General features: G+C 40.6%; 8 protein-coding genes across 18 annotated transcripts; 2 read left to right on the top strand and 6 right to left on the bottom strand.

Annotated features, from left to right (window-relative positions):
* Window positions 1-209: 209 nt before the first annotated feature.
* ucmab (upper zone of growth plate and cartilage matrix associated b) lies at window positions 210-5023 on the top strand. The gene is made up of 5 exons (XM_077596452.1): window positions 210-358; window positions 638-703; window positions 1413-1508; window positions 4140-4238; window positions 4815-5023. The coding sequence occupies exons 1-5, from the start codon at window positions 301-303 to the stop codon at window positions 4910-4912; spliced, it is 417 nt and encodes a 138-aa protein (XP_077452578.1). The 5' UTR covers window positions 210-300; the 3' UTR covers window positions 4913-5023.
* camk1db (calcium/calmodulin-dependent protein kinase 1Db) lies at window positions 4971-38668 on the bottom strand. Its single transcript, XM_077596448.1, has 11 exons — window positions 37046-38668; window positions 18446-18577; window positions 17489-17563; window positions 16043-16181; window positions 15824-15950; window positions 14558-14633; window positions 13803-13915; window positions 12933-13011; window positions 10343-10430; window positions 9690-9840; window positions 4971-8019 (listed from the first exon to the last, which is right to left on the bottom strand). The coding sequence occupies exons 1-11, from the start codon at window positions 37138-37140 to the stop codon at window positions 7868-7870; spliced, it is 1227 nt and encodes a 408-aa protein (XP_077452574.1). The 5' UTR covers window positions 37141-38668; the 3' UTR covers window positions 4971-7867.
* A 145-nt stretch (window positions 38669-38813) lies between these two features.
* dhtkd1 (dehydrogenase E1 and transketolase domain containing 1) lies at window positions 38814-50124 on the bottom strand. Of its 2 annotated transcripts, XM_077596445.1 has the most exons (18): window positions 49842-49969; window positions 48746-48762; window positions 48509-48661; window positions 47719-47930; window positions 46888-47082; window positions 46528-46797; window positions 45863-46034; window positions 45428-45626; window positions 44297-44609; window positions 43353-43437; window positions 43136-43275; window positions 42468-42618; window positions 42266-42372; window positions 41377-41541; window positions 41227-41309; window positions 40922-41085; window positions 40149-40234; window positions 38814-40085 (listed from the first exon to the last, which is right to left on the bottom strand). In XM_077596445.1, the coding sequence occupies exons 3-18, from the start codon at window positions 48570-48572 to the stop codon at window positions 39984-39986; spliced, it is 2508 nt and encodes an 835-aa protein (XP_077452571.1). In that variant the 5' UTR covers window positions 48573-48661; window positions 48746-48762; window positions 49842-49969; the 3' UTR covers window positions 38814-39983. The 2 variants fall into 2 exon arrangements, with proteins under 2 accessions (XP_077452571.1, XP_077452570.1); XM_077596444.1 differs by lacking the exon at window positions 48746-48762 and having other exon boundaries at window positions 49842-50124.
* A 1519-nt stretch (window positions 50125-51643) lies between these two features.
* Window positions 51644-82220, bottom strand: LOC144070864 (CUGBP Elav-like family member 2). 10 transcript variants are annotated; one of them, XM_077595339.1, is made up of 14 exons: window positions 82007-82220; window positions 68429-68619; window positions 64066-64148; window positions 62655-62703; window positions 61868-62002; window positions 61020-61099; window positions 59870-60031; window positions 58254-58314; window positions 57927-58055; window positions 57294-57422; window positions 57041-57217; window positions 56795-56941; window positions 56235-56408; window positions 51644-54777 (listed from the first exon to the last, which is right to left on the bottom strand). In XM_077595339.1, the coding sequence occupies exons 1-13, from the start codon at window positions 82102-82104 to the stop codon at window positions 56281-56283; spliced, it is 1569 nt and encodes a 522-aa protein (XP_077451465.1). In that variant the 5' UTR covers window positions 82105-82220; the 3' UTR covers window positions 51644-54777; window positions 56235-56280. The 10 variants fall into 10 exon arrangements, with proteins under 10 accessions (XP_077451465.1, XP_077451471.1, XP_077451472.1 ...); XM_077595345.1 differs by lacking the exon at window positions 82007-82220 and adding exons at window positions 78092-78150; window positions 78247-78626 and having other exon boundaries at window positions 51644-56408; XM_077595346.1 differs by lacking the exon at window positions 82007-82220 and adding exons at window positions 78092-78199; window positions 78458-78626 and having other exon boundaries at window positions 51644-56408.
* Window positions 82221-84373: 2153 nt separating this feature from the next.
* taf3 (TAF3 RNA polymerase II, TATA box binding protein (TBP)-associated facto) lies at window positions 84374-94339 on the bottom strand. The gene is made up of 7 exons (XM_077596739.1): window positions 93865-94339; window positions 92679-92921; window positions 89221-91031; window positions 88242-88321; window positions 86984-87266; window positions 86772-86878; window positions 84374-85655 (listed from the first exon to the last, which is right to left on the bottom strand). Exons 1-7 carry the CDS (start codon window positions 94028-94030, stop codon window positions 85541-85543), a joined length of 2805 nt encoding a protein of 934 aa, XP_077452865.1. The 5' UTR covers window positions 94031-94339; the 3' UTR covers window positions 84374-85540.
* A 1035-nt stretch (window positions 94340-95374) lies between these two features.
* On the bottom strand, window positions 95375-108733 carry tasor2 (transcription activation suppressor family member 2). The gene is made up of 17 exons (XM_077596595.1): window positions 108277-108733; window positions 107911-108059; window positions 107739-107834; window positions 107369-107441; window positions 104404-104495; window positions 104187-104324; window positions 103998-104101; window positions 103515-103531; window positions 101511-103436; window positions 100380-101070; window positions 99884-100289; window positions 97572-99791; window positions 97366-97485; window positions 97086-97239; window positions 96381-96486; window positions 96116-96297; window positions 95375-95934 (listed from the first exon to the last, which is right to left on the bottom strand). Exons 1-17 carry the CDS (start codon window positions 108302-108304, stop codon window positions 95852-95854), a joined length of 6585 nt encoding a protein of 2194 aa, XP_077452721.1. The 5' UTR covers window positions 108305-108733; the 3' UTR covers window positions 95375-95851.
* Window positions 108734-109388: 655 nt separating this feature from the next.
* On the top strand, window positions 109389-113642 carry LOC144071309 (ankyrin repeat and SOCS box protein 13-like). The gene is made up of 6 exons (XM_077596296.1): window positions 109389-109574; window positions 110534-110733; window positions 110825-110975; window positions 111987-112121; window positions 112949-113140; window positions 113228-113642. The coding sequence occupies exons 1-6, from the start codon at window positions 109532-109534 to the stop codon at window positions 113374-113376; spliced, it is 870 nt and encodes a 289-aa protein (XP_077452422.1). The 5' UTR covers window positions 109389-109531; the 3' UTR covers window positions 113377-113642.
* A 911-nt stretch (window positions 113643-114553) lies between these two features.
* Window positions 114554-121711, bottom strand: LOC144071255 (neuroepithelial cell-transforming gene 1 protein-like). Its single transcript, XM_077596188.1, has 12 exons — window positions 121421-121711; window positions 120488-120554; window positions 120286-120345; window positions 119586-119693; window positions 119302-119469; window positions 118523-118585; window positions 118351-118447; window positions 118144-118220; window positions 117808-118065; window positions 116476-116646; window positions 116193-116379; window positions 114554-115145 (listed from the first exon to the last, which is right to left on the bottom strand). Exons 1-12 carry the CDS (start codon window positions 121564-121566, stop codon window positions 114877-114879), a joined length of 1671 nt encoding a protein of 556 aa, XP_077452314.1. The 5' UTR covers window positions 121567-121711; the 3' UTR covers window positions 114554-114876.
* Window positions 121712-121896: the final 185 nt, after the last annotated feature.

The following is a 121896-nucleotide window of genomic DNA, read 5'->3' as shown; positions in this document are numbered from 1 at the left end:
ATATATATGTGTATATGTGTATACGTGTATATATGTATATGTGTATATATGTGTTTATGTATACTATATATATGTATGTATATGTATATTTATACATTATAATGTAACCAAAAATATACGTAAAAAGTTCTCTTCTCATCATTTGCAGTCTGGGATTTTACTTCTAACTAGGTGTGAGCATTCCCTCCCTTTTTTCAGTTAATGTTCCTTCCCTTCAACTGTGAGCCAGCCCTCCCATGTTCACATGCTCAGCCCCTTGGTATTCTCGCATCAGTGTGTAATTTGGATGAAGAAGTGAACATGTCGTGGAACTGTGGGACCTTCGTGGTGCTCCTCACTGTGCTTGTGGCACTCTCCTGTGAGTCTCATGCATACTTTTTTGTACTTCTGGTGAGCATAGTGCACTTCAATGATTATATATTAGGCAGTTTTGTGTATGTTGGGGTTTTATATTTTTGTACAGAATCATACAAACGGGCATTCTATGTAAGGGGCAATAAAAGTTCTCTCTACTTTTGCACTGGAGCACATTTTAGAGGCAGCCTTTTATAATTTGGATTAGAGAGTTCACCTAATTGATTTGTGTGAGTACATTTACTACTTCCTTTTATTATTTTCTCGTATGTTCTTTATAAAGTATCTCCAGAGGCCGAGTGTGCAGCTGTGCCCAACAGCAGCCAGACAGGAGCTAAGGAGCCACAAGGTGAAAATCTCAATCACTTTGTCTCTTCTCCTAACTACTTTATTTACTGTACTCTCACAACTAGTGTACTATGCTTTTTTTTTCATTAGCATTATATAAAAAAATCGAGGTTGCATATTGTACACGAGTACATGTGAATTAAGCATGGATACAGCAAATTAGGGTAGCAATTATGAGTACAAATAAAAACAATATTATAAATTTGAGGGGTGTATATAAGCCAAGAATGTGTACTACTCATGAGAAATGATGGCATGCAGTAAAGCAGAGTTGGAATTATTTCATAACCAAGTACAAAATTTAACTGCATATCAAATCAATTGAATGCATTGAAATAGGAAAATACTTTTGGGGAAAACAGAAAATAAGGACTATATACAACAAAAAGAAATAAACAAAAAACGAAAAAGTGGTGGGGAGGGGGGGGGGATTGTATGAGAAAGTTTGCTTAACAGTACACATAGCAGTACTCCTTAAGCCTTTAAAGGTAAATTTACATTTAGCAACAATGCCTAAGCAGGCATTGGAAAATATATTGGTATATGGAGAAAAAAATAATAATGCAGAATTAAACAATTGCCCCCAAAAGCATTTAAACATGATTGCTAAAAAGTGGCATTGGACGGGAAAATAATTTGTAACAAATTGGGGACTGAAGGGATGAAAAGTTTAAAAGGCTGATCTTGCTCACCATACTTGATCAACATAGGGCCCCTGAGGAGGATCTTTATGAAAGAGGCGGACGCCTCAAACTTCTTCCGGCGACGCAGCAGGAGAGCGGTCAAGTCGCCCGATGAGGTCAATGGTCAGTTGCTAGCTACTATACATTGTTTTTTTTCATTATTTTTTCAAATCTATGTTGTTTTGAGTCACTGAAAAAGTGGTCAATCCAAAACAACTGAAGTGATTGCTTAGGCTTAAAAATCATGGCATTTTGGTGTTAAGAAACTATGTTGAAGTCTTTTTTTATTTATTTTTTTGCTGCAGTGATCTTCAAGTTTGATGTAATAATATTTATTTTTAATACTTGGTCAAAATGACATTTTTAGACAGGTTTGGTTCTGCTTAAGCAAAATTTAATTTTCTCATTACTTAATTTTCAATGCAAAAATAGACCATCTTAAGTTTTGTAATTGTTTGTTTGCAAATGTCATTTTACAAGGTGGAAAAAAAAGAACTTTGCTAGTTCCTAATTTTGTCTGTTTTCTTGGTTGCTTGTACAGTACAGCATTATTCATCTATGTGCACCATATCCAAGCTCTTTAATCCTTACTTTATTGACTGTTATTGAATTCCGTTGCCCTTTAAAATTAATGACATGCAAGATTAAATTAGTTACCAGGAAATGACATTAAATATCTTGCTTTGCAACGTTGATGAGGTAGGAAATAAATCCAGGCTTCACAGCTAAAGGAAAAATGCCGTTGACTCTATTAAAACCGTGTCAACACTAGTTATATAATTTGTGAATAAAGTCTATGTTGTGTGTTACCGCAATATACGCTGTCCTCCAACGCATTTAATAGAGGAAATGCGTCACAGTCAATATGGTTATGTGGGGTCAATGTCCTTCTTATTTAGCGGCGGACCACTTGGGTGCAGCAGGATGCAAGGGACAAACAGGAGTCCAACATTTGCAAGCTTCTCTTGATTTTGTGGCGTTGGAATTGACGACGCTGCTTTCAGAATGTGAATGCTAATCCCCCAACCCCCCAAAATTGGATTGCAGCTTCCGTTTTTTGCTCTAATGTGTATAAAATCTTCCCAGTGAGTACCACTGTTGCTCGTGAAGCTTGGCAGTACGACCAGTTCATTAACTAGATTTGAAATTCCAAAAGCTGACATCCCCTAATTGGCTAGGCAGAGCAAAATCTGTTCCAACCAATTCACTGAGCTGAAATTTGTCCATTACAAATAAAAATGCTACCGTTATTAAAAAGAATTGAAGAGGAACAGCTCCAGCTAATGTTGATTTTGCGTTTTTCTATCAAAGAATCTGGGTGATTCCTTCCATCTAAATGCCTGGCCCGCCCGCCACTGATACTCGGCCTAACACACATCGCTGTGAATATTCGACGTTGTGAAAATTCCCAGCCGCTTGGATGTTTGACGTTCGCAAGTGCGAGAAGGGATGGCGAGGATGTGAGAGAACACGATGGGAATGTTTTTCTTCTGAATTGGACACCGCGGGAAATGAGACTGAAAGACTGATTGAGATGAACGCTCGCTCAAACATTTTTTTTGGAACGGGAAGAAGCAATTCAACTCCAGTCAAGCTTTTAGCAATCTGGTCAGGTTGTTTACGCTAGTGTTTGAACTACAGCTGAAAACCAACTAGCGCAGTGGTTCTGAAAACGGAGTCTGCGACCCATAAACTGGAGGTCAATGTATTGTTGGAAATAAATATGGTTAAGTTTTCCCTTTTTCTTGAAGGCCTCGCAAATTTGGTCCTCAAACGGCTAACCTTGTGGGATTTGCATTCCTTGGGTAGAAACGACAGGAAGGATTTGTTGCTTCTGTTTTGAGTAAAAAGCAGTGCGGGGGTAAGACCCCTCGCTGTGGTTCAGAGGTCACCACCGGACTCCAGACTTTGGGTCTGGGCTAATGTGAGTGTAAATAGTACGGCAAATTTGGCTGAGTTTGACAAGGCAGTGAAATGACGACCGAATTCCGGCAGTTTTTGTTAAGCCATAAACTTTAACTGTAATAATTCCGTAAGAAATCTTGTTTCTTTTTCATGAACAGGATTTAGAGTAAATGATTGTGCGCAGTGAATTCTTTGTCAATTGGGGTTCCTCTAGGCTCTGTTCTGTGACCCTTTGAAATGCTACCTTCAAAGCTAGTTATTAGCAAATCTTCAGATCTACTGATCACTGTTACCGGCAGTCTCCTAAAAAAAAGTGTCGTCCCACTGTTGAGTGAATGAAATTGTCGATTATTGAGACTACTTTTGTATGAATGATCATCAGTGTCTAAGTATAAATAGTCCTTGACCACAAATTGGATTATTAAAATCAATAACTCTTGAATTAATGTAAGGTACATTTGGAGTCAATTGAATTGATCTGTACGATCTTCAGTCAATTGGTTAATACAATTAAATATATATATTTTTTAATATATATATAAATAAATATAAAAATAAAATAATATAAATATATAATATAATTATAAATAAGAATAAAAGTAAAAATAGTAATAAATAATAATAAACAAACAAAATAATAAAAATATAAAATAATATAATATATAAAATATTTAAAAAAATAAAATCTGGAGTCTTTAAAACTGTAGTCTGCATTCATCTGTGACTTGCTATTCAGATATTAAGTGTCTCCATTTAGGAGTAAAGATGAATTCAGGAGATCAAGACATTTTTTTGATACTTTTATACTCACTGTCTGAAGTGTATCTAATTACCTGTTGTGACTTACAGCTGAGCAGAGACAAGTACTAGCTGCAGATGAGCGCAGAAGAGAGTTCCACGAGGAGAAAAGGAACGAGTTTGAAAGCTACGTCGAAGAGGTGGACGACGGTGAGTGGAGTTCATCGCTTTATCATGAGCAGAATGCCTCGGAAGTGCAATCACTCCATAAGTCTCTTATGAAACCCGCAATCAAGTTATCTTAAAGTAACCCTCCACGTGCTTTTTTTTCCTATTTCATTTCATGTACAGTTTAGGAAACTATGAGGTTTTGGGCTCTTTTTTTAAGCATAAAACTGCCTGGAGCTCATTAATAGACTTTGGAGCAGAGTTGCAAAATTTGGCAACTGCCAAGATGTTTTTCTCTCTCCACCTGCAGTTTAACGTCCGTTTGAGAGGTTTAAAAGCTGTCAGACTGATGAATCACATGGTATATTTTACACTATACAAATATTTTGAAAAAATCCTGCTTCTACAACCATTCCTTAAAAAATCAGTTTGCGCAAAGCCGGGGAAATCAGAAGAGCTTCACTGGAAGTCATCAACAAATTCAGCAAAATGGTCATAAGCTAAGAGAGAGACAGTTTACTAATGCTTACAAAAACAGTAAAGTCGAAATTGATTCAGTACTTGTACAAATTGAAAAGGAACTTGCCACTCATTTCCTACTCTTCGATCGTCTTCCAGAACAAAACGAGAGGAGCCGTGAGAGCACAGAACAATGGCGGGAGTTCCACTATGATGGCATGCATCCTCCCTACGAATACAACCGCCAGACCATCTGAGGCTGTGAACAAATGATGATTTTACTACACCAACAGTACATTCATAACATGCATGTAACCCTTTTAAAACGTTTATTGTAGTCAAATATTCAAAGAGACTTGCAAACAAGCTTCTCCTTTTTTTTCCTTCCCTTTAATACATGACATTTCTGCATCCGAACATGCAACACATGCATTTGGAGGGGGTGGGGGATTCACAGCTTTTGAGTATTTTTTGCCCTCTTTTGGTAGTTTGTGGGGGGAGATTACAACAACAATATAAAGAAACATTTAGGATTTAAGAAGACAAATTTGGAGATTTGTATTTACAGTAGACACAGGCTCGGCTTATCATTTACTCACCATTAACTACACTTTCACATTTATGAGCCACAATCCATGTGCAAGTGGAGTCTCCTCTTGACCCTGTGGTGAAATTCAGAGAGAAAAGAGGACAACCTGGGGGAGGGGGGTCATTCTGCTAAATTCAACAGGTCTGCATGAAAGCAAAGAACTATTGACTGAACTGTACAATCAACACAACTTCAACACACTGCTTCTGTGTGGTTTGTCACTGGATTACAGTACTTTTTTTTCATTTTAAAGGGAAACATCACAAGATACACGATGCACCAAAAGTTCGGGGATAGTAGGCAGAAATTTCCGGATGGACTGAAACTGCATTGAATTGAATTTGACCTTCTCTAAAGTCCTGTTTAAGATTTGTTAAAGATGGTGTAAACTGAATTCAGAAGTATTTTTCTACATACACTTTTTACTTGCACGTTTGGGTAAAAGAAAATCCATTCTATCAAATTATAATGCAGATGATACTTACATTTTAAAGAATAGTGCCAGCAAACATTTTAAACAAAACTACAGTATAACAGAAAAATGAACTACTAACTTTTTCAAATTACTCTTTGCCATTCTTTCTTTCTTTTTTTATTTAGATTTTTTACTGGTCCACTTGATGCACATTGGAGACACCCCTACACCTATTTTAGAGCATTTGCTTGCTTTTCGTCACTATTCCGAAATGCAAGCAAACTATGCTTACATCTTTAAAATAAATCTTCCCTTCACGCCTCATGTCTGCCACTTTATTCGCTTAAGAAAAAAGACCACGCTCATCAAACACAATCGCTAGCTCCTCTGCGTTCTTGCATTGTTTAAGTTAGTATTCTATCTTATACTAAAACGGTCAGCTGATCGGTGTTAGTAGCCAGTCTGGTTTTCAAAGGGCAAATTATGTCAAAATTAAGATGCACTTACTTTTGGCCCAGACTGGTTGAAGAGTTTACTACTGATCCATTTTTTTAGCAAAAGGGGTTTGAAAATATAAACTTTGGTGATACTGGAAGGATGTATAACATATAAACAAATGATTTTTAAAAGTAAATTTCCTGATTTTTTTTTTTAAATTTGAACCCCACGATACATTCCAAAAACGTGAGCAACTAAAGACAAGAAAACCTAAGAAAGGCGAGAAAAGAAAAGAAAAAAAAAACTATTCCACAGGTGAATAGCTTATTTGGAAATAGGTGAATATCAAGACTGAATATTAAATGAGTGCTCCCAATAGATGAACAACTATGTGCACAAAATGGTCCATTTTTTCCCCAAAGTTTTTAAAACGCAAAACAAAAAATTGACGGAATTTGTGATTTAAATGTCCAGCATCATTAAATCATTAAAAGACTCAGAGAAATCACTAAATGCAAGCGCCAAGGCCGAAAAACAACATTGAATGCCGGTGATCGAAAAGTTCAAAAGCATGTGACAGTATCAGTTTGAGCATTCCTTATATTGTCTTTGCAGCGTATTAAATTTCATACAGTTTCAGATTATAAGAAAATAGATGTTTGCCATTTAAAAATGTCAATTCAACGCAAATGCGTATGATCGATCACAGATATCTGAGAATATTTACTGCTCAGACACAATTGAGAAGATTTAAACTAAACAAAAGTAGCTGTTGATCCAAGTGTTAATTGATGGATTGCTACACTTATCTGAAAAAACTTTTAATCGTGGACTGTTTTTTTGTAATGAAGCTACTTTTTTTTGCTTGATCTACCTTCCTATGTTCTGTATGTCTTCCTGTGAACAAATATTCTAAATTAGCAGTGGTGCTAAAACACTTTAAAAAACGCATCTAGTTTGTACAGTGTAGACATGTGTGATGTCCATATGAAATAAAAACATGACTAAAAAGGATGGAGAAGGTCAAACTTTTCAGTTCATCCCGAAAAGCCCGCTATCCTCAATTTTTGTGAGTCGCGTATGTACACCACCAACGACGAGCGATTTACAGAAAGGAAGCAAACGCTCCTATTGGCACATGAGTAACAATCAATACACAGTGTTGGTTGGAGAATAGGAGTAGGTTCGAGTGTGTTTGGTTCGTGTCGAGCAACATCCCTGAGAACTCATGGTTGTCCTCTTACGGTCAGAGAGGACGTCGCCGTTCAATGCGGTAGTGTTAGCATTAAAAGACAACAACTGCCCGATACATTCGTGCGTTGCACCTGGCGTCGTGGAGTTAAGGTCAAAAGGAACCAATATGGAGAGCGAAGGTGCGATGACGTCACCATGATTTAGCACAGTGCAAAGCTTTAGGATTTGGCTCCAGGTGGAATATTTACACAAGGCATACATCGGAGCATCTGATTGGACGACGCCGACAGCAGCTTGGATAAAAATACAATTCCGCTTAACGCGGCGCTTCCTGGACTTCCGTACGGCCCTAATGTGGCTTCGGAAGTAACATTGAGTGGAATTTATCCATCTCTTCCTCAGCGAGCGAGGCTGACCTCCTCAAATTCCTCCCGAAAATTTGCAGAAAAAACCAACATGGGAGGCGGCGGGATAGGCGAGCTGGGCAACCACTCAGAATGACAAGACTCGGGGAGAGATGTCACCCCGGTCTTAAAGCTCAGTGGTCTCCCAGCTCACCTCCCGCGGAACCTGGCGTCATTTAGTCCCCGTGTGGATGACCGTGACCGTGGAGGGGCGTGGCATGATCGGCTCAGCCGCCAGTGGCGACTCCTCCCGCAAAGGAGAAGACTCCTCTGAGTCCTGATTGGACGCATTGACTGAGGATGGCAGGGGGGCCATTGAAGGACCTGTAGGGAAAGTATATGACAAAGTACAACCAGACATCCCTTTGGTATTGCACAAAAAAAAATGTGCTGAGCTCAAATCCAAAAGATGACGAGACACCTTGTACACAGACTTGCTAAGCGACTACAATGGTTGACAAATGTGATGTTTTTGTGTGTTGATTTTATATATTTGAATGGGATTCCACATCTATTCGTGACAAACTCATCTAAATTGACAGCAAATGGATGAAAAGAGCCACATGATTGGACGTATATAAACGTCTATGTCACTGAAGGAGTTGATCCAATTATTCCCATGGAAAGTTTAAAATTTGAAATATATCCAAATTTCTTATATTCTCTTGGAACCTGAAGTTTCCTTACCTGTCAACCTCGGCCAATTGCTCCCCTAATTAATGACTGCAATTACCCCTCTTAAGCGAAAAAAAAAACCTAAAACAAAAAAACCTACAAATGCAACGCGGCACATATTTACTCACAGGGCGCGCTTAAAGTCTCAAATTTTCTCCCAAGGTGATGGGGTGCCCAATCGGTGTGCACTAAATTCAAGATTTTGTCGATGTAGCTGTATGACGCTGACAGCTTGACTATCTGGGAGCATTGCTTGCTGACACGCTATATTTATATAGGTAAAAGGCAGACGTTTGAAAGGGGAATGCACGTACGCATATCGAGCTTAAAGCATGACCATTACTATTGGGTAAAACAAGATCGTTTTTTTTTTAATCCGTACAAAAGTTGTTATACAGCCCACGCAATTTAAAATAATAAAAAAAACATATAAAATACGTGAAAAACGTATAAGTTGGCAGGTATGAGTTTTCCTTTTTTTTTTTTCAATGCTAGCCGGTATCCAAATGAGGAAATGTCTTGCGACAGAGTAGAAAAAGTAATTTTCTGGACATCCATTTGCTGTTTAGCTTTTTTTTGTTCAGTACTTGAGCCAGGATGCAGTTGGATCTAATCCCTAGGCAAACACTTTAAAATCCAACTAATGGGAACTCATTTAGCACTAAAGTAATTCACTGTGCTTGTTTAGTCTGCGTTTCTATAGCTGATAATTAAATTGGAGATGTTTTTCCGTATGGCAAATCATTACCATGACAATGTAACAGCCTCCCATGAGCAGAAAAAGAGTGCAATTACTTAAACGACAAAGACCCATTCGCTGTATCGGCAATATTACAGTGAGTGACATAATTTAACTCGGACACATTTAGACAACTACTGTGTTACCATTTGATAAGCACATTTCAGAAGGAATGAAAATGTGCCCCCATGTAACATTTGCAAGCCTGGTGGCAGTTTTAAACTAAAACGTACAGTATTATTGTAATGATAGGCCAATATCCTTGAGTTTCGTTTAAGGCTTGTTAGCCTTAACATTGAAATTCTTGTCATTTAGCTGTTTTATTCCTAATAATTGTTTAATTAGTTGGATACCCAATTATTTTGTTCTTGGGATTTATTAGCTAAATAAATAATTTGACACGGTGACACGAAATTAAGCTCCCCAGCTAATTTCGGAGCAGTTCCTGGACCCCAAAATGCTGAGAGGAACTGTACGTAGGTTGAAAATGAGCTTGACGAACCTGCTTTAGGCCATCGAGTACAATGATCACAGTTTATCTAGGTTTTTTTCTAGCTGACAAATTCAAATGCGCACTCACAGTCGTGGATGGTGAGCGGGGAACAGTCCACCGACTGACTTTTGGCCGGCGCTCTGGTGGCGGGATTGGAGGTGGTGATGCTGCTGCCAAAGCTGGTACCCAACTGCAAGCGTCGCATGTGGCGAATCACCGCCGTGGCATTGAAGGCTTGCTAATGGAGGACAGGAGACAGGTTGTCTCGTCATGTTTGCAAACAATGTGCTTGAACTATAAGTTACTTCTGCAAAGAGGAATGCAAGAATGCAGACTCATGTCTTTGTTTTGCTGGAGTTGCAAGGCAGATGCCTAAATCTGTCTGTCTGTTTGAATCATTGATCATCAAAGGATGACTAGAGGCAAGTTAGTTGAAGACACATAATTTTAACAGGAGTTGTCGTACTTGTCTGGTGGGAGCGGTCACGAGTGTTGTTTTGGATAATGAATAACTGTTGTACATACCAACAGTTCATTCACCTGCCTGGTGGCAAAACAGCTCCTCAATGGACACGCTTCCAGACAATTTTTAGAGTAGTGATACCAGGACATTATTGTAAGCAGATCACAAGTAATGGTAATGGTATCAACCCACTCCTTAAAGATGGCCCTCTTCTTAGGTTCAAAAAGGTGGTCCTCTCTGACAAAACATATTTATTTTTGTTTGTATTTGCCCTTACCCTCCATTTGCTTTTGGCAAAGTTTTTGCGCATCTGTCGACTGACGGACTCGTGAATGTTCTTGCAGAGGGCTGTGCCTCCTGCGATCCTGAAAAAGAACAATTGAGAGGTATTTTGAGTCAAGTGTACAAAAACTTTAAGGTTACATTTCACACCACTCCTGCTTTAGATTAGATTAGCTAATTTTATTCATCCCATATTTGGGAAATTTCACTATCACAGTAGCAAGAGGGTGAGAATACAGACACAGGAAAATACATTTTAGACATAAATAAATAGGTAATAAATAAGTTCATAAATAAATAAAAGAACCGATTCATATTTACCATATTTTCCGCACTATAAGGCGCACCCACCTAAAGACTTACATTTTCTCAAATGACGACAGTGCGCCTTATAATCAGATGTTCCTTATACAGACGCTCCCCTACTTACGAACATTCAACTTACGAACAACGGTACATACGAACATGTCTGCAAATTGCGTTTAAGTCCAAAAATGTTCGCAAGTCCAATTTTGTATTTCGCGTCTTTTTCGGAGTAGTACTTCTTTCCGCCGCTAATACCGACGCCTGGCGCTGTGAGAGCTCAGCTCACCCAGCATCTACCTTCTTCGTTGCAATGCGGAAGTGCGTGAATGTATCTCCAGTGTGCAAAGAACCTTTTTTTGAATCGTTCGACCGTCAGTACCATTTATAAACAGAAAGATCGAGCAGCAGGACCCAAATATTGAACGTTGCACAAAGTTTGCAAATCAATTGAATGATGCCATACAGTGCTACCGCATCATTTATGATGAAAAAAAGAAGAAAACTGTGCAATCGTCATTAGGTCGCTTCTTTTGGCCAGTTTCTAATACATAAATCTCTCTCTCTCTCTCTCTACAGTACTGTACATATTCTCTCCATTTTATTAAAAAAAAAATTTCAGTACAAACCAATGCGTGTTACTTATACAAGCCATAAACATACAAATGCACTTGTATAAACCTTCAATATACTTATATCGGCCTTAAACATAAATTATAATACAAAATATAGCACTGAATCAACTTACAAACAAATTCAACTTATGAACAATCGCTCGGAACCAATTGCGTTCGTAAGTAGGGGAGCGTCTGTATGTGGATCAATATTGATTAATCATGGTATGCCATTCCCTTTTGCACAGCTCCATCTAGTGGATGCATAACATAACCCCTACCCCCCAAAACAATACTTTACGACATCTACTGCGCCTTATATATGTAAACTATTTTAAAATAGGAGGTGCGCCTATAGTGCAGAAAATATGGCAGGTTATGTGAAACACAGTTGGCCAAAGTATTTAAGTATGCAAGTGCACATTTTGTAAAACTGGATAATCATGAAAAGTTACAATAGGTAAACCCAAGCAGGTGCTTACTTATCTTTCAAGTATAAATAGGCCATCTATTGAAGGTGCGCCTTATAGTGGGGAAAATAAGGTACTTTATGTAAAACACAGTACGCATCTGACGGATTACGTAATTTGTCATGGTCTAAAAAGCCCCTCCCTTCCTCTTTTCTCAAGTTACATTCAAATGTGAAATCATCTCAGACTGGACACTCTCTGTCTATTATCCTCTCCTCATTCCCGTCTCGCACATTTTCCTACGCAGGTCTGCAATAAAGATCAGAAAGGAAAAAAATCTCCCAGCCAAGTCCTTTTATATGACAATCGATGTGCGCAGTTTGAAAAATATTCCAGACGGTGAATCAGAAAACAAATATGAACTGCGATACTGTAGGAAACAAATGTGTACAAATGTACATCATCTGGAGCAATACAATCTATATTCATCTAATAACATCGGGAACAATATAGACCGGACCAATTTAAATAAATACAATTGACATACTATAAAGGCTGATGATCAAATGTATTGTCTGCAAATCAAAGATGACTTTTGTTTGTTGAAATTGCCTATGAATAGTTTAGCTCCAATACACCAATCAGTAGATTGAACAAATTCCAACGTTCCAATGTTAATAATGTGAATAAAAAACGCTAGATACATTTTCACTGAACAAATCCAATTTAGATTGTAAATTACTTGACTACCAACAACTGACAGCTAAAGAGACAATTGACAGTACCTGTTTACCATTACTAGTTCGCATTATTTCTTCTAAATAAGGCTGGCGATTAATACGCTTCTAGAGTTCAACATGATTGCATCAACTCTGCGAGAAACACCTGCCGATACAATCCGCCCATTTATACGAGATGAAGCACAAGGAAGAAAGAACATCTGTTAGTGTAGACGGCGTGCGTTCGCATTGGTCGAGCCCACGCAGAAACAGGCCCACGCTGTTCCGTTCTCGTTAACTCTAGCCCCAGACATCCTAATGGTTCATTACGTCGACCGCATTCTTCAAGGATCACATCGGCCACTGCTAATTGGCGGTCATTTATTCAGCGGGATTATCTCGGCGAGCCGGCCTTGCAGATGGCAACCATGGCAACGGCGCACTTGCTTTTACAAAAGGTATCTGCGTCACACGACTGTTTAATCACACGTTGATATGAGGATGGGCGCACGACTGTAGGAGGGTTGGCGTTTCCTTACCAGGGGTGATCCAGAGCCTGGTCACAGGTGAACCTCTTCTCGGGAACTTTCTCCATGAGACAGCTGATGAAGTCTTTGGCTGCAGATGCAAATTAAAACAAAAGGATCATTTCTTGGGGTATAGAAATAAAACCTTGCTACAAAAAAAGGTTTGTGATTGAGAAAAGATTGTACCAAAGCAATACTTGTCTATTCTTAATACCTTGACTTGAAAGCACCCCAACAGTCAATTTTGTGCTCCCCATATTAGTGGGAGTGGGAGGAGGAACGAAGAGGGCAGGTACTTGCATAATGAGGTACAAAGTGGCAGACACACCGTGTCCAATTTCAAAACCTACCATTTGCAGAATAATTATACTTTCTAAAGGGATTGCAATCAAATAACGAAATACAGAGATAACACTTCAAGCATGCACATATATATATATATACACATACATAAATAGGTAATAAATAAGTTAATAAATAAATAAATATATAAATAAATTAATAAATAAATAAATATATAAATAAATTAATAAATCAATATATATATAATGTATATGTATATATATTTCAGCAACACGCTTATTTATATATTTACTTTTATATTGATGTATTAATTTATTTATTTATATATTTATTAACTTATATATTACCTATTTATTTATGTCTAAAATGTATTTTCCTGTGTCTATTCTCACCCTCTTGCTACTGTGACAATGAAATTTCCTGAATACAGGATGAATAAAGTTATCTAATCTAATCTAATCTAATCTAATCCAATTCAACCTATCAAATGTATGAAACAGGTACCAATAATGGCAAATGACTTTGGGGCATCTTTATCAAACGAACATGAACACTGGAAGTCGTTCAGTGTTTTCTCACCAGAATCAGATATGTCATCCCAGTACGGAGCATCAAACTCATAGTCTGCTTTAAGGATCTGTTCGAAGAGTTTGGAGTCATTTTCATCATAGAAAGGTGGGTAGCCACAGAGCCTGGCAAGAAATAAGGACACGGACCACAACAGTGTGTGAGAGGCGGCGGTTACCCGGATGGCACTAAAAAGGATTTGCCGCTTTCTAATCGCATTCACTAGCACTTTTTCATATAACACGCAAAAAAGGAGGCAGATTAGAGAGACCACATTAATATAAAGAGAAAAAAGTGGATCAAAACAAGCCAGCATAATCTGAGAAAGAAATGCCGCTTCCATGTTATGAGTTACAGTCAGTGGCGGCCACTAACATCAATAAGAAAATGCAATTGTTTGTTGAAGTTGAATAGACTAGTAGTATTTCTGTTGTCAATCTTGAGCTTGATTTTTTTTCTGATCTTGGTTTTATATCTTAGCTAGTAAAAATATACAGTATCTGAATTTTCTACTTTGTTAAAAATGGCAATGTTTCATGTACTGTACAGATAACATTTCCAGTGTTCGTTAGTCAAAAGTGTGGTCTGATGGCTTATCTGTATTTCACTCTAGGATTGACTTTTACTAAAGGAGCCATTTTAATTGGCTTTCCCGCTTCTTGCGAGACTACCAAAAATAATGTTGCTTTCTTTCAAAGCAAAGCGCAGTAGTTAGCCATAGCCAACTTGTGTCAGTAAATGCCCAATACTTTGAACAAAGCACTTACAGAATATAAGCAATGACCCCAATTGACCAGCAGTCCACAGCTTTGCTGTAGGGCTTCTGTGCCAGCACTTCAGGTGCTGCAACAAAGCAAAAAATGTGAATAACTACAAGCAAATTTGTAAATAAAGTAGCAGGGTAGTTAAATACACTACTACTACAAGCCTGCAAGGTTATATCATAGTTCTTTGTTTGCACTCATGCAATATCACCAATTTTGAAGATGCTTTTTAAACTGTGCAATATAAATCTAAGAGCTTCTGTTTTAGATACAATCATTTTGGCGTGTGAAAAAATGCCATACTTTAGTAATCATTTAACGATTTCATTTTTCATATCAACACATTGCATGCTATTGAGGGCAATAGATATCAAATTCATTATGCCAGGGATGACATAGTATTACATTTTTAAATGAAATTTGGGCTTACTGCAGCCGAGCCTATCATGTCGACTTCCTCGGAGATTCTGCAAACTTTGAGACTTTAAATAAAGGTGAGTGAAAATAGAATGTTTTTGTACCTATTCATTTCCAGATGTTTTTGTTTACATTATGTAAAAGCCTGGGAGCATCCTGCACGGAATTTTTTAAACAGAGATATCCACTAACCAAGTGTTTAATTTATTGCAAATCAGGAAAGTTGTTAAATAAACATATTATTTAAGGCACTTTAATAACCTATGTTACCTTTTAAATTTGCAAACATATTGACATCAGGCATTTTTTCACCACCGATTCATATAAAGTCCATGAATATCAAGCTCCTTGACTACAATCGGTATCAATAAAAAAAAATTGTATAGCATGCATTAGGTTTCCCCATATATTTAGATGTATTTTGTACAATATCAATAAGGACAAACATACTTAGTCAGAGGCTTAAATGGATTAGTTGCATTTGCATTCACTTTAATCATTAAAACGAATACAAATACAATTAATCCGTTAATTAAGGGAAACATATCCTTAGTTTGCGAATATTTTGGTTCACCGAGGCAGACAGAGAACGGATTAACTTCCTAAACTCAGGTAACACTGAGTGATAGGAAATATTTTATATATGCTTTAAATATGCTCTCTCTATATAGCAATTTTCCCAATATATACACGCAATAAATGTACGTTCACAGGTTATTCATGCGTCGGCGACAGATGGTCAAGCTTAACGCGGATATACAGTGGCAGATTGGATTAGGTTTTATTGCCATCTTGCAAGCAGTTCTTTCAAGTCAGCAAAGATAATGAGGTTTCACCAAACGAAAAGCTCACCCACGTATCCTGGAGTTCCGCAGGCGGTGGCCATCACATCGCCGGTCCCCTCCATCTTGGACAGCCCAAAGTCACTGATCATGATTTTTGACTCATCGTGCGGACTGAAGTAGAGAAGGTTCTCTGGCTGAAGAATGGGACATGATTAAAGTCCATCTGGCCAAATTTGAGAATTTGCACTCAGGTTGAATTGACTTAGAAGCCACAAAGCTTACGTACCTTTAGGTCTCTGTGCACGATACCCATCGAGTGGAGATAGTTTACGGCATCCAAAACTTGGCGGATCAGTCGACTGGCATCCATTTCGGTGTAGAATCCCTTCTCCACAATGCGGTCGAAGAGTTCACCACCCGACACCCTGTCAAAAACCACCAAATAACAATCCATTTAATAAGTATAAATATTGGCTCATCAAATCAAATCAACTAACGCTAAACTTAATTCAAATTTTTTTTGACATTTTGATACCTCTCTTCTCCCGGGTTAGCTCTATTTGCCCCGCCTCCACACTGACTTTCAGTCAATATCAAGGGTTGTTTGCTGTTGTATTCCCTTCAAAATATTCCCACAATGATGCACACAAATGTCCTCACAATAGGATAACGCACGACCACTTGCCAACGAGAAGTAATATATACTCCTTGTGTTAGCGATCGCTTCGCCATTCGCAATGACTAACGCGAGAAAAAAATGCAACGCTGCGCCCAGTGCTCGCAGAGACATTATACGAGGAGGGAGTTGCAGGGAGAGAGACAGTGCCCATGAGCAATGTTCCCTCTAATTTTTCGTTGGTCTGAGCAGAAAGTCAACCTCCCTGAGCGCACCGAGTACCAGTGTGAGCAACATCATCGGTACTCGGATGATTCGCCTAAAGACGTTTCGCCGACGGACGTTTGACAGACGGGCAGGTCGCCGAATGAACGTTCGGCGGAACGTCCATTCGGCGACCTGTCCGTCTGTCAAACGTCCGTCGGCGAAACGTCTTTAGGCGAATCATCCGGTCACGACATCATCATTGCTCGCTATGGGCACACCAGTATCACACCTGCCATAAGCAGGTGCATGACAATGTTCCCTCTAATTTTTCATGTAAAACATGCTGTAAAACACGAAAAACATAAGTGGACAGAGCTACTGCCACTGGCTGCCGCTTAAACGGCGCCATCATGGGGAAAGGGGTAAAAAAAAAAAAAAAAAAAAAAAAAAAATCCGATTTTTTTTTTTTTACTGCGCGCCATATGATTGCTGCTGCGCAGAGAAGACGAGAGTAGTGCGCAATTGCGCACGCGCGCAGCTTAGAGGGAACACTGCCCATGATGTTTTTATGAGCAGCCTCTCACGTCCGCTGTCTGCTCGTATATCAAAATTTGTCTCGAATCTCAAGATAAATATCTACTCAAAATTATACTCGTATCTCAAATATGCTCATATGTCGGGGCACTCGTATTTCGAGGCACCACTGTAGTTACTATTTCAGTCTGTAGCATGACAGATACTACGTGAACATTCATCATTATTTCCGATTAATCCTGACACCTCGAAATGTCTTATATTTGACGAGTAATTTTATCATAGTAAATCCAAGAATTCAAATACAAAATTAAAAACATTTAGACCCCGTCAAATATAGAGACATGGGTAAGAAGGTGGGCATTGCATACTCACAACTGCATTATGAGGTACAGGTGGTTGGAGCTCTCGTAAATATCCTCCAGAGCTACAATATTTTCATGCTTTATTCTGCGGAAGAGATAATGAGATGCAATTATCACCTTGCGTTTGTTAATAACATGCTCTGGTAATTGGGAAGGAAACGTTAGTTGTTCTCCAGAAAAAGAAAAGCCGAGACTTTAAAGCGTTGGTGAGCAGTAAACCTTTTGTGAATGAGGGGGAGGGTTGGAACTTGGTAATCAATGAGTCACGTAGCAACAAGCCCAGACCTACAATGAGACGATTGAGTTGGGAGTCTCGAAGGAACTTCCTCATCAATTCGCAATTTAAGTTTTAATTAAAGGCTATCAGGCGGCCAAAAGACAGGGAGGAGTAGGAAAGACGTGAGAAGGACAGGAACGGGAACGGGTGGAGGGAATAATAAAGAGGAGGAAAATCAGGAGGATGGCAACCGTAACCAGGCAACTAGACTCAACATTCGGAGAGTAGTGACTGATAAGTGAGCTGCGGGGGGGCCCGAAGGACGACGGAGTCACCTGGTGTCCATGTTTGCCTGCGCGTAGGAGGAGCATGAACACCCACAAACCAACACAATAACAAGGTGCGCTGCATCTGTGCGATGCTCAAATTTAGACTCGTAACACAAGGCAAAAGGGAAAAAATGCATTGAAAAAAGTAAGCAAATGAAAGTTTATACAACTCACGTGTTAGTTAGGAAAGTCTTCTGTCAAATTACCACTGTACAATATGTTGAAAGTTAATTCTATTTCTGAATGGTCTGGAATTCTTTTGTTTGAATAATAAGGCCTGAAGTTGCTAAACAATGCACTTTTTGCTATGTCGAGCATGTGAAAATATGATGAACTTTCAAAAAGAATTATAAAAAGTCAATGATTTGATTTCTAGTTCAGATGAAGTGGGTGTATTTTTGATTTTTTTTGATGGACCTACTTCCTCAGCACGGCGATCTCATTCTCCAGACTTGTCTCCTTCCCTTTTAGAGCTTTTTTGGGGATGCACTTGATAGCGACCATCTTTCCCGTTACCTTCTCTCGAGCCATTACCACCTCAGAAAACGCACCACTGCAGCAGAAAGATAAAAGAAGGAAAGAGACAACTTAGCGTCTGCCATTACAGAAAATGCAGAAGTACATTGAGTAGCAAAGTTTTTGCTTTTTTGTTTTAATATATTAAATCTTAGTTCAGAAACTGAATTTGGCTGCCTCAGTGTGATAATTAGCATTGGTTCCAAGACCATAAATTTTTGTGATAAATAAGAAAAAACAAAATCAAGAATTGGGCAAATACTTTTTCACAGCACTTTGGTGTGTAACTATGAATAATAAAAGCCTTTTCTCAGTGTAGTTTTTGTTCTTTTATAGTTTGTGGTGCTACAACATTTAATTTGTCAGTCAAAGTCTCATTGTATTTATACAGACATCCTTAAATGACATTTGTGCCAAAGTACAAGAGCACAAGGAGCAATTGTGAATATTTAAAGAGAACTAACAAGATATGGGAAGTCGGACAGTCTGCTGTGAGGGGCAAACAGTTTATAAAACGTAAAAGACATCAATAGCGTGTGGTTTGTCCTTTCTAATATTTGGGTTACAAACCATATGCAGTCAGAAATCATGATGATATTTGCTCAACCAATTACATTTTGCTGAGCGGGCTTATCTCCCTTCCTCTTGCTTCTATCTCGCCCCAGCGTTTGAAGAAGGATTGATTGACGGCATTGAGTCCTTGTGCTGCACATTTACTCTCAGGACATGACAGAATGACCTGCTTCGGCTGAAAAACATTCCGGCTCAATCAAAATCCAGCCCCGCAGCAGAGAAATTTGTTATGATGTCTCTTGTAGCGACTTGCCAACTTGTTCATGAATTCTCGATAAATAAAAAACACAAAGTTCCTGACGGAAAAAAACATACTTTCAAGGGTTCAAGAGATTTCACTATGGTCCGATGACACTGGGGTTGAAACTTTTGAACACCGGATCTACAGTGACGCATCGTGGTGGCAGCATCAAGGTTTTGGGGCGCAAGACTCATTATTCACCTAGCTGAAAGTACGGCAACATTTTTGACAAAATATTTTTTTTCTTTTGCCCACAGTGGCTCTTTAGGACTTAAACCCAAGAGAACATAGATATACAGTGGTACCTCGACCTACGATCAGCTCTACCTACGACATGCTCGAGGTACGATGAAAATTTCGATCGAATAATTCGCCCTAGATACGATCAAAATTTCGAGATGTGACCAAGCCAGGTGGCCATGACATGAGAGGCTGTTTATCATTGTAGCGCACTGTCTTTTTTGCCGCATCTCTTTCGTGTATAACAGATATCTACGAGCACTGAACGATTTATTCAGACGAGTTTCTCCTACGCATCGACCAGGAAACGCACAACGCGCATGCGCGGGCAAAAAGAGGGCTTTCTGGGTAATGAAGTACAGACGCTCCCCTACTTACGAACATTCAACTTACGAACAACGGTACATACGAACATGTCTGCAAATTGCGTTTAAGTCCAAAAATGTTCGCAAGTCCAATTTTGTATTTCGCGTCTTTTTCGGAGTAGTACTTCTTTCCGCCGCTAATACCGACGCCTGGCGCTGTGAGAGCTCAGCTCACCCAGCATCTACCTTCCGCATTGCAACGAAGAAGAAGTGCGTGAATGTATCTCCAGTGTGCAAAGAACCTTTTTCATTTGTATCATTAAATATCTCATGCATCCAATATTGAATATGGTTGGTAAAAAGCTAAAGGCTTCTATTGAGGGAGTTGGAAGGAAGAGGCAAGCCATTTCATTTGAAACGAGTGGCAATAATAACGAAGCTTGATGCGCGTCAGAAAGTGGTGAGCGTTGCACATTCAGTACCATTTATAAACAGAAAGATCGAGCAGCAGGACCCAAATATTGAACGTTGCACAAAGTTTGCAAATCAATTAAATGATGCCATACAGTGCTACTGCATCATTTATGATGAAAAAAAGAAGAAAACTGTGCAATCGTCATTAGGTCGCTTCTTTTGGCCAGTTTCTAATACATAAATCTCTCTCTCTCTCTCTACAGTACTGTACATATTCTCTCCATTTTATTAAATTTTTTTTTTTTTCAGTACAAACCAATGCGTGTTACTTATACAAGCCTTAAACATACAAATGCACTTATATAAACCTTCAATATACTTATATAGGCCTTAAACATAAATTATAATACAAAATATAGCACTAAATCAACTTACAAACAAATTCAACTTATGAACAATCGCTCGGAACCAATTGCGTTCGTAAGTTGAGGAGTGTCTGTATACTCGTGCACACAACACAGATAGGCAATGGCGCCCTTTCTCAGAATAAAACTTCATTACCCACAATCAATACGTGGGTAAGCTGTTATTCCTTCCTTAGCCTGTTAGCTCCTGCGATCGCTCATTCAAGACTACTTCTCATTGGCAAGTGGTGCGTTATCCTATTGTGAGGACATTTGTGTGCATCATTTTCGGAATATTTTGAAGGGAATACAACAGCAAACAGCCCATCGATAGCGAACGTGAGGGTGGAGGCGTGGCAAACAGCTAACCCGCCCAGAACGAAGGTTAAAAAATATATATATAGATTTCAGTTTTGTGTAAAGTTACATTAAACGTATGTTTGAGTGTGTCTGTATATATTAATCCAAGTTGATTTAAATTTGTTTGTTCGTTTACGAGTGCGTTGTTGCCGTGGATAAAGTCCCCCCGAAGACCTCCCCCCCCACCTCCGTGTATGTCGCTGTCTCTACCCTCCGCGAAATGCGTCAGATTTTACTTCTATTAAACACATTTTATTACTATTAAACCACTAGTTATGTGTTACTTTGTTAATAGATGGCGAAATAGAACAAATAAAAAAAATAAAAAAATTCCAATCCAATATCCTGTTTTTGGTGTTTTTTCAGAGGGTTGGAACGAATTAATTTGTTTTGAGTTCATTTCAATGGGAAACGACCGCTCGAGTTACGAAACGCTCGACATACGATTTCAGTCCCGGAACGGATTAAGATCGTATGTCGAGGTACCACTGTCAATCTCCAATCACTAATAAAACTACAATACATAGGACCCAAATATATTTGTAGTTTGGGTCCTGTCGATCCATCTATTCGTGCATACAATATAGAATGGTGGAAAACGTTTTTAAATGATTTATCTAGCACAACTCAGATTAAACACTGACATCCTACAATAAATCTTACTTTTCATTGGAGAAACTTTTCATTGAATCTGAGTGGTGTTGATTGACTTGAAATGGTCCGTTTTCAATTTTTACAGTGCGATATTGTGGATTTAGTTACCGTTTTTTCTTGCATATAAGCCGTATTTGTCATTCAAAATAATGATGACTAAATGAAAGGTACAGTAGATGTCGGCAAAGTAACATTTACTATTTGTTGGTTATTTTCTGTTTAGCAGTAAGAAAACAACCATTACTGGATGAATTAATTCCTCATGATATTGACCCCAATAATGTGCTTTCGATTCATACAGCATCTCAGAAATACCACGTGAGGATTTTTCTTAAAAGAATTTTCCCCTCAAAGTAACACATTTGTACCCTCTAATAAAAAAATGTGAATCAGGGGGGCGGCTTATACGCGAGAAATCGTAAAAACGATTTTAAGGCAATTTTAAGAATGCGGCTGATATGCGGGGGCGGCTTATATCCGAGTAAATACGGTAACTAAAAGTTCCTTCAAAATACTCATACACTGATGAGGACGATGATGAAGTGGATTTTTTGCCTGACTTTAGTGCAGTCAGTGAGTACTTGTCCATTTCATTGTGCACTGTGATTGCCTGTCAAACAAGTGAGGATGTTCCCCACCTGCTGCTCGTGGTTGGCTGGGATAGGCTCCGACATCCCCCGCAACCCTTGTGTGGATACGCAGTACGGAAGATAAATGAAAGAATGATAAGGGAGTGGAGACCGATGTTTTTTGGCAAACACGGTCGCTGCTTTTGCCATTACTATTCACAAAACCCTGGTCCTTATTATAGTCCTTTTTATGTATATAGTCGATTGAAATCAGATTGATTTTTGAAGGGATGTGGTAAAACAACATATAAAAATGTCTCCAACAACACAGCATATCCAGTGTAAAATGGAAAAACCCCATGAGTGAATCACCATCTTCTGAAAAGGCCCAGTGACTAACATGAGAGGGGCCATTATGTCCTCAGTGTAATCAGTCCCTCTCTGCCGGCTCTAAACTGGCCATGCTAAATCCCAGCGTGGCCAACAAATCCACCTTAATCCCCCACTCCACGCACTCACTTGTGAGCTGGGGGTTGCATGTAGAAAGCATGAAGATGCACTCTGACTTTCTCACCTTCACGCACACTTTCATCTTACCACCCACTTTCAAACACAATTTCACACAAAGGCTAAAAACTAATGGTGAATAATTATCCATCAAAATAAACGTTTGTGGCAGCCCTATTTCACACAGCCAAATTTGAAAACCAGGTACAATTTCAATACATTCATTGCCTCTTTTTATTGTGGTCAAACTAATAATTTTCTTTTGATTTTAACTTTAACACAATCATTGGCCAGGCTACATGTCCTTAAAATTCATACCTATGCAGTCAATGAAAAAAAAGTTACCGTATTTACTCGCATATAAGCCGCCCCCACGTATAAATGGCACCCTTAAAGTTGCTTTAAAATTGTTGATTTTTACAATTTCTCGCATATAAGCCACCGCCTGATTCACAATTTTCAACTCCGTATTTATGATTTTAATATGGAGTACAAATGTGTTACTTTGGAGGGAAAATCTTAAGAAAAATTATTGCACGTGGTATTTGTGAGATACTGTATGAATCAAAAGCACATTATTAGGGTCAATATCATAAGGAAGTTAATATGCCTTTGTCCCCTGTCAATTAATGTCTTTGTAAATGCAAAATATCAAATTATTCAATATGAAAAAGAAATAAGTCTATCTTGATGAGACCCTGATGCTTTTTAATGACAGAAATTACAATTTTCTTACCAGAAGTTTAAGATGTTGTGGCGGCCAAATTCCTTCTAATGTCGAAACATCTCGATTTTTTTTCAATGGTTCATATTTTCTATAGCATTGGTGGTTTTTATCATTTTAACGATGTCACGGGAGGGGTATTAAAGTAGCACAATCACCTCCAGAGGCACTTTACGGAACTTCATTGAGCTACAATCCTTAGTCCCTTTCTTTGTAAGACTAAACAAAAAAACATTTAAAAAAAACTGTTTTAATCCCATTTCGCTTTCAGACAGAGTTGCTAGACAGGCGGATGGCCTCTTAGCACACAACATCCTGTTCCTCTTCCGTTTAGTTTCATTAATGTTTGTTTCTCCAAGAGGTTCCATTGCTTTATTGGAAATTGGTTAATATGTGTTGTGTAATTAATTAATACAACACAAACATGCCGATATAAACCTCTATTTTTTTTAACCCTTTTAGCTTTTTCTGATGAATTGAACAAAAAGAAGGAAGTAAGTAGCCTATTCTGTTGTTTTGATCCAAACATTTTACTGGAGACTACTTTGACCAAGTGACAAATTACATGTGGTCAACAAATGTCATTCTTTTTTTAGGCTAAATTGCAGGAGTGGCGTTAAATCTAGAGATCATCATAAAAGACAATACACATCCTGGCTTCCACCACTTCAACGTGCTGCCCTCTGGAAGGCGCTAAAGAGTCATAACAGCCAAGACAAACAGACTGAAGGACACTTTCTTCCCAAGAGCTGTCACCATACTCAAGTTCTGCACCTAGGACCTAATCAAAACTTATTGCTAGCCACTTTAGCCACTTCGTATCACTTACTCATGGCAACCCATGTTGATTAGTACTTATACGGTACTTATTTATTATGTTGATCACTTATTTCTCTATTACTTATTTATTGGTTATTTATTCATCATTACTATATATTGATTATCTATGTGTTTGTTTGTTGTTGAGTCTATAGACTGAGCAAATGGTGCGCTCTCAACAACTTGGCGCTGAACATCTCAAAACCATGTGTTTGTTGTTGTTATTTGTGCACTTCGCATTGAAAGCTTTAAATCTCATTATATACTCGCAATGACAATAAAAGCATTCAATTCAATTCAATAAATAGTTAGCATCCAGGCTACCGGCCATAGTTAACAATGAAAAAAGGAACCAAAACAACAAGGACTTGGCGTTGTTGGCCCAGGCTTTCCGAAAAAGCTCCAGTTTTAATTCCAGATCATAAATGATGAGGGTCACAAATGTAAAATATATTTACCATTCAGAAGATCTGTGGTTAAGAGAGCCCAAGGTTTCATCATATCGGGGCTGTGTTATGGTGCTTCTGCCTCCGGCTTAAATTTGTCCGGTAAAAAACTCATGTTCTTCAGGATTTACGTTCCCCTCTGACCAACTTTCAATTTTGTGGCATGAGAAACACAACAGGATAATCGTCTACACTCTTTTCCCTCTACAGGATTCTGTCCTCCTGTTTGGTCATCGGTTTTTAAGATCGCTGATCTACAATGTTACATTAAAATGTTATAAAATTGAAATAGGTATTGATCTGTGTGAGTCTTTGTCGTTTGTTTTTGAATACTCTGTCGACATTGTATCATCGGATTAGTGCGTACACAGTGGTAGTGGGACTTTAAGAGGTGGCTTTGTTTGGCTAAGTATCTGGTAAAAGCTCAGGTACCAAAAAAAGACAGCTGGCTGACGATATGCTGTGATGCAACAGGTCTGACTTCATGCGAGGCGAGACAGAGAAATCATCGGCGCGAGTGAGCCGATGAATTTAAACAGAATACCACAGCGCTGCACGTCACACAGCAGCTGTCGCCGCAAGGAGCATCATTTCAATATGACTACGTGCATGAAATTCACAGAGCTGCGTTAGCAACGGGCGAGACACCCGAAAGCACAGGAAGTCACTTGGAAAGCTGCAACTCAAATGACTATTCTCTCGTCTCACCTCACTGAAGAGTAGCGTCACTTCCTGCCCATGACAAAATCAAACTGTGACCTTGCATGGATTTCAAATATTAACCTTAGCAAGTCAGCCGTTAGTTCAATAAGTTTTCATGTTCTCCCCAGGCTTGCGTGGGTTTACTCCAGGTACTGCGGTTTCCTCTCACTTCCCAAAAACATGCGTGGTAGGCCGGTTGAACACTTTAAATTCCCCCTAGGTATGAATGTGAGCGCGAATGGTGGTCCGTTATCCTTATGCCCTGCGATTAGTTGGCCACCGATTCAGGGTGTCCCCCGCCTGGTGCCATCGTTGGCTGGGATGGGCTCCAGCACCCCCTGAGACCCTTGTGAGGATAAGCGGTACAAAAAATAAATGATATCCATTAATTTTAACATAAAACATGGAACAGATTGATCAATTTACAAAAAAAACTATATTTTGTTCAAAGATAAATTGTTTATGTTCAGTGATTTTTTCTTCAAAACCAATTTTACAGTGTTACTGGTGTTTACATGATCCCACAATATCAATATTCTGACTAAAGGCCACCAAGCCTACTTGTAAATCAAATTCTGTATCAAGACACAAGGCAGCAAATGTGACTTGAAGAAATAAATTGCCGCTACTGGTGCCGCAATGCTTGTGAAACGAACGAGAGCATCACATCTGCATGCTGACTCACTTGTTCACATAACAGCAATTCTCCAGAATTCTACTCTCTCTTGCTTGTTCGTGTTCACACTTCTTAGATGACAGCGTGTGTGTATTTGAGTATTATATGACTGACATAAGTATACGAACCTATGTCACATTTTTTAAGTATGTTATCTGTGTGAAAAAGAAGGCTTGGGAGAGTGTTGTCTTTTTCTGAGCGTGTGTCAGTGTATCTTTCTTTTAGTGTGAATTTATGGGGAGCTGAGAGTGTGTATGTTCCAGTAGATGATTGTGTTTTCGTCAGGGAGCGTGAGAGTGCTCGTGTGCCTCAGTGTATGCTTTTTTTTTCTTCTACATGTGAGTTGGGGAGGGGGTGTTTTTTTGGGAGGATGTAAGTGTATGTTGAAGCCATTTTTAAACATGTCTGAATTTTGGCTGAAATCAGCGACTTTGTATGGCATGAATGCGGAAATGAGATGCCTTTTCTCCTGCATTCCTGACATGACAACCGTGTGCCTAAAGCATACTAGTAACACACCAGTAATAATACAATAACAATAACAACAACAACAACAACAACAACAATAATAATAATAATAAGACAGTCAAAGTATGGGTTAAAGTCAGTGGTGTGCCATCGGGGCCTTCAAGGCCTTCTCTGCAGGCCTAAGAAATATCTGAATCAAAGACTGATGTTAATTATATTTTGTTCATGAATACTTATTAAATAATTCCAAATTGTCTGTTAGCTTCCTTTCATTGCTTTCCCCCTGGTTGCACTGCTTCCAGATGTGTGTTTTCATATTGAAGCATTTAACCAATCACATTTCAGCCATTATTTGTTGCCAGGGTCAGAAATCTGCCTCAAGGCCTTCACAATCAGTTCTGCAGGCTCTGCTGCATTAAACAAGTGTCATTAAGACTGTTGCTTTAACCAATCAGATTTCAAGTTTGGAACACCACAATGCCTTGTCGCAGGTGTAGGGATACGTCATTGCCTTCTCGCAGGCGTAGGGATACGTTATTGCCTTCTCGCAGGCGTAGGGATACGTCATCGCTTTCACCAACTATGATTGGCTAGTGATTATCCAGAGCTACCAAACTGTATCTGGAGCGAGCTGCACAAGCAAATATATTGTTGTGTTGATTTAAAGCCATTTTCAAGATGGACTATGCCATAAATACGCCAGGACAGGCTCGACTTTCAGCATTAGCTTCGATGGCGATAGAAAAGGAGGAAGAAAGAAAGGAGGATGGATATTGTGTACAGTTAAAAAGGATTTTTGGTGAGTAAAATATGGCTTATTCCTAAATAATATTTCAATTGTATGAGGTTAGTATTGATTATTTTTTGTGTCGCAGCTGTAGCTGCGGTAGAGGTTTTATAGCCATAAAATAGTTTTTGCTGAAGGCGTCACTAGGAAATTAACGGACCGCCACTGGTTAAAGTACGTGCTGCATTATCAAAATATCCCCTATTCTCCATTTTACTATTATTACTTAAACCTATGTTTGTTCTTGGTTTCTGAAAAAATATATATATTTCTCCCCCAAAATTAATACTTATGTATAGTCCAGCGCAACTTACATATAATTTTTTCCTTCTTCATTGTGTATTCTTTGGTTTATGCGACCTATACTCAAGTGCGACTATCCCGGAAAATACAGTGAGTGCTATTGTTGCAATTGCTATTGTTGTTTTTGGTCTGCCAACTCCAATAGGGCAAACATTCCGTTTTTTTATTTTTTATTTTTTAACCTAATGTAACCATGTGTAACTGCCTGCTGTTGAAAACATACTGAGTGGAACGACTTAAGATAATGATTTTTTTTTTAAAACGTGGATTTACTAGTATAATATTTGTTTTTTGCGTTACACTCATGATAAAAAAAAGTGCGGCGTGACTTATTGCTTTATTACTCATGTAAATTTGCTCTTTTGGAGGGTATTATGACTTACAAAAGCAACTGCAATTGCAACTGCAAATCACACCAATGACAAATTTGATCGATGCCATAGACTCATTAGGACCTATTTTACACATAAAACAGTGGGGGCGGGGGTTGGATTCCTTTGCCACTCAGATTCTGCACAGAACATACAGTACAGTACGTACATGCGTCACGTCACGCATTGTCTGAGCTTTAGCGTGCTTCTCGGTTTCTGTAAACGTGGGCTGCTCATGACACACAAACCACAAGAGCTCCTTTATCAAATAATCACCCGTAAAAAAAGGGCCTGGGGATTCTCAGATTGTCCTCTGCGGATAGAATATTCAGAGCTTTTACGAAGGCATTTTTGTTCATTTTTAATGGAAACGTGGGCAAAAGGCCTGCTATCGACTCTGCATTCGCATGCTGCTCACGTACTGTGGTGCTGCTTAGTAACAACTCTCCATCATCGAGTGGAAGATGCATTACAACAACATATGCCGGAACTCACTCGGTCACTCGGACCACCTTTTTGGTAAAAGGGCGAGAGGGGGGCGGCGGTGGGGGGATTGATAATCAGGGATTGGGTGACAGAACGAGAGAGAGAGACTGGATGAGTCAACTTTTTTCATTGTTTAGTGCTTTCATGAGGATGATAGTGAAGGAAGGAGTTACAGTGTAAAAATAAATGTTTTATCCCCTCAATCTAAAGATAGATAAAAGATGACCAGATGTATCTGCAACTTGAAACTGACAATGGGAGCATCAAACCGGTTTATTTTTAAAGTCAAAGACAAAAATACATAGCCTGGCCATCTTGGAAGCGATGATGCACTGTTATATCCCATCTCAAATCTTTTGAACTTACCCAAGGGAAACTTTTTTTAAACGCACGAACACGCATTATTGTTAGTCCTCCCATGACATTTGCAAAGCTATTGCAACGCATTGTTATATCCGTGTACAACAATTACACTGCATTTACCAAAGAACCACCTTGACAATTAACAATCAATGCCTTTTGCAAAACAATTTTTGGAGGAAGTATTCATTTATCGCATATTTGGCTCGGCTAACAAATAGGTATGCAATGGCTTCTATTAAAATAACAAGATAAATCTGTCAACAGTTGCTTTTGTGTCATTGATATAAAATGTTCTTTCATGTGTCTGACAACACACTTATGTATTTCAACAAGTGATAAATTATACATGCTACTGCATGCCAACTCGCCATTGATCTAACTAATTTGCTGTCTTCACCATTTTCCCTACATAATTAGCAATGTGCTGTTTTAACATTTACTCATTCCCTGCCAATTATAGCGATAGCCATCCAATCTATTCCAACTGTGAGGTGAAAAATCACTGCTAGCCATCGTAGTTAAAGTTGATTGGCTCTCTATTGGCGTGAATACGTTAGGGAAATGAAAAAGTGCAATTTTTTCCCATTATTTCAACAAAACAAAATTTCAAATTCATTGTTTAGATACAATTCTGGCAACTTTTATGAGGAATTACTGATGAACAAAAACCCAGTTGACTTCCCAAGTCTACTTTCCAGAAGACAATATTTACAGGATTGTCGTGCACATAAGCCTGTAAATATAGTCTCCCAGAAAAAGTTTGGCATTAGAGCTCATTGAGGGCGTTTCTTCCCACAAGCTTCCCTTGGGCTTTGCATGACACGGTTGTTAACCGGCTTCTTTTATTTTATATTCCTTCAGGTGAATGATTTAAAAGCATCAATAATCCTGACAAACTGTGGAAGACGTAGGTGGTGGGATGTGGTAGGTGGCGCCGTGTTCAGAGGTAGCAACCAAAGACTTCCATCATCCTTGTTGCCTAGCTGCCACTTGCACAGCATTCAGACTACCTCCAAGGACCAATACTCTTTACACTTTAGACATGCCTCAGGTGCATTTGGAAAGGGAGCCAAGACCACTGATGGTGACAAAAGTAGTGTACTTGTTTTGTAATTTCAACGGTTTACCTGTGTGATGAAGAAAAATAGCACTAGAAACTCAGAAAAAGGACTTAATGACCCCTGTGAAGTGTATTTGGGTTTTCTCCGGTACTCTTACACACACATATATACATATATATACACATATATACATATATATATACATATATATATATATACACACATACATATGTATGTGTATTTATGTATATATATGTATGTACACATATGTGTATATGTATATATATTTCAGCAACACGCTTATTTATTCATATATTTATTCATGTATTTATTTATTAACTTACTTATTACCTATCAATTTATGTCTAAAATGCCTTTCCCATTTCTGCATCCTCACCCTCTTGCTACTGTGACCATGAAATTTCCCGAATACGGATGAATAAAGTTATCCAATCCAATCCAATCCAATCCAAAACATGCATTGGCATCTGATTGAGCACTTAAAATTGTCTACATGTACGAGTGTGTGCGAGCATGGTGCTTAGTCTCTTTGTGCCCTGCGATTGGCTGGCAACCAATTCAGGGGGTACCTTGCCTACTGCCCGTTGTTGGCTGGGGTAGGCTCCAGCACCACCGCAACCCTAGTGAGAATAAGCGGATCCGATAATTTATAAGTGAATACAGTATACATAGTATTGTAGGGGCGCTGAAATCAATTCATTTCATTTTAATAAAGCGACAAATTTGGTCAGGGAAAGAACGAGCAAATCAAGGACAGCCCTGGTAATAGCTGGTCCAAACCAATATGGAGATCCTGCCACTGGGGATTTGCACGGTGCTTGCGGTCAGGTGACTTAATTTGCTTCCTCAGCAGCTTAAGGGCCCAATTTAGCCTCCGAGGTACGTGTCCAGGTTGGAGGACTAAGTTCGTTCTCCAAGATCTTATTAGCTCTCGGCAGTCACCTCAAGGAAGAATTAGTGTTACTGTGATGTACCCTTCGTACAAAGGGTTGTTATATTATTAAGAGTTGCAGCATGCATTTATTTGTTATGTGCAATTCAATGAGTCAAGTGAATGTGTCGCTATTAATTTGAACTCCTTTGGATGACAGTCTAGAATGAATCACATTTAAAGACCGTACAATGGCAGAGCTGGTGCAGTATTGCACAAAAAAATGGGAGCATCTAGGTTGTTTATATTGCAAGGTGCTATTTCATCAATGCCAAGTATTGATCTTTGTAAATTACAATGGTGCAGGAAACATTTATGCTATGTTTCTATTCACATTTTCAGTTATAGAGTTATACAGGGATGAGTGGTTAGCACGTCGGCCTCACAGTTCTGGGTTTGTTCTTCAACTATAAGGGGGCCATCGGAAGGAGGAGTAGAGTGGGTTTTGTCCTGGTTGTGAAACAGTGAACGAGCTTTTAAATACTTGATATTGTTTAGATAGAGTCGATTTGTCTGGTACTACAATGAGGACGATTGATGCTCTCCAATTGGGGAGAAATGTCAAAAGAAGAAGAGAGATTATTATATTTTTTCATACTTTAAGTCGTACTCTTACATCAGTATTGATTGGGGCGAAATGTTGGGCATTTGATAATTAATATTTGAGCTTTATTGTGCTGCTACATTTAGCATGTTGCGCTCTGGGGAAGAACATTTGGACATATTTTATTATGCAGCACATATATCTGTCTTTAGACTGTCTAAAGCAGGGGTCTCAAACTTGGGGCCCGCGGGCCAACTGCGGCCCTCGGGACGATAATTTGCGGCCCCCGTCTTAATATGAAAGATCGATTTTTTTTTTTTTTTTACCCCTTTCCCCATGATGGCGCCGTTTAAGTGGCAGCCAGTGGCAGTAGCTCTGTCCACTCATGTTTTTCTTGTTTTACAGCATGTTTTACATGAAAAATTAGAGGGAACATTGACATGCACCTGCTTGTGGCAGGTGTGATACTGGTGTGCCGATAGCGAGCAATGATGATGTCGTGACCGGATGATTCGCCTAAAGACGTTTCGCCGACGGACGTTTGACCGACGGACAGGTCGTACTAGTATTTGTTAGTTTAATGATTAAATACAAATACTAGTATTTGTATTTAATCATTAAACGCTGTTTTCAGCTGGATTTGACCGAATTTGAGAGCATTTTGAGCCGTTTGGCGAATGGACGTCTATAGACGTTTTTTTGCCTCCATCGCGATATCATCCAGTATTTGTATTTAATCATTAAATGCTGTTTTAGGATGGATTTGACCCGATTGCTGTCATTTTACGGCTCGGTTCTGCTACATCTGCCTGCCCAAGAGTGCTTATTCCCGGACTGCCATTGATGGTAGACGAACATTGATTTTTACTATAATTTGGACAACACCGGCGGCGGGCCGGATTAAAAATCCTAACGGGCCGTATATGGCCCGCGGGCCGAGGTTGAAAAACTTGTACACACACGATCCGGCGGGGCGAGCGTTCGAATCCCGTTTCGGCGAAACCTCCGTTCGGCCGAATGAACGTTCGGTGGAACGTCCATTCGGCGACCTGCCCGTCTGTCAAACGTCCGTCGGCGAAACGTCTTTAGGCGAATCATCCGAGTACCGATGATGTCGCTCACACTGGTACTCAGTGCGCTCAGGGAGGTTGTCTTTCTGCTCAGACCAACAAAAAATTAGAGGGAACTTTGGTTCGGAGCTGAATGAACCAATCACGGTGAGGTATACGGCTCTGGAGGGCGGGACATCGGCCGGGCTGTCCAGTGCCTCGCTCACTCACTCATTCATTCCTCCAATCAGCTGGGCGGAGGAGAAGCCGTGAGGCCGATCACTCCGCTCGGCGCGCACACTCCTCCGCTGCTCTCAGCATAGAACTGAATGAGGCGCTATGATCCGTGATCCAGCCTGTGTCAGTGTCTGTAGCCATCTCCGCGATTGAAACGGAGAGCGAAAGTGCACATGCGCCACAAACCCGCGCGACTGAATGTGAAAGATCAACCCGAGACTCATTCCAAGTGGAAAAACATATTACAGAGCCCCAGAGATGTCTCTTTCAAAGCCTGCCGTGAAGAGAAAGGTCGGTGATGAGCACAGACAGTTTCAAGAAAAGTGGGGAGTGCAATATTTCTTTGTTGAACACAGGGGCACCCCGACGTGTCTCATTTACACTGAAAAAGTTGCGGTGCACAAGGAATACAATTTGAAACGTAATTGTACTATGAGACATGCTGAGGAGTACGAAAAATACCAGGGAGATGAGAGAGCCAACCAGGTTGCCAGTCTTAAAACACGTCTTCTGAGGCAACAGGATCTCTTCAAGAAGGCTACCAAAGACAGTAATGCAGCAGTCAAAGCTAGCTACGCCGTTTGTGAGTTGATTGATCCTGTGCTAAGTGATCCCAAATGGCTCATGGACTTGGCTTTTCTTGTTGATATCACACATGAGCTTAATGTACTGAACAAGAAGCTACAAGGCCAGGGGCAACTTGTCAGTGCTGCCTATGACAACGTGAGAGCATTCTGCACTAAACTTGTGTTATGGAAAGCCCAGCTCTCTCAGACAAACCTTTGCCATTTCCCAGCATGCAAGGCTCTCGTGGATGCAGGCACACCATTCAGTGGTGAGAAGTATGTTGAGGCCATTTCGAAGCTACAGGAGGAATTTGATCACAGATTTGCAGACTTCAAGACACACAAAGCCACATTTCAAATTTTTGCGGACCCCTTCTCCTTTGATGTGCAAGATGCCCCTCCTGAGCTTCAAATGGAGCTCATTGACCTGCAGTGCAACTCTGCACTCAAAGCCAAGTTCAGGGAGGTGAGCGGAGAAGCAGACAAGCTTGGGCAATTTTTGAGAGAGTTGACCCCCAGCTTCCCTGAACTTTCCCGAAGGTTCAAGCGGACCATGTGGCTTTTTGGGAGCACATACTTGTGTGAGAAGCTCTTCTCCACCTTGAACTTCAATAAGTCCAAGTACAGGTCCAGACTTACTGATGAGCATCTTCAAGCTCTACTGAGGGTCTCCACTGCTTCCTCCCTCAAGCCAAATGTGACTATGTGAGAAGAAGCGCTGCCAGGTCTCTAGCAGCAAGGAGTAGGCAAGAGAAGCCGTGTTCAGAATATTTCATGTTCAATGTTCCATTCAAGTTCAGAAAGTTAAAGGTTAAAGAGCTGTTAATACAGACATTTGAAACGGAATAAAAATAATTAATTTTCTCTACTTAGCCAGCCAGTGTATATCTACTGTATGCTCATTAGTATTATTTGGTTTTGTATTACTGATTGATTTATTTTTTATTCATCTTTAAGTTAATTTATTTAATTCATTATTTTTTGTTAAAAAATAAAGATATTTGATAACGTTGGAATGTTTTATCAGTGCTTTTCTTGTGGAAATCCTGATGCGGCCCAGTCTCACCCAGACTCGGCCTCTAGCGGCCCCCAGGTAAATTGAGTTCGAGACCCCTGGTCTAAAGTGTCTAGTCGTCTGTCAATGTTTTTGTTATCTATGTTTAGACAAAGACCTTTCATTTTTAAAGCCAAAACCTTTTTTTGTGTAGTAGTCGACTAAAATTTGACGAAAACTCAGTATTCCTCGATGAAAATTAAACAAAGACAAACACTATGAAATAAATAATTAAGGGCTCAAATTAAGAGGTGCCAAAAACAACACTTGGTGCATTTGATTGAGACGTCCTTACTCCACAAAAAAAACTGCACAAATCCTAATACTTACCTTCGACTTTTCCTAATATAATATAATATACTTTTCAAAACCTGCCAGTACTGCTCAACATCAAGACATTGTGCTGATTCTTTTTTTAACCACTATACACTGGAAGAAAAAAAATCCTGAACATAATACGCTAATGAAGTTATAGTTTTGAAGTGTTCGTCAAGTTAAAGGGTTGTCACCAGCTACTGCGGAGCAAAATGATGCTAATGTCATCATTTTCAGGAGAATTGAATGTATTCATTAAAAGGTTTTCACAAATAGATAGTAAGTACTTTACAACAGTTTTCTAGGCATACTGAATGGACGACCAAGAACGCATGAACTAAAGTACAAAAGGGTTTTCAAGCTTGTAGGTCATGGAAGGGCTATTTCTTCTGACTGGCCAGTGATTGAACAATAAACCTTGATGATTCACTGATGTTATTCACCGGTGAACGTGGGTGGACGGATGAGGGGGAAAGAAAGCCTTGGGGAAATCACACAGGAGTCCAGGTAAACACATCGCACAGGTTTAACTCATAGATTGCCTTTGAAATATTTAGGAGGAAAAACCGGTGTACGGTGGTGCCACAGATGATTGACAAAATTACAAGATAGCATCATGACTTCATGACTTGGCACAATTTTACACAGTTGACTCATGTTATTATTAGCAGCCAGAGGTTAAAGGTTAAAACGTTGATTTAACTGGCCAGAAAAATATTAATGGCATCAGAGAGGGTTTGTGCTAATGTAACTAAAGGCCTAATAAAGCGTGACTATGTAAAAAATAAAATCAAAATGATTATTTTATTAATTTCATAATGCACAGTAACTCTTGGCTTGAAAGGAAATAGCAAAATAAAGATTCTTGTTCAAATTTCTGCAGGTTTTAATTCATTACTTTTCATAGTGTAAGGACAGAGTTGTCTTTATTACACAACAGAACAACAAAAAAACTTAAAATAATCACATTTTATATTAAGTTTTTTTTAATTAAGCTAACATAGTTACTTTCAAACTTGAATAACGAGAAAATTTATTTATTTACTTCACACAGGTTTGAAGTTTCAAATTTGAAAGACAAAAGATGTGGCAGTTTGTGATAATTATCGATATCAACTGATTTAAAAAATATATATACTGTGCACTCGTACACTGAAATCTCCCTGTCCTTAATCATTTCATAGTTATTCCTGTCAAACAATGACTTGAGGAACGACCACATATTTCATCAATTCCGGTTGTAAAGTCACAACCACATAGCTCTCAACCTTGGCCAATTGCATCCCTTATTGATGATTCCAAATCCCCTTCAGCAATAATAAACCATAGAAACACACCGTGGCACATATTTACTCACATAGGGCGCACTTAAGTCTAAAAAAATTTTCAAACTGGACAGGATGCCCAATCAGTCGGTGCACCTTTTGCATGCACTAAATTCAAGATTCTGTAGACGTCGCTGTGTGACGCTGACAGCTTGACTGTCTGGGTACACTGCTTGCTGACGCGCTATATTTTTACATAATGAAAAGGTGGAAGTGACTGACACGCGTCCGCATATCAAGCTCAAAACATGACAACATTGGCAATCCACGATGACATATTCGTCTGCTACCAGTGACCGAGACGATCCGGATTAGAGACGAAATGGGGAAGACGCGATCTATTTTACAATAAAACATAATTTTGAATTTTTCCATAGAAGGGTTATGGCGTACACAATTTCAAACGATAAAAAAACTTATCAAATAGGGAAAATACGTATACGCTGACAGGTATGCAATCATAATGGATTCTAGTGATGCGCTTGCAACAGAATAGAAAGCCTATGAATAGCATGTTAGCAGACTGCAAAAATCTGCAGTTCATTCTGGTTGTGACGTCACAATTTGGGGTCATTTTTTTATGGGCGGAGCAAAGGCAGCTCAGAATGGAAGCATCATCAGGACCTATTGTCATTGAGCCTTTTGATCACTTTATTGGGGGATTTGTGTCAGAAATAAGTCACTTGCCGCAACAATTGCCGCTTATTTAACTAATTAAAACAAACAGTGATGCAGAATAAACACCTTCGAGTTTATAGTAACCAAAAACTCAGCTTTAATTTGAAAAAATAGCAAATACAAAAAACCTACTATTTCCATTTTCAAGTGAACATACCTTGACGTCAGGTGCGCAACGCGGAATCACGTGATTTTCAATTAACGCCGACAGCCGTCCAACAAAACCTTGGACGTCTATTTAGAACATTTGTGTGTGTTATCGTCCACCAACAAGAAAACTTTCCCAAAATGGACACGTTAAGGTTAACTCACGTTCCGAGGACTTCTTTGAAGTCGAACACACTCTTGATGTCGTCGACGTGCTTTTTCCACGAGCCGTCCACGGACTCCCCGTTTTCTTTCGCCATGTCTCGCCGCGTGGGGAAGGAAGCAGAAGAGGAAGAAGGGAAAAAAACACGGAGGTGGATAAAGAGCGCTGCTGTGTTCAAAGCTGTCTGAAGCCGAGCGGACAAAAAAGTGTTGTGTTCCCGAGCTTCTTAGTGGACTAATCCGCGCCGTGGAGCTCTGCGTGACGAGGGAAAACGCGGCACTCCTCCCACTCGTGTCTCCTCCCCAGGCCGGTGGAGGTGGTGATGCGGACGGGGAAGGCTCAACGGAAGGACTCTAGGTGCCACGGAGGAGGAGAAAGGGGTGCCCGTGTCACGGCGTCTTCCGGCGTGGAAGCGTTCGCATTGCACCAAATCGGGCGGAAAGTCCCCCGTCCAGGGGTTCTCCTGGTGTGCATTGATGTGTGCAACCTCAAACGCCCTCCCCCTTTTTTTCTCATGCGCAAATTGAAAGTAAAAGTTAACCATTTCAGGGACCGCGCTCACAACAGTGGACATTTGATTCAAAACTTATGACCTTAATTTACTCTTTCACTGCTAGACCAGGTCAACAAAATGGCTGCTGGTAATTATTCATTCATTCATTTTTCGGACCACCTATCCTCACGAGGTTCGCGGGGGGTGCTGGAGCTGGGCACCCCGAATTGGTAGCCGGCCAATCGCAGGGCACAAGGACACAAAGGACAACCATTCACGCTCACATTCATACCTAGGGGCAATTTAAAGTGTTCAGCCGGCCTACTCTCCAAGTTTTTGAGATGTGGGAGGAAACTGTATTTCCCAGAGAAAACCCACATAAACATGCACACTCCACACAGTGAGGTTCCACCTGGGATCGAACCCTCAACCCCAGAACTGTGAGGCCGACGGACTAACCCAGGGTTGTGCAAACTTTTCGGCCCGGGGGCCACATTGACTTTAAAAATTTGACAGGCGGCCCGGGTCAGCACAAGATACGATACATATAAAAACTGCATCCGTTAACAGTACATATGAAAAATAAACAGAAAAAAAGGACTAAAGGAAATGACACAAGCTGTCAATTTTTCCAAAATCACAAAACCGACGGCAGAATTTCTCATGCAGGTCATCCAATGATTTCCTGTATTTTCACCGCAAAAAATAAAAAATAAAAAAAATTGGACAATATCGGCGGGCCGGATTAAAAGGCCTAACGGGCCGCATATGGCCTGCGGGCCGTAGTTTGCCCATGTCTGGACTAACCCCTATTGTTTTTATTTATGCCTACTTTTAAAACATTTCAAATGATAATTCTAAAATTACGTTTATTCAGAATGATAGTTTTGTCAGTTTTTTATTGAAATGTATTACTATTTAAATTATTGACATTTTTCTCAGTCAATTTTTAGGACGTTAAAAAAAAGATTAAACACATTCTTGCATAAGGGGATTGTGTTCTGGTTTTATGTCCACTTGTTTGCTAGGCAGAATCCACATGGTTCTACTGTAACAATAAAAAATTATTAAAGGCTTTAAAGGCAATATTATTTTTCAGTCAACATGGACCTGAAAAATTCTGTTGTGACTATAGTCTATAAAAATAAATATCTAATTTGAAAGGGGAAACATGCACATAGTCAGGTAAGATAATTGCACATGTCAAATATGCTCCTTTTTGTAGCTGTATCATAAAATAAATAAAACACCTGTTTTATGACAAAATGATCTGAACGTGCAGAAGCAGAAACATTTATTTTTTTTAAAAACCTCAATTTTCTAACAGCCCAATTTTCTCTACTTGCAGCACCCCTTGAGTGAACTCATAATTTTAGTAGTCTTTCCCTAAGTACTGTACACACTTAAAAATATTTTCAAATCAAAATACTATGAAATTCCTCAGTAACAATTCTCTAACTGAGTTCAGAAATGTAGTCAACTGTCGCAACACAAATCACTGATTCACCTTCATTTGTGCAAATGTTTCTTTTGACAATAAAATAAAAACATTTATTTCATCCACAGGGTAGCTGGTGAGTAGGAAAATATCTATCGAATAACAAAAAATATCATTATTTAGCAATAAAAAAACAAGATGACGCCCCGGATTGCTCGTTAACCACAAGAACTGTCCCACACATTCGCACCTATCTGCAACTTGGAGCAGTGGTGTAAAACGTACGGCCCGGGGGCCAGAAGGGGCCTGCAAGGGAGTCTGATCTGGCCGTGGGGTTGTTCTGAGTAAAAGGCACTTTGAGGTTCATTCACCCTGTACATATAGAATCAAATGTTTTTATTTTATTGGACACGGGTGCCGTGAAACCAAAATGTTGTGAGTTGTGTGATGTCCAATTCACTTCAAGCGACTATGAATGCATCTTTAAATCCCATTGACAGCGCTAGATGTCCAATCTTTTTTAACTGGGTGAAACTTTCTGGCTAAAAATAAACTGCTCCTGCCCACATGAGGTTTAGTTGGCATGAATCTGGCCCATGAACCAAACTCATTTGTTCACAGTAGTTACTTCCAAGCATGTTTTAGGAATGTGGGAGTACCCACAGAAAAGCCGTTAGAGAGCATGCAACCTCCAAACACGAGATTTAAAAACGGCAACCCATGAACTGTGAGGTAGATGTGCTAACCCTCCAACTTTGTGCTGCCTCAATAGGTACTTATATAGTTTTTTTGTTTTTTTTTAAGAAAATGTTCAAAGATCTGACTAAAATGACAACATTACCCACATGATATGATAAAAAGAAGCCACCCAAAAATCTCTCCAGTACAAATATAGGCACGTGACGTGACGCCAACTCATACCTGTAGACATGATTTCGATTCATAGCCTTCGTTTAAAGTTTGTCACAGATTCTTGTGCCTGAAGGCCAAGTCTATTTTTTGTTGTTTTTTAAGAGAATGTGGCAGTGAGAAGGGCCTCTTGCTGCTGATGATGAAGGGTGCCAATCCCAACAGCGGGGGCCGGCAGAGCAGGTCGGCTCACTAGGCGTAGCTAAGAAGACAACATTTGGAGGTTTTGTAACCTACTTTGGAACTCGCGGGAAATGACGCTCACCTTGCACGCCAGCTGCTTCTCAAACCTGGGCGCCACAAAGGACCAGGGGCCCATGTTCTGGGGTTCCTCCTGGCTCCAGATAAACTCTGCAGGGACATGAATATTTTTCCTGTTTGTTATCGTCGCATTGTGATTTACAGGAAAAAGTCAGCTCTGCAATGCTCTGCGAAGTTCCTCGCTTATGTTTTTTTTCCCAATCCACTTTTGACTCAGCGCACACCTTGACCATTTGAGAAAGTTGCAACTTCTAAAGAGTAGCAGCAAAAATATGGGTTTTTCAACAACAACAAAAAGTACTTTGTGATTGGGAAAATTGACCCGATATCAACAGAAAGTGACCCAGAAATGTTCGAAAATAAACTGATCTGTACATACTCGAAATTAACTCAAGGCCTGCCATTTATGCCAAATAGACACCTAATTAATTTTAACTGGGCTGTGAATGAACATTCAAAGCTTAGAAACAATTGACTGCCCTAAAACTGTGAGCAGATGTTTTGTTAATCTTATTGATGAGAGTATCCAAGTGAAATTTGTGGGTGAAATGGCCAATGTGGTGAAAGCAACCTGTGCACAACTGCTGATTTAAAAAAAAAAGAATTAAGATTAACTTATTTCCGGGTGAAATTATCCCATCACTTGATAGTTTCGCTCTATTAATGGAGTGAAAAACGATGCTAGTCTTCAAATCAAATTTCCACCTATGCTAGCTAGTTGGGTCTAGAATTGAGATTACCGGCTCGGAACAAGGAGTCATTTGTACATGGACGTACCTTTAGCGTTGGTATACTTATTAAGTTCTGCCTGGAGAGCATCCAGCGGGAAAGGACACAGCTCCTCCAAGCGGATTAGCGCCGAGTCCTGCCTGCCTGCAGCATCCCTCTGCTTCAGCAGAGCGTAGTAGTGCTTCCCTGAGCACAGCACCACTCGCTGGACTCTAGTCAAATTACAAAATGGATTTTGTAATGGAAGTCATTCAGTTACCAAGAACGTAAATTAATAAATGTGCCTATCTCATCAAAATCCCTGGCAAAACCATGCAAAACCTTTTACGTTTCAAAATTATGGGTTTTTGTACTTTTCAGGTGAGACCGATGTATCCCCCAACACGGACTTGAAAGATGTTCCTGGCGCCATTTCTGCCAAGCTGGATGCAGCCCCCTTAAAAAAAGGACAGTTATTTCGATGAATAGCCATTTTGAAAAGCTCACTTGAGTAATGCGCTCACGGAAAATCGAAGCAACATCTTGGGTCCGACCACAATGAGAGGTTTGCGGAAATTTCGGATCATCTGGCGCCTGAGCAGGTGGAAGTATTGAGCCGAGGTGGTCGGGTTGACCACGGACATGTTGACCGTGTCATCGTCCACGCCCTCCTCCTTACTGTCACACATCTAAAGGTGGCACAAAAGCAGCCCGTTTGACCTTTCATAGGGGACTTAATGAACTCGTTGGCTGTCATTGGCGTTAAATGTCCAACCCATTTTGACTGTCAAAATGGGTTGGATATGTATTGTTGTCAATGGACAACAATAGGCTAAATATACTACGAAATTACAAAAAAGAAAATTGCAAGAAAAATCATGTTATTGGGAGGCGTAACCTGAGCTGTTTTTGTTCTTAAATTTATTAATTTAGTTCTTAATTCATTAATGTAATCATTTCCAAAAAATATATCAAATCATATTAAAAAATTATATATATCATGTTTGTGAACACTAGGTCTTTACGAGGTTACAATTTTTTTTAATGACCAGTCATAATGGATTGGCTGTTCATCACCATCAATGTCAGCCAATGAGTCAAAACCTAAATTAAAAACATAGATACATTTTTTTACCTCGTTCTGATTCACAAAAAATGACTTCATAATATTTTTAATCACATGATCAGATCGGGGACATCTCCAGTTATTAGATAATTGATTATTAACTGCTGCTGAAGTAAGTGAAGCACCACATTTAAATAAAAACATATTCATACTGGTGATTAGTACAGTGTTATTGTTTTGTGTTATTGAAAAGTAAAATAATTTATATAACTGCACTGAAGGCACGACGACTTAAGTGACTATTTGATTATTGTAGGCCTTTCTATCAGCAATTGTGGTGTATTAACCTGCAAAAAGCGCTCCATGCGACAGGAGGAGTGTTCAGGTCCAGCTCCGTCGTAGCCGTGAGGCAACAGGATGACCATCCCGCACTGGAGCAGCCATTTGGCCTCGCCTGAAAACAACAAAGTTTTACACCTCAATGTCATCAAAGAGTATCTCCATCCAAAAATAAGCAAACTATGGAAAGAAGACTATAATTGAGCATACCTCCAGAGATGAACGTGTCAAAGATGATCTGAGCACCGTTGAAGAAATCTCCAAACTGAGCCTCCCAGATGGGCAAGAGCTTCGGCTGAGCGATGCTCATGCCGTACTCGAATCCCAAGACCGCTTCCTCCGACAGCGGGCTGTTACACACCTCCAAATTACAAAGAGAACTATGTTATGAAACATACTACATGGAATTTTCTGTCTGGTCATCAGCGTGACTGGACGTTTGGTCGACCGGACGTTTGGTAGAACGGACGTTTGGTCGCCGGGTTCGCTCGCTGTCAAATTATGACAGAGAGTTTACTGTTGATATTTTGATATTAGATATCTAAATATTAAACTCACTCTCGCTCTCTCTCTCTCTCATGATTATAATTTTGAGAGCTGGTTTCAACAGTAACAACCCAGCGATCAAACGTCCGTTCGACCGAACGTCCGTTCGACCGAAAGTCCGGGGACCAAACGTCTTTCGACGAAACGTCCGAGTACCGGTCATCAGAGCCACTCTTGCATTACAACAAACAAGCCACCATGCCAAAAGCACATTTAGAACATAACGTGTACTGTGAGAACGGCGCAAGTCAACAATATAAAGTGACCATTAACTAGGGTTACATTATAGTCACAATTATGTTGAAATGTAAACGAGTTGTTATCATTTGTACCTCGAGGAGCCCTGTCTGCTCAGGGCTGATGTGATTGAGAGGAATGAACATGTCATTAGTGTCTTGGCAGACAACCATAGCATGCCGCTGACTGAAAGTGCCACGTCCCACGTCCTGCCCGCTGATACGAATGTTAAAGCCTGCAATGATGACGAGAAAGACCATCGGCATGTACAGACAGAAGAGGTGGATTAGCCTTCCGAAAGCAGATTGTCACCTTGACAAAGGAGGGAACCAAAGGCCAAGGCCTCCGCTGTGGACCAGTCCAGTTTGGTGCCCTCTTCAAGCTTTTGTAGTCGAGCCTGAGCACAAAATGTATCGTTAACATCAGCGATTCACTTCCAAACCACTGTCAAGTGTGGGGGGGATCCATTCACTCATTTTCCAAGCAGCTAATGTATACTATAAATAATATATCTATGTTCAGCTACTTACACCAATTACGTATAGTTATGGGCAGAATTAATAACAGCACAATCTCTATAATACATACATTAATTTTCTATATTTGTGATTCTGGCACGAGTATCGCTGAATGAAATCACCCGGACATAATGTTGAAGTGACTTCAAATTTTCTTTAAAAGACATTTTGTTAGGTGCAGTACAAAGCATTTTCAATTATAATCATTCAAAATTGCATGAATACGTATTGTATTTGTTTATTTATAATTGGATTGAGAGTTTATGTGACCTATATGTTGAACCATTATTATTTTGCAATTACATGTCTTTTAAAGTAACTTATTTTAATACATCTAGGCTAATGTAAATACATTTTAATAGCTTTAAGAGAATTAAAGACAGAGGTTGTTATTTAGGGCTATTTCACCAAATGTAACAGTTGTTAGCTCACTTTTAGGAAGTATTGGAGTATATCCTGGAGTACTTGAATTTTTTTTAGGGAGTATTTCAGTACATTTAAGTGTATTTAGGATATTTTAGGGCTTATTTCAGTATATAAAGACTAGGTAATCTCACTTTTAAGATGCATTTTGTCCACCTGGGCCTATATTTTGTAGGTCGACATGGTGGTGCTTGCTCAAGAGGTACAGTAACAACGGTCGGAAAGTGCGTTTTAATCCATTTAAATGTGTTTAAAGCTTGAGGAATGGGACTTGCCGTTATGTAGTCTCTGGATATGGAGGATGTGTGCGTGTACCTGTGCGTGAGTCTTGACTAGATGGCTATGCAACTGGATGTGCTCAGAGATGTCCACAGACTTGGCTCCGACGAACTGCAGTAGTGGGACGGGGACGCCCGTGTCCCAGGAGGTGACTCGGGCCTGGGGTTCCACCAGGTCCCCCCAGCGGCCCTGCAGGTTGGTGGGCGGGGGGCTGTACACAGTCATATTAGCCAGCTTGTCGTTGAGGAAGGCATAGTACTCCGTTTTGATCCGGCTGCACTCGGCCTCCGTCATCAAGCCCTCGGAGATGAGCTGGTCCGAGTAGGAGTCCGGGACACTGGTTCGGGACCTGCCGGAAAGCACCGGTTACATTTTCAGTTGTGTTTCAAAGAGGATGCATTCAAGAAATGGCTTGCAAGTAAAGAGTCAGATTTTTTAAGTGGTGTTTAAAAGGGGTGGGACAATTCCATATCACTAAAAGGCATTTTGATTTGTTTCCCTAATTCACTCAAGGAGAGGTCTGTTTGAACTTGAAGTGTAACACAAAGCTTGGCTCGCAACAAAGCAAAAATGATCTGATGTAACTCAAGAAAATATGTGAGTTTGTCAAGTGATGAGGCTCCTACTTGTCAGAAAGTCTTGTAAGGAAAGTCAAACTTTCCATTGGTCCAGTAAAAACGCTTTGTACTTGGGTCCATTTTTTTTTACACATCAGACTTATGCACGGACGGCCCGGTGGCGAGAGTGGTTAGCGCGTCGGCCTCACAGCTCTATGGTCCTGGGTTCAAATCCAGGTCATGTCCACCTGTGTGGAGTTTGCATTTTCTCCCCGGGCCTGCGTGGGTTTCCTCCGGGTACCCTGGTTTCCTCGTACATTCCAAAAACATGCATGGTAGGCTGATTGGACACTTTAAATTGCACCTAGGTGAGTGTGCATGGTTTCCCGTCTCCTTGTGCCCTGCGATCGGCTGGCCACGGAGTCAGCTGGGATAGGCTCCAGCACCCCCCGCGACCCTAATGGGGATAAAGCGGTTCAGAAAATGAGATGACATGAGATATATATCTACTAGATTTATGCAACTTGAACTTTGCAACAACAAAAAACAACTGAAAAATTCCTGGAAAAGTGCACACGTCAATGTATATCGAAAATAAGGCTTAACTGACCGGATGACCTTGTACATGGCCGGGTTGGTGAAAAAAGGCTCATCTAATTCGTTGTGTCCCCACTGGCGGTAGCAGATAAGGTCCAGAATGACGTCTTTCCTAAAGCGCCGCTGATACTCAACAGCAAGTCGAGTGGCCCGCACCACCTCTTCCGCGTCGTCGCCATTCACGTGGATCACGGCGCAATTCACCATCTTACCTGATGTACGTGGAGAATATGAGAGTCACGTGAACCAGTCTTTCAACATTATCATGTTAAACTGTTTGCAGCTTTGCTATATTGCATATTGCCTTCACCATTGTGCCCGTTCTAACCATTAAAAAAACGCCTTCAAAAAAGACAATCGGACAAATGGACAAAAGACGAACCGCAATGTAGCAGGGAAACACTGTAATCATAGACTTCATTTGTTATAAGGAGACCAGCTGACTGACCAACATCGCTGCAGTATAAAGAAGATCTCCCCCGCTCGGACGGCGTGGTATATCCCACTTGGTTGTTAACTATCAGGTGGATGCTTCCGCCTACTCTGTAGTGAGGAAGGTTGGAGAGGGTCAATGTTTCTGGAACGATCCCCTGACCGGGAAAAGAGCCGTCGCCATGGACCTGTAGACGGAAAAATGTAAACAAAAAAATTATAAATGGAAAATGCATGTACATTTCAAAGTGTATGTTAACTTGTTTAATTTGGTATTACGTTGTTACTTTCTCGTTAAAAAGAAATCAGTTTGACTAATTATGGTTATTATAAGGGAAAAAGATTACTTGAAAAAATAGTAGCCATAGGTTAATTTTGTAAAATAAATGTTTTTGAACCGGTATCAGCTTCCAATCAGCAATAAGCAATAAAATCACTTTCATAAATTTCAACATAAAAAAAAGTATGAAATAAAATTTTAAGTCATCTCAAAAACGTAGTAGACATGTTTTTGTAAATGATGAAATTAAATAAGGAAGTAGTAAAACTAAAAATGTGCAAACGTAAACAAAACAACACAAAATCATTTCCAGGCTCTGTTAACTGTTAACTGCATTGAAGGGTCCTAACCAGGTGCTTAGTCGGCTTAAGTCTTAATAGGTACAAATCCCGCCTCCCAACCTGCAAACAGATGACTTGGTCCCCTGGCTGGGCGTGCTCGTCGGGCGAATAGTCGCCCTCTTTTCTGAGCTGCTGCCTGGCCCGCGTCTTGCCTTGAGCTACGGGATTGATAGCTTCCAGATGCGAAGGGTTGGGCAGCATAGTGACGTGAAGCGGGGTCCCTGAACCCAAGTCCAACTCCACCGAGGACGTCAAGTGGGACAGCACGTCCCCGATGGAGGGCGAAGTGTCAGGAAACTCGCTGAGGCCACGCATTTTACGGAACATCAGCTGCAAGTTGAGAGACAATGTTTAGATTAACAGACAAGTTTGCAAGGACTCCTAAATGTAATAGTCATCAACAACAGTCTTTGTTTTTACCTCTGGTGGGAACTTGAGCAATCCCGTGAGGAGGTTAAGTCGTCCCCGGTGCGGCATGCCGATGACGATATCAGTGACACCGCTCTGGGCCGACTGGAGGAAAAGCTCGTGGAAGAAGCCCATCACGCTCTCCGCTCCTTCTCCGCCATAACGTTTCACCGTGGAAAATTTGGTTGCCAAGAAGTGATCAAATTCCTAGAGTGAAAAAAAACGATGTAATTTGGAACTCTTAATTGAATCAAAACAGGAATACAGTTTTTCTTAAACCTCCTCAGTTGGCCTGCTGACAAGCCTTTAAGCCATTATGGTGCTCCTGATTATTTTTGTTCACTTAAAAAAAAAATACAATTAAGACAATTCGTCCACATACGTGAATATTACATTTTGGGTGATGTAGGCCACAATATTAACATTTGATCTTTGATAGTGGCGCAGTGTTATTAATCATTATTGTATTTTTGATATTTACATATAAACAAAGACCAAAGCCTGCAACGAATCTGTGGTGAAAAATACTTGATTCAGTGGAGAACAATCCTGTTTTTGTTGAGAGCAATTCAGCTGTTTTTTTCTACATTTCCTCTAGTAAAATATAATATTCTGCACCTCGCCCTATATTCCGTGGACTGTTTTGATTACCACGGTGTTGAAATCAGCAGTTAATTCCACAATCGCAAAGTCGCTACTAATATGCAATTGAAGAATTTACACAATTACAATTGAATGAGATTTTAATAAAAATGAAATAAATCAAATTAATTAAAACTGAAATACACCGGCAATGGCAGCTAATGAGGTCATAAATGAGCAAGTCCAGAGAGTGGGTCTGACCTGAGACTCCAGCATGAGCTTTGCTAGCGCCCTCCTTTCATCTGGAGAGAAGGTGGTGGTCTTGAGCTCCTCAAAGCGGTCGGCCATCCATTCCCTTTCTTCACTGCTACTCAGCTGAGTGGTCTCCACTGACAAGTGCCCACAGTAGGCCTTCTCTAGGTAGGCCTGGACCTCCTCAACCGAGGCCTCTACCTTGCCCATGTGGCGTAGCCCTGCAAAAAAAGGTGGCGATCGCAACACCAGAATGAATGCATGAAGGCAAAAAAAAATTCTGATTTCCAATTGTTTTCCCCTTCTGCAAAAAGGAAAGGCAGATGACATTGACTTCACCCATTGCACGCCAATAAAAAATATTTCCTTCTGTTTAATTATGTAAGAACAAAACTGTCACTGAACATAACATTAATGAAATGTCCTTGCATACAGTATACACGGCACTAGGTCTGTAGTATAAACAATGGATGTCAGCAAGCAACAGAAAACACTAAAGCATGGGTACAAGCTACTTCTTGTATATATAGTAATTAATACAAACGAAAGGTCGTGAACATGGTAAACCTAGGACTGACTGACTGCCTGTACATTGATGATTTTTTTTCTTCTAAAAATACCAAAACTACTTACATTAACAGACATTACAGCATGTAATAAAGACATTCTTATAAGCATATTATGCATAAATGTGCATCTTCAGTTCAAATGTGCTTACAATTGCCTTATCATAAGGTCATGTGCTGAAAGGAACTGATTTTGTATAAACGTTTTGAAATGTACAGTAATTGAGAGCAACCTGAAGTGTTGAGCTGTCCATTCAGGGTGCCCGTAAGCATGCTGATCTCTGGAACGCTGTCCATCACAGGCTTTTGTGGAAGCAGTGGGTTAATCTTGGCCAGTTTGTGTCCATGTGCTCGGTATGCCTCCACCAAACGTGCCAGGCCGTGATCTGAAAATGGGAAAAAACAAACACTGAAGATGAAGGGCTTTGGTCAGTGTTACTAAAGATTTGAGTCGACACAAAAAAAAGTACCTTTGAGGATTGCCAGCCTGAAAAAAAACTCAAAAATGAGAAAAATTTTTTTTTTTAAATCAATTTCAGTTTCCTGAGCAGAACTTCCACATGAAGAGTTAGCAAATAAAACAGCAACATGGCTGGAGGGTTTAAATGTTTTTGTGTTTGAACTGTACCAAAAGCTTGTTGACAATGTGTTTATTTACTTTTCAGCCACCGGTTAAGAAGAGCAGTTAAATGCCAGATGATAATTTGCTTATAAAAGTTGATTTTATTTGCTCTCTCCTGGAAATGGTTACACCTAAAGACAAATACACCAAGCACTAAGCTGTTAGCGTCATAGAGCGACATGTACAGAATCTTGATTTTAGTGCATACTGATTGGGCACCCATTCCACTTTGCAGAAAATTTTAGACTTTTAAGTGCGCCCTATGTGAGGACATATGTCCCGTGTTGCATTTGTACAGTTTATTATACCTTAATAAGGGGAATTGCAATCATTAATAAGGGGAGCAATTGGCTGAGGTTGACAGGTATGTAGATTGATCACCTGACCAACGGACGAGTGGTTAGTGCATCGGGTTGACAGTTCTGAGGTCGAGGGTTCGATCCCAGGTCGGTCCTCACCGTGTGTATGTTCTCCCGGCGTTTGTGTGGGTTTTCTCCCACATCCCCAAAACATACAGGGTAGGTTGGTTGAACACTCTAAATTGCCCCTAAGTATGAGTGTGAGATGGAATGGTCGTCCTTTGTCTCCTGGTGCGCTGCGATTGGCTGTTGGGATAGGATCGACCACCACCCGCCACCCTTGTAAGGAAAGTGGTTCGGAAAATGAATGAATGACTGTTTCCATTGATAACTATGGCACAGCCATATTGTGATCATTGTTATTATGAATATCGTTTCGCAAATCGTATCATATCGGGAAGAAGGCAGACGTTCCGATCCCTCCCAACAAGTATGCCTACTTCCCGGACAGAATGTACAAATTGCTAAAACTTTACAGATGACATGATGGCTGACATAAGCATCAAAGTTAAATAATGTGTAATGTGTCCAGATTCATTCAAGTGGCAATGCCTGCAGGTAAAATAATCCGTGGCGGAGGCTGACCTTGATTTAAACTCGCGATGCAGTCATTCAGCAAGTTGTCATGCCCGCGAGACTGTTTTGGCCGGTATCCGTAGACGCCTCTCTGTGTGTGGTAACAGCAGACAGCGGCCCGGCGAAGCAGGTCGAGCGGCATCCTTTTCGCGTAGTTTTTCAGTAATAGAGTCGCCGACATGGTTTTGAAGGGGGAAAGTAAAAAAAAAACAAGAAGGTAAATCACTGGAGAAGGACGGAGGCCATACTGCCAAGTGGCTCAGACGGAGGAGGAGGAGACGCTAGTGCACTTTGATTGGACGATGACACGGTAGAGAAAATGACAGAACTTCCGGTTTTATCAACGGTCTTGGTTAATTTATCGTAGTAGTTTTTATGTCACTTTTTGACATTCAACAAATTTGATAAAACTGGACGATTTAAGTCACGGACGAGTTGTTTTGATTAAAACCAGCAAATATCGCGCACGTGCCAATAATGACGTAAAGGCAACAGGTGCCAAACGAGATGTGATGCATTCCAGTACCGCCAAATAATGTGAACATTTAATTATAATTTCCTTTCCTTGCTTTTAATTTTCAATAAAGTAATGTATTTACGCGCAAGTGATGACGTAAGGGCAACAGGTGCCCACTGCCAAACGAGATGTAATGCGTTCAGGTTCTCCGAAATAATGTAAACATTTAAAAAAACACAATTTCCTTGCTTTTACTTTTCAATATCCTAATTTACTATCATACGGAATGTCATGAAAAACCTTATCTATGTGGGCTACTAATGAATTATGTTGGCTATGTAGTTATTATTTATTGATTATTTATCTGTTCTTTTGTTTATTTGTGCACTTCCCTACTTATGTTGTCAACTACTACTTATGTGACTACTTTATTTATTATTATGTATTATTTATTTGTCTGTTTGTTTGTTATTTCTGCTCTTTGTGAAGATGTAAATCTCATACTTGTATCATGACAAAAACATTGACTATTATTAATGATATATAATGTATCTTATTTATTTATCAACTTATTTATTACCTATTTATTCATGTCTAAAATGTATTTTCCTGTTTCTGTATTCACACCCTCTTGCTACTGTGACAGTGAAATTTCCTGAATATGGGATGAATAAAGTTATCTAATCTAATCAAATTTCATCCCAGATGAGATTATTTAATAAATTGAAAACAGAATGTAATTTTTCTGAAGTCCAACAGAGAAAAACATAAATAAAAGTATTTCCAGGGGTCACACACACAATTAAAGTTTTGAAAATTTTTCTCTTGACGAATAAAGTCACTATTTAACCCTTATGGGAAGGTGACTGATTTGGGTCACAAAGGCCAAAAAATAACTAACATACATCTTAACCTATACTTTTGTTTGATGTTCTCAAACAATAAAATTGGGAAATATTTCAAATGGGAACAAATATTTTAGAGCACGATATGAAAGTACAATTGTATTTTTGCTTGAATACAATTGAGAGTATGTATTTCACTTTAGTCACCTCTGTAATTATGCAAAATGGATGGGGGGGAAAATATCCACTTTAGTTTGGTCAATTGATTGATTTTCTGCACAATGTGAAATTATTCACGACCGTGATCAAAAATGACTCAATTTAACCATCATTAGTCCCTAAAGTCAAAGTTCTGAATAAGACCAAAGTGAAAATGGCATAACGCAAAAGAACACAGCCAGTTGTCTCAGGTTAGCGAAATACGGCACACACACACACAGGGGACTGGCATGGGGGTTGTTTTGTAATGTTGGTACGTCACTGAACAAAACGGACGCACAAAGACACTGTTCATATTAGGGGAAATGGTTTAATCTGAGACAGAGGCAAAGAAACACACCACAAACATCGACCAAAAAGAACAGAGTTTTTCATCTACATACTCTGCTATGGGGGAAAGGAAAATATAACAGAAAAACACACAAAAAAAGGATCTAGTACACAGATTAAAAATAAAAAGCAAGGCTCAAACTAAACAATTAGTAAACTCTTAAACTAAGACAATTATCCACACACGTCAAAAATCCAGATGACATCACAAATACTAACATGAAACTTACCACCATTAAGAGGATCCCAACACCCCCCAAGAAACAGATTAACTAATTGAGGTGAGTAAAGTCAAAACCAGGCATCTTTTTTTTTCTTTTCTTTTTTTGAATGACACAATTATGATAATTATAATAGTTTGACAGCAACAAGCAAAAAGATCTGTTCAAGGCGAGGAGGCCACATTGAGAGGCCAGACAATTTCGATTTCTTTTCTTTTAATTTCCAATATAAAAAGCGTCACTGGTACAAAAGACATTATGAACAACCAGTTGTAGAAATCGGACAAAGGCCTGTGTTTCGCCTCAGAATTTTTTTTTTGTTTTGTTTTGTTTTTCCTCCTTCCTTGTTCAAATCCCACCCTCACTCGAGAAAAAAACATGTTCACATCAAGATGCACCCACTTTGGCTTTTCATCGAGACCAAGAAAAAAAACATCTATTAAATTACCAATTATCAGACAAGAAAACAATATATTGTTATGCTCATTTGATGAAGACAATATCTAAAGAAGATGCAAAGCTATCACACTGTTCCCTCTTGAAAAGCACTTCAGAATTCAACCAAGAAGGAAGTGATTGTTGGAGCTGGAATTTGGTGATGGAAGCCCCTGAAGTGAGACTGACTGACTGTACATTGTGCTTTTTTTTTCTCTTTTTTTTTATAAGTTCACCATCGCTAAACACCTCAACACATACACACAATGCTTGACTAACAAAAGTGGTTCTTAAAAACGTCAAAGCAAGTCCACATGGTGTCGCAAAGTGTTCCAGTGCTTGAGAGCTCACACCTTCAAATATATCGAATATATAGGTATAGTTATATATTAATAACGGGGGGGATATTGTTCATCTACAAACGCTTCACGTCACAATACAGTTACTAATACAGAATTTTCTTCGGGGTGGCATCTAAGCAAGTGACACAAAAAAAGGCGAAGTGCAGCAATCTAACCAAGGCCTGATAAGGATGTGTAGGCAGTTTTCTAGACGTGTATGGCACTTTATTTATTGTATTGCATTATATATATAGATATATATCAATAGAAAAACACTGTAAAAAGCATTCAAAAAGAACTATTGGGATATACACACAACTTTTTACCCCAAAAAAGGAAAGCTCACACATTTGTGCTTAGTAGTCGTTTTACAAGACACACATATTGTGCACTGTTTAGTTTTGTTTTTTTTTTCAAATTGGGTATGGGGGTCAGGGGGTCTTTCTCATTCTAGGGGTGCTTGCAGACAATATGACAAAAGAAAAGATTATGCATGTGTCAATTTGTTTCTCATACAAAGAAAAACCCTGAGTTGGCAACTCATTAGCACAATTCATTGAGCAAGCCTTCTATTTGCAGGGGACAAGGGGGGCGGCCTTCAGTGGTTGTTTTGGTGTCGTACAATAAAACACAACCCCGAAAAAAAAAGAATCACCCCAAGTGTAAACTTTGTGCGGAAAGAGTGGAATGTATTTTGTAAACCAACACCGCTGTGGTGGGAATTGTGAAACTCAAAAGAGGCGTCCAAGTGGTCTCTTCTTCAGGGGCTCCCACAATGATGACCACACAAACCGCACTTGTGTGTGTGTGTGTGTGGTGTGTGTGTGGTGTGTGTGTGGTGTGTGTGTGGTGTGTGTGTGGTGTGTGTGTGTGGTGTGTGTGTGTGTGGGTGAGTGTATGTGGGTGCGTAAAGAAACCTCAGGTGGGTTGTCTAACTTCCAAACTTTTGACACATGGGCACTTTGACAAGAAAACAAAAGACATTGTCTGGCATCTGTATAACAAACATTGCAAGTAAAATGAGGCATCCGAAAACAACAAAAGCGTCCATAGCATAATTTTAACTTCACAGAAATTCAACAAGACGTACCAAGTCATTCTTAAATTTTTTTCTAAGAATGAATGTTTTTTTAAACTTCAAGTGTGGTCTCAATTGGGTATAAATGACTGTCAAACTGATTCTTACGTCCTCTTAAAAAAAAAGAAAAGAAGCAATACACTGAAGACTAAAGTTCCCCCTTTTCCCTGCCCCCTTCCCGACACAGATGACGTTACAACATAAATCTACAAAAAAACCCACCGTTTTTGCCTGGGTTTCATTTGTTAGACCTCTATAGATTCAATGGTATAAAATATAGGTAATCTAAGTGTGCATTTAAACCACAGATTGTCTATTTGTGAATCAGTTCTAAAAAAGTTTGACTTGCGTGTAGGTAGTCATTTCTCCAAACTGAGCAAATGTACCTTTTATTGTGCCATTGGTAGTTCAAAAGAAAAAAGGGACATACACTGAATAGTTATGTAAATTAAAACTTTTCAATAATGAAGACATAAGCATTAATGAAGACAAAAAAAAAAAGAAAAAAATTCACGCCACCCAAATGTCAAGCTCTTATTCAAGAGCAGAGGGCTTTTTACTGGTCAGAAAAAAAGTGGTTTCTAACCCTTAAACATATTGCTAATGACACAAAAAAAGCACAGCTGCGTGCCAATCCCTGTATTTAATCTTAACGAGGAGAGGTATTAAAAGAAAACGTAAAAAAAAGGTGCTAAAATAAGAAATCCCACAGGTTTAAAAATTAAAAAATAAAGAGTTGAACGTAGGTTCGTTTTCACATTAATTTGCTTGAACTCTCTCCCATCCCGTCACATTTGGATACAAAATCGAAAAGACAAATAATGAACACGCATGCAGAAACAAGTCAGGTTTGAGCTAAGTGGGCGGGCCAGGTATTGGTCAGGCGAGCTTAGAGACACATCACAGACAATGGTGGTGGTGTGGTGAGGATGAGGAGGCCAGCGGGGAGAGCGCCGCGCCTTTCGACACCATGAAGACATGCTAGGCTAATGATGAGCAAACAGGCATGGAGATTTGTTCTAAAAAAATAAACATAAAAAGGAACAAAAACACAGAAGAGAGAAAAGAAAGAGGACAAAAGAGGAGAAAGTTAGGGCCACGGCACAAGAATCATTTTAGCCATGAGGCACAACAAACAACAACATAGAGCAAGGTCCCCCGTAAACACAAAAGAGCCGTTTGTGGCCGAGATAGAAATTATGCTGGAAGCCAGTTTGTCAATCATTTCGCGGGCATAAAACTTCTGTAAAATTTGGCTGAATAAAGTTGCAAGCATTAATTGACAACTTGATTCTTTACAGGCCTTGTTCTCAGACTTAAGCAACCAAAAAAACTAAGGGTTTACAGTAGTCCTCCATTAAAGTTATTTTTGTTTTTTGTTCAACAACTTTGATAATCAATTCAGCATGTATAGCCCCTGTTTCAATTTAAATGTTCTAAATTTCTTGTCATCTTCAATGAAAGTAGTTGATATATTCAAAAATATCTGCTTTTATTTGGGGAGGGGGAAAAATGATCAACAATTTTGCTGATTATAGGACAAAGCCAGAGGCTAAAAGATATTCAGTCTGTGGGGAGTGTGCTTCAAGTTGATCAATTCTTTTATGAAAAATATCTTTACCTGCAGCCATAGTACGATTAACAAGTAACTGCCATGTAGTAAAAATTGAAGCATTCTTCAGGATGACCTAGTATGCCTGGCATCAATAACATTTGTCGATGGAATGGCCCGAGGCCGAATTGAGTGTAAACAATTTCGATCATCACCGGTAGGTTGTAACAGTGAGACTGGAAACGTAGACAGGTTCATGTTTTTGGGGGAACCCTGACAGAGGGCAGCAACAAACAGTAAAAAGGTCAACAACCCAAGTCTACGACACCTCCCCCTCCTCTGCCGACACACAAAAGAAAAACCAATACACGGACTAGAGGAAGTGACAAAATGGACTCCCAACATGCAATGTATTTGGCACCTAAAAAGATCCATCTGGAGTCAGACCCCAATGGATGGCATAACTTCAGGAGGGTGTTAATAATAGAGAGAGAGGGAGAGAGAAAAAAGGCAGCCATCTAAACAACATTAAGAACAAACAATAAGACTGACTCATGTATGTCAAGAAGCACAATGAGGACTCGCTGGTTTTGGCTTTGGCCCTCGAAACCCACGCGAGCGATCCTTAGTCAACCTGTCGACGCGAGAGCTAAAGGCAATAATGAAATGAAAAAAAAATAGATATAAAACACAGACGACGCTCTCCTTTAGCCCCCCCCAGTGACAACACTGACTCCAGTGATAGTCATAAATAATTATACATTAAATTATTCAACTCAAATGACAAGATAAACCAGCAGGAATGAAATACAGTAGACGTGAAAGATCATTGCAAACTTTTTGAAGTAAAGCCTCAGGGCTTCTTCCTCCGCCCCCTGCCCCAGTGAGTCTGTGCTGTAGTAACTGGCCAGAGGGCAAACTTACCCTAGCAATGCTAGCATTAGAGCTGGGGAGGGGGAAGAAGGGGAGATCAGTAGGGCTTGCTGTCGTTCTTGGAACGCTTGAGCTGAACCTTCAGCCGCTTCATTCCGATCTGAAAGCCGTTCATGGCCTGGATGGCAGCTTGCGCCGACACGGGATTGTCGTAGCTGACAAACCCTGAGGACACACAAGGGGGGTGGGAACATGAAAAACTTTGTCGGATGTGATTTGTCAGCACTGGACAGCAAAAATGGACATATTTTGGAGTGACAAAAAAGAGAAAGCAACTCTTAACAGAGTAGGAGGGTTTTGACCTCATACAATAGTGGCCGTGCAAAAACCGTGAGCCACTGCCTCAAAAATGACAAATAGTCTGTATTATTTTTGCAGCCATCGGAATGTACAAATGAAGAAATACAACAACGACCAAACCTAACCTAATATATTTTGCAACAGTGAGTGTGGGAACCCCCCTACGAAACTAAAAGGAGGACGAACTCAATCTCTGGGACATTCTGACTGTACAAGACAAAGCATTTCTTTTAGGGAGCCGCAGTACTTACCAAAGCACTTGCTCAGATTGGTTTGTTTGTCGATGAAAACTTTAGCAGACACCACATTCCCAAAGGGCATGAACATCTGCAAAAGGTCTTGGTCCCCAAACTCTTGCGGCAGGTGGTAGATGAACAAGTTGGCGCCTTCTGGCCCTACTCCATTTTAGTAAAACCAAAAGCAGGATGTCAGGTTAGCTAGATATTTGTAGAGTAGAAGGAGGAGCCAATGCATGACGTCGCCATTTTGGTGCTCACCTTCCTTTTGGTGGCCGGGGATGCTCTGTTGCAGAAGAGGCTGAGGGTAGAGGGACGGCAGGGCCGAGGCCGTGTACTGCTGCATCCCTGAGTAGGCCTGGGTCAATGCGTCCATGGAGCTGGCCACTGAACCATTCGCCATGGATGAGCCAAGGCCTCCGTTCAGAGCCCCCATTCCTGCGGAAAAAAGGTTGCATGTGAAATTAAGCTGTGGCGCGCACTCTTCTGATGGTGACACCTTGGACGTCCCTACCTCCGACGCTGCTGGTGAGAGCATTGAGGTTGTTGAGGCCAACGGAGGCCCCGGTGAGACCCTGCAGGGTGCCTAGAGATGCCAATGTGTTCATGGCAGCACTGGCGCTGGACCCTGCTGTTGAACCAGCTGGTCAGTGGAAAAACATGACATATGGATTCAACATGGGTTTTGCCACAAGGCCAATAAAAATGTACAAGCTGAGAGAGAGCTCTCTACATTAACAGTCCCTCTTTGCACAGCTTAAAAAGACTAAGCTAATTTTGATGATTTTCTTCAAATACATGAAAATCAGTGTGAAGATAAGTGCTGAAAAAAATGGCCATCAGTGAGTGCTGAATCTCTGAGTTATAGGCAGAAACTCTGTTGGTCTTGATTTTTGCCAGGTGTTTTAGGGGAGTTTAAAATCCGATGAGCTGTGTGTTATCACTGCTTTCTGGCACACCCCAAACCAGTCAGTTGCTTTTCCATTTTAGCAAGGACCAATATACCGCAATGCCTTTAATATGGACATTTTGTGAATCTCACAATCCACTAAACAACATGGTGATGATCTTCACCTATTGCCGATGGGTCTAGAATTTTTAACGTTCAATGAACAGGGCATCAGTGAACCTGCTGGCAGTAAATCACCTGGACTGGCCAGAGCTCCTAGTGCGCTGGTGGCAGCTGACAAGCCACCGGAGGGGCCACCAGAACTCTGGGCTGCTGCGGCTGCAGCGGCTAATGTGGCCAAATTCTGGAGTTGGAGTGGATTCACCCCTAGCAAAAGACATTTTCATTAGGAGACGTCACATTTTCAAAGACTTGCAGCAAATTGGCAAACTGATAACCCTGTAAAATGGAATAATTTTCCATCACTAAATGAGTCAGCAAAGAATCAATATGGGCGTGCAAAACAGTATCACAAGGTTGACTCCTCAGAGACATTTGGTTTATTGGAAAGAACCATCAACTCACCTAGCCTCTGAATACTATTGAAACTGGTCTGGTTGGTTGTGGAAGCAGCCTGCTGCAGTAACTGAAGAAGAAATGGAATTGGAAATACGCATTTAGTTTCCAACCATTTTAACGGGATGGAAAAGGTTACATTTGATACCAATCCGCAACTTAAAAAGGTGCTAGCAGAACAGAAATAGATGAGCCGTTCATGTTACAGTCTCACGCTGACTGGTTGCGGATGAAATATATCTCATGCAACAATGTTTTTTGACACAAGTATAAGCATTGAAAGCAGATAAAACAATAAACAACACCTAGTATAAATCACCATGTGAAATACTTGACTATGCAAACACACATTCCTTGGATCTCTGCTAATGGAAACAAATTATGTTCACACACAAAAAAGTGACAGCGAGGGTAAACACGGCCATTGTGTGAAGAATGGGAAATTGGTCATACTGTGTCTGTGAAGCAGATAAATGCTTACACTCTTGAAAGAGTTTAAAAAGTAGCTTGTAAAATAGGCACACACACTTTATAGTTTCTTTCCAATATGTCAACATCTAGCTCCTTTCTGTCTGAGACTTAGGCGAAGCTTGCTTGACTTCCCTGGGATCGTTCAAGGGTTTTTCCCCTAATAGTTACACGTTGCACAGTGGGTAGCCAATACGTGACGTGTAGACGAGACAATTTGAGATACTTTATTTAACTGGCTCAGACAGAACTATCGTTTAAAAATGTGGGACAAGAGCTATTTTTACTCATATTAGCTATGATTGTCCTGCATTACACATCGGGAAAAATTAGTTGACTTTTCAATTTAAACAAGATTCTTTCTTCTTGGAATGCTGGCATCAGGAAGGACATCTGGCGTAAAACTAAACCAAATCTAACTGGCGACAGCTAAGGAGATAAGCCGAAAGTCCACCACCTTTCTGGATCAAAATGTTGTCTATCCCCTTCCATGTTGAGTTTTGTATGGTCAATATAAAAATGCCAAAGATATTTGAGGGTTTTAAGAAATTGGAAAATAAATAACCATACAGAAACCACATTAAAGCATAGGTACAAAGACTACCAGGCAACAATTTAAGTACCTTGTCTAGTATTCAGACTCAAGTCAATTTACACTTGTCTGAAATTGAAAATATAATGCCCAGTTTTGGTAGGTAGGTAATGTTTAAAAATTCAATGTGCCTGGAGCTAATTAGGAGATACACTGATTTTGAAAGGCAGAATGTATGTTCGACACAAAGAAACGTGACAAAAGGTTTAATAATTTCAATTAGTCTTACATCACAGCAGCCAATGAGTTAAGTGAGTGTCCTATAAAAGGGTCTTTTCCAACGATTTAGGTTAGGTTAGAACTTTATTTCATCCCGTAATCAGGAAATTTCTTGGTTGCAGTAGCAAGACAGACAAGACACACAAGACATCGTAGACCTAGGTAAAAAAAAACTGGAGCCACACAGGAAGTCCACAAGGTGGGGACCTTCTGCAGACTGAGACTGAAATATACTTAAAATATATATATTTCTTATCTTTAAATGCATTTAAGCATATGGGACATATTAAGCTCTGGTGGGCCACATACACTGATGCGATACGTCAAGATTCCACGTGATACTTACAGCTAGATACTGAGGTGTGAGGCTCCCCAAGCCAGCGAGGTTGCCCCAGGTTGAGGCGCTGTTGAGCTGCTGGATCTGCTGCACTAGTTGCTGCTGCAAGCGGCGTTGCTCCTTGTCCCGCTGCGTGTCAGCAAACTTCGCCACCAGAGGTGAGGAGCAGCCCTGAAGCGACAGCGACATTAAGCCGGTTCGGAAGCACACACAAATAAAATTAGTCCGAGAAATCACAAGGAATTTTTCCTTTCCCCCCCTTTATTTTTTAAATCAGGGGAAAACGGGGGAAGGATTTTCATCTTCTATGCCTCAATGTTCTTTTTATACTGCCGCTGCATTTTTATGAAAGCTAACACAGAGGACATGTGCCATGCATAGCTGAGCCAGTCCCATTCCAGAGAGGGCACAGAAAGATGCTGCAGACAAGTGAAGCATTTTAAGGCCCTGAATGGAGCTCACAGACAAATGAAGACAGTGATTTCAAATCAAAACAGGCATATGGCAGCAGATGTCGACAAGGAGAGTGCATTACAATAAACAGTCTGGACAAACAGATAGGCACAGAACGGCTCAGACAGATGCATTTGGACAAAATGGCATGCGCTGTTAAGTCTTTTTCAGAGTGAAGAGCCATACAGGAGGAGCAGACTGGACAGGGAAAATGGCTTCTGCACCTCAAGCTGCGGAGGCCGCTGGTCCAACTAGTACCCGGGACCAATTTTAATCCTGTCGGATAAGACTGTTTATAGGCGCCAATGTTTGAACTCGCGCCAATGCCCCGCCCGGCTAGAGGGAATGTCTGATTTTTTTCGCAGTCAAATTATCACGCCTCCACTTTTGAGACTCGATGGTGATTGAGGACAAGAAACTGGAGCTTGTTTGAGAGACTCTTATATTATCGGAGGTGGTGTGGGCTGTGGCTAGGCTTGTAGATAGCAATAAAAATACATTCTCAAAACAATTGTTATCGAGCTGAAGATTCAGCGGTCACCTGACATGTCAGCTAAGAAATAGCTCGTGATTTTTTTTCTTGTTTGTTTTAAAAACAGTCTTATAAATGTGCAAGTTTTTCCGAACACGTGGGGGCAGCAGAGTATGTGAGAAGGGTAGGGGAGCGGGGGTGGGGGAGAAATAGGTGCTGAGGGGGATACAGTACCTCCATAGTCTGAGAGTGATGCATGGTTTTGATTGCATTCTGTGCCATTGCCCTGGTAGCAAATGTGACAAACGCACAGCCTGTAGGAGGAGGAGGGAACAATAGGAGAGGGAGGGGGCGGGGAGAAGGAGGGAGGGACAAGAAGAAACAAAAACAAGACAAAAAAAGGTTTGGACAACTCGTTATGAACCCCCCAAAAACACATTACAGTAACAGAGAATGCACACAGAACCACCCTCACTGGTTAGCACACTGAGAAAAGAAGACAACAGAACAGTAACACATGAGCACAGTGATTCGACAGATTCCAAAACTGCCACCCAGAGAGGTTGAACTGTGTGGTGAAAACACTGATAATACACACGCACGCACGCACACACACACACACACAAACACGCACACACAGATACACACTCATTTACAATACCTATTGAGGGGGCAAATATTTTGATAAAGGAGAGGTATTAAGGGCCCGTTTGACATCAGTCGCCTGCCGGCTTATAAAAGACGAGATATGCGGCGCCTGCTTTAAAGGTTTCCGCGCACGGCTCTGATGAGCTTTTGATGCGGCAGAAAGCCTCGTGGAGATGTGACGGCGGGCTAATTCCAGCCCTCGAGCATGCGACGGAGGCGTTAGGAGAGACGAGCCGAGGCGTCTGCCAGCTGAGCCTGCTTGACGCAGGCAGAAGGCAGTTGCCAAGGCGACGAGGCCCATTGTACCAGGCCGGATGGCACAGCGCGGCCGTCCTTCGCCGAACTGCGCGGGGACCCGCCCATGAGTGTCATGCCAATTGAAAAGTGCTCGACTGGAGAGGGCCTATTGAGGGTGCGTGAGGGTAGGCACTTACCTCTGCTCTGGCCGTCCGGTCCGCGCAAGATTCTGCACTCCTCCAGCTGGCCGAATGACGAGAACATCATCCTGACCTCGTTCTCGCCGTATTTCTTTGAAACCATTCCAATGAAGAGTTTTCTGTCCTCTACCGCTGCAGAGAGAAACAAGATTAAAAAAATGAAAGCTCCTCACTTCAACAATTATGGCGCTAAGGAAGAAACTGCTCCTTTTTTATCTCTCTTGTTTGCAGCACCACCTTGTCACATTGCCATGTTCTCAACCTCCAACTCTCAGCGCCAGAACAAATCACTACAACTTGCGAGCATTGTTTTCCTCCATGTCTACTCCTCCAGGCAAAAGATGACTATGTGTCATCCATTTTTGCCCCCCAATCCACCTACCAGCTCACATACCTGGCTCACTTGGTGCCTTTTCAAAGCCTTTCATTCTTCTAGCCCTCACCGCTACTCAGAAATGATCACGCACCGTGATTACCTCATCGACAACCTTTTTAATTCAACCATCTTAATAAAATGGTTGTTATAACTGCGACCTGGCATCCACCTAAGTGGACGTCACATTTTGGGCCATATTGCTCATAATAAAGGTGGGCAAATATTATATTAGATTAGATTAACCTTTATCCTCCCGTATTTGGGAAATTCAGTTTGTAGCAGTAGCAAGCCCTCACCGCTATGTCAAAATTATCCAGCACTGCTATTGCTTAATACGACAACCTTCAATTTATCCAGACATCTTAAAAAGGAAAAATATATACCTTCCCCAAAAAAACAAACACTTACCGCTTGTTTTCTCACTGTCAGCGGGTTTCATCTGGATAGGATGATGCATCTGTGGAGGAATAAAAAGGGAGGAGAGATGATTTAATTGGTCCAAGTGAAAGCGCCCACAATTATCCCTGAACCACGTAGGCGCTCGGGCTCGTTATCTCAAATTTCTCTTTGCACGCCTCCGAGCGTCTCCCCGCGCTTCTTGCTGCCTTCCCTGCTGTGCCAAACAAACCCGACCCTCCCTCGCCGCCACTTTCAGTAGTGATTCAGTTAATAGTGAGGGATCAAGTTCTCTGCCGTGTCATTTTATTGCCATCGATCGCTCCCGTTTCATCTGCATCTTGACTAGCTGTTCACCAGCAAGCAGCTTGAGACGCATATAGCAAGATTTACCAGTAAGACGTTGTTGGGTGGGGATAATGCATCTCATTAGACGTCTTCGTGTGCCGTCGCCGCACATTATAAATAGGCCAGGCTGCGTCGAGCTCGGGCTGCACAATATTAATCCTGGAACATTTCACTCTTCATAATGCGAGTAGGCGGGTGGGCTGTCGGCAGAACAAGCGTTCAAGGATTTGACATTTCTTCACTACAGCTTTAAACGAGACAAAAACATTGTCTTCTTTTATTTGTCCTCGTACATCTCAATCAATATTTTAAAGCACATTTTACTTGCCGTGTGGCGCCAAAGAACAAATAACACCAACAGGAAGGCCCAGTAGCTTTTATGTATTGGGGGGGTTGTTTTTTTGTTTTGTTTTTGACAAGCGCTAAAGAGAAGTATAGACAGATGGCCCGCTCGGTATGGCTGTTGGCAAGCATCACAGCCCAAGGAGGGAGTGAAATCTGGATTGAGCTCTAATGCTGCTGCTTTTTTTTACTGTCACTTCCAACCCAACTGAAGTCACCTCCATCATGTGCTAGTGAAGCTGTTACACCATGCTTTTTTTGGCAGACTGTGTGTAGAGGTGGGCTATTTATCAGCAGCCGTCGATATTCATAAGTAACCTGGAGGACAGCGCTGCTTTTCTCCAGTAGACTAGGACATTGATTTCATTGACAAGCGTGGTTGTTTTATGCCGATTAAATGAACTGCCCGAGTAGTTGTTTCGAATAGAGAATAGTAGCCGCACGATGCTACATCTGCGCATTTGGCTGTAATCACCAGATGTAACGGCTACTTCTGAAGACTCGCAATAAAAATGTGCATCAAAGATTCAAGAGTGCATGGCATGAATAATTTGTTCCACTTGAAGGTGAATGGGGCTCTGCCGTGCTTGGAAAAAAAACCGTCTTTGGTCAAGCCAATTTTAAAATGATACCGGAGCGTTTCAAGAGGCACGCTTCAGTTTTTAAGTAAGCCAAGCTCACAATTAAGGGGTCATAGCTACGTACCTCTATGCTCTAAATAGCGCGTACTCACCCCACTTAAAGTTTTTATGTTGTGTAGGGCATTCTGGGCATCCAGTGCAGCTTTTCTTGTATAAAAAGTTACAAAACAGCATCCTGCACAGAAAGAGAGATAAAGAACTATTTAGAAACAGGTGAATAGAATCAACATTTGAATGAACAAAAACCCTGAATCTTGCTCAGGTTGGAACCTTTTCAGGGAATTAATTGCTATAAACCAACAAAGTACAAAACTGAAGGTTCACTCTGTCGTTGCTATGAATGTTAAGCTTCATCAAATGGAATCCAACTGGTCAATAAGTTAGGAAAATAAAACCGAACCACACCAAATTGATCTTTGTTGTGAATTAAACATTTTTGTGGTTAATTATAACTTTCAAATAATTATTGTTTTCCCTCCATTTTCAATTAGTCTTGCCAAAATGGACCAAAAAAGTGAATGTGGTTGTGGATATTATGGGCAATGAGTCATTATTTCTCACATGTCCATCACGGTAATATGATTTAATTCGGTGCTAAACAGTGATCCTGTTCAGATGAACAGCTTTTGAGTTGAAGCCTCGGATTGGTGAGGCATGTAGTCTCTTCTTGTCACTTAAATTTCAAGCCAACACATTAGAAATCTGACAAGTTTAGATATCTAACACTTGAATAGAGGATGTACGTGTTTATTACAAAAACACACAGGGCTGCACATAACATTTATGAGGTAGTTCTCAATTGAAGAACAGACATCCTGCGGCTTGGTACTAAACCTGTGTTTCGTGCTCATTCATTTTCTGACCCACAAACTTCATGGTGGAATTTAAAGACACAATTAGGAAAAAATGTACAAACTTTTATTGCGATTTTTGCCGATGACGCAATTTCGATTCACGATTTACTTTGTATCAATCGTCAGTGCAAAATTCAAGTCATTTACAATCATGCTGTGAATATACTTCATACCAACACAGTATAAGATGTGATGCAAAATATCTGGAGTCCCTTTAACCTTCTAAGACTCAAACTCTTGCAAGGCATGCATTTTTATTTTCTCTTTAATATTTAGGCTAATTGGGACCTGATGAATGTGAAAACAAAGAATTATCTTTTTTACATGTACTGTATATACTCTCATATAAGCCGCTTCTGTCGGACAAAAAAATGATGACTGAATCGAGGGTACAGCTTATGTGCACATAAAAACGACATGCAAAAAATTGCAAGTTGACGGCGCTGTGACACGATGACGTCACGACAAAATGGCGCCGTTGCGTCATGACGCAATGGAGCCGTGACGTCCTGACGCAAGCGAGCTCCAAGCTAAGAAAAATGATGTCCACATCATAAGTGGACGCCAGGCCCCTGTAGTCCAAAATTTAATATTGTTGTCTTTGAGAACCAAAAATGTGGTGTCCACACATGTGGACACCAGGTCATATGAAGTTAAGAAATTGAACACTTGGAACATTTTCTTCTACATACTGCCAGTGTTGATTTTTAAAATGAACACTTCTACAACTTACTAAAAATTCACAATGTCCCATCATTGGTGAGTTAATTTTCCAAACATGCTGACGGGTTAAAAACATGGTCCTTGAGGTCTACCTAGTGCCATGGAGACCACATTGGTGGATCCTGCTTCAGAGTGCTCTGTTAATTTCAGGGAGAGTCCAGATCGGATGGGCTCATACCAATGACTGTTTTGATGTAATTCAGATACTCTAGACTTCCAGTCCAATTTGTAATGCATTCATGATTGCCAATCTTAAATTCCATTAAATCTAGCAAATTCTTTATGGGCAAAAAGTATCCAACACCTCGCAAATCTAATTCTACCACTAAAAAGAACTCCAAGGAATGAAGAATACATTTCTCATGCACATCACATGTTACCAACATGTGACAGGATATTCTTAGATGTCACTGGAGGGTTGGAGGCTGCTTGTGTGACATGACCATCATCATGTCCATGGAGGGTGGGGTTTGATGGCTGTCAGTAGAAACCCACAGGTCAAGACAGCGCCAACACATAATGCAGGGCGGTATCGTCGGTGTCGGGGGGGTGAAAGAAAGAAATGGTGATGGTGAGGGGGAGGGGCGGAAGGAAAAAGCAAGAAAAGGGTGGTGGTAGAAGGGAGAAAAAGCCTCTCATCCTTCCGTCCCAGCAGACCGCCGGTGGCGTTCCAGCCTGTCAGTTTCACTGGGATGGGGAAGTGGAACACTGCAGAGTCTCTGACCTACATAGTGTGTAGTATGCCATTGCTGGTGGAGCTCTTGGGCCGCGGGGGGTCGTGCTGCCCAAAATACGCTTTGAGAGGCACTCGCGCCGACATTCGGCTACGTCTCGTCTGCTCCTTGCAGGACCTATTAGATGATTATTTTATGACCCGCGTTTGTCTACTAAAATGAAAAATATTGATGATGGTCATATAAAAGACCCATGGCAGAGGAGAGTAAGGAACCAAAAACAGACGTGGTTTATATATCACACAAAAGAATGAAAGATTACTATGAGGAAAAGTGGTATCTGTTCTGCAAATAAACATGAGCCTGTAACGCCACAACAACCGGGCTTCTCTCACTGGGGCCCGTGGACGAGAATCAGCGATCGCTGGGAACTCGAAGGGAAAGGAGGTGTGTGTGTGTGTGTGGTTTCTGGTTTAAAATGGCAGGATATTCACCTCTCACAGACAGCTGATTGGGTCAGATTAGCTATTAGAATATATTAACATGTCAATAGGGACTCGCAGCTGAAACGGCACACAGAACCAAGAGGAGGAAGCAGGGAAATCGGAGCAACGGGGCAGGGGGGCTTGACTTAAAAAAAGGGAGCTTTGAACTCCCACCATCATATGGGGACAGGATATAGAGAGGGGGGGGGTGTAGTGCAACACTGCCCTTTATGCACAAACACTGATTTGACTGCTTCTATTTTACGAGGTCTCAAAGCACTTTTTACAGATGGGACAGCCTCAATGACATACTAAGGCCTCTTACCAGAATTTTATCTTGGTATAGCAGGAACGAAAGCATTTTGTCAAAATGGAATGAATGTAGGCAGTTTTCCTAAATTACAACAAAGCACGTTTGCTTGCCTGGAAATTAAAATTGGATCACAAGTGCTCCCTTGAGATGCACTGTGATGCCAGGTGCGAACAAGCGTCAAGTGTTCACTTAAGGAATAATCAAACATATTGTTTTAATATAGTCTGTCTTCTCAGTCGAGCATCCCCTGATGTGGACTAACCCAGACAAGCTATTCAGGGCACGCCATTGCTACTCCGCAATACAGCCAGACACTGTTAAGTCAGCGGTCACAATTTAGACATGGAAAAGTCACCCCTAACCCAGTCTGACTACCATGACCACTCAGGTGAGGATAATTGCCTCCGAGCTGACATCACCCCAGTGTCAAGTGAATGTAAACTTTGGTGATGTTGTAATGCCACAAGTAACGTCTTGACTTCTTCCACCAGCAGTTACTTAGGAGGCAATGCTTTCTGCAGCATTTTACAGCCCATCAGAAAGCATACATTGCCTTTTCATTCAATAGTTGCATGGGTACCAAAAACGGTCCTCAAAGGGGAATTTCAAAAAAATCAGACAGAGTGCAATGAATAAACTCTCAACAACACATGAAAAAAATTTTACCAGGATGGAGGTAGTGCTTGGATTCATTGCAGCTGAGGAGACAGACGAGAAAAGACCAGTGTTTTTCCAGTGTCTCAAAATATTGGGAGCAGACAGCGTGAAACTAAATAAATTTAGGCATCAGACATTATATCCCAATCCGGCTCATAAATAACCTGATTTTTTTTTCAGATAAAACGTGTAATACTATCAAAACTTACTGTATTTTTGAAGAATATTCTAGGCAAACCACCAATTCTACTCGAGAAGGCCAATGGGGGAGCATGAACTATTTTCCTCTTAATCTTAAACAGAGTTCAACATTTCTAATCAGACTCCAATGGACTGAACTGCATCACTTGTTTGAAGTACCCTTTCTTTCCACATTGCAAAATGAAGCCACACAAAGAAAGAGTACACGTGCAATAAATAACCTTGCTTTTCATTCGATACAGCTTTTAAAACCAGGAGTTGTGTAAAAAGTAAAGAGCAGATCTTCCTCTAATGCGGCTTATGGAAATGGGTTTGAAGACTACTGAATGCAGTCATGTGGAAGCACAAATATGGCTTTGCTGCAAGAACAGACAAGCAATGTTATGTTGCTCACTCCCTGGGGGGGCGGGGGGCGGGGGGGGGGGGGTGTTGCTGAATTGTGACTGTGGGTGATAGATGGCAAGGATCGGTTCACGGTTTTTCACGCATAGAGACACATTCAAGACACTGTCGGATTTCATCAAGTTTTGCACAAACATGGATTCTACCTTTGCTCTGAGGGGGGGTTTGGGTGCGGTCGCGAAGGATGTTGATCTGGTGCACAGCTCCGAAAGGTTCAAAAAGCTCCTTGAGTTCCGTTTCTGACCAGGAGCGAGGGATCTGTCCCACAAACATCTTGATGGAGTCTGGGTCTGGGTGATCCAAGTGTTCCGTTGACCCATTCATTTTCATGCCGTTGCTGGGGAGAAAAAAAATGCAGAGCTTTTAAACGAATTATCTCACTCTACTTGGATTGTGAAATTGTCATGTAAATATTGTTGTCAATATAATGGTTATTGGCAAATGTTTGAACTTTGAAGCCCACCGTTAAGTTAACCATTGGAATCCACCTTTATAATTGTTATCATGGGATTTGGAAGCAACGGATGAAGATGTGACCAAATGTTTTAATTCAAGGGAGTCCAGACAACAGCCATTCATTTTTTTAACCAGACTGCATTGTACAAGCATTTTCCCAACAGAACACCGACAAAATATCGATTAATTCACAATGGACTTCTCTAATGTTTTCTAATGTTTCTCTAACCACATTTGTTTGAGATGTTGTTTACCTAAAAGCATAGTCCAAATCCTCTCATTTAAGCCTCCGTCATGCTGAAAACATGTAAGGGAATGTTTTTAGCTTGGATAAATAAACCCTAAACCCAGTGGATCAAAAGCAACCATTGAGCGTACAGTTGGACACATTTGGCAGAGTTAACAAAGTGATTCATCCAAAGAATTGTGTATAACGAATTTTGGTACTTGTTTTTTGGCCTCGTCTCTCATTCTCCGGTTTGCCCCACGATTTTCAGGATGGTGCATCTCTCATTAAAATATAATTCTTGTACTCCACTGTTGATAATGTGTGATAGTGATAGGTTGGTGAATAGCGCTGTTAAATTTTGTGTTATATGCAATTGAATCAAGGCATAGACCAGCCTAGACTTTCAGTTCATGTGAAACATCTGTCTTGAGTGATATATCCAATTACTTGATGAAATGATGAGATGGAGTCTAAAATAGTTTGTACTAACACCTAAAGTTAGAAGTCAGTATATTGAAAAGCTGCCAAAAAAATATTTGTTGTTAGAAGACATCAAGCTATAAAGGATGAATCATAGTATTAATTGAGTAATTGGTTCAACCTTTAATCACATGAAAAATATCTTTACATTTATTACATGAAGCCTTTTCAGGAGAAAAAAAAATCCTTTGCCACATAATAATGGATACCATCTATTTATAATGAATATAGACAAAAGGCAACTACTCCTTACTTGATTCAAGCATTTCCTTTAATAGAGCATGACATTGGCTTTGTTATCCATGACCCACTTTTTGGAAACGAAGAAGTCTATAAAAAGACTAATTTTACAGGCAGCATCAGCTTGTCATGGACACGTCACTATCAGGTGCTCTGAATTCACAATACAGAGTCCGTGCCAATGACAAAGTTACTCCAAGAGATCCACAATTCTGATCGTGCAAAACAGTTTTTCAGTTGTGAAAAATAAGCAACAAAATGATTTTTCTGCTTGTCATGGTTTGTACAACAAGAGGAAACTCCTCAATATTCTCCTGCTGATTACTGCACGAGTGGTAAATTCAACAAATTTCCTGGTCAACAGTATATAATACAGCCCAATATTCTTCTAATCTTGAAAATGTCAAAGTCAGACAGCAATAAATACGTTTGACTGTGAACATTTAACTTTTATTTTCTCTTCCAGTGGAAATGATCTTATTAGCCACGGTCGGTTTTCCAATTTCAGCAGTTATCCAAATGGCTTCCCCATTGCAGGGCTTTTCTACTCAGCGATGTTAGCGATTCAGAAGATGGAGAATAGTTAGCAAATTGAACCAATTTTCTTGATGGGACAATGACGTGATGACAGAATCCCAACAACCTCAGCTTTGGCGTGAAGGAAACCAAACAACATCTTTCCAAACCTAGCAGCTATCAGGAATTGAAGCCAGAAATTAAAGTATCCTCACCCTTATGTTCCACTTCTAAAACATAAGTATTAAACAACATTAATGAAACCACAGAAAGATGAAGACCGTGTTCCCAGTGTTACATTTGTGAACTTGTTACATTTTTCAAGCGAGAACAAAATAGCCATTTTGCACACAGACCTTTGTACACGAGCCATCAATCTCTTACAAATGGAGCCCAGACGTTCAGCTGAAACGCCAAACTCCTTGAGGGATTTAAACGACATGCTAACAAATAGGACTTCCGCTCGCTCGCCTCCAGAAATCCGAATCCACGCTTGGCTATGAAAGCTCTTATTCCCACACCGCTGTCAACATAGCCGAGTGACTTAGGAACCGTGTGGCCTTGCCTCCTCCCCTACTAAGTAGGCACCGCAAAGCTTTCAAAGCTCCACGAATGGTTGCTTCGCAGCACTTTGCGCCACATTTCCTCCTCCTCAAGCGAACTGGGGATGGTACAGGGAGTAACCCGCAGCTTCTTTGGCACAGCAGGGGAACAATCACATATTGTTCCCGATGCTGCCGAACACTATTCACCACTCGGCTAGAAGCACAATGGGCTGACACAGGGGGACTCTCAGAATACATGGAGGACTAACGTCTGCTCAGATACTGGTGGGCGTCCGTACCATTTCTTCGTTTGCCTTTTTCCAAAAGTGTACTTATGCCATTTTGACAGCATTTTGTTAATTTTTAAAAAGTATCATAAAAACAATAATTTGGGGTTATCCAAAAAATAGATCTTATTAGCTGGTTTAGACAGATAAAACATTGAACCAAATGTTGAGGCAAATATTTTCAGAAAATTGTTTTATGATCCTTGAGATTATTAGATTGAGTCTCCAGTTAACCGCAATCATCATCTTTGGCCAAATACGTTAGAAACACAAATAGGATTTGTCTTGGGGGGTAACAGCTATCTACTCATAGTTATTGGTGACTCCACAACAGGGTTCTCAACTCACACCTTTCAGAGTGTTTACACATCCTACGCCACACATTACATTTCTCAGGCCCCAAAAATATAATAACACAATTGTCAAAACGTATAAATAAAGTAATTCGCCTGATCTTAAAACGGCTCCACATACATTTGCTCGCAGGCTGCAGTTATGTTGTCCCGTAACATGCAGTCAACTGGGAATTTCTGCCATATAAGCCTCAAAAATAAAAGCAAACGAGTACTTATTTTGAGCACACAATCCTAATTTGTAACTTCATTTGAAAATCCATACAAATATGCATGTGTTCAAGTGTGAAGCACTTACCCGCAGGCTGTGGGGGGAAGAATAGTTGATATTGAATTATGCATTTAAAACAAGGCATGAACTATTACATGCTAAAGTTCAAGATCAAGTCATGCATCTAGTTTATGGCACACATGTTGTATTCAGTGAATATAAATTTGAATCGAATCAGATGTGAGGGAAAATATAAGAATTGGACTGATAGAGCGCACAGGTTTGCTTTGCTGGCAAATAGGAAATGTCCAATACATTTTACACAAGTACCCATTTACCTACTTTCACATACCATTGGGCCTCATCTTTAGAAGTGAAAGAACTTAGAAAAAAAAACGGTGGCTGATAGAATACTTTTTTTTTGGCCCACTATTGGCAAAATATCAATATTTATTCAAATGAAAAATAATTAGATATTACCAAAATCGTTTCTCCCTGATCCTGATTGATGACTATAAAAATGTAATTGGCAATATGATACTTAGCTTCAGAGTGTCCTTAATAAGGCATGTCCAAGTTTGTGACAGACAAAAATAATAATAATTAAAGCTAAATTTGAGCCCTTTAACACCCTCATCACGCAAGGAACAAAACGTTCAGGACATTACGGTGATCTTGTTACAACTCAAACCACCCATTGGGCCAAAAATGTCAAGATTTCTTTTAAAGGCGAAGATCACAGATCAGCACTTCAAAAGCACTAACATTATGACTGAGAGAACAAGTTATTTTTCCTGTCACCTTTACCCAAATTTCTGCTTAAGAAACCAACCACAGCGGCAATCAAGTGTTTTGCTGACGCGCCAGAAAGCGGTGATGCCCTCTAGCAGCTGACGCAAACCCACAGTGGCCCGCTTCCTGCCAAACCGACAGTAAAACCAGGTGATTTATCTGTGCCATGTGTCTATCCTGCTGCTGTGCTCTGACCGGGTAAGCATGTTAGCGACACCTCCACGAGGCCCGTTATAGCACATCAGCTTCATAGTACGGGTGATTGCTTTCACCATAGGAACTTCATACAACAGTGACCTAACTGCAATTTGGTGGCACATGCACTTTTACAGACAAGCGTTGGGTAGAAACAACATTGGATTGGATAACTTTACTCATCCCGTATTCGGGAAATTTCATTAAGACAGTAGCAAGAAAAGGCATAGTTATAAGTTGCCACTTGTTTCCCTCCAAGTGCGACAGATCAGTGGACCCATGTGGTCAGCCCGTCTCCAAGACGTGTTAAAACCTCCTACTACAAGCTAATGTAACTCAAATAGCCGCATGTTACGTGACACATTTCAAGAACTTTACATCAAAAACGTGAGTCAATTCTACGCCATTTCACTCTGTCCTTCCAAGCACCTAATGTACTCAGACTAGGTATGGTATTTGCGACACAGGTAAAATTCTACATCTTTAAAATAAAAAGACGAGTGACATCTAGGATTCATCTAGCTCCTGATATTGTATGATTGTCTCATAGCTGTTTTTGCATGCAAGTGAGGACATTAATTTGAAGGAAGAAAAAAAACACCCTGCCAAGCCAACCCAAGTGAACCCTCAAACAATTTCTGAAGTAGAAAATGTAAAGGACAGATTTTAAAACTTTCATCCAAACCATCGGTTAATCTAAAATGTGAATCAACAAACTGCACATTATAACAATCATTAGTTGCAGAGACCCACTTGAGCCTTACCTACCACTGTGCTGAAGTACAAGCATTTAGAATTCCCCCACACCAGTTCGCCTTTACTTAAGTGTTTGTCAGAGCTTGCAGCAACCAACTACTTGCTGTAATTAAAATATTGATTATCAGGCAGCTGTAGTGGGGGCAAGATTGGAAACCCATGCCGTTTCCTACTCTTACAGTAGAAGACGATTTTGCTTGGTAGACTGAGGCTGTGGCGACCTTCTGGACATACACAAACATTCGGCTTTCAATTTGACAGGATGACGACTACAGAGGGATAGAGAAAATGAAGAAGATCGGTCAATCAAAACATCTGCTTGCTAGCGATTACCCAAGTAACTTAACAAGCCATTCTAAAATTCACCATATTTAATTAGGAAAAAAAATGCTGAAAGCTTGGCGAGCAGAACCTGAAGAGCTCCTCCTCGATAATCCAAGTAGCTAATGAGAAGCATTCTGCACCACTTCAGTTGTGCAATAACTGCTGTGCAAAAAAAACCTGCGGTCCACTTCCCCTGATTTTCCATGCCGGCAGTAACTGCCATTCATCTTCGCGCGGCCTGATTTCATTGTTGCCTGTCCCCCGTGTGAGCACAGACGCGCTCAATCAAGACTTTCATTGGCCCATATGCTAACAGGCTGGCAGCATGTGAGGATGACAACGCCTGCGCCATTAACTCCGTAATGGCACCTGGGGGTCCCTGGGGGTCGCAGATGATGATGCTCAAGCAAAGCCAGGGTGAGCCAGAGGTAAAACTATCCATGGGCAGCATCTCGAATCAATTTCAACAGAGCAGGAAAAAAAGGGGGCAATTACACCTTCCCTTAACAGCCATGGACTCCCAATTGTCTTATTTGTGTGTCGGAGGAATGTTGGATGGGAGACAAAACACTGCGCCGACGACAACTAGGACACTAAATGAATAGCAGGCACTAAATATAGTCTGCATTGCTGCGCACACACGAGCTAACTGCTCCACAAAAGCATCAATCTACAGAGAAAGAGTGCTCGTTTCCGAGTCACTCGCTGGAAAGATGGACCCTTATTTAAACAGAGAGGTTTTAACATTTAGACACATCGTCATTATTCTTAAAACCGGATAGGAACAGTAGGTTTCTGCCAGTGTGTGAAGTGTGCGCACTCTTGTCTTATGTAACGCTTCCCAGCATTATCTTTTGTTTGTGAATCTTGCCACCAAATTATTTGCACAATGGCTATCTTGTCGTCGGAGTGACGGACAGGAGCACACCGAATTAAAGTTACAATTTTAAAACGGGGTGTGCTTGTACATTCAAAATATCAGGTAGTCTTATTGAAGAGTGAAGATTACCTCAAGTGGTACACATTCAAGATGGGTTTTCAGGAAAAATATGCCTCTAAAAATAGATTAAGGTTCAGATTTTGAAACGCTGTCAAAATTGGCAGTATTTTTAGAATGCAGTATTTTAAGTGAAATGTGGTGTTTTTTAACCCCTTGGCACCAAAGTTTGAAATGTTTACCTTTGTGTTTGCTTTCAAATGGTTAGTTGAGAATGTATTAAAATAGATTGAAATAATAAATTATAAAATATATATATATACAACTATGTATGATGCCAATTAGCAAAAACAAGCATTTATGATTAAAAAATACATTGAGGTGGCTTTGAGTTGGAGGAATGTCACTAATTCGCATCGATAGGCATTTAAGAGGTTTTTATAATGAGCAACACCAAGTGCCTGTGAAGTGAATAATTATTTCTACTTCACCCTTTATAGAGAGGGACTATTTTTGGTCATTTAAAAAATAAAATAAAAAACATATGCATGGTGGACATCACATTTTATCTCACGAATAGGCCATAATATTAACATTTTGTAAGTGTGTCGTACATAATCCAAATTAAAAAGTCAATGTGGTTGCCAGGTCGCAATTACAGACGCTCCCCTACTTACGAACGAGTTAGGTTCCGAGCGATTGTTCATAAGTTGAATTTGTTTGTAAGTTGATTCAGTGCTATATTTTGTATTATAATTTATGTTTAAGGCCTATATAAGTATATTGAAGGTTTATACAAGTGCATTTGTATGTTTAAGGCTTGTATAAGTAACACGCATTGGTTTGTACTGAAAAAAAACATTTAATAAAATGGAGAGAATATGTACAGTACTGTATATAGAGAGAGAGAGAGATTTATGTATTAGAAACTGGCCGAAAGAAGCGATCTAACGACGATTGCACAGTTTTCTTCTTTTTTTCATCATAAATGATGCGGTAGCACTGTATGGCATCATTCAATTGATTTGCAAACTTTGTGCAACGTTCAATATTTGGGTCCTGCTGCTCGATCTTTCTGTTTATAAATGGTACTGACAAGTTGTATGCACGTGAAACGCTCACCACTCTCACGCACATCAAGCTTCGTTATTATTCCCACTCGTTTCAAATGAAATGGCTTGCCTCTTCCTTGCAACTCCCTCAATAGAAGACTTTTGCTTTTTACCAACCATATTCAATAATGGATGCACGAGATATTTAATGATACAAATGAAAAAGGTTCTTTGCCCACTGGAGATACGTTCATGCACTTCCGCATTGCAACGAAGAAGGTAGATGCTGGGTGAGCTGAGCGCTCACAGCGCCAGGCGTCGGTATTAGCGGCGGAAAGAAGCACTACTCGGGGAAAAAAATACAAAATTGGACTTACGAACATTTTTCGACTTAAACGCAATTTGCAGACATGTTCGTATGTACCGTTGTTCGTAAGTTGAATGTTCGTAAGTAGGGGCACGTCTGTATTATGTTTGCTTATTTACTAAGCTTCATTGCATTTTGAAATATTTATTCTATTTTGATAGCTAAATGAATATAGTGATCAACAAAAAATTCATACAATAAAAATGAATCAAAACAGAAAAGCTACATTTTTTTTCTTTAATATACTATTTAACTCATTTTCTTGGACTGATTCTTTGAGACCAGCGACAGCATGCTGTCAACCCAGCCAAAAATGTATTGGGCATCTGGCACCTTCAAGAATGAGTGTCTTATAAAGACGAATTAAAACAACTGCCATTGCTTCTGATAAAAGTCAGCAAACCCAATATCAATTACACTGTGGTGTTTGCCATGCTAAGTATAATTTTCCTTCCTGATCTGCATACAAACTTAAAGGTCACTTTTATTGCGCTCAGTGCTTACTATAAACAAAAAAATACTGCATTGCTCACCTTTGGTTATTTTAAATGTAATTCAATTACATTTTACAATGTGTAGGATGGATCTCCCTCTTTTAATCAGTTTTTTTAAGTCTGAATTTGGGCCCATGCTAGTAGGTCGTCCCTAAATCAATAGTACCCAACACGTTACGTTATTTGTCTCTTTGATGGTTGTCAATTTAATGTACTACATGAAGAAAAAGAAGATAAAAGCAGTACAGCCTGTCCTATCTTTGTCATCACATTTTAAAGTGTCTCATAAGTCTTTGTTTGCTTTGCGCATAGAGAAACTATTCTCAAACATGACTTTATAGCAAGTAGATGACAGAATGCCAAGTATGCACGCCTAGAGCACATTATTCACATTTTCATATTTTTTAATGACTACGTCTGTTTGAAAATCCCAGCAAATCAGCTGTCTTGTGTCTTCCCCAAACAGATTGTGTTCACGCCATTCTACCACCGTGGTGATGAGTTGGGCGTGTATTAGTATCAAACGAGGCCTGACAGCCAACGCCACAGATGTCCGGGAATATCAATGCCCTGTCCAAGAGGAAGATAGTGATCGCTTTGACGTTTGGCTTAGTGACACATTGCAGCTCTATGGTCGTCAAGGGATCACTTTTGAGCCCTGAGAGTAACTCCTGTCAACAATCACAAAACAATCACATAAATCTTGAGCTAAGAGGGTGCCCAATGTAGTCTAAATCCCCCAGAAGATGATGAGGTGGGTTGTTGTTGTTTTCTGAATTGTAACTCAGCATTGAATGGACACCAGCAGCCCTTCAAGAGAAAATTGATAGAGTCTAGATAAGTCTTTTTCGGGAATTCACACTAATGATGGAAGAGCTTGTTCAAGTTCCACACAATCACAAACACATGACCTGATCTTCGTTTCTGCCAACAAATGGCCCCTTTTAAACCATCCTGTCACTGGGCGAGGCCTGTTTTCGTGCGGAAGGAGAAAATGGTCTTCCCAGTCTGTTGTTTACATGGGTTCTAGTCACAAGATTTCCATTAAAGGCTCAATAATAATGGAACAAACCACGTGTGTGTTGGTTAGGTAAGACAACCCTGACATGGGCGGAACAATGGCTTTCGGAGTAGTTAAATGCCAGGCAATATAAATTTTAAAAATAGAAAAAAAAAAGCTCGTTTAATACGAAAAAAGATGAACTACTCTACCGTACACCATAGCTTTCAACTGTTGTCATTGTGATTGTGCCGTTTGCACTGGCGTAAGAGGCGTCGACGTTTACATGAGCAACTTCTTGGACTTTTGACAAAAACTACAAGAGTTTGGGTCACTTATAACGATTTATCTTTGCCTTTTACTCAGAAATGTGACGGAAAGAAAGGCACATGTCAGTCGAGTACACGGCGACCGCGTTCCCGCTAATATTGCTAAGCTAACTACAAAAACAGCTATGTACTCCATTTTGTGTCTTTTGCCCACTTTATCTTAAAAGCCCGAGCTATCGCGTTCCGAGACATTTCAACAACAGAAACTGCCATGCGTTCGTATGATAACGTCGATGTGCGACTCACCGGTTTCTTTTTCAGTCGGTTAGCAATTAGCTCCTCCTGTCTGGCTAATAGGCTACAAGCTACCAACGGAAAGGTTTCATCATCATCATCATCATCTTCGAAACATAACTTCAAAACACACAAAGACAAAAACGACAAGTGTTGCGGTTACTTACATTGTATCGGATGGGGTCATTAAACGATTATCAGACAACGGTAGGTAATCCAGATTATACGATGTCGAAGTCATAATTTGATTTTATAAAAAAAAAAAAAAATAATAAAAAAATAAAAAAAAAACAGCCGTCTAATCTAACAATGCAAGCGTGGGGAGAATGTCCACACACTCGCACGAGGATACGACGGGTAAGAACAGGTGCGGACTACCAAGAGACGGGCACACGACGAAGGGGAGTAGAGGGCGTCTTCTTCTTCTTTTTCTTCTTCTCTTCGTTTTCTTCTTCTACTTCGTTCGTCCGAATGCATGCGAAGATAACACGGCTTCCGCCTCGCTCGCTCTCTACTACAATTCAACGAATTCGTGGAGCCGAGGAAGAGAGAGAGGAGGGGGGGAGCTGCAGTAATAAAGAGGCGTGGTCAGCAGTGGGAAGTAACGGAATACATTTACTTAGTTACTGCACCAAAGTAATGGATCTAGGAACTGGTCTTCAATTTATATTATTATAAACCCATTTTCTCATTTTCTAAACCGCTTTATCCTCACGAGGATCGCAGGGGGTGCTGGAGCCTGTCCCAGCTGACTCCCTGAATTGGTGGGCAGCCAATCGGAGGGCACAAGTAGACAAACAACCATTCACGCTCACACTCATACCTCTGGGCAATTTAGAGTGTCCAATCAGCCTACCATGCATGTTTTAGAAATGTGGGAGGAAACCGGAGTACCCGGAGGAAACCCACGCAGGATAACATGCAAATTCCACACAGGTGAACGGACCTGGATTTGAACCCAGGACCCCGGAGCTGTGAGGCCGACGCGCCCGCACAAATAACAACATCAAACAAATACATAGTCAGTAAATAATAACAATGAATAATACATTTATTTATAATTTATATATGATTCATTGTTATTATTTACTGATTATATTTATTTGTTTGTTGTTATTTGTGCACTTTGTGGTGACATTTTAAATCTCATTATACTTGTATAATGATGATAAAAGCATTCAATTCAATGATTATTTTTACTTTCAGGCATGGGGTATTATTCTAAATCACTTTCCAGTAACAATTTTACTTTGAGTTGATTTGTGAAAGTTGTATATACGTATATATACTATAATAGTCCAAAGTATGGCACGTGGGGCACCTGCGTGCCACTGCCCGGCTTTTATAGGCCCGCAGCAAATAGCGAAAATATCATCAGAATATGACTCCACAAGATGCTGTAGTTTAGCCTTGGTTGTAATTTTCTTTTTCTCTTTGTCAATCTGTGGCTTATATAATGTGAATTCTGACCAATCGGGGTGAAAAAAACTTGCTATCATAGATATAAATATACAGCTGCAGTAAACAGTTTACATAAGTCCATACATCATAGTTATCTTCAGTTTCCAGTTATTTCTCCAAGTCCGATTTTTCTCTGATAGATTAATGCAATCATATACTTCTTCAAATGAATTTACCTAATTCTATCTAATATTTCAGATGATTAAACTGCCGTTTTAGAGGTTCAAAAGTCATTACCATCCCTTTGTGTGGCGCTATTACTTCCCTGGGGGAGGGATGGCTGACCTCCTTTTGTTACCCTTTACTTTCAGGGCAATTATTTCTCAATACTAATACAAGCGGTAAAAAAAAAATTGAAAAGTGTGCGTTGATGCAGTTGATGCGCAGTCCGAATGTATTACCCACACATGTGCAATATATGCATATATAAAGAAGGGTATTTAATCCTTCTATCCCTGGTAATTTCAAGGCATCGGTGCCAAATGCGCTCCATTAAACAGCAACGAAATCAGGTTTGTGTGCATAATGCGCCGCACGACCTATTTTCCCCTCAATACATGCAGCCTACTTGGTGACATGCATTCGCATGGACCTCAAGGGGTAGCTATAAAAAGGTAGAGGAAAGCGCGCTGGAGAAAATACTTTTATGAAATCAGGAGGTGGGGGATGCAACAAGATGCGCAAACATGCATCTATTCACGTTAACTCAACCCTCGGGACAATATGGAATTCTTTACTTATAGCAAGCAGTGGTGCCTGTGGTTCAAAATGAAGTCATGTAAACACGTGGCCACCCAAAGACTTGGATGTTTATTTGAAAATTGTACTTACAGAGTAATTAAATAATTCAATATCATTTCAGGCGGTTCGAGTGGTTACCGCGTCAGCCTTACAATTCTGGGGTCGAGGGTCTGTGTATTTTGCATGATATCCCTAGGCGTGCGCGGGTTTTTTCCGGGTACTCCGGTTTCCTCCCACATCCCCAAAACATGCATGGCAGGCTGATTGAATACTCTAAATTGGATTTATGATGTCTTCATTGCACATTCTCTTGTTGAAATGTTGGCTACCTTATTGCAAGGGACTGCCAACTATTTGCTCATATGCAAATAATTCAAGACTATTATTTTCCTGGGCTTTTTTTAACTCTAAAACTTCTTAAATAAGTGAAGATAAACGCTCCTAACAAGCAGATTACATATATATATATATATATATATATATATATATATATATATATATATATATATATATATATATATATATATATATATATATGTATATATATATATATATATATATATATATATATATATATATATAACATATGTTAGGAGTGTTTATCTTTACTAATTTAAGAGGTTTTAGAGTTTTTAAAAAAGCCCACGAACATAATAGTCTTGAATTATTTACATATTTGCAAATAGTTGGCAGTCCCTTGCAATAAGGTAGCCAACATTTCAACAAGAGAATGTGGAATGAGAGCACAAATCCAAAGAGATCACTCTTACTCCATCAGGCAATTTTAAGTGAAATTGCCTTGTTCCGTTGGACTTTTTGTCTGAAACTGAAGACTAAGTCTTTTTTTATTCATAAATTGTAATTCTCTTTGTTTTATATTTACGTTCCAAGTGTGAGTAACGTTAAACGGCTCAAAGCCTCTCTTTAAAAAAAATGTTCCCTAGTCACCAAACTGCCGCTGTATGTCAAATTTGGACAGGAAACTATTAGTACTTGAAGCCCAAAAGAATGCAACTTTGTTGCCGTGGATTCCAGATGAGATGCCTTCAAACGCTGCAACCTCCTCTTCCTTAATCTCCAATGATTACTACTGTAATCCCTCCATAATCCCACCAAATGTACCATGTTTTTTTATTGTTTACATCTCGTGTTTTTTGGGGTCCTCCATTTTAAAAAGAAAATGCCCAAAAAATAGTCAACTCCAACTTTGAAGGGACACTTTTTCAGATCGTCGACTTCTGAAGTCAACGTTTGCAGAATGGCGCCGGAGCCTGCATGAAGAGCTCTCAAAATGGAGGGAGGCAACTTCATTTGTTATAGGAGGGAGTGGGCGTGTGTGGGGGGGGGCTTCCAGTTGGAAAATGATTCACAAAGCACACACACACAATGATAGTTTTCATCACAGTGTGGTTCGTTGGACTGCATTTTTGCGATCAAAATCTATCTGTGTGCCTCTGTCTATATCCGATTTTCCTCTAAATGAGATCTAACATCCTCCATTGTAGAAAAGTGCAATCCATGTCCACTCCATCCATGCTTCTCAAATCCAAACAACAAGGAAGGACATTCAAATCAAGTATTCATGAACATTAAACCTCCACAAAATGATGAAAAAACCCTGTAACATCAGGGTGGATGAGTACCAGGGCCAAACAAAACAAAGCTAGCCGGATCTTTCAACCAGTGAGTGAAGTGTCCAAGCAAGGGGGGCATGGTCAAACGTACCTGATGGTCATGTCATCGCTCCTTACGGCAGGGGGGCAGCGCATGCTGTTGGCGTAGAGACTCTGCACCAGGGCCAGCTCGGATGAGTGCTCCAACATGATCCAAGATCCAGCCGGGCCAAGCCGAGATGGATGCTCTCCTCTCCGTTTTTATTATCTGTCTGCCTGGCTGCCAGGACGGCTCTCTCCTCACCGGAGTGCATCCGAGTGTGGACGTGCCCCGCCCATCAGACCCTCGCTGTGGCGTGGTTGAACTACAGTAATCTCCTGTGACAGACAGGTCGCGGTGCACAAATGCATCGAGACACTAAAGCAGCGGTGGCGAACAAGTTGGACACCAAGAGCCAAAATTTGAAATTGTGAGAGTTAAAGAGACACACTTTACGTCAGAAGCAGCATCAAAAAATCCAATCTGCTAAATTATTTTTTAAATAAAAATTATTATTTGGTTTTAATGGGCTCTGGTGAATTTGAGTGTGTTTCAAGAGGGAGTAAAAATAAGAGAAACATGAAACAAGGCAATGAAATATGATAAGAAGTAAAGAGCCGCATTGATTTTGGCCGGGAGCCGCATGTGGCTTGAGAGCCGAGCACTTGGTCGAGAGTTTGCCGAGAAATTTCACAAAAACAAAAACAAAAAAATGACTGAAAATGACAATCATGATTTGTGCTTTAGCTCACATGATTTTTATGTACTGCGCCAAACACATATTTCCATTTTATCATGCGTTGTATTTTTTTAAATATATATTTGTCAAATTTCTTTAAGGATATGACGTAAGGAAAATGAAAGAATGTTCATAAAAACACATGAAGAAAAATGTATACAAACTGAAATGCATTCTGGTAAAGCTAGCTAATCATACTCTAACATTGGGGCATCATATTATTTCAATGAGCGCCCTGTAAATGGTTAATTAACGAAAAGCAAAACTATATAGATAGCCTAGCATAATTAAAATCAACGTTTTGCTGATCGCATATTTGAACACTAATGGAGCAGCAACGCTTGTAGACAGACTAGAATTACTTCTTTATCCTCATAAAAAGCACAAACTGGTGATTTCTTCATACTGTAATGATTCATGTAAGTGCAATATTGTCAACTCCAAATGTTCTTATTGTTAATGAAATGATATGAATATTTTCATTTGCAAGCGCATCCACAAACAAATTTATGAAAAAACCCAAATGTGTCATCATATTGGGTTATAGACAGGTTTCCCATGCAAAATTGTAAAGAGGCGTGAGCCCAAGTGAAAGTGACAAGAACACACGTGTTATACCTAACCCACTTAGAAAGACACCAATCAGATTTTTTGGCCAGCATATTCTACACTGGGAGAAAAAAATCCCTCGAGAAATTAAATGATAGGTCGACACGACACCAATTCATTAGGAATAAGGTCACGTTATACGTGAACTGCTTTCACTTGGACGACTCACTCGCGCATTTCATCCTCTGATCATCCAGCAGAAATCCTTTTTTTCCCCGGCTGACATGAATATTTTAAAGGCCGATGTCGAAATCCAGTGGCGTGCTGCTTGGTATGAATGTCAAGGCCTCTCGAAGCAGCACTTTGAATGTGTATATCGCGATGTAGATGGCGGGAATGCGAGCTTGCTTGTATAGTAAATGGACATGTGAAAGACCGCTTCTGAGAATACCTGAGCACGATGAAGCTGAATACATATCAAGGCCGGCAATGACGTGTATGGGGATACTTTGAGTTACAAGTGTCTTCTCTTGACTTAAATGTACTGTTGAGTCACCTATTGACACATGGATGGTGCTCTCAAAGACAATAATGCCTTGAGTTATGAGTTTCGTTGCTTAGGATACTAATATGGTTACTCCCCCTGTCAATTCTGAACATATCAGCAAAACAGATTTTTTGTCTACGTATACATACATATACATATGTATATTATATATATACATATATATATACACATACATATATTATATATATACATATGTGTGTGTATATCAGTGGCGGTCCATGCATTTTCTCGTAGCGCCTTCAACGAATCAATCCAACCCTCAAAAACTATTTTGCTGTAGCTGCCGTAGAGGTTTTATAGCCATAAAATAGTTTTTGAGGGTTGGATTGATTCGTTGAAGGCGCTACGAGAAAATGCACGGACCGCCACTGATATATATATGACGTCGAAAAGTACAACTATGTATAAAAACTGAAAAATTATATTTAGCACAGAAATTTGCAAAAAATAGAAAAGAACAAAACAATATATTTTTAAAATGTGACCACAACTACAATATCTGGCATAAGACCAAACAAATATATATTAAAAAAGGCAATACAAAATGAAAACATCTCAGCCAAAACAAGCAAAACTGCACATCTTACAAAAAAAGCCCACAAATATTTTATTAAAAAAACATTTAAAACTGCAACAAAAATAAAAAAGGGAGATCATTTTGAAGTATAATTATAAAACTAAAAGTTTCTAGTGCGCATAGCACATCAAGTTTTGTGTTAAAATAATCCAGTATCACATTGTTGCTCATAATTGAAAACTGATTTATTAGTTGTGGTGTCATGAAGTGTTTGTGTGGGTTTTCCTTAGGTGCTCCAGCTTCCTGCAACATTTCCAGAGCTTGGATTTAGCGTCTCCATTTTCCATCGCTGTCCACCCCAGCATTTAAGATGAAGTGACAAATAGTGTAAATAAAAACAATCTGTGAAAACAGGGTTTGTCAAAATAATTTCTATATTTTTTGGTAAAGCAAATGCAAAACAGTTACTGGAGATGATTGACAGATGTTGTGAGAGGTGAAAAGTACAATTTAGTTGGGGATGGTAGGGACATTTTCATCTCTTAATGTCTGCCTGTGTCCAGACAGTTATTCTTTAATAGGCAAATATCCAAATGAATTACAATCACAAGCAAAGGCTACAGTATGACTCCAAGACCAAAAATTACCCATACATGATGCACAAAAACGTTGGGAGATATTTCCCCGGTGATGCGCTTAATCTCAGTGTCTTTCCCCCACAAAAGACCCGAACTTTTTTCCACGTAGTGTACGAGGTAAGCGAGTAAAATAAAATACAAACTTTTCAATTTAAAAAAATGTACAGAAATTACAGCGTTAAAAACCTGAAAATGCATTTGCCAAGTTATGTCCTAAGAGCAAAAAAATGCACTTGGCTTGAGACTTGATATTTACAGATTTTTTTTATACAATGTGGGGTTCGAGGAGGGTTTGTAATTATATACATTGAAAGTGGCTATGGAGGAAAAAAAGAAATGTCTTGTCCGGAATTTAATATTTTGGTGAGAGGTTTCCAACTAGTCAAGCTCATAAATTGTTACCTAAAAGCCATTTTCCCCCCGTTGTTGGCTGACATCATAAAAAATCCTAACAGATCGCTCACGGCGACTGATTTTTTTTTTTAACTTAACAGCAGTGCTAATGGCTTTCAAGTCCACCCCCCCAAAAAACAAAAATGTGCCCGCATCCCCAACTCCGCTTGCCAAGAAAGAAAAGTGTGCGTATTGCATAGAATTAATGCGGTTTGTGTTTTTTCTTCTTATGTTTTTTGTCCTTCTTCTTGCTGGAACATTTGACACAAAACCACTGCTGGTCTGCGGGGGGTGCCGTCAAGATCCCCACACAAAGCCTGAACACATCAAAAACGGAACATTAACACCGAAAGAAGCCAACAAAATAGGTTGCACAATTTAAAGGTAAAGACAACATTGTTATCATCTGCACCCCAACCAAATAAAAAAAAACACTTTGTTTTCTTTGCTGATATAAAATTACAGAAAAAAAAACATAAAAGCCAGAAGCTCAAGGAAGTGGTCACCCAAAACAGGAAGACATTTTATCAATGTGCTACTTTTTAGCCAACTAAAGCAAAATTAAAGAGGAACATAATTTTGTACTACAAAATTTACATCGCTAGTTTAAGGAAAGTGATGAATTAATTTTCTGAAGAGAACTACTGAATTCTGAAGTCTTCAAGTCTCAGTGACTTTTAATGTTAGAACAGTTTAAATGTGAATCAAATGTCAGCATTCACTATGCAGGTTTTGTTCATTCAATAATAAAAGGAGTGACTTAAGGGCTGCAAGTGAGAAAATAATCTAGAATTATAAGGATAAATCAAAAAAATGCTGAGTATATTTTTTATTATTGACATATTACACTACTGAAGCAAACTTTTCATAACAAAGAGAAAATGTCAACAAATGCAACAAAAGTGGCAGCAAAATAGCTCCATTAATCACAATAAATAACCGGCTTTATTTTTAAAGTTAGTTTGTTTAGGTAAAGCAAAATATTTAAACACTTTGCCAATGATATTGTGCGGCAGAAGTGATTTGTGAGTTGTTGTTTTTTTCTCTAATCCGTTTTATGTACCTATAATGTTGAAAAAAAGCTTTCTCCAAATTGGGGAGGGGGCTTTGTTGTTCTTTTTTTTTCGTCCTCACTACATTTTAGAAGTACTAAAGGATCGGTAGATTCTCTCAGTTTATACTTGAACTCACAGGCAAAAAAATAAGAGTAATTGGGACATCAGTAATAATAAGTGTTGTCCTTGCCTTTAACGTGATAGGGTTCTTATTCTTAACTAATCGGTTAACATTGATGGCGATAGACGTCCGATCCATTTGGACTTGGAGGGTTGGCAGCAAACATTTGATCCCAGCGTCTCCCAGTCCCATTGGATGGATCATCCATCGCCCTCAAGAGGAACCGATAATTTGATGAAAGATGGAAGCCCCCTTACCAGTGATACCAGTCGTCACAGTCATCGCACCCAATCATGGGGCTGCCATCATCCGGCTTGTCGCACCCGGGACAGATCCAGATCTGATTACCCCACTCGTCTCGAATCTGAAGCGAATAAGGCACGATGTTGAGGCACGGCTTGGAAACCTCACGTCGTGCCGGTGCCGGTCAATGCCTTGGCATGGTATGCCTTGGTATGATAATACTCACCACGTATGTGCTGACCGTCTCGGTCACCACGCTGCGTACGGGTGTCTTGAGGGAAGAGGAGGGCGAAAGCAGAGGGCCCGGAGACAGCAGCGAGGCCGAGGACGGCGTGGGGGCAGGCGGGTGGGGCGAGGGCGGTCCGGGCACACACGGCGGGGGCGGCAACAGGACCGGAAGCGGCGGCGGCGGTGGCGACCGGGGACGGTTCGCCGGGGTGGACTTGGGGGCAGACGTCTTGGGCGCTTGCGATTTTGCTTCAGAGTTGGGGACCACCTTGCTTATAACACTGGAGGAGCAGAAATACGTATATATTAAATTTAATAAAAGCAATTGGAAAAAGTACGGTTCGAGCTGCCAAGCAAATTGATGACAAGAAAAAAAAGTAAGAGGCATTATGGCACTATGGCATTATTTTCAATTTAACGAACAATCATTAATACTTGACCGTAAATCTATTCACTATTTCACATTTAAAAAAGCATGTTTGTCAATAGTAATTACTCTCCATGTACTTAGTTGAGAATATTTTCCAGAGTATTTCTATTGAGATAGCAAAGGATTTGAAACACTAGAACACGTGTCAAAGTGGCGGCCCGGGGGCCAAATCTGGCCCGCCGCATAGATGTATATTAAATTTCCTGATTTTCCCCCTTTTAAATCAATAATGGTAATTTTTTAATCAATTTTTTCTGTTTTTAGTTCAAAAATCATTTTGTAAAATATATATATATATATATATATATATATATATATATATATATATATATATATATATATATATATATATATATAAATAAAGCTAAAATAAACATTGTTTTAGATCCATTAAAAACTGAATATTCAGGGCTTTTGATACAGTTCTTTTAATCCATTTATTAAAAAACATCTAAATATTATATCTAAAATGGTCCGGCCCACATTGAAACCGAGTTGACGTTAAAGCGGCCCGCAAACCAACCCGAGTCTGACACCCTTGCACTAGAATATGCACAAAAAAATGACATGCACCTTTTGAAATTATTTTTCTGGGTATACCTCAACCAATCAAAAATTACATGCAGTTTACGCGCTGTGAGGCGTTAAAATGCAAGTTCAGCAATCGCGATGCTTCCCAACAAGAGCGAAGACACAAGCAAGCAACATCTCTGAACCCACTAAATTTGGACAAAAGTAACCTCAATTAAATGAACCTGCCTCATAAATTTCACAGTAATAGCAGAATAACAAATAAATAAAACAGAGAGAAAAAAGGTCATCTTACATTTTGTCTTGCCCTCCCACTCGGAGCGTCAGTCGGGGAATGACCGGAGACGGGGTGACCGCCGGTGGGTCGGCCTTCATCTGCGGATATGCAACACAGCCATGGAAAACTTCCCTTTAGCATAGCAATCCTATTTTTTTAGGGTATTACAGCAATTCTTTTAAAAAGTCCATTAAAAATCACTATAAAATGACCGGAGCGAGCGACTGTTCAAATCAATTCAGCTCCTTCAATGTAAAGGAATCTTTGCTATACCCTTGAGGTCTTCCAATGAAAAAAAATGCAGTTTGAAAAGGAGTGCATTACATAACTGCATAGAATCTAAACTTACTATATGTTGCAGCGTAATGAATAAAGCCGTTATGTAAGCCACTCAAAGTCTGGTAGTTGGGTTCCCTCTAGTGGTATGCAACTGAATCATTAAAATATACTTAAGTCTGCCATTGATGTTTCTACTTTGTTGAAATGCTTAATATATTTAAAAAAATTGAGGCGTAAAGACCATTGTTTTGTGGCTGGCGAAACAATATTTCCCAAAATAAACATTTCTAAGAAAAATAACAAGAAAAGGCCATTTTATCGTTTTTAAAATTGCTTTGAAATGATAAATATCACAAAATTCAGGTTAGCCCCCTATTTTCAATTTTAAAAAATCTTAATGAATAGAACCCAAAAAATAAAACAATTTAATTGACGGCGATCGACGAATCAAATCCAATTGAAGTGGGCAGGGCTTTGAGAACGCATTTAAATTCCCCACAGCTACAATTTCTGCTTTTTTTCTCTTGCCAATTATTAACATCTTGCGTGTGTGTGTATGCAAGTATATATGTATATTTAAATATTTGCAGACTTAAACAATACTTAAGGTTGACCAAACGATATCGACTATTAAAACTAACGACGGTTAGTGTGTTGTCGATTGGGATGAGGAGTGATTGAGTGATAGAAAAATAAATAAATAAATAAAAATAAAGACCTTCTCCATTCTCAGTCTCTCTTTCTCTTTCTCCTTTTCCTTCTCCCGTTTTTCTTTTTCCCGCTCCTTTTCTTTCCTCTTCTCCTCCTTTTCCCTCTCTTTCTCCTTGGCCTTCTCCCGCTCCCTCTCCTTCTTTTTCTTCTTCTCCTTTTTGTCTTTTTTCTTGTCCTTGCTCTTGCCATCCTGGAGGAGAGGCAACAAGGGGGGCACGGCGGGGGGCAGGCGCAGGCAGGACGAGGGGCCGGGCACCTCCCCCAGGGGGGCGGGCACCCCGGTGGCCAGGACGGCTTGTTTCAGCTTGTCGTCCTTGTCCTTGTTCTTGTCTTTGCCTTTCTTCTCCTTGTCCTTTTTGCCCTTTTCCTTGTCCTTCTTCTTGTCTTTGTGCTTGTCCTTGTCTTTCTTGGAGGTGCCGTCCCCATCCTTGCCTTTCACCTTGACGGAGCCCTCGGCTAGCGCCGAGTCCCGCAGGCCCAGGAGGTCCTCGTCCTTCAGGCCAAACTCCTTCCAGAGTATCTTACCGTCCTTGGACAAGTCCTTGTTTTTGTTCTTCTCCTTCACCTTGCTCTTGTCCTTCTCCCGCTCCTTGTCCTTTTCCCGCTCCTTGTCCTTCTCCCGCTCCTTGTCCTTGGGCTTCTCTTTCTTCTTCAGTTTGCTTTTCAGCTCCTTCTTCAGCTTCTTCTTCACCTCCACCGCCGGTATCTTGCTTTTCTCCTCGAAAGCCTTGAGCAGCGGTTCGGGCGTCGGCGGCGAGGCCGAACCGGACGACGCGTACTCCTCGTGGTTGGGCGGCCTCGCCGAGGGCCCGCCTTGGTGGACCTTGCGGATCACCTCATTGATGGAATCCTCCATGGTCCACTTCCCCGGGCCCAGATGCAGGTGGAGCGGCGTGGACGCAGAGAGACCGGCGACCGGCGGGGGCTTGGGGGTGGCCGGGTCCATGATGGTCAGCCTCCTGGGGCTGGAGAAGCCGTTGCTGTCCGAGTCGGAGCCCGAGGAGAAGGCGAAGGGGTCGGGCTCCCGCTCCGAACGGGCCTTGGCGATCACGGCGCTGATGGAGTCTTCGATGGCGCCGTTGTCGGGCTCTGTCTTGAGAAGAGAGCCCGCCTCGGGCTCCTTGTTGTCCACATTGTGCCGCGTGTGGATGTTCTCCTTGCCCATGCGCTCGCTAAGCACAGCCAAGGGCAGCTTGTAAACGGCGTCCGTCTTAGCCGGCGGAGGGGTGGGTTTGACGGTCGCCGTCGCCGTCTTGGGGCTTTTGGGACTTTTGGGGCTCTTTGTCCTGGCTGGAGATTTCTTTCTCTCCTTTGACGTTTTCGGGGGAGAATGAATGGGACTGCCGCCCCCCGGCAAAGGATTGACCCCTTTCGGGGACTTAGTTCTTTGTCTTCCGGGCGAGGAGACTTTAGCCTTCTTGCCAGGGGTGCCGAGGGCCTTTGGATCGGGGTATTTTGGCGTGATAGGCTGAGGTCTGAAGGAGGGCGGCGCTCCCGGCGGGGTTTCGGGCGACGGCGGGTCAAGGCTATCGTGGGTGGGCAGCAAGCCCGGAGGAGGCACGCGCTGAGGGTTGAGAGAAGTGAGGGGTTCGCGGGGCTCCACGCCCCACTCGGGGCTGAGACCGGGGAGCATGCGTGGCCGCTTGGACGTAGGCATCATGCCGAGGGCCTCGTCGGGACTGTCCAGGGGCCTCTTGAGCGGGTGGTTCTCGTCATTGACCGTCTCTTCGTCGTCAAAGTCCTCCTCGTCCTCCTCCATGGCCACCTGCATTGCTTCGGCTGATGTGCCCATGTCGGGAAGCACCTCCTCCTCCTCTTCTGGAAAAGAAAGAAGGCTCGTTTAAAAGTGAGGAACGGTAATCCCTCGAATATCGCGGTTATTTAAGACATGCCATGGCCGCGATAATCGGAAAATCGTCAAGTAGGGTCACCCCTATTCTAACTTGACCCCCCCCCCCTTCAGTGCTGAGTCCTAGTGACAAGAGTGGGTTCCGGTTGCGAGTTTCAGCAAGGATTTTCACATTTTTATGAACTTCAAAATTATTATTATTTTTAAATATGAAAAATTAATTTTAAAACAGGGCCATGCAGAGAGTGATTAACACTGCCCAGAAGATTGTCGGCTGCTCTCTGCCCTCACTGGAAGACATTGCCAGCCCTCGTTACCTCAGCAGAGCCAGGAACATTGTCGGGGACCCATACCACCCTGGTCACAACCTGTTCCAGCTGCTGCCCTCTGGCAGACGCTGCAGGTCTCACAAAGTACGGACAAATAGGCTTAAGGACAGTTCCCCCCCCCCCCCCCCCCCCCAATATCCATCAGGACTCTAAACTTGCGGTAGCACGACACACAATCCCTTCTGTGTAATAACTTCGGGGTGAGGTAACATGAAAAGACGTTGGGCGGTGATCTGCCTCCTACTGGCTGACTGAAGGTAAGTGAGGAGACAGTGAGAGGTAAGTGATCCGCTCGGGGGGTGATGCGATGTATCCATCACGGCAGAATGCCAACGAGTCTCAAATTATCACTTATTTGGGCCTTTTGCCGGGAAAGCGCACCTTATGGAGAAGCACTACCAATTTTGTCATACGCAGCGGAGTATGATGACAAAGCCTATGTCCGATTATTATTATTAATAATAATTAATAGCGGGGAAAATGGCAAAGTAGTGAATTTGCAATAAGCTTTGATGCGATAATCGAGGAATTACTGTAAATGCATACCCCCCGTCGGGCCTGATGTGATCACTTAGCCAAGTAAGCAAAGGTTGGCCAATCCAAAATGCCAGGTTTTACCACATGAGCTTTCTTATCAAAAATAGCCATTTCTAGAGACAAGGTCAACACTCCTGCTGCAAACTTGTACCAATCAAGTTTCTACACAGTTTGGAGTAATTTCCAATCGTGTTTTCATGCGTACCTTTAGATGAGAAAGACCAAGCCTATGTTGTGGGGCTGCACGAGTCAATAACATCAATTATGAAGTGTACAATTCACAATGCAAGGCTTAATGCTTAACTGCAATTTTCTGTTGAATCTGATCTTAACATGTATTTGTAGGGCTATCATTATCATTTCTAGATTTCTGACAAAAAAGAAAAACAATTCCACCAAATAATCGTTGGTGAGGACAAGCACAATTTACTGTAATATCATCAACGTCAATAGCAAACTCCTCCATCAATACAAAAATGCCAAATGATACTCAATATATTTATTGACTTTCCGAAAATATATTATCAACACGTTTGAAACTGGTTTACTAAGAAATGTTGAACTTGTATTCAAAGTTCTGCACGATAATCAGGTTGGCGTGTTATACATGTTACTTGTTATCTTTAAAAAACATGGCAAGAGTCAGACTAAAATATTGCTTATTTGTTACCCATTCCACCCACTTTCCAAAGCACCAGGCCATATTTACGCTGAAATTTTGGACTTTTTTGCACAACTGACAGAACTCACCTTCTTGCAAGGAGACCAGAGGAGGCATGTAATCTGGAATATAGTCCTTCCGCTCGTCAAAATGGAAGGTGCCAGGCTGAGGGAACTGCAGGACATTGTTTTTGCCAATGGGGAAGGCCGGCAACTGTTGGGGGAAGGCCACGGGCTCCAGGTTGTTGACGTAGTCGTCCAGTTCGCTCAGACTCACCCCCAGCAGCCGGAAAGCCTGACTCACGTCGTCCAGCACAGGATCTGTCCTCCCATCTGCCCATGTCAATGTTAACATTTGTCAGAACAACATTTCATTTCAACATCGTTGTAGAATGTGCAAATGTGTGTATAATATGTAGGGAGTCAAGAGGAAAAATGTTGTGATGACAAGAAACACGTAAACAAATATGTTGGAAAAAAAATGTACTTAGGTTCAGCATCCAAGTATTTTTACTTGTTTTTTTTGTGTGCCATCAACTGATAAATTAGTGCTTTACATTTTAAGATGCAAGAAAAAATACTCAAGTTATGGGTTAGTACTATTTAGAATTAATAGTAGTAATCAGGTAGTACCACCTCATAAATCTCCCATTAAATACTAATGGTTATAAGTTGTACACTAAAATATTTTGTGGAACTAACCATTTTGAAAGTTTAAAATCCTGAAAAAATAGTAGTAATCAGGTAGTACCACCTCATAAATCTCCCATTAAATACTAATGGTTATAAGTTGTACACTAAAATATTTTGTGGAACTAACCTTTTTGAAAGTTTAAAATCCTGAAAAAAATTATCCTCTCGTTGTGCTGCAGTACAATTTGACCCAGTTTAGACATTGTTTTTACCGTTTTAAGCCACTAATCATCCACGCTGTATCATTGTTACAACTACATTCTTAAAGTGTTTTACAAATAGCTGACATGGCTGCAACCGAGTTTCAAAGTTTAAAACAATTATATAAATGCGTTTTCTTTTCAAATGTTTCGAAAAATATATGTAATCCACCCTGTTTACATGGATTCATTTGACTAATAATATGTACCACCGAGTACAGTGGCGTTCACTTAATATACTGTATACATTGACAACTTTGCATAGGGGGCGCTAGTCCGAGAACGTCAACGTGATCGCATTCTTAAGCAAACGAGCAAAAAAATAAATAATGAAAAAGCTCTGTATGTTGAGTAGTTACGGGGTCAACGCGAGATGCACTTACACAGCTCCGAGTAGCGGTGGCACACTCGGCCCATTTGCTGGATATATCGCTGCAGCACATCTGCCAGCAGGTCGCAGGCGGTGAGCTGAACCGCGTCCCAGCCCAGAGCCTGGCAGATCTGCGCCACCGACACACGCAGCAGCGAGCTGCCATAGCTCTCGCACATCGTCGTTCGTGCTCCTAAATCCCGCTCAATCCCGTCTCCAAAGCATGCGCCAGTTCGTCATGTTTCACCAAACGCCCGCTGGAGCGCGAGGAAAGCCGCTAAAGTGGCCAACTAGGCACATCTACTTCGCTAAGTGTGTTGGCGCTTTTGCCAGAGTCGCCATCTTGCCTCGTTCGATAGACCCATCCCCGAAATGCTCAGTGCGCATGCGCATGTTCCCTGGCGGTTTGAGTGGGCCGCTCTCATGATGCCTTTGCATCAAATGGGAATCGCGAAAGACCTGACTGGATTCTGCGTTCGTAATTTCGTAGGTCTTCGCTCCTCGCTCCTCTGTTTAACGGCGCCTCCCAAAAGAAATCCCATCGGGGAGACAAAGAAGCAACAGAGGAGCGAGGGGGGCGGCCAAATGCTTGGAAAATGAAGACAATCGTTGCTAGATGGCGTCATGTCATGGAGACGGAAATTAAAGATGACGTCGCGTTTTGAATTTCGTTTGGCAGTGTTTTTTGTCATATGTCCATCCTGACGCATACACAATTTTAACGGGGTTCTGAGTGTCGTTTTAAAAAAAGATATGCTGGGATAAAACGATTTCAATGAGTGGAGACAGGGGTTTCTACTTTGCAAATCCAGTCAGAGTACTTTTGTCTCTCCTACGATTCGTCACTGTAGTTCTTCCCGTTTGTTCCAGTTTTAGGAAATGTTTCATTTCACGTGGCTATCTTATTTCTTTTACTACAAACGTGCGTCCTTCCACATAGAAACTTTATGACGTAGTCCGCCAGATATTACTGATTTCTAATGGCACTTGAACGCAGCATGCGACTCACGTGATTTGATCACATAAATTAAAAGCTTAATTTAGTGGATATCTACCTACCTGCGTTTCGAACACATTATATAAACTCAATAACATCGGTGATAACAAAGTCCGGAGTTGCTGAGCTCCAAAAAGGAGTGAAACCTCCAACTTTGTGAGTTTAGCAGCGGCGTCCATTTCCTGTTCTCACACAGGCCGTGTGACGTCAGAGCTGTAGACCGGAAAATGCCCAAAATACTTACTTTTTTTTTTAACAAAAAAAAAAAAACAATTTCTATAGCCAGAGGATGATTAGATTTATTTAAATATTTGTTTTTCAAATAAACTGTTTAATTCGCTTGACTTAAAATACCATTCATTTTGTCAACTTATTTGTTTTTATTTGAAAAAATGTACGCTCAAATTAACATTACTGTCACATCCTTATTTCAATTAGTAGTTAGATTTCACATTCTTTCTCCCACACAGTGACAAGCAAAAAAACATTAAGATCTACTTTCATTTGTTTTTGTTTATAGCAAAGATCAAGTTTATTCTTTTTATTTCAATCCATCTTGACAGGAAAAAACTATCAAAAACTTTCCATCACAGATCACCAAAAAAAAAAATAACTACATGTTTTTTAACTTCATTTATGCCCCCTATGAAAAAGGCATCATTACATACTGGATAGAACTTTTATTTTGGCATTTCACCCCAACAAAATCCAAATAGTATCATATATCAATAGATAACTTTTTAAATTAAATAGACACCAAAAAAAACAATTAAACATCTTCAACAGACCATTAAATATAAAATCCCTATTTAATAAATCAAAAACCCATGGCATCATTTATTACATCAACTTAGAAATATGTGAATACAAAAAAAAGTCTACAATCTGACATTTTGTACATCTTATAAGAATTCTGCACAGATAAGGTCATTTGTTTTTAGTAAATTTTAAAAAATGAGGTTTATTGTTTGCATTGTGCGTTTGAGGTCAGACCGCCCATGTGTCACGTAGAAAATCGCTTGAGGAAAGAGTTCAAAGTTGCTGTCAAAATTCCACTTTTCTCAAATTTATCAGCAATCTTCACATCTGTAAGAAAAAGATAATACTCGGTAAATCCTTCGAAAATAAAATTATTGGTACTGCTTCTAAAATTCCCATTACATGTTTTTTTCCCTATTCAGTTTCCGTTCAGGAGTTTTCAATCACATTTTTCCACAAAAAAAGCACACCGGCAACCATTTCATAAACGAGATGTGTGGTAGCTCACCAGTCAGAAACACAGGGAACCGGGCTGCAATATTCTGGACCTGCAAGTGCACCAGACACCCAAGATAGTCGGGATGGTCCCTCGACTTGGCGTCACATTCATGGTACGGCAGAACCGCAGAAAGTCCAATTTCCTGGGACCAGCTTAACAAATTCTTTTTCTCCTCTTCCTCTGTACTGATCCTGGAGGCAGAAGAATGATTTCAAACTTTAATGAGTCCTTACTTACCATTCCCCAACATTTACTGATCCAGGGCTGGCCCTACCTTGCATTTTCTTTGAATCGACGACTGTCTCTGTAATGTAACAACCACTTCCACTTCTCGCTTTTGTTAAGATCTTGCAGGAGTTTCAGCAATCCTTTTACCTTGTCTAAAATTTTAGCTTCAATCAGATTCGGGTGCATTTCGACAAGTTCATAATTCAGTGGTACTTTGAGTTACGAGTTCCCCAACCTTTGAGTTTTCACATTATGAGCTGCCGCCTATTTTATGTATTCATTTTTGGCCTCTATATCGGATCCGATCCAAGAGTTGCTTCTTTTCAGTACCAAAATGTTTTTTTTGCTGCTTTACATAGAAAATGTCCAGTGAGTGTGACTACTTGCTTTTAGAAAATAATTATTAGTAACAGAGCATCATGTACTATTTGTAAATAGTGCATTTCTATGGCTGGCTTAAATAGAAAAAAACTTGATTTGCATTATTTGTACTGGTTTAAAATTTGCAACAAATGGGCAAGACATGTTGAAAAATAATCAGATGTCAAGTCAAAAATTCAACATCAGGAAATCAGAGATGGTGTGGCTCGAGTGTGGAAAAATAGAACAGTTCACTAAAGTAATGTTCTTGACTGGAAAGCATTAATTTGATGAGTAAATTGAGTTCTCAAAATAGTCACAGACTGGGATATGCTCATACGTCAAGGTACCACTGTACTAACACAAAGACTATTGGGGAAAAAAAATGTACCGAGGTTGAGGGATTCTAAAGACGACTGATCCAACATCACAAAGCCACCGCCGAGAAAGAGTTCCTGATGAGTGAAATTCAGAAGATCTTGTGGTTCGTCAATGCCAGCAAACCACACGTCAGGCGACATCTTTAACTCGAGTAGACGTGGAATCTGACATGACAAGACACCAAAATCCAACGTGCTGCTTTTAGACTCCGTACTTAAAAGTACAATACTTTAAATGAAACACAAAGAAGGTAACGAAACTAAAAGTTCCCTCATTCACTCTGTTTTTACCTCAAAAAGATGCGTGGAGATGTCTTCATTCCGGACAATGACAAGCATGGATGAAGATTCTTTGCGGACAAAGAACTGGTCTGGTTGTACAGCTGTATGACCAGCTTCTTCTAAACATGCCTTTGGAAAGTTGAACAGAAACTTGTAGTATTTTGTTTTCACAGAGGTCACAGTTTTGACTAAATGAGAGTCATTATTTTATTTACCTTTGTTTCCTCAAAGAAGGAATCCCCTGATGTTACCAACAAGAAGAATGTATATTTTGTCGTCCATGATTTCTTACTGCAAGTTTGGACATTGTAGCAAAAGTCTCCTGCTTTGTGTTTAAACGGCGATATAACTGAGAGATCCAAAGGTTCATCTAATAGGCATTGTGAGGTAGAGACAGCCTGCAACAGCTTTGTATTAATTTCCTTAGCATCATTAGAGGTGGAGGGTTGACCTAGTCTGTCCTTCCTGTTGGTTGTTTCAATCTGACTGCATTTGTCAGATAAGATTGATTTTGTATCCATCCTGGAGTCAGGGATGTCTGAACCACTGATGCAAGGTTCAGAAAGTACTCGGGTTGGTTTCTCCTTTTCGTTATCCGAGAATGGGGGAAAGGACTTGTAGTCTGACCAGCCTGCAATATTTCTCTGGCTGGATTCACTGACCTTGAGTACTGAAACTCTGCGTGATGACGGTTCTATGATGTTTTGGGGAGAAGTGTTCAGTTTGGTTCCTGTCTTGTTCAAAAAAGTCTCTTCCAATGAATTCTGGGTTCCTGTGGGTGGAGTCTTTTCTTCGGAAAGGCTTCCAAAGGGAAATTGTTCTTCCTTGTTCTGATCTCGTCCTTCACTTGATTCCACATCAGCTTCTAATTGTTTGACACTTTGAAAGTCAATTAAAATACTATGATGTTTTTGGCCTATGGTAGAACCCATTTCACCTCCTGCTAAAATAGTACCTTCAGTTTTCCTGGTTTCAGCAACCTGGAGCACTGATTCGCTGCGAGGTAAAAGTTTTCCTACACTTTTGAGGGAATTAAGTGTCATGACTTGGTTCTCAACAGACCCCTCAACTTGACACCAGGACATGGTGGGTGAAGTGTTTTGTACTTCAAAGATACATGAAAGATTTACTACCCCACAGGGGGTTTCCTCCACTTTATCTTGTCTGTCTTTGATTGATTCCACCTTCATTTCATGTGGAAGTAAATTACTCTGTTGATTGTCTATGGAAGTGGTACTTTCATATATGTTGCCATTTGGGGTCTCATCAGTATCTCCTACAACATCCGACTGGCCGGTTTCACCCACCTTAAGCACTAATACTCTCTGAGGGAACAGCCCTGGAATGATTTTGGGACAACTGACACTTCTGTCTTGAAGAACACCTACAACCTGACTCCGAGGGTCTGTAGTTAGAGTATTCTTTCCAGAAAAGCCATTTGATGGAACTACCGCCCTACCGTGAATATCTTGAAGCATATTTGGTGCCACTTTAACTAATTCTGAATTGGATCCTAAATATTTTACAGTTTCAAGTTGAACCAAATTAGGTTGCAGATGTTTTGGAGCTACTGTGGCTCCCTTTTCATCTTTAACAGTCCCTGTAACAAAATGAAAGTTTCTCTTTGACTCGTACGGGATTTCATTTTCAACACTGTCCCTTATTTGGGAACTAAATGCAGTCATTTTGCAGTTTTCCGGAGAGATACTTTCTGATGTAGCATTATTACTAATACCCACTTCTGACACAGATTCACTACTGTATTTTAAAACGTCTTGATCTGTTATTGTATTTTGACACACGACTCTTGACTGCAATTCAATGCCAGTCAGTGATTCCCATTTTTCTGAAAACTCTTGATGATTAGGTTCTATACTTTGAACTTCCGATTGTGATTGTTCACTCTCCATCACAATAGTTAATGGGTGATTGCTTATATCACTACAATTTTCTGTACTGAATGCAAAAATGCAGCTATGCTTATCTGATGCCTTTACAAAGTGATTGTTACATTCTTTACAAAAATCCTTTGCAGATGTACAGTCTTTGGCCTTTTCTGTCTCAGATGTTTCCCTTTCTGAGACATTTCTATCCGTTTGAAGAATGGAAGGAGATGCATTACCAGCATCTTCGTAGAGTTCACTTTCTTGGAAAGAAGGATCTCTGTGTTTTAGCAATTTGATGATCTCCATGGCATATGCATTTTCTGAGCCACCTTTTAAATCTATTTCTTCGGTGATTGATTTATCTAACGAATGGCGCATTGAAGCAAAAATATCCCGGTTCTCTGTCCCAACTGCTTGTATATGGGTAACATCCTCTTTTAGAGAGGGTGAACTGTTATGCTGTAGGTATTTGTCATCTTGTGAAAGAGACCAATGATTCTTGCTGCATTTTTTCCGAGTCTCTGCAGGGAGAATCATGGCTTGGTAACTCTGAAAGAAAAGAAAAAGTACACTGGTTAATAAAATAAATTAGAAGATTAGAAGAAAACATTATTCTTTCAGTAACTATTATCAGTCAAAACCTGTGATGTTGGTTTCTCTTTCAGTGTTGTTGGTGAACTTGGTGTTTTTACACTGTCGAGTGGATGCTCTAAAGGAAGAACCTTGAAATGATCCGAATTTCCAACAGACCAGTCCAAAATCTCAGATCCTTGATCTGAAGAGGTCTTGCTGAGGTCAGAAGAGTTAGAAAAGTAAAGTTCTGGAGTATTTTCTGGACCAAGTGGTAGAGAAAATGGATTGTGCTTGAGCTTAAACTGAGCCTGAGTTGTTATCTCTGCTGCTGAACCCTCATCTGAGCGGAGGTTTGCAAGGTCTGAGCCAAAGTCAATGAACCTGGCTGTTGAGCGGCTATAGAAGAAAGCAATCCACATATGGACAATGAGCTGCATGTCTTCCATAGTATCTCGTATGGAAAAGTCCCATGGCCTACGAAAGTGAGGGGGGGAAAAAACAAAACGGACAATGAAATTATTCACTCAAGACATAAGTTATCATTTTTTTCAGCTTTGTACTTACCCGTGTAAGGCTCGAATGATGGTTCTGTCCTTTGAGTCGCTTGCAAACCTGCTGTCTCGATCAAAGTCGTACTTTTCCTTCCATTGCCGTGTCACTTGAACAGATCCATTGTTGCAAAGTAAAGTGCGGTTACGGTTGAACAAATTCATCCTTTTCCCTGAATGGTCCGAAGGACCGCAATTCTGGTTTTCGTCCTCCAAATCATCAGAGGCGTGCGGGGTTTGAACACCAAATCTTGTGTGTTTCCTATATACCAATCCAGTAGAACCACTTAAAGGGGGGACTTGGAAGGGTGCGCCTGGTAAACCAGAAGGTATTAAAGCATACTGGGGTAATGAGTAACAATGTTCTTTACACAATAAACGGATCAACTCAGCATCATCAACGAGAGCGTGTGCTAATGGTTGCGTCACAGGCTGTCCCAGCAGAACATGAAGAACCGACTCTTTATTATCACATGTGACATCTTTTGAACCGTCACTCTTTTTCAACCTTGACTGAGGCTGGCTCTCAACTTCCCTAACTGGTTGTGACGAAACTAACTCATTATTGGCCCCCAGTGCCAAATCGGCAAGTAAATTCAAAGCATCTGTTGATGTGTTTAAGGCTGGCGTTTTCTTCCTGAGAGAATAATTACGAGTACATTCTTTGACAGTTTCACTGGCATGAGATGATTTAAGATGCATCCACCCTGTCAAGACAAAAGGGACACAGAACATAAGTAAAAATTACAATTAACGCCCTTTTTTTCCCCAGAGCTCCAGTAATCACGGTTAACAGGTTCCAAGACCTGTCGCTGTAGGTGAATAACTGCAATGTATGGACAGTGTTTTATGGTGTCTATTTAATATTTAGACGCTTTCTGCACTATTAATTAACTCGAGAAGATAGAAAATGCGTAACCACCTTAGTAACCAGTGGAATACTCTCTAATTTCATGTTTGTATTATTGTTCCTGCACTATAAACTTTTCATATATGTTTGGCAGATCCAAGCCGCAATGTCGTAAATTCGCTAAGTAGTGAGTAATTACTGTACCCTGGTTTATAATTTTATTTCATCAATCACATCTGTAAAATACAATAAAACACATGCTATATGGCAAATAATGTAATAAATAAAGAGACTTACATGTCTTCTTAAAGTGTTCCCGTGAGATATCGATGTGCTTTCTGAGTGTTTTTATCCTCTTCCATTTGGGATAAATAGATGGAGGCCTGCATACGACTTGAGCTTTTTTGATTTGCGTTTCCAACAAAGCTTTTCTTATTAAGGTGTATTTCACCTCGCTTTTCTTCGTCATATTTGGCGTCTCTCCATGCGTCACTGACAGCAATGTCGACTCTTCAAGTCCCACTGCGGTGTCAGATGAACTTGATGATTTGACATCGGCTTCAATTCTGTTTTTCTTCTGGCAAGGTTCTGTCTCAGCATTTTTACCTAAATCAAAGTGATGCTTTCTTGTTTTCCTGCTTGAGAGCATGCCTCTTGGTTCATGCTTCGTAGCACACTGGTCTGAGATGGGATGGGTGTGTTTGTGAACACCTGCTTGAACCAGATCCTGACCATCCTCTGTCTCTTGCAGTATGTTTTGATCTGGATTTCCAACAGGGTACTTAACTATCTTCATCTCACACCTTGCTAATTCTGGAGATGCGCAGCGCAGCTTGTTATCCATAACTGCGCTAGGGGCTCCTAGCCATTTAACATTTGATTTTTCCCTAAATGACTTGACTCGATGGGCATTATCCCTTGAACCATAAGGAACTAAGACTCTTCCACATTCACTTAAGACAGGCTTCAAGTTCCAACGGTCAGACTTCTCTCTCAGAGGACCTCCGAGGTCCATTGCAACGGTGTTAAGCAGAGTCCGTTTTCCTGGATTTCTCTCCTCTATCACTATGGACTTAGCAGAGATAGGTCCAACTTTGCTGCCTTTTACGATCAACATATTGAGTTGATCCCAATCCAAATTTGAGGTCGCTGTTTGTTGCTCATCCTGAGTACTGACGTGATCAACTTGCAAAAGATTATTGCATTTTTCGATGCCGGGAGGCTCACAACATGCCTCAGTTAGGTTCATCTTACCTTTGGAATGTTTCCAAAGAAGTTTCCTTCGTTGGTTTTTTGTAAAACAAGCAATCTTCAAGCGTCCCAAAACTCCATTGCGTTTGGCCGGCAAGTATTTCTTTCCGGGTACAGGATTGACTCGACTCTCCGCAGCTACACTTTGCTCAGAGGTCAAGCTTACAATCAGCTCCGCTGGAACGTCAGGACTAGTAGACTGTAGTGCGTTAACGGTTAGATCACCTGCTCTTTTCAGCACTGGCAAATCATTTTGTGCAAGTATTGCTCCATCTACATCAGAACCTGGTCCATACTTTTCAGGGCTGAAAGGTTTTTGCATAGAGTTGAAGGTCAGCATTACCTCTGTAGGAACGTCAACCATCTGGAGGTTTTGGACTCTTTGATCATCAGTTTTGTTCAGAACTTGAAAATCATTTGGCGCAATTTTTGCCTCAATTCCTGCTTCGTCAGCACATGTCTCAAACTTAGTAGGACTAACTGGACTTTTCTCATTTGCGGTTTTTCCACAGGTAACATTTACAACCAGTTCTGCAGGAATGTCTGGAGTCTGGGTTTTTTTGTCTCCCGGATTGTTTTTATTGGGAGATTTATCGGGTTTTTTCGGTGTCTGCCGATTAACTGGTGCGACTGATCCCCCAGTTATTGCTTTGACATCACTTATCTCCAACAATGCGGGAGTATTTTTAACAATCAGATCGTCTTTCGATCCTGAATGCAGAGGATTGGCTGGTAGCACCTTAAAAGAAGACGATAGAGAGCTATTGGTGTCATTTACAGTTGGTGCAGGAGTTGTAACCGGTTCCTGTCCTTGACTCAACAGAACTTTATAAGTCTGCATGGGATTTGCCAGCACTTTATTGAGTTCCTTGTTTGGTTCAAATTTAGGTTTCTTGACTGTGCCCTCATCTAAACGTAGAACCGGGAGATATCTGAGAATTTCATATGAGATGAGGCCACGTGGTTTGGGCTCTGTGAAACACCAAAAAAGTGACACCTGTTTCAACTGCCATGAGAGAGTGATGGTATTTTTTTATCTTTCTGACTTACCTTTCATTGCCAATGTTCTGAAAGAGAAAAACAAACCATTAGATAGCTATCAGACCAAGTAGACTGTACAGTAGAACCTCAAAGTCAAAGAATTCAGCAGCATGAAGCAGTGTTTATGGTTTCACAATGAAATCTTAGCATGGTTTTTAAAACGTTATTTTATGCTCCCGATCTCAGTCCCAAACGTTTTGCTCATGTCTCACTTTTTGATAAGTCTTTATCTCAGAAAGTGCGGTCATTGGATAGCACTACATAAAGGTTTGGATTTACCTTGTACACATTTCCTGAATCTGTTAACCTATATTCTGATTGAATATACAATAGGAGACATCTTGTCTTTTAACTATAATATCGAGTGTGGATTTGGGAGGATTTCCGGCGATTGAGAAGGAATATTAAAACAAAAAACATGTTGAAATTTGAACTCGGAGGTCCCACTGTCAACATTGCTATATAGAAAACAGTATTCATGTTAGAGCCCACCTTCTTTTTCTATAGGAAAAGGCTACGACAGCAAAGGGGCAGGTGAGGCTGGGCGACTGCGAGGTTTTGTTACTTCCATTATCAAGCAGCTCGTAAATATAACACTGTGAAAAGGAATTAAGAGGCACAAAAAATTGGATCAATGTCCACGAGCTATTCGTAGATCCTATCTCAGGCGTCCATAATTACTTGGGTTCTCTCAAATGCAAGCGAGAAGCTGGTTTGAGTCGTCACCGAGGCAAGGAGCTGGGACACGTGGCAGTCAAAACCAACAGTAGGTGAGCAGACATCCTGGGTGTGGTTCTCAGGAACTCTTCTGACTCTCCCCTGTGAAAGGTAAATGGATTTCACAATGAATTTACAAGTCAAATGATGCATTGTCAGCAACCACACAATTTCTTAGTACCGTCGTCAGCTTGATTATTGCAATGTATCCCGATTGGCCATCCTGCCAGCGCTCTGGGCCCAAACAGTCAGAGAACATCGAGATGTAAACACCTGGAAGTAAAAAAAAAGTGCGGATTAAAATCTTAAAACAAGCTAAAAATGACTAGAATTGAGCTTCAGCACATTTGGTTCTAAATAAGGTCTTAAGTATTGCTACAATATGCAAAAGGAAGGTTGAGTATGACAAAATCACTTTGAAAAACGTGTTTCTTGAAAATGACAAGTAAACTGAAATAGGCTATTCATCATTTGATCAAAGGTTTAAGACTGTCACTCCAAAACTGCGGCAGGTAGAAAACAACTCAGGTGGGGTGACTGTCTTGCTGTGTCCAACCTTAGCCATTAGAGCACGCTGCAAGAGGCCTTGCTTATGCAGCTTGACAATCCGACTACTTTCAAAAAGAGAAAACGTATTAGCTTTAGCCATGACCATGTTAATGCCTGACAGAAAATACTAATTTATGGCTTAACATTTGATCAGGTGATAAAGAGCCTGTTTAGTTTTTTTTAATTACTACAAGTTCTAAATGTTTTTTTTTGTTTCACTATCCCTTCTTGATTTTACATATTGTAGCTTTACTTAATCCCCCATAAGATCCAAATGTGCAAAAAGCATATTCTAGCCATTTTTTAAACTGGTCTTAAGTTTTTGATTAAGTCTGTGTATATGTTAGACCGTGCAGGGGTGTCAAATCGGTCCTAAAAGGGCCGCAGTGGGTGCAGGTTTTCATTCCAACTCAACAAGAGGATACCTTTTGCAAGTGTAATCGTTAATTAAAGTCACGTGCTACTTATTTTAGAAGACACCTGATTGGTTAAAATGTCGGCACTGGATCGGTTGGAACAAAGACCAGCACCCGCTGCGGCCCTCGGCGGAATCGGTTTGACACGTGTCAGTTAGAGGATTGGCTTAAATGAGTGTAAATTCCTATAAGGTCATGGTGTTGAAATAGCTCATATAAAACCAGTTGGGTGACTTCCTTCTGAACGTAATGCAGTAAAGCTGAGGGACATTTTGGAAAGATATATATTAAGCAAGTGTGATAAATAAATGTAAAGATATTTTGCAGGAAGAGGTATTATGCTTTTTTGTAGAAAATGGTGCAATGTTTGTAGTGGCGGCAAAACATGACGGTTTCTTTCTACAAAAGATAACAACATTGGACTTTGACTGTCATTCTTTGACTGCTCGTGCCATGTGCCTGGACTTGAAATTTAGAGCAAACCGCCACTATTTTGCAGTTCATCGTTCACACAACAACTAATATCACCATTTTTAAAATCATATTTCACATTACACCAGCAAGACCAAAATTAAAGATGGACATTGTCCACCTTCATTGGAGAAACACGCGACTCAACGTGCCGAGTAGAACTAAAGAGTGAAATTCCATTAGCATTGCTTGTGTGTACTTGTAGGTCTTGACTCTTTGTATGTGTTTAATAGTTGTTTGAAGGTTTATTGTTACTGAAATATGTTACCTTGACGAACAACTGACAGGAACTCGCACTGACCAACATTTATAGGGCACTCATTTAAATACTATAAAAGAAAATAAATATCAGCTTTACAGTGTTATTGGTGGCCACAATGAGAGTACGTTATTATTAATTGTAATTTTTAATATTGGTTTTAGTAATACGTATTTTAGTAATTTTGAAGTCTATTTATTTCGGATGAATACAAAATATATAAATATAATCAAGAGTGGCGGCCCGGTGGAGCGAGTGGTTAGCGCGTCGGCCTCGCAGCTCTGGGGTCCTGGGTTCAAATCCAGGTCATGTCCATCTGTGTGGAGTTTGCATGTTCTCCCCAGGCCTGCGTGGGTTTCCTCCGGGTACGCCGGTTTCCTCCCACATTCCAAAAACATGCATGGTAGGCTGATTGGACACTAAATTCCCACTAGTTATTTTGAGCAGTCTTGAGTATCTTGAGATACGAGACAATTTTTGATATACGAGCAGACAGCGGACGCGAGATGCTGCTCATTAGAACATCATGGGCACTGTCTCTCTCCCCGCAACACCCTCGTGTAATATCTCTGTGGTCGCAACTCCCTCTTTGTAATGTCTCTGCGACCACTGGGCGGAGCGTTGCATTTTTTCAGTGTTTTTTTCCGTTAGCCCGTTATCTCCCGTTGGCGGAGCGATCGCTAATACAAGACTACTTCTCGTCGGCAAGTGGTCGTGCGTTATCCTATTTGAGGACATTTGTGTGCATCATTTTGAGAATATTTTGAAGGGAATACAAAATCAAATAACCCTCGATAGGTTGCATCTGAAAGTCAGGGTGGAGGCGGGGCCAATAGAGCCAACCTGGGAGAAGGTATCAAAATGTCAAACAAAATTAGAATTAAGTTTAGTGCAAGGTTAGATTACATTTATTTTTGAGTGTCTGCATCGTAATCCAAGTTCATGTTATGTTACGAGTGTGTTGACGTGCAAAAAGTCCCACCCCCCTCTCGTACCCACTCCCCCCCTCTGTCCGTCTCTCTCCCCCCTGCGAAATCCGTATAATTTTAGTACTATTAAACACATTTTAGTAATATTAAACACTAGTTATTTGTTACTTTGTTAGATGGTGAATTTGAACACATAAAAATGTTTTTCCAATCCAATATCCTGTTTTGGATGTTTTTTCAGAGGGTTGGAACGAATTAATTTGTTTTTAGTTCATTTCTATGGGAAACGTTCGTTTGAGTAACGAGAAAATCGACATATGAGCTCAGTCTCGGAAAGCATTAAGCTCGTATCTCGAGGTACCACTGTATCCGTTACAAATTTGACCTAAATTACCCATAATGTGATATTCGTGTATATGGGCGACAGGTTTTTATAGGTATTTTTTAATACCTAAAAATAGTCACTTGCCCTAAAATGGATTAAATCATTCAGTGAAAATCCATGCTTATTCATTTATTTACCCTTCAAGGGGTCTCCCAAGCTTGAGCAAGAGCTTGTCCCAGTGAGTACTCCAGTTTGCCCAAGTTCTTTTGCCTGTGAAAGAGAGCAAAATAAACAAACGGTGAGATTTCTTCAACTCATTGGTTGCCACTGACGGTGTTAGACATTCCAATCCATGACATTTTGACTATGACAGGCCGGTGGCGGATTATCGCAGCCACACCTGCCAAAATTCCAGTCAGAACGTTTTGGATGTCTAACCCTGTCAGATGAGCATTCACAGCCAGTCCTCCCAGTTTAAATGAATTGCACACTTATTTTCAACAATGGCAGGCAAAGCTCTGGAAAGAATTTAAAAAAAATAAAACATCTCAGCAGAGGTATTTGAACCTTGTTGACGTCATCGAACAGCAAAAAGCCATACGTTTCCTCCAGGTCATCTTCTGAATAACCCGCTTGTCTTCGCTTTGTTCGGAAGTCATCGTACTGAATTTGGATTTTTAAAAAATCAATGTTACCCCAGCACATTTTTAAAAACATTCCACACTCAAGTGTCACTCACCTTTTGCTTCAAGGTTGGGTTTTTAAACAGGGATGCCGCTTTGTACTTAAATGACACCTTGGACTCTTGGTACAAAAACGCACTTTGGAGCGGATGCAATATTTTTCGCTTAAACTCCTCCGAATATTCAGTCAGTGGTATTAAAATGCCTAAAAGTAAAACAGGAAATACATTTTAGGAGAGAAAAGGAGGTGTTTCGAAATACATCGAAACTCAGAATAGGAATGGTGAAACTCACTATTCGTGCTTTTATGGCAAAACATGCGGAGTTTAATTGAAAACGAAGGTGTGATTGATTGATTTATGAATTGATTGAGTTGAATGCACGTTTATTTAGAAAGGCGAAAGCGAAAGTTTGTACTCAACTCAACGACGAATCGGTTCCATTTTCCATTTCGGAACTTGTCAGCTGTGACGTTTGTCCTTCCTCGAAGACAAATGTTTCTTTTTTGGAACATGACCTTACCTAAATCCGTCACTTTAAATCTGCTCTCAACCAAAAAAAATGTGCTTTCACTTTGCTCCCGTCAGATAAACAAAGTAAAAAGTTAGATTCCAAATCCGGAAGTGAAGGTCCTGGCCACGTAGCACATGAAAAAAAACGAAAAAAAAGAAAGGCTAATCCATTAGTTACACTTTTACTCATTAGTGAAAACAAGTTTTGCTCCGTCCGAAAGCGCCGGTGGTCCGCTGGTGAGACCAAGACGAGGATTCGGGGAAGGAAACGAAAGCAAACGAGTTGCCAACCGCATCCATTTTGAAACTTGACGCGAATGAGCTGGAGTTCGACCGTCGTGGTGTCGAAAGAATCGTGGGAGTTGCACAATTTCTCACTTGGGCGATTTGACTCAAGACTTAAACTCATTCTAATGCACTTCGGTCATAGAATATGTTTTATGGGAATATTTTGATTAGTCAATGTACATAACATGTTGCCTTCACGTAATTGCTGGTGTTACCATGAGAGTAAACTTTTTTTTTTAAATGCATTACACACCTCATTTCTATCCCAAACAGGGCGGCATGACACAAAAATGAATAAATAATAGGCATGAATGCGTATATCTTATGAAAGTGTTGTCATTAAAAAAATGACAATAAAAAAATATAAAAAAGACTACTATACGTATTCATTGAGCTTTTTTGGTCACGTGACTGGAAAAAAATCATGTTTTTAATTGCACATTTTTCTGTGCTTTCGTTTACATTCAAATACTAAATAATACTTATAATACCATATCAAATTACTGATAGCCAGGTATCCTAACTAAACACACACACACACACACACACACACACACACTCTCTACAAAGGTCTAACAAAACTGGAAAAACTTTGAACCAAAACCCCAAATAAATAAACTCTTGCACAAATGACAAGAAAATCACAAAAGACAAAATTCAGGGCAATAAAGCGACCCAAAAAAGTTCATCCAAAATTTGCTAGCGGAAAGGCCACGTGTACTACATTTCCCAGAGTTCCGTGCTGTCACTCGTTTCCAGTCACTGACCGACAGAACGCGTGTTTTGGAGTAACGCCAACCGAATTAATCGACGTGCTTTGGCGGCCACGATGACTCCCACCCACCCCTAAAATTTGCCATCGATCGAAGATGTCAACATGGAGATAAGACAGAACAGACCCTCCTTGTACGGGGATATCGGTAAGTAGCTTACCGCAATGATGACCATGGCTGTTCTTATGCGGCTTTTCGAATTTATTTATGACCCCTTTTGACTTCGATGTTTGACCAACCTTTGTGTATCTATCTCACGTATCAATTTTAAAGCCAAGTTTGCGTTGCCTAGCAACAAATGAATAAACTAAGGTCACCTGGGGTGTTGAGATCGTAACTAAATCCAAGTATTCTTAGTACTATAACATTGTTCTCAACTGCAGGCAGCTTACTATATTAGTGTTATTACTTATTATAGTGCTTGTGACAAAACGTAATTAAAAGCGTGCTGACGAGGTTGAACGTGATGTTATATATTTGTTACATTTCCATGTTTTATTTTTTATTTAAAAACAAAACTAAACACGACTGTGTTTGCAGATACTACTCGTACGTGGTTCTCAAAATGTTTACACCGAGTAATCTACCAAATCTCTCAGTAAGCCAAAATGTTAATTAAAAATAGAGTACAAAAATATATTATTGTTAGTCACTGTAAGAATATAAACGTTAAAATTGCGCTTAAATATCAGAAATAACAAGAGCAAAGAGAGAAAATGACCTTCATGTAAAGATGCAAAGAACATGCTGCTCTCGAGCCTCATTCGGCTCCCGGCCAAAAATGAATGCGGCTGTTTGCTTCTTATCATATTCTGTATTGTATACTGTGGCTCTTTGTCTCATGTTTCTCTTATTTTTATTCTCTCTTCAAACACACTCCAATTCATCAAGGCCCGTTAAAAACATACTACATTATATTTTAAAAATAATTTAGCACTTTTGTGTTTTTTTATGCTGCTTCTCCCGTAAGGTGTGGCTCTTTGACGTTCACAGTTCAAAATTTTGGCTTTTCGTGTCTAACTTGTTCGCCACCCCTGCTCAAAAGAATCACAAATTATTAAAAAATATGAGAATGGAGAAAATAATTCCACTATCCATGTTTGCAGCCCACATTCTGGGATTTTGGACCGAGCGATCGGCAGTGCATGAGGCGGCCGCACAAGGCCAGGCGGCGCAGCTTCAGCAGCTGATCCGAGACGGCGCGGCCATCAACGCCGTGGCCGTCGACTCCATCACCCCTTTGCACGAAGCCTGCATCCAGGGGCACGCCTGCTGTGTCGCACTGCTTCTAGCTGCTGGAGCGCAGGTGGAAAATCCAGACTTTCCACTTCCGCTTTTAGCTGAATTTCTCCTCGCCCTGAGATTTCTGTAGCAACGTAAATGACGAACCTCCGCAGGTGGACGCCCGCAACATAGACGGCAGCACCCCCCTGTGCGACGCCTGCTCGGCCGGCAGCCGGGAATGTGTCAGGTTGCTGCTGGAGTACGGCGCAGCCGTCAACCCGCCACTCTTCACCTTCTCGCCGCTCCACGAGGCGTGCATGGGAGGTGAGACTAAACATTAACGATGTCCCGATCAGCCCCCGATATAGCTTTTTTTTGGGGAGTATCGGATATGCGGTCCCAAGATCGGCTCCGATCCAGTAGCTTTCAGTACCATGGCGCTTTTCGGTTGAAGTAAATCAAACCACTTTTCTTTACAATCTGATCATCATAAAAGAAAAAAAGATGTATCATTTACTGTTTACATTATGTCGGCCCATCAGCTGAGTGGTTAGCACCCCGGCCTAACAGTTCTGGCGTCCTGGGTTCAAATCCAGGACGGTCCACCCATGTGGAGTTTCCATGTTCACCTTGGGCCTGCGTTTCTCAGGGTATTCCGGTTTCCAGTGGCGGTCCGTGCATTTTCTCGTAGCGCCTTCAACGAATCAATCCAACCCTCAAAAACAATTTCATGGCTATAAAACCTCTACTGCAGCTACAGCTGTGACGCATAAAAAATAATCAATAAATCAATGCACAAAAATGGGGTAAAATCCACTTCCTAGCAGCATTTAATGATTGAATACAAATACTGGAGCTTTTCAGACATTAAAACCAGGCCAGGGGGTGATTTTCCCAGGAAAAGACAGCGATGAACGTCAATGGCGTACGGGCAAACATTGTCCTCTTTGGGCCTGCGTGGGTATTCTCCGGGTACTCCGCTTTCCTACCACATTCTAAAAACATGGATGGTAGGCTGATTGGACACTCTAAATTGCCCCTTGGTATGAATGTGAGTGTGAATGGTTGTCCGTCACCTTGTGCCCGTAGCTAGCTGGGGTAGGCTCCAGCACCCCCGTGACCCTTGTGAAGATAAGCGGTTTAGAAAATGAATGAATATTTACATGATTTTTGTATTATTTTTACTAGTCTAAATATATGGGCATCAGTTCAGTATTGGGAAAACATATCTTGAAAAAATCGTATATACATAGGAAGTGAAGAAATGAGTATCGGGACATCCTACTAAATATCTTCCATCTTTTTTCACGTGTTTTTTTTGTGTGGCGTCACCAGGAAATTCCGACTGCGTGGAGCTACTGATCCAGCATGGAGCCTCGATGGAGGCGCACGACTGCCACTACGGAACGCCGCTTCATGTCGCCTGCGCAGGGAAGCAGTACGACTGCGCTAAACTTCTACTCAACGCAGGTCAGGTCCTCATAAAACCAAGTTTTGGCCACATAGTTTGTCAGAAATCTGCTGTTATTTTGTTAAAGATTTGGAATTTTATCTCAATTTTCTGCGTGTTGAGAGTGGTAGATAGGTTATTTTTTTTGACAAATAATCATCATGTTTGGTGATGTTTACAGTAAATATTGATAAAAAACGCCTTTTGTATGGTACATAAAGAAAAACCAATTAAAATGAAAAACAGTAAGTACCAAATTATGATGTATATTCTTATTCCAACATGAAAACAAGTTCATTATTCACCTTTTTTGGTGGGATTTTATTGTCTGTTCTTCTAGAGCACATGTGTCAAAGTGGTGGCCCGGGGGCCAAATCTGGCCCGCCGCATCATTTTGTGTGGCCCGGGAAAGTAAATCATGAGTGCCGACTTTCTGTTTTAGGATCAAATTAAAATGAAGAGTATAGATGTATATTAAATTTCACGATTTTCCCTCTTTTAAATCAATAATTGTACCTTTTAAATCCATTTTTTCCATGTTTTTAGTTCAAAAATCATTTTGTAAAATCTAAAAATATATTTTAAAAAAAAGCTAAAATAAACATTGTTTTAGATCTATAAAAAAACTGAATATTCAAGGCTTTTAATCCAGTTCTTTTAATCCATTTATAAAAAAAATATCTAAATATTATATCTGAAAATATAATATAATATATATAAATATAATATGAAATCAAGTTGACATTAAAGCGGCCCGCGAACTAACCCGAGTCTGACACCCTTGTTGTAGAGTTTTGTGTCAACTTAGTTGACATCTTGTTTGATGTTTTCTTCGCATGTGGAGAAGGCGCGAACGTAAACGCTGCAAAGCTCCACGAGACGGCGCTCCATCATGCCGCCAAAACGCGCGATGTCAACCTGATCGAGCTTTTGGTGGAGTTTGGCGCCGACTTGCATGCACGAGACAACTTGCACAGAAAAGCCATCCAGTACACGGCGCTCGGATCGCCGTCGCACTGCTGCTTTCGCTTCTACGAGGGTACGTACGTTATCCACTATCGGTTTGACTCCCCTCAACCCGTTTTGTCTTTTAACAAGACAGCCTGTTGTGTCTTTGTTGGCGCAGACACTCCGTTGAGCCTCCAGCAGACGGCGCGGGTTGCTCTCAGGAGGATGCTGGGTGTACAGGCGCTCCACGTTTTTCCCAAGTTGAACTTACCCAATCGCATGGTCGCCTTTCTATCGTACACGCCCCCTACCGTCTTTGACCTCTAACAAACTCTTCCGGATTCACCAACATAAGCCTCTGCGTTATTTGAAGTCAATTTTTATTTTATTCAGAAGCATTTCTTTTTGGTTGACTGGCGACCAGTTCAATGTATATTCTGTCTAATTGGTTACTTAAAGTCACTCCCCAACTGAGATAATGCTGTGAAATGGATGAATGTGTATTATTTATTTCTCAGGTATATTTGTAAATAACAAAGATTCTTCTTTCTCAATGTGGCTGGTGTAGAAATAAAGCTGCCGCTCACTTTTAATCCTTCCAAGTTATTTTATTAATTTAAAAATGCATATATCTAGAAGTAACAAAGGATATAAATGTGAGGAAATAAAAATTCGCACACGACTTTATAAACTAAAATGAGCTTCTTTCCCAATCGTTCCTTGTGTAGTTCACATTGTACAATGCTAAAATGTCACTTTCTGAACCACTTTATCCTCACTAGGGTCGCAGGGTGTGCTGGAGCCTATCTCAGCTGACTTTGGGCCAGAGGCAGGGGTGGCCAGCCAATCGCAGGGCACAAGGAGACAAACAACCATTCACGCTCACACTGATACCTAGAGGCAATTTAGAGTGTCCAATCAACCTACCATGCATGTGTGAGGAAACCGGAGTACCCAGATAAAACCCACGCAGGCCCAGGGAGAACATGCAAACTACACACAGGTGACCCGACCTGGATTTGAACCCAGGACCCCAGAGCTGTGAGGCCGACGCACTAACCACTCGCTCCATTGCTAAAATGTGTCCATTTAAAATCTTTGCTAAAGCTGTGAACTGTGTTTTGGGACCAGTTTGTATACATATTAATTTGGATATGTAAGATGCAGCGATGTAAATAAAAAAAACCTGATTTATAATGTTGTGTCATAATTTTTGCTTAGAATTTTGACTTTTTGCTCATATTATACCAAAACTACCAAGTGCAGTGATTAGTGGAGAAATGCAAGCAGTCTCACACATTTGAAGGATGAACTAGTGTTTGATTTATTTTCTTACAGTATGTAAAAATGTGTGCCTTTACTCAATAACTGAGGCCCAAAAACAAAAAAATGGAATTCGCCCACTCAAGTTATCTGTGGGTACATGGCCCCGCCTCCCCACAGATTTCCAGCTAATGGCAGGTGTGCACACTTGAGGTCAATTATTAAGGCTAAGAAATGATAATTAGGTTTGACAAATTGTGTTCAGTGTTCAATTTTATTGGCGTTGGGGTACACATTTTACATTCGAAAAAAGGGGAAATAGACAAACAAAGGATAGTGAATTGTTTTTTGACCAAGAGAGTGAAATGGAATCATTTCTTGCAGGTTACTTTGGTCGCCAAACACTAATTTTAGAAAAGACATCATTTAAGTCACAAAAACATCTGACTGACAAACATGGACGGAAATAACATTTTTTTTGTTTATTTGTTGTTTTTTATGTTGAGTCGGCTACAAGGATTCGAAAACACGAAATCAGTGGTGAAGCCATTCAGTCCATCTTGTCTACACACCCGTCTCTTTCCTTTTGAGGGTGACCCGCGATCTCTGCGGCCTGAGCTGAGGTCCCGGCGGCGGACAATTTTCGTCTCCCTCGTGCACGGCCGACGAACGCCGCTTGACCCGTGAGACGGCGTTGTCCGTGGCCCCATGCTCGATCATGGCGCCTCGCAGGCAGTTGAGCCACTGCTGCTTGTGGTACACGTCGTTCACGTGCAGCGTGTGCGACTGGCCGTGCGACGGATCCGTCGAGCTCACGCGGAAAACATTCTTGGCTGTGGGAGAAACGTCACAAGTAAATATAAGGGACAAATACACACTAATCACTAATGATTATTACTTATTGAAACAAACTCAAAAGATGTTCCCAAGCTTAGTGAGTCATCTCATTTTGTGAACCACTTTATCCTCACTAGGGTCGTGGGGGGTGCTGGAGCCTATCCCAGCTGACTTCGTGCCAGAGGTGGGGGACACCCTGAATTGGTGATCAGCCAATCGCAGGGCACAAGGAGACAAACAACCATTCACGCTCACACTCATACGAAGTGGCAATTTAGAGTGTCCAATCAGCCTACCATGCATGTCTTTGGAATGTAGAAGGAAACCGGAATACCCAGAGAAAGCCCACACAGGCCCAAGGTGAACATGCAAACTCCACATGGGTGAACCGTCCTGGATTTGAACCCAGGGCGCCAGAACTGTGAGGCCGAGGTGCTAACCACTCAGCTGTCCGGCGCTTGATTTTCAATATATTGTGTCAATACCTTTTAGAGAAGTATACTACTTCATAATAATCCATACATTTTATAATCTATTTTACCATGTGTCGTCACAGTTTAGGGTGGTGCTTATGCGAAATTCCTGTATGAAGAGAGTCGCAACTACAATCAACATAATCTCACGTCACATGGCTGTTATAAACGTCAACCATAGATATCACATATACAGAATTCGGTCCAAAAACTTGGGGGTTGGCGGCCCAAAAATATACACCAAATTTTCACAATTAACGCAAGGAACCTTACTTTTAAGGTGTTGTCATACCCATTGCGAGCAACTAAGTGGGGTTAAGTGTCTTGCCCAATAACACAATGTCAACATGCACAAGTGAGTAAGAGTGGGGAATCAAACCCACAATTTCTGGGTTGAGAAACCACAACGACTACTAAACAATTCCAATTCCTCAACACCACACTTCTGAAAGACATGAAGCAAAGGCAACAAGGCCCTAATAAACCCTGGAAAAACAATCTCGAAAAATATAGAAAAGTCAACTGTATACTTTCTAAATTCCTTCTGAAAATGTTCAAATCACTCCCCACCTTTGTCGGCATTGGTGAAAGCACCACGGAAGGATCCGCCTAACCGGGCTTCCCCGTCCTGAAGGTCTTCCAGAGCTAGGTCGCGAACGCGGATGGGCTGCCTGTACACCTGGAAGCAGCTGCGCTCGTTGCGCGTCACGGGCCGGGTCAGCACCAGCACCTCCGAGAACAGGAATACATGCAGCCTCTGCCACACAACGACATCGCCGTCGTCATTTTCGCAATTCAGGAGCGTCCGATAGTTGGGACGGACGGCCATGTAGTCCAGATGAAAAGTGCTTACCGAGCCACTCTTGTTCCTCAGCTCGCCGTGACACAAGAGGCTCCTGCAGCTGTCAATCAAAGGGTCTCGCTGCTTGTCATCCAGATACTCCAGTTTGTCCACATAGTACCGGCACTCCGACTCGCCTTTCCTTATGTTGATGTCGGAGAGAATCTCCTGGATGATTGCCACCTGCGTGGGAAAGTGGCACTCAATAAGCACTCTAACTAGCCATCCTTTGATTTAAAAATAATATATATATATATATATATATATATATATATATATGTTTTATACTTTTTTTAAATGTATCCCTCTTTGTGTTACTTTCTGAAAAATTAATACATATACGTGTGTATGTGTATATATGTATATATATATATATATATATATATATATATATATATATATATATATATATATATATATATATATATATATACACACACACATATATATATATACATATATGCGGGAAAAAGAGGGCTTTCTGGGTAATGAAGTATACTCGTGCACACAACGCCGACAGGCAATGGCACTCAGAATAAAACTTTACCCACAATCAATACGCGGGTAAGCTCAGCTGCTGCATTTCCTGTTTTTTTAATCTAATACGAGGAGTATTATATTACTTCTCGTTGGCTGCTCATAAGAACATCAGGGGCACTGGCTCGCAACAGCATCCCCGGTAGCAACTCTATCATAGGCGCCGTTCGAGGGGATGCGAACACAGATGCTACAAGCTAAAAGGGGGCCGCTAGCCGGCGCCCCCGAGGCTCCCATGAGCAGTGGAGCAATCGCTGATAAAAGACTGCTGCTCGTTGGCAAGTGGTCGTGCGTTATCCGATTGTGAGGACATTTGTGTGCATCATTTTCGGAATATTTTGAAGGGAATAGTACAACAGCAAACAGCCCATCGATAGCGAACGTGAGGGTGGAGTGTTTGTCCCGTTTACGGGTGCGTTGTGTGGAGAAAAAAAACCTGAAGCCCCCCGCCCCTTTTGTGCGCCTCTCTCTCTCCCCTCGGCGAAATCCGCCCAATTTTAGTTAGATTAAACACATTTTATTTCTATTAAACCACTAGTTATGTGTTACTTTGTTAATAGATGGGGAATTAGAAGAAATAAAACATTTTTTCCAATCCAATATCCTGTTTTTGGTGTTTTTTCAGAGGGCTGGAACAAATTAAATTTTTTTCCATTCATTTCAATGGGAAACGTCCGCTCGAGTTACGAGAACCTCGTCATACGATCTCAGTCTCGGACCGGATTACGATCGTATGTCGAGGTACCACTGTACTTGTTGTTTTGCCCCGCTTGAGTATATTACCAGTATTTATTTTAGAGATCGTACCGCCTTCTCCAGTTTGGCCACGTCCGGGTGATCGGCCGGAGTGTGCCTCATGATCTCCCGCAGTAGAAGTGGGTACTTGACTAAGCGGGAGCGTGGGATATCCAGGAAGCTCCACAGGTCCAGTTTTCGGCTAAAGGGCGACTCCAGGCAGCGTTGCAGGAAGTCCTGCACTCGCCGATCCTGCTTTTTCTGATCCAGAAGCGCTTTGGCCGCTAGCTGGTTGCTGCAGTAGTTGCGGTACGCATTCAGGCCCGGGAGCTGCGACGCACAACACCAACGTCACACAAAGATGTTCACAAAAAAACAACAAAGTGCGTGCTTTGCGTCATTTCTTACCCAGTCAATCACCATTTGTCCTATCTCAGCCACTGTGCCATCGGGTCCTGTTCCGTCTGTCAGCTTCATTAAAAGATCTGCACAATATTATTGGGCAGTTGTAGGAAAAGAGAAGTCATTATTGTGGAATTTTTTTGCGAGCTCAGCCTTTTTTTTTCATCCAACAAAAAACTGAATAATAATGACAAAGCCGATTGGCTGGCTTACCCTCATGCAGCGGTATGTATGCATCTAGATCGCCAAAGATATGCTCCAGCTCCTCCTCCGTCATGATGGACAGCTTGAGCATGGGGTCGTGGTATGCCTGTCGGAAAGGACCAGGTTACTCCATGAACCAAACCAAACCAGGAAGATCCCCGGCATATTGTTATCTTCCAACCTTCCGTGCCAGCTGGAGATCCTCAATAAGATCCTGCTCACCCCTGAAGAGCTCATATATAGCCTGGAAAAGAAGAGGATGGCTTGTTTATTCATCTATTTCTTTGAATGCCTTTTTATTAACGCTTCATTTGTCTTCATTGCTGTCTTTGTGTGTGTGTTTGCATCTCAGCTTCACGAAAATCACAGCTTGAGTATAACTTCTGTAATATGTGTTAGCATCATGCTAGCTCAGCGTTCAATTTCATGCTACATGTTCCAATTACTTTTACTCATCTCTCATTTTCTGGACCGCTTTATCCTCACTAGGGTTGCAGGGGGGGTGCTGGAGCCCATCCCAGCTGACTTTGGGCCAGAGGTGGGAGACACCTTGAATTGGTGGCTAGCCAATCAGAGGGCACAAGGAGACAAACAACCATTCACGCTCACACTCACACCTAGGGGCAATTTAGAGCGTCCAATCAGCCTTTCATGCATGTCTTTGGAATGTGGGAGGAAACCGGAGTACCCGGAGAAAACCCACGCAGGAGAACATGCAAACTCCACACAGGTGAACCGACCTGGATTTGAACCCAGATATGAACTGTGAGGCCGACGTGCTAACGACTCATCCACCGTGCCACCCAAATTAGAACTTTTACATTGATGCTAATTTCTGTTAGCCTGGCAGAGACTTTTTGCATTCTATGTTAGCATGTTAGTTTGGATTCAATTTTGCTGTTAATCGTCCATTTTTCAGTATTCCCTCAACAACCTAAAAGCGTTTTTAAAATGCACAACCTCCTGTCTCTTGATTTCCTTGGAGGTGAAGGAGCTCTTTTGGTGAACGTCCAGCATCTCTGACCACAGTGTGCTATTCCTTCGCTTGGTGGGCGTGGGACCCGCCACCTTGCTGCCGCTTCGCAGCGACACGCCCGGTGACTTACCATCCCCACGCAGCGACATAGACTGGAAACACATAAGTTTGGACACGCACACATACTTGATAATCTGGCAGACAATCAGTATTTGGCTTTCTGTGAAAGATTATCATGGGGTGCCAAATGTGATTTTTCTTCCTTTACCTGGATGCTCTGACCAAAGCGACGGACGGCTCCATTCTTGGAAGGAGATATGAAGTTGACGAGGGATGACACTCTGGCCAGTGGCCGCACTTTTTTGTTTGTCGGCTCCTGACAAACAAATTGAAGCATCCTGATTAGATAGAATTGGTGTTAAAGTCGGAGCATATAAAGTAGTGATATGCCGGCACCCGAGTATGAGAGAGTATCGGATTTGGTCCAATTCAATCCAGTGTTTTCGGTACTATTAATCTTTTTGGCTGCTGTAAAACAAACTACTAAGCAAATATGTTTGCTGAGTAAAACGACTTCTATTCTAAAAAACGTATAAAAAAAGAGCATCATTTAATATTTGTAAACAGATCATGAGGTAGCAGCTGGCCACACTTTAATACAAAAAATATGATTTGTCATTTACTTGGCTTAAAATATAGGTATCGCATTGGCATTGGTTTGGTATCGGCAAAACATCTTGTATAATTTGTTTTAAATCAGCCTCAGGACATTATTAATATAAATATAGTTGAATAATAATAATGCATTGAATTCATACAGCATTGCATTTTTTATTAGATGGCCATCAGTCACAATTGTAACCTTAGTTGCTCTGGGGCAGAATGACAGAAGCGTGGCATCCAGGTGTCATAAGCCATACCGTCAGTTTTCCTTACCTTTACCTTGTTTACACATTCGACACTCTTACCTTGAGGTCAAAACTGGACAGGCTGACCGTGTCGTCTTCCTTTTCTTTGCGTTTTCGCTTCTGTGGTGGCAGAAATTATATGACGATTTTATAAAATTATTGAACAGAAATCCTAGGTTTCCCACAATTTACATAACGAGCTGCAGGGGCTCGTGAAAAACATTTCTAAAATTGAATAGGATTCTGGACATTAAACGCTTACCAGACTGAAGTCCCACGGTGTCCCTGGGGTGAGAAAGGTGAAAGAGCTTCCTCTTTGAAGGAGATTTCTAAAGGATAGGGGGGGAAAAGATTACCTACTAATGACTAACAAATACATCTAAATGTACTCAAAGATGAGAGTTTTATTTGTTCGGTGAATACGATCGAGTTGAAACCCATATTTAATCGGATTCTATCCTTTTTTAAATTGCTTGAAATACAATTGTACCCAACAAATCACCTAAAAAACGCTGCATTGTGTAAATATGATATGATAAAAGTGAATGTATATGTGTGGTCAAGATGACTAATAGATATAATAAATCTAATGTGTGTTCATTTTCAAGACTGGCTGCACAACCTGCTGCTCAAGTTAAAGAAAAGAGTTGTTGTGAATCACACCCACGTGGGGCTCTCAAAATAAAATAGCAACAAAAGAACCTTTTGTTGTAAGTAAAATATTTTAAAAAAACACTACTGTAAAGATTGAGAAACACACAAACACTTTGAACCATGCGTCTTATTGACTGACTGTTCATTCAGTGCAGCAAATGTACGTCTTTTTGTGTAAACATCCAACAATAATAATCCAGTATGTGTTATATGTAAACAAATAATTCTCACCTGAGGTATTGTAGTTGTGGCTCATATTTCATAATTACAGTACTTTTTTGTAAACCTTTTCAATGTATGAGTGTCTAGGTTTCCCCTTTTTTGTATTTATCGATATTTTGCGTTTTTTAACGTTCATGCTTCAGTGCCATTAACGATGATAGATGTGTGCTGTTGAGAATTGCGGGAATTCCAGGGTGTCATTGAACGCATCGTTTACCAGTTTTCGCAAACAAACAAAAAAGCCACTTGCTTCTTTGATGATTTTGAAATAGTATCGCGTTAAGAATAGGACTCTAAAGTTTTAAATTCAAGAACTTACTTTTTGGAGTTATTTCTGCGCAGTTCTCTCGGCGATTGCTCAGCCAGGCTAGTAACGCTGGTGGTGGATGTTCTCGATGACGTCCGATGAAGTTTCTGCTTTTTCCCCAACGTCTTTGACGTTTTCCCTTCTTCGTTTTCTTCCATTCCGCAGTAGATATTCGTCTGTTTGAATATAAAGTTTGACTTGGAGGGAATGACTGAATTGATTTGTAAACAAAGCCGAATTGTAAACGACAGAGAAACAACAGATTGGAGCCCAACACACTACGGCGGAAGTTTGAATATGGTGGATTATTGAAAATGGACCAATCAGAGAAGAGCTACCAGCTCAGCTTCTATAGACCAATCAGAAAAGGGCCTTCATTGAGCCATAGAAATCATATAAAAAGGCGAGATCGTTTATGTGAAAGAGGAAGGAAACGTTTCAAAATATTTGCAAGTTGCAATACTTGAGGACTATAATCTTCAAAAATA

The sequence above is a fragment of the Stigmatopora argus genome, chromosome 3 (genome assembly GCF_051989625.1).
Source record: "Stigmatopora argus isolate UIUO_Sarg chromosome 3, RoL_Sarg_1.0, whole genome shotgun sequence".
NCBI lineage: Eukaryota > Metazoa > Chordata > Actinopteri > Syngnathiformes > Syngnathidae > Stigmatopora > Stigmatopora argus.
Note: the sequence above shows the minus strand (reverse complement) of the source record. Positions and strands in the feature narration are given on the sequence as shown.

What these genes read in the sequence shown, in the direction of transcription:
- ucmab (XM_077596452.1), top strand. Translation starts at nt 301, where the DNA reads ATGTCGTGGAACTGTGGGACCTTCGTGGTGCTCCTCACTGTGCTTGTG. An exon ending in GTCGCCCGATGAGGTCAATG is followed by an intron (nt 1,509 to 4,139) that starts GTCAGTTGCTAG and finishes TGTGACTTACAG; the next exon opens with CTGAGCAGAGACAAGTACTA. An exon ending in CGTCGAAGAGGTGGACGACG is followed by an intron (nt 4,239 to 4,814) that starts GTGAGTGGAGTT and finishes ATCGTCTTCCAG; the next exon opens with AACAAAACGAGAGGAGCCGT.
- camk1db (XM_077596448.1), bottom strand. Translation starts at nt 37,140, where the DNA reads ATGGCGAAAGAAAACGGGGAGTCCGTGGACGGCTCGTGGAAAAAGCAC. An exon ending in TTCAAAGAAGTCCTCGGAAC is followed by an intron (nt 18,578 to 37,045) that starts GTGAGTTAACCT and finishes TTTCTGCTGCAG; the next exon opens with TGGTGCGTTTTCTGAGGTGG. An exon ending in GGATGACATATCTGATTCTG is followed by an intron (nt 13,012 to 13,802) that starts GTGAGAAAACAC and finishes TTGCATCTGCAG; the next exon opens with CCAAAGACTTCATCAGCTGT.
- dhtkd1 (XM_077596444.1), bottom strand. Translation starts at nt 50,013, where the DNA reads ATGTCGGCGACTCTATTACTGAAAAACTACGCGAAAAGGATGCCGCTC. An exon ending in GCATGGAGCGCTTTTTGCAG is followed by an intron (nt 41,542 to 42,265) that starts GTTAATACACCA and finishes TGCCACCTTTAG; the next exon opens with ATGTGTGACAGTAAGGAGGA. An exon ending in AGATGTTGCTTCGATTTTCC is followed by an intron (nt 41,310 to 41,376) that starts GTGAGCGCATTA and finishes CCTTTTTTTAAG; the next exon opens with GGGGCTGCATCCAGCTTGGC.
- LOC144070864 (XM_077595338.1), bottom strand. Translation starts at nt 82,104, where the DNA reads ATGTTGGAGCACTCATCCGAGCTGGCCCTGGTGCAGAGTCTCTACGCC. An exon ending in TGACAGTGAGAAAACAAGCG is followed by an intron (nt 62,003 to 62,654) that starts GTAAGTGTTTGT and finishes TTCTCTCTGCAG; the next exon opens with CGGTAGAGGACAGAAAACTC. An exon ending in ACCGGACGGCCAGAGCAGAG is followed by an intron (nt 61,100 to 61,867) that starts GTAAGTGCCTAC and finishes CTCCTCCTACAG; the next exon opens with GCTGTGCGTTTGTCACATTT.
- taf3 (XM_077596739.1), bottom strand. Translation starts at nt 94,030, where the DNA reads ATGTGCGAGAGCTATGGCAGCTCGCTGCTGCGTGTGTCGGTGGCGCAG. An exon ending in GTGGGAGGGCAAGACAAAAT is followed by an intron (nt 87,267 to 88,241) that starts GTAAGATGACCT and finishes CTGCTCCTCCAG; the next exon opens with TGTTATAAGCAAGGTGGTCC. An exon ending in TGTGACGACTGGTATCACTG is followed by an intron (nt 85,656 to 86,771) that starts GTAAGGGGGCTT and finishes TGATGTGTTCAG; the next exon opens with GCTTTGTGTGGGGATCTTGA.
- tasor2 (XM_077596595.1), bottom strand. Translation starts at nt 108,304, where the DNA reads ATGGAAAATGGAACCGATTCGTCGTTGA. An exon ending in AAGAGAAACCAACATCACAG is followed by an intron (nt 99,792 to 99,883) that starts GTTTTGACTGAT and finishes CTTTTCTTTCAG; the next exon opens with AGTTACCAAGCCATGATTCT. An exon ending in TTTAGAATCCCTCAACCTCG is followed by an intron (nt 96,487 to 97,085) that starts GTACATTTTTTT and finishes CTAAAATTTTAG; the next exon opens with ACAAGGTAAAAGGATTGCTG.
- LOC144071309 (XM_077596296.1), top strand. Translation starts at nt 109,532, where the DNA reads ATGGAGATAAGACAGAACAGACCCTCCTTGTACGGGGATATCG. An exon ending in CTCCTTGTACGGGGATATCG is followed by an intron (nt 109,575 to 110,533) that starts GTAAGTAGCTTA and finishes CCATGTTTGCAG; the next exon opens with CCCACATTCTGGGATTTTGG. An exon ending in TTCTAGCTGCTGGAGCGCAG is followed by an intron (nt 110,734 to 110,824) that starts GTGGAAAATCCA and finishes GAACCTCCGCAG; the next exon opens with GTGGACGCCCGCAACATAGA.
- LOC144071255 (XM_077596188.1), bottom strand. Translation starts at nt 121,566, where the DNA reads ATGGAAGAAAACGAAGAAGGGAAAACGTCAAAGACGTTGGGGAAAAAG. An exon ending in ATACATACCGCTGCATGAGG is followed by an intron (nt 118,221 to 118,350) that starts GTAAGCCAGCCA and finishes AATATTGTGCAG; the next exon opens with ATCTTTTAATGAAGCTGACA. An exon ending in TTTCACCAATGCCGACAAAG is followed by an intron (nt 115,146 to 116,192) that starts GTGGGGAGTGAT and finishes TTTCTCCCACAG; the next exon opens with CCAAGAATGTTTTCCGCGTG.